At 38.3% G+C, this 144,179-nt stretch overlaps 2 protein-coding genes across 2 annotated transcripts; one reads left to right on the top strand and one right to left on the bottom strand.

Annotated features, from left to right (window-relative positions):
• Positions 1 to 30,475: 30,475 nt before the first annotated feature.
• LOC149209134 (protein DEHYDRATION-INDUCED 19-like) lies at positions 30,476 to 92,191 on the top strand. Its single transcript, XM_089396296.1, has 5 exons — positions 30,476 to 31,069; positions 32,578 to 32,717; positions 62,496 to 62,575; positions 62,692 to 62,970; positions 91,570 to 92,191. Exons 1-5 carry the CDS (start codon positions 30,991 to 30,993, stop codon positions 91,679 to 91,681), a joined length of 690 nt encoding a protein of 229 aa, XP_089252422.1. The 5' UTR covers positions 30,476 to 30,990; the 3' UTR covers positions 91,682 to 92,191.
• Positions 33,451 to 37,565, bottom strand: LOC149209135 (uncharacterized). Its single transcript, XM_089396734.1, has 3 exons — positions 35,343 to 37,565; positions 34,807 to 35,225; positions 33,451 to 33,498 (listed from the first exon to the last, which is right to left on the bottom strand). Exons 1-3 carry the CDS (start codon positions 37,141 to 37,143, stop codon positions 33,451 to 33,453), a joined length of 2,268 nt encoding a protein of 755 aa, XP_089252860.1. The 5' UTR covers positions 37,144 to 37,565.
• Positions 92,192 to 144,179: the final 51,988 nt, after the last annotated feature.

The raw sequence follows: 144,179 nt of genomic DNA, 5'->3' as shown, positions 1-144,179 counted from the left end.
ATAGGCTACATATTACGGTCTTCCGTAAAGAAGCCTTGTAACCTACATCATAATCACTTGGCCAGAGATTCTTTATGTCTATATATTTTAGACCACGCCTCTAAGCTTACGCACCTCGGTCGATATTAAATATAGAGTCTAGTCTAGTACCCTAGCTGGAACCACTACATTTTGGCGCCATTGCTGGGGAGGCGTACGTAAAGCATTCAAACAAAAAGAAAAAAATTTCAATACACAAAAACAAACAAAAACACAGTTAGAAATCATGTTCATTTATGCCTAGACTTAGGGACAATCAAGGGAGATTTGTAAGAACCCCCCACCATCTAAACACTAACCCATCATCATCAGGAGCAGACTCTCTAGGGAATACAACACCAGCTGAGGAGGATATCCGAACATTGGCAAAAAGATTTTATTCAGGACAGCACATTACTCTTGCTGAGAGGGAAACTCTATTTGCACATAAATCACAGCAGCACCCCTTTCCTAAATCTTCTACACAAGGGAAAAGTAGTACCATTACCAAGCAATCTTCCTTTCTCTCTTTTCCACCAAGAGACACCAAGAGACCAATTAGAATGGCTGAGGAGGGATCTGGATCAGTTCCCCATCAAGAGGAGGAGGAATCAACTTTTAAATTCCCTATACAAGAACCATAGGAGGATGAGGAGATCAAAATGAAAAATATACCCCCATCCGTGCTACCCAATTTCTATGGTATGGCTTCAGAGGATCCGGACTCATTCTTATTCGAGTTTGACATTGTATGTCGAACTTATGGCTATACGGATGATGCTCATAGACTCAGATTGTTTCCAGCCACATTAAAGGCAGCAGCCTTGAAATGGTTTATGGGGCTAGGTGAGCATGCCATAATAGATTGGGATGGCATGAGGAGAATATTTCTGAGGAAATATCAGCCTTATTGCAGATCCAAAGACTCTAAAGATGACATCTTTAGAATGAGTCAGCAGGAGGATGAAACCTTAGAAGAATATCTAGAACGGTTTGTCTATAACTTGCAAAAATCTAAACACCGAACAATGCCTTCCGATCTAGTCCGCACAATATTCTTGAAAGGTATCCGGGAAGAATACATGGATGATCTCAACTTAATGGGCAAAGGTGACATCTCTGCCTTACCCTTTGAAGAAATAGCTGAACTGTGTGAAAAATATTCAAGAAGTAAAGCCAAAATGGGAAAGAGAACCTTGTCATCTAGGGTCACAAAAACTGCCTCTGCTAGTGTCACCCGGGCTGAAATTGGTAATCTTTTAGAAGAGTTCAAAACAGATTTGTTGAGCACTCTAGGAAACCAAATTGATACCTTAAAAGCCAAAAAGAAACAGGAGGAAGAAGACAATATCATGGCTATTTTCTGCCCCAAGTGTCGCAAGAAACATGCATTAAAAGACTGCCCTCTAGAGAATATCCAAGTATGTGCTTTCTGTACTGAGCATCATGATATGTTTAACTGTCCTAAAGTTAAAATTTTGCAGAACTGTAACATGGCAGCCAGCACAGAGATGGAGAACGTGTACTACATGGGTGCAAAGCGACCATGGCAGCCAAGGCAAGCACCCCAAGGTATGTTTCCTAATCAAAATATGCAATTTCCTATGAATGATCAGATGTATGCACAAAACTCATGGAATATACCTATGCCATGGCAGCATGGAAACCAACAACAAAATCAATGGAGACCGTCTAAACAGTATTCCCAATCCTACCATCCATATCCTCAATCATACCCACCTTACTCACAGTCATATCAACAGTACCAACAGCCATATCCATCACATTCACAGCCATATCAGCAGCACCCTCAGCAAGTTGTTTATTAGCCCCAACCTGCTCAACAAACACTGCCTACTCCTCCACAAATAAATGTACCACAACTTCAATTTCCAACTAACCCACAACCTCCCAGACCCACACAAATACCTGCTCAAACTGTCCCAAATCCGAACAATAGAGCAGAGAGGCCAGCCTATAATGTAGAGGAAGGAGCCTCCTACTCCACACTGCCTTTGCAAAACATTAATCTGAGGTCTGGTAGGGTGCTTCAAAAGGATTCTCCAATAACAGATCAGCAAGAAGAAAACTTAGAAAAAGAAAATGAAATGACAACTCAAACAAAACCAAGCAGTGAAACCAAGGACAAACAGATGCAATCACTGCACCCACCTTTTCCAGACCGTTTGGTCCAAGTAAAACCACCACTGCCTCCACCACAATTTGATGTCTTGGATGAACTTAAAAATGTCTACATAAAAATCCCTTTGCTGCAAGCTATAAAGGACATTCCTATCTACACCAAAGCCATCAAAGACATGTGTCTCAAGAAACCTGCTAGAAAGAGGATTGATCCTCAGACCATTCATGTTTTAGGAAATTTAGCAGGCCTTATGACCAATACCATCTCCATGGAGAAGTATGTTGATCCGGGCATTCCAAAAGTGACCACCATCATTAACAACATACGGATTCCAAACACCTTGATAGATCTAGGAGCCGCAATCAATGTCATGACCCTTGAAACCATGAGAACACTCCAGCTTATGAATTTGCAACATACCACGATTGTTCTTGAACTAGTTGATAGGTCCAAAGTCATTCCTGAGGGGATTTTGGAAGATATCATTGTCTCACTGGACTCTTGGGAGTATCCAGTGGATTTCCTAGTCCTTCAACCCAAATCCAATCTAGGAGGACATCCTATTATTCTAGGTAGACCATGGTTAGCGACTGTTGATGCATTTATTGGATGCCGATCAGGTAACATGATTATCTCTAGAGGGACTGAAAGGAAACAACTCACCCTCTATCCATCGGCACAATCACCTGCAGTAACACATAACTTGTGGCTTGATGATAAATTTAATGACAAAGAGGAAGTACAATCTGTTTTTAGCATTGACTAGATCTATGATTTCCACGAAGACAATAATGATTTGGTAGAACTATTTCTTTCTCAACCTGATGTATCTGAAAATTTGAGAAATGAACAATATAATGCTGCAGATGTACTTCTGGCTCAAAACTTTCAAGAAACATGCACTATCCACTCCTTGCAATCTACATTTCATGACATCTTTCCAGTTCAATCCATCACCAATACACAGAGTCAAGTCATAGAGATCAGTCCAGGGAAAACTTTGAACATAGGCAACCACCTAGACTCATCTCAACAAGAGAAATTGATTAGACTCTTGATGAAGTACCAAAAAGCCTTCGCTTGGGATTACACTGACATGCATGGGATTCACCCCGACACATGCACTCACCACATCTACACAGATAGCACCATTAAACCGGTGAGGCAACCACAAAGAAGAATGAACCCCATGCTCCAAGACATTGTCAGAGAGGAGTTGCAAAAACTTTTGAGAGTCAACTTTATATATCCTATTTCTGACAGTTAGTGGGTATCCCCATTGGTTATTGTGCCCAAGAAAAATGGCAAGTGGTGCATCTGTGTTGATTACAAACAGCTGAACAAAGCAACGCTCAAAGACTACTTCCCACTGTCATTCATTGATCAAGTGTTAGACACCCTAGCCGGCAAATCATCATTTTCCTTTCTTGACGGTTTCAGTGGCTACAACCAGATCCGGATTGCCTCTGAAGACCAGGACAAAACCACCTTCACCTGTCCTTGGGGCACCTATGCCTACAATGTTTTGCCATTTGGATTTTGTAACGCTCCAGCTACATTTCAGCGAGCTGTGTTAGCTATTTTTGCTGATTTGATTCATGATTGTGTTGAAGTGTATATGGATGATTTTTCAGTATATGGCAATTCTTTTGAACATGCATTAGAAAATCTAGAGAGAGTTTTGAAAAGGTGTATTGAAGCTAACCTGTCCCTCAGCAACGAAAAGTGCTTCATGATGTTAAATGAAGGGATAGTGTTGGGCCATTATATCTCTTTTCAAGGCATCCAGGTTGACCCAGCCAAGATCCAGATTATTGCCGATTTGCCTATTCCACAGAATCAGAGAGAGGTAAGAAGTTTTCTTGGGTATGCTAGTTATTACCGCAGATTCATTGAACATTTTAGCAAGATAGCCTTACCTTTGTTTAAACTTCTAGCCAAAGATGTACTTTTCAATTGGACTGAGAACTGCCAACATGCATTTGAACAACTCAAAAAGAAACTATCTACCGCACCAGTCCTGAGAGGGCCTAATTGGAGTTTACCATTTCATATTTTTACCGATGCATCTGACACTGCAATAGGTGCATCCTTAGGCCAAAAAGAAGAATCTTGTACATATGCAATTTATTTCATTAGTAAAAATCTCACACCTGTCGAGCTAAACTATACAGTTACAGAAAAGGAAACACTTGCCATCATTTATGCTGTGAATAAATTCCGCCATTACATAACTGGTTATGAAGTCTTTGTACATACTGATCATTCTGCCATTCGACATCTCATGAATAAACCAATAACTAGTGGCAGAGTTACCAGATGGTTACTATTGTTACAGGAATTTAACATCACAGTGTTAGATAGACCAGGCAAAGAAAACCAGGTGGCAGATTTTCTATCTAGACTGCAAAATCCAGGTGAGATTGTTCCTGTTGAGGATTCTTTTCCGGATGAGCACTTATTTGCAATTTCCATAGTAACTCCTTGGTTTGCTGATTTAGCTAATTACTTGTCTACAGGTAGAACACCTCCACATTTCACTGCAAAGGAAAGGAAAAGACTGATCAAACAAAGTGCTAGATATTCATGGCTTAATGGCGATCTCTTTTACACTGGTTTTGATATGATCATTAGGAGATGTGTACGAAATGATGAGGTAATTGACATTTTAAAATCTTGCCATGATGAACCATGTGGTGGGCATTTTGCAGCGAAGTGGACAACCTTCAAAGTTCTTACTCTTGGATACTACTGGCCATCCATTTTCAAGGATGCCAAGAAGTATGTAAAGAGTTGTGACAGCTGCCAAAGAATGGGCAGACCAACAGCTACCGATCAGATGCCCCTTCAGCCCCAAGTTCACTTAGAACCATTTGATAAGTGGGCTCTGGACTTCATAGGACCTATCAACCCAGCCTCTAATGGTAAGAAGTACATCCTAGTATGTACTGATTACGTCACAAAGTGGGCAGAAGCAAAAGCACTGGTAAGAGCAACCGAACACACAATAGTCAATTTCCTTTTTGAGGAGATCTTTGTGAGGTATGGAGTGCCAAGAGAAATTGTCACTGATCAAGGTACTCAATTCACCTCAAAGCTCATGAAGGACATCACAGACAAGTACCAAATAAAGCATAGGAAAAGTACCCCCTACCATCCACAGGCCAATGGGCAGGTGGAATCAACCAACAAGACTTTGGAGGGGATCATTACCAAAACTGTTGCAATGAACCGAAAAAACTGGGAAGAAAAGCTCAAAGAGGCACTCTGGGCTTACCGGATTACTTGGAAAGATACCACCGGATTTACACCATACCAATTGGTGTACGGTAAGGATGTCATGCTTCCTATTGAATTCCAAATTCACACTTTTAAATTAGCTGCAGATTTACTAATTGATTTGGATCAAGCACAAAAAGAGAGAATCCAGCAGTTGAACCAGCTGGATGAGATGAGGCAGCAAGCAGAACAAACCACCATCCTCATGCAAAAGCACAGGAAGCAATGGCATGATTCACACATTAAGAAGAAGCACTTCAAGGAAGGTGACTGGGCTCTGCTTTTTGATTCAAAATTCAAGGATCATAAAGCTAAGTTCACCACCCATTGGATGGGCCCCTATGAAATTGTTCAGGCTTATGACAATGGTTCAGTAAACCTCCAAACTATTGATGGCGAAGGTCATTCCTTCACAGTCAACGGTCATCGCCTGAAGCTGTACAACAAGCCCATCAGCAAGCAAGATTTTCTCCATACACTATCTCAACAAGAAGAGGTTGAGATACTGCAGCCCTCAGCTGCAGTATCACTGCCTTAGTTTCATTTCCTTTCAATTTCAAAATCAAAAAGAAAAATAAAAAGAAAAAAAATAAAAAAAAATAAAAAAAAAATAAAACAAAAACTAAAAAAAATAATAATGGGTTAGATGTGAAAACCAGTATCTGGCACAATCTAACCCCGAATTCCTACCTGAAAACCAATTTATTGGCGGGTATGAATTCTCTTTCTTTTGTTCATTGTTTCATTTCTCAGTTGAATCATGACTTGAGGACAAGTCAAACTTTAAGTCGGGGAGAGAGGCATCTGTTCTGTTACTTTTATCTCTCCCTTGTAAATTCTTCAGATTTCTTATTCTATATTTCACTGCAAATTTCCAACAGCAGCTTGTTACCAGCAGTAATTCCAGACTTTAACAAATAAGTTGTTCTGTCATGATTTTATTTCAGAGGGACCTGGTTATAAATATTTTGCAGGGGGACCTGTTCTGTTGAGACATCTATGCTACCAACACCAGTAGTCCAACACCAGCAGTCATGGGACCTGTTTAAGATTTTCAGTTGGGACCTGTTAAAGCAATTGACACCTGTTAAGACATTCCAACCAGCAGTAATGGGACCTGTTTAAAACATTCAGTTGGGACCTGTTAAAAAAAAAAAGTTTTTGACACCAAAGGCTACTTCAACAGACTTCCACCAAGCTTTTACAAGGATTTGGGCACCAACACTTCAGCAAATGGCAAGCTCAGTGAACCTGTAACAATACAAAGAGCTGCATGAACATCTTCAGTTTTCTCAAAGGACCTGTTACATTCAGTTTTCTCAAGGGACCTGTACATTCAAATTTTTCAAAGGGACCTGTTACATCTTCAAAAAAATTTCTCAAAAGACCTGTGCATTCAATCTCCCTCAGAGGACCTGTCAAAAAGAACAGTCAAAAAGGATTAGCAACTCAGCATGTCAAATGATCAACAAAGGAGTAATGTATTTCTGTTCTTAAACATTTAATTTCCTAGATTGGTTTTTAATGTAACTTTGGTGACTATAAGCTGTTGTAATTGATTTCAAGGACACCTATATACATCAATCTATCACCCTTATCCCACCAATTCTCATCATTCCCCTACATTAACCTATTCATATCCCTAAAACCCATTACCAACACATCCACCTTGTCATATACCCTACAGGCATACCAACATTCTCTATACGACCGAATACTAATTGAAAAGGGCACGTGGTGAGCTGTGTATTTTTAAATACAAAGGATGAGATAGATGTGGAAGCGGCCTATATATATATTTCACTCCATACAGTCAAATCATAATAAGCGGCCTATATATATTTTACTCCACACACAGCCGAATCATAACTTCGCCACCCAGCATTATAGCCCAGCACTATGGGTACGCTCTCAGCGTTCTTGTGGTAACATGCATGCAAGCGTACAGCACTCTGTTTTTTTAAATGAATGATTACATTGTGAAGTGAGTACAGGGTTATTTCACCATCCTTTCCACCCTCGATTCCCATAACTTCCAAGGTGAGAATCAGAAGCAAGGAGCGCGAGGAGATTATTATCATTTGGGTGGAGTTACAAAGTGAAAATCTGAAGCAAGGAGCGTCGAGGAGAGTATCACCGTTTGGGATCGGTTTACATAGTGAAACCAGTGAACGCCGAAAAGGGAAAGCATCACCATTCTATTTCTAACTCCCATCACATTCATATCGACCGGCCAAGCACCATATTGAAGACTGAAGGAAGCGATATATACCAGGTAACCAACTCGACATTTCTGTGTTTAAATTTTAAAGAGTATAGACAGAGAAGGGTTAGAGGCACAACCCTCTGCCATCACCATGACTAATAGGGTCGAACCCAGTATATTCGACAGCTCACAATACCATGAGGATTGCATTGAGATTCTTAGAGAAACACAGTGGTTACCTTTTCTGGAAAAATTCCATGGGAGTAATGAGGAAATCACCAAGCAATTTGCCTTCACCTTTAATGGAGAAAAGGCCCTAATAGGCAACTTCTCCTTCAGAATCTCAGAGGATACTATAGCTCAGGCAATTAGAATTAGTCCTGAAGGAGAGAAGTACTTTAAAACCAAACAATTTAAGGAGAAATCATGGACACAGTTCATGTCCAGATCTAGAGTTTCCTCAGTAAACTGGAAGAAGGGTGTTCCAAGAAGCTGGTTAGTTCATCCTTGGGATGAAATGGTTTACATTCTTCAAAAGTTCATAACCTGTGAAGGTAGGTATAGTATTGTTTATCTATACCACATCAAGCTACTCCTCCATTTAAAGAAACAATGTGTAATCAGTGTGCCATATTTTCTGCTGCAAAGTTTAACAAAGATGGCCAAAACTATCCAGAAGCAAAAGGGGAATGAAGACAAAAGCCTGTACCATTTTGGCCTAATTAAAATCCTCATTGAACATGAGTTGCAGAAGCGAGGGAATCCATGGAAAGAATTCTTAGCTGTCAATCAAATCAGAGATGAGGAGGAAAAAGAGGAAGTGCAAGACGATTCAGGGTTTATGAAGGACATTGATGAGGAAATTCCAGTGTCCAAAGCCAGCAGAGCACCTCTACCTGTGGGCAGCATAAGGACCAGGAACATGCAAAAAGAGGATGCCAAGAGGGCTGAGAAAGACAAAATTTTTACCACCTACTCACGAAGAACAATGAGGACACCAAAAACTCAGTTGCAAGAAGACCAGTTTGAATCTCATGCACCTGCACAAATGGATGTTGAGAGTGGTGACCATTCACTACCAGCACCAGAAGTTGACATGGAGGTAGAGAGCCGTAACAAACAGGAAAAATGTTCACCACCTCCCACCAAAAGACAGAAGAAATTAGAAAAACAAATTGAAGAATTGAAGGAAGAGCTCATGGAATCTAACATGTTGGAAAAAGTTATTAAAAGGGAAAATGAAATGCTCAGGGTGCAAAGCAAAGAAACACAGAAAACAAATGAAAAGCTAAAGGAAAGAATCAGTGAGTTGGAGACTGAGCAAACTGAGATTTCCAACTGGGCCACTAAGTGGTACAATCAGAAGAAGGCTCTTAAAGAAAAATATAAAAAGTTAAAGCAGGAGCTCAAGGGACAGAAAGATCACCAGGTGAAGAAGAATGTAGATACCTTGCTCAAGGCAGCAGAGATCCATGCAGGGACAGAGTTCAAGGGGAGTACTTCTGGGGTAGCATGAGGACATGCTAAGTCCTTAAGTCGGGGAGAGATGTTGGTATCATCCCAAGACCCTTTTTCCTTCCCAGAAACATATCATTTATCCATACATTTTCATCATATATCCCTCAAAATCCTTGAATATTGATTATTAATCGTTTTATAGTTATTAAATTGCATAGAAATTAACTTAGGGGTTTTATGTTCAAGAATTGGAAGTTTTTGATGACATGGTTACAGGAAGTACCCACATCCTGTAATGAGCTTATCGTTTGACATGTGGCGCAGCAGATGAGCTAGAACGAAAGGCATGGGCGAAAAGCAGAATGTCCAAGCATGGACAAACACCTATCTCTCAGCCAAATCGAACCTCCTATGTATGCGGTCAACTCAAGTCAAAGCAGGGCACTCTGGCAGATAAAAACAGCAACAACATCGTTCCATTTTCATTTTAGTTTTTTTGTTCTTTTTGAAACACTTAGCATGGAAACATTTTGAAAAGGCTTATGTAATAAAAGCGGCAACAGCCGAATGTACATTCATTGTATCGATGACATGGTTGTGCGTACGCATATGTAAATACAGTTAGGTTAATGTTTGAAGGGTTAATCGTTGAATCGTTTTCTCAGAACAGAATTTTAAGTTAATACAAAGACCTATTCACAGTCACGACGTGTGTATACCTCTTGCATTGATTTGATAGCTGATCAGTTATAGCCAGTGTACCCTTAGGACGCGGACGGGCCCTGCGTTCTTCGATTGGTATACTGTTCATTTGTTTTGTTACATTTCGGTTATCACATGTTCGCACAGTATTTATATTGGATTCGATTTATATAGCATATGGTTTGCATCACAGTTACGATTACATAGCTTTTGATTTACACAACCTATGGTTTGCATAGCAGTTACATAGCTTTCGATTTCCATAGCCTTTGATTTTCATTGCATGTATATGGTGTGCGCTTATGAATGGTTTATGGTTATGTTGAATGGTCAGCACTAGGATCTGGAAGGGAGTCTTGTAAGGGATTCGATCCCTGTGTGACTTATAGAGACATTATCATAAACTCTGTTTTGTTTCACAGTTCATTTATGTTCTCTTTATATAGTTTGATAGTGTAAATATCTTTGCATGCTATGTGTGTTTACCAAACAAGGGTTTTCTGGGTGATATCTCTGTAAGGAGGTTAAAATCATTGTTACAGTCATACACAGTACTTAGGTTCATGGTTTGATTTGATAGATGCATCTCATAACAAGCACTGTAATCAAGCATATTAGTAGGGTAATCTAGGTGTGTGAATGATAGGCTACATATTCCAGTCTTCCGTAAAGAAGCCTTGTAACCTACATCATAATCACTTGGCCAGAGATTCTTTATGTCTATATATTTTAGACCACGCCTCTAAGCTTACGCACCTCGGTCGATATTAAATATAGAGTCTAGTGTACCCTAGCTGGAACCACTACAAGGAAACAGGGTAAAACAACAATCTTTTTTTATGGTGCCTCCAAAGGCAATCCAGGGACAGTAGGAGAAGGCGAAGTGATCTACTCCCCGGAGGGTATTCATGAAGATAGCTTCAGCTGGGGACTTGGATAGAGAACCAACAACCAAGCAGAAATCCTTGGGTTGCTAAAAGCCTGTCAGATAGCACTTGAAAAAGGCATTAAGGAAATACAAGTCTTCGGGGACTCAGAAATCTTGATAAAGATATTAAATTCGGAGGACCACTTCAGCAATTCGGTGCTCAACAAGACACTTCAAAGGCTGAGATACGTGCTCCAAGACTTCTCTTCCTATCTCCTTTTCCATATTCTACGTGGTTCAAATAAGGAAGTAGACGCAAAAGCAAACCTGACATGCCTCCTGCCACAAGGAGTCTTAAGCAAGAATGGTGAAGAACCCACATGTAACCCGATCCCGTAATCTAGAGTAAATCTACACCTATGCAAGGAAAAGGAGAGCTGCAACTAAAAGGAATATTGAATATTGTAATGATGGTTGTTTTGGTTTCGGCCCAACCAAAAAAAAAACAAAAACTATATGTAAAGACTATATATATATATTATTTTATTTGAGTGGAAAGGGGTTGATTTGTGGACAAAAAGCTTAGAGATTTTTGTTGTAATACTTGAATATTTCGAAGTTAGTCAAGGAGTTCTATTTTCAGCTTATGGCAACATTGTTTAACATGTGAGTGGTTCCAATATTTCATCATCTTGTTCTTCAATACATATTTGATTGTGTGGATAATTGGGAAAGGTTGGGTTGAGAATTAGCCTCCTTGACATCCCCTGGCAAAGTTATGTTCAATAGTGGGTTAATTAAGAAAAATGTTTGTTTGTTCTAAATTACTTTGCAATTATTAGATTGTTGCCTTCTGTGCAATTCTTGTATGTATTAATGTTAGTTGTGGGATATTTTTCCATATGCTTTCTATTCACATTTGATCATTAAGTGTTCAAACTAAATGCATATAAATAAAATGTTTCCTTTATTCTTCTATCATCACCTTTAAGAGATTGTATGTTGTTACTATTGGAAACCAACTCTTTGATTAACCTTTAAAAGACTAAGGATTATTACTTAAACAAGAGTTTTATCCTCGAACCAACCATTATTAAAGCACATCAACTTCATAGATTCTTGGACACAATTTTTCAGCAAGGATTTGTCAACAAAGGACAACAGGGGACATTACAAAAGCTACCATGTTTACCAAAAAGGTGAGCTCGTTGGTTCTATAACTGGAGATTCCTATTCTTCTTTTAACTTAGAAAACTCCAAAATGGCAACCTTCATAGCAAGCTAAGTGATTTTGTGATCCATATTTTGCCCCTAGAGTTAAAGGACATCAATGCATTGTAGGATTTCATGTTGGGCTTCACTCCATTCAATTAGTGCTTGTCCCATTATTGTGTTGATTTTCCAATATATATCTATAGCTTGGAGGTACCTGTTATGTTGTCCCTTGTCAGTTCTTATGGGAAGAACCCACTCGCCTACACTCTCTATTATTTTCTCATCCTGCAAGAATCTTCTTTCAATCCAATCTTCCTTTTATGTGGCATTAATATCGTCCCTTATTGTCGGGGTTGTCTATTCCCAATAAGTGGTCATAAATTTTTCAACAAGGGTCTAGGAATAAGTGCGAGGGTGGAATTGCTACCATACTTCAATCTGCCATTGCGTTCTACTCCAAATCTAGGCATACTTGAAGAAACTATGGCTTCATGGTTCTTGGAAGAGGGAGTTTGGGAGTCAAGCTACCAAACTCGGAAGGGGATGAATTTGGGAGTCAAGTGATTTAGGTAGACAACTCTAAAAATGAGATGGAAATGACTCAAAATCAATAGAATATCAAGGATAATGAGCTAGACAAAAAAACTACTTAACCAAATTTTATGAAGAGAGTGGGGATCAAACAAGGCCCAACCTTGAGAGATTGGGATATTAATCGAGCCTTGACACTTATAGGTCCAAACTATTGGGAAACTAGACACTTAGATATCAAAGAAGAAAAAAACTAGGAGCTAGTGTTGAACTTCGTTTGACATATATGTCCCAAAACTGCCATTAAAAGTAAGTAGATAACATAAATCAAAATTAACTAAAAGCCTGACCTTACAAAGCACTGTGACAACCTATAGTTCACTACCTTGGTTGCTAAAGGTTCCTTGAAGTCAAAATAATTCATAGAGTGTTTATTCATAATGGGTAAATGAGGTTGGAGAGGTCTCGTCAAAGCTATCATATGAGTGAAAAAGAGGTGGTATGCACTCCAAAGCGGGAGATGGTAAAAGTTGCCATAAACAATCTTTGTGCTTTATTGCGCCGAGAGGTGCTCTCCAACCCAGTATGGTAGAGATGTTGTAACGTAATGTTTAACTTTTTGACCAAGTCAAATTACATAAAATTTGAAATAAAATAAAATTTAAAAGTAAAAATAAATAAAAAAGATTAATGTAATGTAATGTAAGCATTTAATTATAACAAACCTGATTAAAAATCCATGTAAAATATAAGACCACTATCATGGGACACATATTCCAAGCTGAATAGTGGGCAAAACATCCTAGTGGGTGTTCATTTCGGTTATTGTGGCTAAGGAATTTGGCAAAGGCTTTGGATAGGCAAGAGGCATTAATTGGCATTTTATTTATGGAAATAATGGAAATTAGGAGAAAAGGAAGGCGAAAGGTCACATGTTGCATGTGAGGAGGAAATGAAGGAAAATAATGGAAAATGAAGAAAATACAGGCCTCATTGATAAGAGGGCTTTTGAGGATCAGTTGGCAAGCTTTTGCTCAGACTTTTGTCATTTCAGTTTTTGAGCCGTCTCATTATTCACTCTCTCTCTCTCTCTCATACACACACACACACTCCTAGACACTTAGAGTTTTCTTGGAGCACTTTGGTATTTGATCAAGAAAGGCAAAGAAGGAAAGAGGAAGGAAGGAGCAAGCAAGGAAGAGCAGGATCAAGTAGCTACAATAGGATTCTTTGCAGGTATCGATTTGCATGTGTGTTTTCCTTTCTAGATTTGACATGCACGGCGTTACATGTGGTTCTTTGTTGTTATGACATGGGTTTTGCCAGGTGTGACAGTTTTTTTAGCCAAGCCTTGTCAATTATGGATAACCATGGTGTGATGGGGTTCTCATGTTTTGGTTGAGCTGGATTGTTGGATGAATTCGAAGCTGAGTGAGGTGGATCTTCGAATGATAGAACACATGGCCTAGTGACCCCTAAACTAGACTGTGGGTTGTCGTAAAGTCAGATTTTGTGTTGCCTCGGTGGGCCTAGGAATCCTCGACCGGTGAATGGCGAGATATATGGTAAAGCCTATAGGTGGTTGCCCTTGATTAGGCCTAGCAATACTTGCCGGTTAATGGCGGGATATACGGTAAAGCCTAGAGGGTGGTGTCTCGATTTAGGGCCTATTGATCCCTAGATTAGACTGTGGATTGCGGTAAAGCCTGAGAGACTAGGAGACAGGAAAATTCCTCACGGTGTATGTGGAGAAATCTAGTGGAATCCATGCTTGTTTTGGCCCAGTGATCTGATGGAGATCATTGTAAAGCATGTTATTACATGTTTATTATGTTGACCTAGTGATCCGGTGTGGATTACGGTAAAGCCTGGTTTCTATTGATGAGGGTGAGTTGGTTTAGCCTAGGTAAAGCCTGGTTTCTATTGATGAGGGTGAGTTGGTTTAGCCTAGTGATGCCTTGGTTGGTTATTTTGGTTTGAGTCCCACATTCATGCTTGCAATATGGCACGGAGTTGAATGGTTGAAGAGAGAATTGGCTCAACCATTCTATGGTCAGGTGGAACATGGTAGTCCCATACCGGGTTAGTTTTTTCATTCATTAATAAGAGGTTTTTTTCCTTAGTTTATTATGTGTAAATATACTGGTTTATATGTCGATTCTATGGTTGATGTATCCTTGATATTTTCGTTGTTATTATGCTAACTATAAGTATGTATTATGATAGTGATGATGTATGCCTCTCATCATGTTTTGATTTGTAAATGAATGAATAATGTATCTATGACCTAATAGATGATAATGCATCTAATGATATAAGGGAACAATGCTTCTTATCGATTCTCAGATAAGTATGAGACCCCTATGCTTAGACTTGTTGTTTACACTTGTAGATTACATATTTGTGACATGTTTGACGAAATGTCTGTTATAGCTAATAGGGGTCCAGTCAAGGGGTTGTTCAAGTAATTGCATTTGTATCAATATTCCTTTGTTATATTTATGTTTGGAAGGTGTCATTGAGTTCTGGGCAGTGACCTAGGTTCATGGCCTAAAAAAAGTGGCTCAAATCCCGAGACGCAGGTACAACACTGAGTAGAAAAGTCCCTGGATGCTAGCATACCATGCTGTGGGAGCATCCAGATCCTTCTGGATGCATGCATACCCATATCATGGGAGTGTCTAGGGGTTAATTGGTCTAAAAAGTCAGTGGGATCAGGGGTTGGTTACCTGAGAGGTTGGGATGGTTCCTGAGAGTCTTGTTACTAATGTGGAAGGTTTGTATGGTGTGTTTTTGTTGATTCCACTTCCTTAAGGTGACTTAGGTGGTCGAATCATATGATAGTAACTTCTCGTCACATGTTTACCGCGGTTAGCCGGTTACTTGGGTAGATGTGGGAGGAGTGTGTTAAATAGTGGTATCAGAGCATGGTTCACCCCTCACACTGGATGGGCGGTGTGTTGGTCATACATTAATGTCAGTTACATTTGTATCCCTTATGCTCACAGTCCATGTGCTTGTTGCATTTGCATGGTGTGGATCATGGTTGTAGTGATGTCGCCAAGTGAAGGTTGATGGTGTTGTTGTGGGATGTGTCATCATGAGTGTATGGTTGTATATGCATTTGTTATGCATCTCAATGTATATATGTTGTTATGCACACATTGCCATGGTTATAAATATGCATGTATAGTAGGTCAAACATGCATTGTGAGGTCATTGCATGCAATTAGGTCATCATGATGCTATGGGTATGTTATGAGGCTAATATTTTAGTTGAGATAGGGCACAAGATGCAGATCATTAGAATGAGGTTGCGACATTAGACCTTGGGGTAAGAGAAGATCGTCATACAGGTATTGTATGTTTGGCATGAAGGTATGTTAGTTAATGGATTGTTATCTACATGTTTGTCATTCATTGTTATTATGGTTACATGTATGATAAATGCTAGTTGATTAGTGTAGTCATATGCATGTGTTGGATAGTCGTGAATGATACTAACTTGTTGTTATATGCATTGTTGTTGTTGTTTTATGTTAGTTAACTTGATGATTATGTTATATGTCATTAATGAATATGTTAACTTTAAGTTAGCTCGATGATTATGATATATGTTGTTGATGAGCATGTTATATGTTAGTTAACTTGGTGATTTGCATTAAGATCATGACGTTATGTGTATCATGCCAATTTGGATTGGTCTATGTAAATGGTTAGTGTTATGACATTCATGTATGAGTTAATATGTTGTGATATTATGTCATACTGATGTGATTATTATGTATGAATGATAATTGTTTATGAGTTTATGATGTGAACATGTTAGCTAGTGACTATTATGGATATCATGACCTTATTTATGTTCGAGTTGATATGTTATGAAGTTATATCATGTTAATCTAGATTGATTGTGCAAATAAGATAGCTTCCCCTGAGATACATCAAGGTATGAGTTTGATTATGTTGTCTATTTGGTGTTTGAAGTTTCTAACATGGTACATTTACAGTCTATTTGAATGTTTGATTAATTACATGATATGAGTATGCATCTGTAAGATTGCATGAAGAAATGATCTTGTTTTAAGATGGTTGTACTAATACATATGTGTTGAGACACCTGATATGTACTTGAGTGTAAGTAGGTGATAGTTGTAGCATTATGTATTATGACTGATGAATGTGAGTGGATTGTTGAGTATGACATGGTTGTTAGATTTGGTAAAGGTTGATTTCAAATTAATACACATGATGTCTTGATCTTTGGAATGCGAGACTGGCATGTGTGAGCAGTTGTAGGGCAAGGTGCTTGGTATTAGCTTGACAAGGTAATAGCTGATGTGTTTATATAACTAACAATTGGGCGATGTGACAATGCATAGTAAGACTCAATTGCAGCAAGGAAAAGGTAAAAGAAAGGAATTGGGTGAAAATTCCTTTGGCTATGTCTGGAAATTGGAATTCCAAACAAATGAGTGCTTTGCATACCTGAAGTCTTATTAACCTAGATTTTGTCTAATATTGTGTGGATATATGGTATATTCCTAAACATGTATTTGACAGATATATTAGCTAGTTTATAGCTATAGCTAGATCTGTTAAGGGAATTGGAGTCCCTTGAGACATGACACAGGTGTGTGCCGCTACAAGGCAACATTCTTGGCATAACAAGGTAAGCTAACTCATATATTGTTATATTTATTTATACATTGACAATTACGTGTTTATGGTAGTGTGACACAGGGAATTGCATGGCAAGAGAGGTTGCCATGAAATCTTGAAGAAGGCTCGGGTTGAGCTTTCCTTGGGAACCATGGGATTGAGTCATGGTGTCTATTGTTAGTCTTGTGCTTTTGGTCTTTTTTGATTTGTTGAGCTTGATTTGCGGTTTTGTTTATGTCTGGTGCAAGGCCTTGCCACTTTGTTTGTGATGTCGTGTCGTTATTGGTTTTCATGGTTTTCACTTGTTTGCTTCTTGGTCTTGCCTTTTATGTTCTGAGAGTCTTTGGAATTGGTTGGGACAGAGGAAAGTTAATCAAGCTCGAGAAGAGCTTAATGAAACCCAACATGTGATGTAAGGCCTAGATGAAGCTTAGTGCATGTATAAGGGAAGCTGAAGGTAAGAATATGACAATTGGTTGGATTGGTTCGGTCCATTGGTGTAAATGGACAGTGGTAGTACAATCATGAGCAAGGTAATTAGGAAAGGTAAGGTAAATAGTTTTGAGTCGTCATATGCCTTGGATATGTTGGGAACTGTTGTTCTCAATGTTGTGCATGTTGTGCATGGATAAAGGGCGTTCTCTTAACCTTGACCTTATGTTATCTGGTAATTATGTTATGATCATGATTATGTTGATGTTGATATATGTATACATGTATGTATGTATGTGTGTCATGTCTAACAGGATCATCATGGATCATGGTTGTTAATGCTAATGTTTATATATGTATACATGTATGTATGTATGTGTGTCATGTCTGATAGGGTCATCATGGATCATGGTTCTTAATGCTAATGTTTATATGTATATATATATGTATGTATGTCATCTGACAAGATCATGATTGTTTTATGTGTATATATATGTATGTATGTATGTTGTTGTCTAACATGGTCATTAGGAATCATTCTTGTGAAGGAATGATTTCTTATGCAGGTGAATGACATGAAGAGATTCCTGGTTCATGGGGAATCAAGTGGGGAGAGTATTCATGACAAATATACGAGGTCAATATCATGTGGATTGATATTGTATGCTTGTATTATGCCTATGTTTATGTTATGACAGGTAATGCCAAGGGATATATCAACGAAATGAGAGCAGTGTGGTCTGCAACATGCTGGGACAAGCATGGATAAGACACTGGAAGCAAGGTTGCTTGGTATAGGCAGTGTGGTTTTTAATGTGTGGTACTATTGTTATGAATATGTTGTATATATGTATGTATGTATGTGTGTCATGTCTGATAGGGTCATCATGGATCATGGTTGTTAATGCTAATGTTTATATGTATATATGTATGTATTTCTGTCATCTGACAAGATCATGATTGTTTTATGTTGATGTTTATGTGTATATATATGTATGTATGTATGTTGTTGTCTAACATGGTCATTAGGAATCATTCTTGTGAAGGAATGATTTCTTATGCAGGTAAATGACATGAAGAGATTCCTGGTTCATGGGAAATCAAGTGGGGAGAGTATTCATGACAAATATACGAGGTCAATATCATGTGGATTGATATTGTATGCTTGTATTATGCCTATGTTTATGTTATGAGAGGTAATGCCAAGGGATATATCAACAAAATGAGAGCAGTGTGGTCTACAACACGCTGGGACAAGCATGGATAAGACACTAGAAGCAAGGTTGCTTGGTATAGGCAATGTGGTTTTGAATGTGTGGTACTATTGTTATGAATATGTTGTATATGTTATACATGTTGGATATGCATTGTTGTGTACATATTGTATTGCGTGCATGATGGATATGCGATATTGTGTGCATATGGTGTTGTGCGCATGTTGGATATGCGGTGCTATGTACATGTTGCATATGCAGTGCTATGTACATGTTGCATATGCAGTGCTATGTACATATGGTGTTGCATGCATGTGGTGCTATGTACATATGGTGTTGTGTGTGTGATTGTACATATGGTGATGTGTGTATGTGGTGTTGTGTACACGTTGTACATGTGGTGTTGTCTGCAAGTGGTGCTGTGTACATGTTGTGCATGTGGCGACATGTACATGTGGTGTTGTGTACATGTTGTGCATGTGGTGTTGTGTACATGTGGTATTGTGTACACATTGTACATGTGGCATTGTGTATACGTTGTGCAAGTGGTGTCGTCTACATGTGATGTTGTGCACACGTTGTGCAGGTGGCGCTTTGTACATGTGATACTGTGTACGTTGTACATATGGTACTAGTATACATGTGGTATTGTGCGGGTGTCGTACATGTTGTGTTGCGGACATGTGGTACTCTGTATTGTTGAAATTTCTAAGTATTACCTGTTAGAAATTTTATTTGTATCCTCTGGTTTATTTCTCCTACTTGATAATTACGAACAAGTTATTTAAACACATAAATATCGAAATAAACACAATACAGTCTCAACCATCTACAGATCAACAACTGAAAGAAATAGCAAACACACAAGTGACATCGTTATTTTTGGACAACTCGTCCCTGGAAAAACCAAACCTGGGAAAACCCGTACAACAACTATGAGGGTTATTTTATTATGCAGTCTATCTGAGTACAACTGGGTGCCAAACCGACTCACCCCATAGAGAAAATAATCTTACAGTAATACCTCTCTATTTAGAAGCAGATATTCAGAAAATCTGCTCCATGAAACCCTCTCCAACAACTTCTAAAGCTTAGCGTCAGCCTGGAACCCTCTGCGTCAGTCCTCTGAGGCATTGCGCAGCCTCTACAGCCCTCTGCGTCAGTCCTGCTGCTCTCTACGTGGATGACGCAGGCCCTTCTAGCCTCTGCGCAGTCCCTTCTGCCTCTGCATGGCTCCCTCTGGCTCATTGTCTAAATCTCTATGCTTCTGCATTGGTCTCTCGATACTATCTCTGCCTTTTTGTCCCATACTCACTGCCTCTCGCTGCAAACTGGTCACTGATTTGACTTTTCTTAGCAAACCCCACTCTAGAAAATATAATGACTGATCACTCTAGTGTGTTCTCCAACTGACCCTCAAGCCTCTTCTTATACTTTTCCTGTTGGTCCTTCAACAACTGAGATTACATCTATAATCAACGACTAAGATTAGATTTGGCTTGATCCATGTCTTTTGGAACCTTCTAACCCAGTTTTATATTAATACCCATTAATATTTTATTTTTCCTAAGTTTAGACTTAGGAACTCCATTAAAAATATTAATTATTTAAATATCTCCTAAACCAGGTAGAATATGCCCAAACCATTTATGGGTCTTGGAGATCTCATGTGCTTTAGCCTCTCCACCAATTTCCATGCCTAAATCACATCTGATGCTACCCCAAATCAACATGTATGTGCATTATGTAGTCGTGGTATTGTGACATATGTATTCATTGTGTTATACATCACATGTAGGTGTATGTATTGTGTAGTGATGTGCACCGGGTGTAGGTGTATGTATTGCGTTGTGTTGTACATTGGGTGTAGGTGATCTGAAAATCACTCGTGAATGATCTCAATTAATTAATGAAGGTATTATAGACACATGTGCTGGGGTGTGCCTACGTTATTTTAAGCAACGGATCGATAAGATTGCGAAATGCACAGTCACTTGAAATAGTAAGAGAAACACAGTAAGCAAATACAAAAACACAACAAATTTAATAAGGAGTTCACCCAATCCTCCTGGGCTACATCTCCTCGTCCATCCTTCAGTGGTGGCCTTTTCTATTGTGTCTTAAAGCAAATTTTTTACAATAAGGAGCTCAATTTGAGTCTCACTTAACAGATGATGATCAATAGGGTGGTACTTGGATTCCCCAAGCCTCTAAAGTACACAGACTCCCCCTTATTGAGTCTTGACCTCAACTGGTCTCAGTGGTATGAGTCCAATTTGGTACTCAATACTTGACAGGTATACACAGAGGAGTTGCTTGAACCTCTCAAGCCTTCTCTGGAGTTCATAGACTCTCGGACTCTCTCTATTCTATTTGCTCGATGCTGCCTTTGCTCTGCAGGTCAGCTCGGCTTCTCTGTTCTCTGTAATTCACTTCTTTCTCTACTTCTGTCCTCTTTGCTCTTTGTCTGTTCGTGGCTTAAAGCCAATCTGCTCCCTGACTGTTTGTTTCCACTTCCCAGCTCTCTGGATCGCCTGCCTCTGTCCGCTAAAATTCCCCTGCTCTGCGTCATCATCATTGTGTAACACTTCACAGAGAGGTGGCCACCTATTTCCTCACGAATTGAGTGTCAGTTCTCTTTGAACGGTCGTTATTTCCGTTGATCCAAGATCGCCCGCGAAACTGATTCCTCTGCCAACTCATCAGTCATGTCGGACCTCAAATATCATGTACCTCAGTCTATTTCCCCATCAAATCCGGTCTTCCATCAGGTTGATTCTTTGCTATTGATTTGGAGCCTTCAGATCCTACGGTCTCCATCTATATCGCACAGGTAAGTTGCTCGACCGTTACTCATGTGATGTAAGCGGTTTTCTCTCTCATCCGCTGGACGCGTGTCACCCAGTGTGTGGCATCGCGCTGAACTCAACCAAACCCGCTTACCGCTCGAAGTGCACGCGATATCCTGCTGGTTTTGGGCGCGGGACCCGCCTTCTAACGGTTTTCACACGGTTTCCCGTTTTACTCGTGACCAAGCGCTTGGGCCTTTCCTTCACTGAGAGTTTTGCCCTGCGATATGCGATAATCGTGTATTAGAAACTGCATTTGTTTTTGGATCTGGGCTTCCGATTGCCAATTTGCATCTATGCGTGGTCTCCATGGGCCAACGGTCAGCGTGCTTTGACTGAGGGTCCTCGTTGTTCTGTGCTGGCCACAAATTGCCATTGTCCAAAGGTCATTTCTAATAAGCTCGTTATTCATAAGATTTTGAAGCTTGACATAATTTGAAACAGTGATGGAAATGTTTAAGGATCCAATTCGGATCAATAGGTGTATGTGTTGTATGTCAGGTGTAGGTGCATGTATTGCATAATGTTGTATGTGTGTGATGCACACTGTGTGTATGTGCACATGGTTGAGGAGAAAGAATTGGGTGTTTGTTAGGTTTGGCAACCGATCTAGAGTGCGTATAGAATAAGGACAAAGGTAGAAGCTAAGGATTGATTAAAGGATAAGTATCAATATTTTATTTCAATTTTATTATGCATGTGATTTATATTTATGGTCTATGATGATTACGTGTAATCTATGATTATGGTTTATGATGGTTACATGTGATTTATGATTTTGATCTATGATGGTTGTGCTTTGAGCTAACCTAATGTGATATGTTTATACATGATGATTTGGTCAAGATGATAGTTTGACTTGTTGTGACAGGAAGTAAACAAGATTGCAAGTGTACCTTATTGACAAGCTACTAATGAGGTATGGGACACTGGTACTTAATAGTGTCCATTGATTTCCATGAGCATGCTATGATCGATATGATGGTTTTGAGAAAAGTATATGCCTTGGTTGTTTGACCTTCCGATGCGAGGAAGCCTTGCCAAGGGATGGATCCTCCCAGATAAGGGATGTCAGGGAACTTGGAATGTGAGTGACTACACGGAGGGGGTGATCAGATTGCCCGAGGGATTGTGAAGCAAAGAAAGGAAGTCTAGGGATATATTTGTTTTGGTCATTAACATTGCCAGACGGAATCAAATGCACATTGGGAGTGTGCCCTGGAACAATGAGCCAATAAATGTTCACTGAGAGGACAAGCGGCGTTGGATTGTAGCGTTGGACATTGGATGCAAATTTTACCTTGTATTGGATTATGGACTTCCTGGGAAGGAGGTGAATCCTGGGATTACTTTGAGGGTGGAAGTGTGAGCCTCTAGATTCCCTTGTTGTAGATGCAAATATCTTATCCTTTTATTTGTTGGTTGAGCAAATGTACATATGTGTATATGTGTGTATCACTGTAAATATCGTATCGAGATGGATTTATAAAGCTCCATAGTCAATATGATTATTTGCTGGGTGGAGCAAATGTGTATGTGTGTATATGTGGTTATTATTGTAAATACTGTAATGAGTCATGTTATAAAGTTCCAGTAAATGATATGCTTGTCATGTTTTAGCAGATGGTCATTGTAAATACTGCAATGAGCTATGTTATAAAGCTTCATGGGAAGTATGTTTTGTTTTCAGCAGTCTTGTTGGTTATACGTGACATTGAACATCGAGGATGGTGTTCCCCAAGGGGGAGGGTTTTGTAATAACCTTGGTTAAAAATCCATGTAAAATATATAAGACCACGGTCATGGGACACGTATTCCAAATTGAATGGTGGGCAAAACATCTTAGTGAGTGTTCATTTCGCTTATTATGGCTAAGGAAATTGACAAAAGTAATGACAAAGGTTTTGGAAAGGCAAGAGGCATTAATTGAAATTTTATTTATGAAAATAATGGAAATTAGGAGAAAAGGAAGGTGAAAGGTCACATGTTGCATGTGAGGAGGAAATGGAGGAAAATAATGGAAAATGAAGAAAATATGAGCCTCACTGATAAAAAGGCTTCTGAGGAATAGTTGGCAAGATTTTGCTCAGACTTTTGCCAGTTCAATTTTGGAGCTCTCTCATTATTCTCTCTCTCTCTCTCAATCTTGGACACTTAGAGTTTTCTTGGAGCACTTTGGTATTGGATCAAGAAAGGCAGAGAAGGCAAGAGGAAGGAAGGAGCAAGCAAGGAAGAGTAAGATCAAGCAGCTACAACAAGGTTCTTTGCAAATATCGATTTGCATGTGTGTTTTCCTTGCTAGATTTGGCATGCATGGTGTTGCATGTGGTTCTTTGTTGTTATGGCGTGGGTTTTTCCAGTTGTGAAAATGTTTTCAACATAGTCTTTCCATTTCTGGATAGCCATGGTGTGATGGGTTTCTCATGTTTTGGTTGAGCTGGATTGCCGGATGGATTCGAAGCTGAGTGAGGTGGATCTGCGAATGATAGAACACAAGGCCTAGCGACCCCTAAACTGGATTGTGGTTTGTGGTAAAGCCAAATTTTGAGTTGCCTCGGTGGGCCTAGGAATCCTCGACTGGTGAATGGTGGGATATACGGTAAAGCCTAGAGGTGGTTGCCTTTGATTAGGCCTAGGAATCCTTGCCGGTGAATGACGGGATATACGGTAAAGCCTAGAGGGCAATGTCTTGGTTTAAGGCCTAGTGATCCTTGGATCAGAGTGTGGATTGCCTAAGAGACTGGGAGACATGAAAATTCCTCACGGTGTAGGTGGAGAAATCTGGTGGCATCCATGCTTGTTTTGGCCTAATGATCTGGTGGAGATAATGGGAAAGCCTGTTATTACATGTTTATTGTGTTGGCCTAGTGATCCAGTGTGGATTACAGTAAAGCCTGGTTTCTATTGATGAGGGTGAGGTGGTTTAGCCTTGGGATGCCCTGGTTGGTTCTTTTGGTTTGAGTCCCACATTCATGCTTGGAATATGGCACGGGGGTTAATGGCTGAAGAGAGAATTGGCTTATCCTTTCTACGGTTTGGTGGAACGTGGTAGTCCCATACCGGGTTGGCTTTTGAATTCATTAATAAGAGGTTCTTCCCTTGGTATCTTATGTGTAAATGTACTGGTTTATATGTGGATTTTATGGTTGATGTATCCTTGATATTTCTATTGTTATTATGATGGTTATAAGCTTGTATTATGTCAATGATGATGTATGACTCTCGTCATGTTTTAATTTGTAAATGAATGAACAATGTATCTATGACCTAATAGATGATAATGCAACTAATGATATAAGGGAACAATGTTTCTTAGCGATTCTCAAATAAGTATGAGACCCCTATGGTCAAATCTATTGTTTAAACCCGTAGATTACATATTTGTGACATGTTTGATGAAATGACTATCATGGCTAGTAGGGGTATAGTCAAGGGCTTGTTTAAGTAATTGCATTTGTATCAACATTCCACTGTTATCTTTCTGTTTTGAAGTTGTCATTGAGTTTTGGGCAGTGACCTAGGCTTTGGGCCTGAAAAAGTGGCTCAAATTTGTAGAATTTTCCCTACAAATAAGCTAGCTTTGATACCATGTAGAACTTTTTCTACAAATTAGCTAGCTTTGATACCATGTAGAAATTTCCCATATGTAGATCACCTGGTAATGCAATGTACTAAAGCAAAACACTTGATCTACTTCTACAAACAATTTAGTGGAAGCTTAATCAACCATGAGCATCATCAATAAGAACACATATAACTAATAAGAAGGAATCAATCACACATAACACAGAAGAATTTACTCGGGGAAAGCACCTGCCTAAAACCCCATCTCTGTATTATCATACAAGTGGAAATATAACCGAATTACACAAAGCCTTAGCACGGAAGCTATCCAGCTCTCAGTACAATCCCTTTGCTGCTCATAGACAGTGAAAGGCTTCTCACAAACCTTCTACTATGCCCTCCAAGCCTCCTATTTCTATGCACAATTTTTCCTGGGTCCTCCAGCTGCAACCTGTGTGATTCTCACCTCACACACAACACTGATTTCTGAAATAACTACACAAACCTGAAGGAGATAAATTCTCATCATGGATGAGCTTCCTTTATAGGGAAAATATTCATCCAACTAATAGTACACTGTCCCTTCTCTGATCTCAACTGGGTCTCCGACAGAACTGACATGCAACAGTTATCTATGAGTGAATGCTCAGTTATCTGAAATAAGAGTTGTCACATGCATGCAAGCATTAACAAACTATATCTCATTATTTTAACTACTTGTTAAAATAATCTAAGTGGACTTGACTAGTAAGAACTAAGTCAACTGATTCTCGCATTATAGAACTCATACTTATTCCCTCAATCAGTGGAGGAAATTAAGGATAAATTCCTCAAACAGTGGGGCAACTCATGTGCATGCTCACAAAGACTTCAAATTTGAATTTCCTTAACTAATTAAGTCAACTGAATTAGTTAATTAATATTTCCAACTGCTGTTAAGACTAAGATTAATTTTACTTCCTATAGATAGACTAGGGGCTGCTATAAATAGGAAGGGACCCAGAAATGTTATTTTTAGAACTTTCTATTTTTAGCAGTTTCACCTCTCACCCAATGTGGCCAATGACCTCACTGGCCAAACTGCTATTTTTAGACATGCTATTTTTAGCAGGTCTATTTTTAGCACATTCTAAATTTAACATTTCTTGTTGCACATTTTTCAACACTCCCTCTCAACAAGAAAGGCTTTCTCTCGAACCCGATCCTGTAACTCTGGAATGTTCTGCATGCAACACATCTACCCGGTCCACTTGCTCCAACAACACTTGGAACAAAAACACTCCCAACTGACCACTCTGTTGGGCTAGGAACATACTCTGATGCTGAAGCTCTACCTGCTGCTGACAAGTGCTCCCTCTCTGACATCTGTGCTACTACAACATCTCCATGCATATCGCACCATTGCACACCTCTCTGTGCCACCTAGCACTGCGCAAAACACTTGTGCCTCTCGCATTGCTGCAATTTGCTAGCTATGCGTTGTCCTGGGATTCCCTACACTATAGCTCTCTCTGTCGCTCCATCTGCATCTGCCTCTACCCAATCAGTCAGTTCCTGCTACTCCACATTAGGGCTCCCGTAGCAAGGTGTCATCCAAGAGGTTGGGTACCTCAAGGATCCTGCCCCTCCTCCTTGGGACAATCACTCTTTATCGCCCTACCTCCTACCTGGAGGTATGGCTGCATGTGATCCCTCTGCCCACCTGGCTTGAAGTTCCCCCCTACTGGAGGTCTTTGCATGAGTGGATGCCTCCACTCTGTCTCCTCTCAGCTTCCCCAGTTGTGGTTGCTCTACAACGTCCTGAAGCTGCTGCACCAATCGTGGCTCCTCCACAATTGTCTAAGACTTCTTCTGGCTCTGCATGTTGAGAGGTAATTTACTCTCCCTCTCAACCACCAAGTATCTAACCTTTGCCTTGCTCCTCAAGGCTTTGCATGCATCTTGTACCTCAAGTGCATATAGGTTCTTGGCTAGCACACCAGTTTATTTCCACTTTCCTATCGTCACGGAAATTTCTAGAAAAAAGAGCTGATTTTAAATCAGTAATATCTCCCTCATCCGAACTCCGATTCAATCGTTTTTTTTTTTTTTGATTTTGGGTATTTTTCCGCAAGGAATCCAAATCTACTATTTACCTATGAAAATTTTGTATAGAAATTTTCAGATATGCTCTGCAAACTCTCGGCCCAAAGCTCAAAACTTTGAAATCTCCTCTCAGTATACTATTCTCTCCTTGATCACCTGTGCTTTGATACCATGTAGAATTTTGTAGATTTTTTCCTACAAATCAGCTAGCTTTGATACCATGTAGAACTTTTTCTACAAATCAACTAGCTCTGGTACCATGTAGAAATTTCCCACCTGTAGATCACCTGGTAATGCAATGTACTAAAGCAAAACACTTGATCTACTTCTACAAACAATTTAGTGGAAGCTTAATCAACCATGAGCATCATCAATAAGAACACATATAACTGATAAGAAGGAATCAATCACACATAACACAGAAGAATTTACCCGGGGAAAGCACTTGCCTAAAACCCCATCTCTGTATTATCATACAAGTGGAAATATAACCGAATTACACAAAACCTTAGCTTGGAAGCTATCCAGCTCTCAGTACAATCCTTCTGCTACTCATAGACAGTCAAAGGCTTCTCACAAACCTTCTCCTCTACCCTCGAAGCCTCCTATTTCTATGCACAATTTTTCCTGGGTCCTCCAGCTGCAACCTGTGTGATTCTCACCTCACACACAACACTGACCTCTGAAATAACAACACAAACCCGAAGGAGATAAATTCTCATCATGGATGAGCTTCCTTTATAGGGAAAATATTCATCCAACTGATAGTACACTATCCCTTCTCTGATCCCAACTGGGTCTTTGACAGAACTGACATGCAACAGTTATCCATGAGTGAATGCTCAGTTATCTGAAATAATAGTTGTCACATGCATGCAAGCATTAACAAACTATATCTCATTATTTAACCACTTGTTAAAATAATCTATCTGGACTTGACTAGTAAGAACAAAGTCAACTGATTCTCTCATTATAGAACTCATACTTATTCCCTCAATCAGTGGAGGAAATTAAGGATAAATTCCTCAATCAGTGGGACAACTCATGTGCATGCTCACAAAGACTTCAAATTTGAATTTCCTTAACTAATTAACTCAACTGAATTAATTAATTAATATTTCCAACTGCTGTTAAGACCAAGATTAATTTTACTTCCTATAGATAGACTAGGGACTGCTATAAATAGGAAGGGACCCAAAAATGCTATTTTTAGAACTTTCTATTTTTAGCAGTTTCACCTCTCACCCAATGTGGCCAATGACCTCATTGGCCAAACTGCTATTTTTAGACATGCTATTTTTAGCAGGTCTATTTTTAGCACATTCTAAATTTAACATTTCTTATTGCACATTTTTCAACAAAATCCCAGGGATGCGGGCATAACATTAAGCAAAAAAGTCCATAGACGCTGAGACACCATGCTGTGGGAGCATCCAGAGCCTTTTGGATGCATGCATGTCCATATTATGGGAGCATTTAGGGGTTAATTGGTCTAAAAACTCAATGGGGCTCAGGGGCTGGTTACCTGAGAGGTTGGGATGGTTCATGAAAGTCTTGTTGTTGATGTGGAGGGTTTGTATGGTGTGTTTCTGTCGGTTCCACTTCCTTAAGGTGACTTAGGAGGTCGAATCATATCATAGTAACTTCTCGTCACATGTTTATCGTGGTTGGCCGGTTACTTGGGTAGATATGGAGGGTGTTACATTAATTCAATTAAAATACAATAAAAATAAAAATAACTCTATATAAATAAAATAATAATAAAAATAAAAATGGCCCATGGTATTGAGAACCTGTGGTATTGACCCATGGCATTCATGTGGAATGTAACCTATTTAAAGGGGGAAATTAAACCAACCTAGATCCCTCTTAACTCCAAATCTACCAAGCACTAAGATGGATCAAGTCTCTTGATATGCAAACCTCTTTTACAATGAAAAGGGATTTGATCCCTCTTGACGCTTAGTAGAACGAGAGTTAAGAGGGATCTTTGCTAGTGTCATAACCCAATTCTACTATTGACAACTCTCCGTTACATGCACAACGAATTAAGGATGGGTGGTCATGGCTCTTCATACTTACAAGTGGTGACATGATGACACCCTATTCAAGAGAGAATACCAATAATATTAAAAAATTATTACATTTAAATTTAAGGGCAATATATGAAGCAATAAATAGTTAGAAGATAAAATAAAATTGAGATACTATTAGGAGGTAGTCATCCCTAATTTAGAAGATGAAAAGTGTATATGTGTTTTGACTAGCATAAATAAGAAAATCGATATTGCTAAATAAAAACATAGTGAAACTAGGCATTCGACAATTTCAAAAGTGCTTTGTGATAATGAATTTGTCATCTCTATAACACTAGAGAGTTCAAAATAAAAAACACCTTTTCTTAAAATACCACACATACCCATATTAAATTATAAATTCAAAATATTTTTCACAATACTAATTTTCTCAACCTTCTACGTCATGAAAATTATGGTGATATTGAAATGTACCCCTTAATGCTTATCATGAAAATTATAGTGATATTGAAATGTGACCCTTAATGATTATGGAGAATTAAAAAAATACAAATAATGTCTTACTTTTTAAAATAAACTAATTTCCAATAAACATTAATCATACCACCTACAAAATTTATCATAAAAATATCACATTATTATTAATTAAAAGTAAATAAAATATTAGTATATTAATTTAAAAATTATTTTATTTAAAAATTAAAATTTAAAATAAATTTAATTTAATTTTAAAATTAAAAGTTAAATATTAACCATTTTATTAGATATAAAAAATAACAACCAAATTATAATATCATACGATACTATTATCAACATAATATAGTTAAACCGTTATATATATTTTTAGTATAGCATCATAAGTTTTATAAAAATAAAAAATAAGTTTAATAACATAACCAATCAATTTGAGATATTAATATAAGTCTTTAATTTGAAAATGTTGTTAAATAAACTCTTAATAATAAAATTATTATTATTGTTAAACTCTTAATAATATGATAATTATTAATTTTATTAATTCATTGCCGGAAAAATTATAATCTAATTTTATATTATGATAATACAAACTCATTCATTAATAAAAAAAATAAATTAAACTCTACAACCGTCCGAAACAAAAATGATACTCGTCACCGGGCTCCATAATAATCCCTTGCCAAACCATTTCAAACAATGGGGCAATCCATTTTAACCTTTTTTCTAGCTACGTATCACCAGCTATAGAACGTGTCACAGGTGCCTCGGTCCCTGACCTCAGGTCTCGAGATCGAACCTTCTCAACGGCCCCCATCATAAAATCACAAAACCAAGTCGGCCGCCGCCCCGGAGGTTTGGGCCTCCAGCTTGGGTACCAAATCTCCAGGTTCTGAGCCGAGCCCCGCTCTGACCCACCGCCCTTTGGACTATTCTCAGCATCTTTGGTCCTCCTCTCTCACTCCGCGTTTTGGTGAACTTCACAGCATTTATCGATCAAGAAGTTGCGGGGAAACAATTCTTCCACTGAATTCTGCAGAGCCTCACGATTCCAAATCCGTAATTTTCCTTCCATTTGGTGGCGAATCGCCCTCTTTTTGGACAAAATACGCAGAAGCTCATTTTTTATTTTCTTCTCACTTACCGATTTTCATTTTGAGGGTTTGCGAAAGTGAAAACGAACGAATTTGGGCTCGGATTTTGGGTGCTGTTGCTGCAAATCGTGGGATCGTTGAGGAGCGAGGGTTAAGAAGGATGGATGCCGAGCTCTGGGCCGCCCGATTGGCTGCTGCAAAGAGGCAGCATTCCTTGCACCATTCTCAGCCCCAATTTGGTGTGTTTCGCACCCTCACATTTTTTTATAAAACGTCTATTTTGTATACGTTAATTACCTTAGCTTACATTTTTGTCAAAAATGAAGGGTTGGATTTTCATGCCATTGAATTCAATGAAAGAAGTAACCCTTTTTATGCCAGGTTTTCTTTGATGATCGGAATACAAATTGTGAACTTTATTAAACGTCTGAAAGCTAGCAGCTTCATCTTGGGTGGGTTTCATTTGTTTGGTTTTTTGGCTTAAAAGACAAACTGCAAAAGAAAATACCCTTTTCTCTGATGAAGAGAAATATAAGCTCTGAATTTAAAAAAATTGAAGAAATAGCAAATTTTCTGGTTTGTTTTCGTTCTACAATTTAGAAAATAGATTTAATAGAGGAAGCGACATTTTTAGTGTGGTTTTCTTTGGTGATAGGAGTCGAAGATTTGAATTTGTTTAAATTCTAAAAGTAAGCAACTTCATTGTGGGGGTGGTTTTCTTTCTCATTTTGTTGGTTTTTCGCTTTAAAGACGAATTGAAAAAGAAAAAAATTCCTTTTCTTTTATGATATCAGATTGCAAGCTTCGAAATTTCTAGAAATCTGTAAATAGCAACATTTTCTGGCTGTATCATTCTAAAATTTAGAAATTAAATTTGATGAAGTAACCCTTTTTGTGTCAGATTTTCTTCAATGATATGAATGCAAGTTTTTGAATTTATTTAAACATCTGAACGATAGCATCTTCATGGTGGGATGGTCTCTCATTTGCCTGGGTTTTTGCTTAGACGATGGAAAAAAAAGAAAAGAAAGGTATCCTTTATTTGATTATAGGAATGCTAGTCCCGATTTGACTCAAAAGTCTGAAAATTAGCAAATGCCTGTGTGGTGTGTTTACGATGTAAAATTAAGTAATTAATTCTAATAATGGAAGTATCCTTTCCTATGTCAGTTTGATGTTCCCCTTTTCTCGTTATGTTGGGTGCTCACATAAATGATATAAACTGTAAAAAATAAAAAATCCTTTCCTTCATTATAGAAATGCAGGATTTCATTTATATATATATATTTTAATTTTCCAAATTTTTATCTGTGTATTTTTAGAGTGAAATTTAGAAATCAATTTTACTAATGGAAGCAAGCCTTTTTATGTTGGGTTTATGTCGGCCCTTTCTCCGTTGTTTGGGTCTCCTCTTAAATGACTGAAAAAAAATCCCTTTTTTTAATTCTGGGAATGCAAGTTCTGCAATCTTCAAAAATCTGGAAATCAGCAATTGTTTTTGTTTTGGGTGCAAAATTAAATAAGCAAAGTAACCCTATTTGTGTCAGATTTCTTTGATGCTACATGCAAGTTCTGATTATTTTTGAACTTCTGAAAGTTATCAACTTCACAGTGGGTGCGTTGTTCCTGGAATGCCCCGAACTAGTGTAGATTTTTGAATATTTTGTATGGTATCATTTGTTGGGAAACAATGAAGACATATTATGATGATTGTCCCTGAATTGGGTCGTATATGGTTTGAGTGTAGACCGATTGAGTATTGATGATTTCGAGGTTGATGAGGATGTTCGTCCGGATTTCTCATGCCCATACTGCTTTGATGACTATGACATTGCTTCCCTCTGTTCCCACTTGGAGGATGAGCACCCTTTTGAATCTAAAGCTGCTGTAAGTGTTTTCTCATAAGTCTATTTTGTTTACTTCAAACCAGAGATTTATTTTTCAGGAATGTTGCAAACGTTTGGAGAATACTTGTGGTTTAGATCAGTGTCTATAGAACATATCTGAAATAATGAGCACTTTTAGTATTGGTAAAAGCTCATCATGTATATATAATAGTTTTCTAGGTATAAAATTTATCTTAAAAATATTAGATACGCTCGTAGGAACAGTATAATTTTTTCTTGGTCCAACAGAAAAGACGTAATTTCTATTCAAAGAAAGAACTAAAATTACTTTTTTCAGGTGCCTAAGCACTGCTAGCACCCAAAAAGAGATCCAGAACTCTAGATATAAAATCAGTGAGACTGTTCTTCCTCTAGGAAAGATATTTGGATTTTATGCATCTCAAACTATTGGAGATTGAAAACTATTCCTTAATGAGTCACCACAGGGTCCATGAAGATCCATGAAATGTTACATTATAGTGGAAAACACAACTTGTAAGCTGCTCCACAATATGCACCACCCTAGTGAAAAACTAGACAAAAAAACTATGTATGACTGGACATAAAGAAGAAGAACAATAGTGAACAAACTTCTCTAGTTGGCTTCTAACAGAATCTCTACCCAGATAAGAGGAGATTATTTTATTGATGTCCAATAAATGACAACTAAAGTAGGTCAATGGGACTGCCAAGTACAGTGGTGTCAATCTGAAGTGGGAGCATAAAGATGGTTCCTAAAAGAAACAAGATGCAGAAACTAATGTGCTGAACCAAGCCAATTCCTGAACCAAATTCAAAAACGGAAAGCAGATATGGGAGAAAGATGCACTATGGGAATGGATCTAGATTCAGAGTACAAATAATTCAAGTGTATTAGGGTCCCATTAGAGAAAACCTCGGATAAAGGATTGTCTTGAGGAGGACCTAGAGGAAGATTTCAATTGTGCACCGTGTTTGCTTCCTGAAGAGGTTGTCCATTGTTGGGGCTTGGGTGATATCATTTGAATATTGATGGAATTTGGATTGGCAATGTTGCTGAGGTCTTCGAGGAGATAGTCGCTTGGCCTTACAATTAGAGTTAGAATTAAGGATTTTATCAATTTGTCTCTTGGTGCTCGTAGCAGATGAGGGCACTGTAAAAAAGGAAGTGATAATCGAGGTGGACACTGGTAGCGAAGGTAGCCAGAGAGTAGTGGAATTGAATTTGAAGGCCTTTTGCATGTATAAGGCTAGTCATCTTTGGTTGGCTACCCAAAGGAATGGGAGAGGTTTTGTGGCAGCCTAAAGAGACAATGGAAGGACTGTTGGATCTTCTAGTAGATGGGGTAGTGGAAGATGGCGTGCTTATTTGTGTTAACCTTTTGAAGATCATACAATTGGTAGATCTGGTTTGATAGATCGGGTTGGTGCTCCGCCTCTACCTAAAGTTCTATGTGATGTTGCTCCAACTTGTCCCAAGCAATGTTTTACAAAACGGACTCGGATTCGGACTCGGCCGAGGATCGACTCGGAAACGGAAACGGAAACGGCAATGACTCGGCCGGCTCGATTTCAATGACTCGGTCGTTGTAAAAAATACATTAAATATTTATTTTTTTTATAAAAAAACATAATTTTAAATATTTTAAACATAATTTTAAAGATTTTCATTCAAGTTTCCAAACACACAACATTATAATATACATGGAAGACAACATATGATCAAAGTAGGCTCATGAACCAATCCATTATATCAAAATGGTACGGTGTACCCAATGGCAATAGTAAATACATAGTCAACTGTAGTCTGTCTGTGTCATACATGATCAAAGACTCAAGAGTCAAAACAAAATACAAATAACCAAGGAGGCTAGTAGCTACTGGCTACTGCCAGAGGAGCCAAGATCATCTCGACCAATCTCTGGATCATCATCATCAGAGCCAGACAAGGAGCCCCATGGCTCCTCCTCATCATCATCGTCTCCAACTGCAACTGTAGAAGTGGTGCCAGTACCAGTACCACTAGGCTGTGAAGCAGATGCAAGCTGAGATAGAGTACAAATGCGGCTGCGCTTCTGTCGTGGCTGAGCAGAGGAAGGCGAAGCACCTACAACTGGAGTCCTACTAGCTGGCTGTGACACTGAGGCTGGTGGATTGGGATCTGCATTCAACTGAACACGCTGCAGTGGATCTCCAACATCAATTTCATCAAGATCCTCATCAGGATCAAACTCTGGTAGACGACTCTCCACTACCCAATCTGATGTTGGATCAATGTCTTCCAACACAATGGGATCTGAATCAGGTCTTTTGTTCAGCAATTGGTTCCGTCTGAGCCGAAGGTTGTATTGGACAAAAACTAGATCATTCAACTGTTTTTGCTCCAAACGGTTTCTCTTCTTTGTGTGAATCCTCTCAAAGACAGACCAATTGCGCTCACACCCAGATGCACTGCAAGTTTGACTCAAAATACGAATTGCAAACCTTTGCAATTCAGGGCACTGGCCACCAAAGGCCTCCCACCATTGTGCTGCAAAAAACATAGGAGTGTAATGAATTATGAGTTAGATGAAGGCTGAAGCTCAACAAAATTACAAATTATATCTAACTTGAAATTGAGAAATTGAAAATTGAAATTTTTGTTTACCTGGCTCATCTGCTTCTCTTGCAATCTTTGCTAGGTTCTTCCCAAAGGTACCTGTTGCATTGCTGAAGGATGTGACCTGCTGATGTATCAGTAGCTGATCAGACTCCGATGGGACCATGCGCTCAATGCAATCAACCAGTCCATCTCTGACCTCCCCCCTCAAAGCTCCTGACTCCTTAGCTTTATAATGATACCGTGGGTTCAAAAAATACCCAGCTGCATGTATAGGGCGATGGAGTTGATTGTTCCATCTTTCATCAATGATTGCCCAAATGGGCCCATACTTTGCCACTCTATCCTTGTATGCTGCCTTTATTTGCTCCTTTGCTTGATCCATAGCCTCATAAATGAAGCCCATAGCCAACCTTTCCCCATCCACCAACCGCAACACCTTAACTAGTGGCTCAACAACCTTCACAATCTCTGTTGCCTTTCTCCAAAAAGTTTCATCATGGACTTTCCTTCTCAATTCTCTGCCTTCTGGTTTGTTAGACCAACTGCTATTATTCCAATCATCACTGGAAAACATCTTTTGCAAGTTTCTATGTTGGGAAAGCATAGATTGCAATGTCAAAAAATGTGTAGCAAATCTAGTGATGGCAGGCCTAATAATATCCTTGCCTCCAGTGTGTTTCCTCATGATACTCAAAACCAGTGTATGATTGTAGATAAATTTTGTTATGCTTTTGGCATTATCTACAGTGTTTCTGACCCAATCTAATTTCCCAATATCCTCAAGCATGAGGTCTATGCAATGTGCAGCGCATGGGGTCCAAAAGATGGTCTTGTGTTTTTCCTCTAACAGTCTACCAGCAAGAACATAGTTAGAGGCATTGTCTGTGATGATTTGAACAACATTAGCCACCCCCACACCCTGAATAACCTCATCCAATAGCTGAAACAACAAGTGGCCATCTTTTACCTTATCAGATGCATCAACTGATTTTAAAAACATGGTTCCCTGTGGGCAGAAGACAAGAAAGTTTATGATGGTACGGTTTCTTTGATCAGTCCATCCATCTGACATGATGGTACACCCTGTTCTTGCCCATGATTCCTTGAAATCTTGCAAATACTCATTAATTGATGTAATTTCTTTCTGCAAACGAAACCCCCTTAGCTCTTGCATAGTAGGGCCTTTGAAGCCTTTTCCAGCAGCATGTATGGCCTCAAACATAGGCTCATAATATGGTGAACGAGCAGCATTAAAGGGGATATCAGCATCATACCACCATCTAGCTATGTAGTCACAAGCAGTCTCCCTCAATTCTTTCTTCCAATGGTCATCTAAAGTGGGCTGAGAAAGACCTTTACTAACTTCAGGACCATGTGCATCTGATGGAGAGGAGCCTGAGTGAGTGAAAAAACTTTTGATAGTCCCATCACCCTTCATTCTACCCTTTCCCTTATCTTGAACAGAAGCAAAAGAGGGAGGAACATAACGGAAAGGGTTTGATGCATCAGTGTGAGGGATAGAGGAAGAACCCTCAAACTCATAGTGGGGGTTGGCAGCCATCATTTTTTGTATCTCCCTCTTCCTCCCAATTTCAGCCTGTATCTCTTTTTGCCTAGTCTTTTCTTCTTGAAATTTTTCAAAGCTTTCCAACAAAGTCTTTCTAATCTCCCCAATTTCGGGGGATTTACATGCAGTAATATTGCCTTTAATCCCTGCCAAGTGTTGTTTCAGCCTATGAATCCCCCCAGGACCTGACTTAATTTTCCTATGGCAAAACTTGCAACACATCTCATCATCAACCATTTCAACATATGCCCAAGCAGCATCTTTTGCTCTAGGTGCCATTTTTTGACTAGGAAAACAATCTGAAAATGAAAAATAAAAATAAAAATTGATTCAATGTTCATTTATTTGACTAAAAACACTCTCTAAGCTATCTTTATATGCACCTAAAATTTAATAAGTAAAAACAGATTTATAGAGGTGGAAAAAAATACCTCCAGGCACAAACTGCCTCCTCAAACTTGCTCCAAAAATCAGCTCCTCAATGCTGCTCCAAATGGCTGCCCAAGAAGCTCCTCACTCCAGCTACAATGCTCCTCCAAGACTCCTCACTGCTGCTCCAAAACAAGCTCAAGAACTGCTCACTAACTCTCAAAGAAGACTCTCACTCAAATGCATAAGACTGCTGTGAGTGAAATGAGAACATTTGGCTGTCTTAAATAGAGTTTGGGAGGGGGAAATGGACCCCAAATGCATTTAACTAATCACATAAACCTTTTCATGTCCACAAACCCTAACTAAATCAGCTCCAAATCAGCAAAAAAGTAATTTTTTTTAAGTGAAATCGCTGCCCAGCCGGTTCCAATCGGTACGGCCGTTTTTTGACGTGACCCGGCCGGGTTGACCGGGTCAGCTATGACCCGGCCGAGTCATTGGCTGACTCGGCCGGGTCATAGCTGACCCGGTCACCGAGCCGGGTCAATGGGCTGTTTTGAAATTTTTTTGTTCAACCCGGATCGAAACGGCCGTTTCGGAGTCAACCCGGCCGTTTCGTAAAACACTGGTCCCAAGTAATACAAAGAGCATGCATCCTACGATGACATGTGAATGGAGGTTGGACAATGAGTCCGCCCCTCACCTCCATGAAGTGTTCAACATAAGAAGCCATTTTTGAAAGTAACTTGCATGGTGGGTTTGTTCAAGTGACATATATAAACTTCATGTAAATGTTGTCTTGGGTGATGTTGATCAATTCTTGCCTGGTAGGTAGGAGGTGTTTAGTTACGTCAAGGGAGTAGTTGAATGGAGGAGACCATTCCATCGAAATAACCACATACTCCAAAAGGTCTGAGACTGTTAAATTTTGGAGTTAACATGTTCTTGCTTAGGTCAGATACTTCATTATATCATTAGCAATTCTTATTTCATTAGAAATCACAGAAACTGAAGAGAGAACATTGAACATAAGAGCAGATGACAAGCCAAGACAAGAGAATACAGGAATTGGCTCAAGCCAAGGAAAAACCCTTGGTCAAATCTTCTTATTATTAATATCAAATGTTCAACAGAGAGAGAGTACAATAACTTAAAGTCAACATGACTTGCCAATTTTGTAGATCCAATATCGTTGCCTTAAACAAGTAGATGGCCCAATGTTTTAGAGATCAGATGGCACCTTCCTGAAGTGAGGTCTGGTTAGGTCCTACATTTCTGTCCTAGGGTTCTGTGCAACTTGAGCTCTGGTTAGGGCACACCAGCAGCCCTAAATACTTCTCCAATAACTATGGTTCCCTTCCAAACTAGCTGCCCCTTTTAACTGTCCCTTCTAGGCCTTCTCCACACAGTGTTTAACCTTGGGATCCTCTTCAAGGCTTCCTACAGCCTGCGGTCATGCTACAACAAGAGGTCCGAGCTTGTTTTCAAAGGGAAATCACCCTCCATTCACCTGTGCTGATCTCTGTGTGGCTGCAGCTAGGATAGTAGGCCTTCATTAGGCCTCTTGGCCCTCCAAACAAGGTCTCACTCACTTCTGCAATACACAGAATCCCTGCAGCCCAGAACAGAAGACAAATACACTACTAACTGTCCACAGAACCAGCCTTACTTACCTCTGAAATGTGCGGCCTCCTCAACAAAATAACCTGCAACAGAAACCATCTCAAGAGATGCCAAAAGACCCTTCTTCCTGCCTTCATCTAGCTGCCTCAGTCCTGCGCATATTTCAGAGGGATATATCTTGATGTGATAGCCCATTGGATGTGTCTCATGAGTTTGGAGGATGCCCATATATATATACAATTAGACATGACGTTTTGTCCTTATGGAGGTGAAGCCGACCTTGACACATGGAGGCAAATTCAAATTTCAAATTTTAAATTTTTCCCGCCTTGATAAGGTCATGCCTTATAGAATTCCTTTTGAATAAATAAATATTTTTTCTCATCCAAATTTGGTGATCTTTAGGTTGATTTTGGTCCTCTTGAAAAGAGGAATTCAATGCAATAATCATTTCCAACAGATGAGCTGTCCAATAGTGGAATTTGGCCCTAGTTGCCAATTTTAACAGAGACCGTTGCAAATCAACAACCGACACAACCATGTGGCTAGCCAAAGTAATGGACTTTGATGAATAGGAGGCATTGTATGAGTATTGTCCCTAGCCCTCTACTGAGTCAGCTAAAATTTGAACACGATGTAGAAATGATACTAGGTTAAACATAGTCTCAAGTTGGAGGGGCTGAGCACCATATGTTGGGTTGAGGGATTGTCTTTTTGCATTTAATAATGCATTGAAGGAGGAGGGATGACACTATCTCGACTAGAGCTCAATCAGACCCTATAAGGTCCTAAACTTCTAAACCATAGAGAATTGTGGGTCAAATAAGGTTCTCCATGAGAGACACCTTGGATGAAATGTCTTGAAGATGGTGATTGCATGCCCTCATTGTATTCTTCTATCATCTAGGAACCAACCTCCATTTACAACCGGTCCTTTGAAAGTGTGTCAACATCTTCATTTATTTCTCTATATCTATAGGAAAGATTATTAAGCTGATTGGTGGCAATCACTGTCAACTACTTTCCCAAGGGAATTAAATAGTACGTTGATAATTGAATTTTCTCATTCATCCACTTGACTACCAAAGAGGAGTCATCAATAATTGGATTTTAGAACATTGCTTGTATTTGGCTAAAGACAACAAAAGGTTCAAGGCCATGAACTCCACTAATGTTTGACCTCGAGCCAAGACCAACTCTGAATTGGAAATACCAAGAATACAAAAAATATCATAAACCCCTAGCATTGCTCAGAATGGCAGATTCTTGCCTTGCTCCATCAATAGAGCCTCTTGGTTTTGACTTGTCTATCAATAAATCCCCAACACTCGAGGGATCCTTTACTTAGGCAATACACTTATCCTAGTAATCATAGACTGAAGTTGAGCTATAATTTGAAAATTAGGCACATACATGTCCTCAAAGATTCCATCATTTCTCGCTAACCAAATCCCCCACAAGATGAGACATGTCAACCTTTGCAATTCTTTTTATTCTTTCATTGGAAACCATTGTGTTAGGCATGTCTCCATTAAGGTCTCTTTCCAAATGTTTTGAAAACTTACCAGGGCTTCCATTTTCGTAGGAGCAATGAATAAGCAAATGAGATACAATTTCTTTACCACTTAGGCCTTACAAATATCCGCTTAGGGCTTGGCCCAGTGTGTTAGCTGTGAAATATGTTCTTGATGGATATCTACAGAAAGACATATGACTTCTTTGGGATGTTATGCTTCTAGATTTTATTCCACCAGAGAGAAGGTTCTTGAATCTCTCCCTCCACCAGTACCTTATAACCTAGCTTTGGTGTATATTTCCCTGTAGTTTTGTTTTTTGCTCAAGCAAGAGAATCCATCTCTTCTTTTAGCCTAATATGACTCTTTTCTAAAAATGCCAATAAAAGTTGACCATCTCATTGCACTTGCACTAACTAGTCTTATCTCCTTGGCAAATTCACTCACTTGATGCCAAATGCTTGATGATATAAGATCTCCCTCTTGTTGTCAAGTAAAAATATTCCCCTCCTGAAGCTCCATGGTCAAGAAAACTAACAAATGAAACTCCTTTCCACATCCCAATATAGAATCGACACAAAATCTTATCTGTTCATTTGAACCTACCCTCAAAGACAAACTGGAAACAATGATTAGAAAGGACCACATCTTCCATTAGATAGATAATTTTTTAATACGATTCCTCAGGTTCCTCACTAAATCTATAAAGTACTGAGGATTAACGTATTTTTGATAATTCTTTTTCTTCTGAAAGCCCCTCGAAAGGCATAGTTTTCCATATTCTTTTTATTGACAAAGCATAACCAAACTGATGGATGGTTTTCATGCCTTAACGAACCCAACTTCTTTGGATGAACAGTGCTTCTCCATTTAACCAAAGGAACTTTTTCTGTATCTTTCTTTTGAGACCATGGAAATTTAAAACAAGTTTCTCTAATCTTCTTGAGAACCCTTTTAAGAAATGTGCTAATGTGTGCCAAAAACAAGGATAACCTCCAATACTAACTTAACCATTGTCAATATCACTCCTACTTGAAGCCATTTGTTACAAGAGATTTGTGAGCTTCCACCTTTCTCAAAAGCCATTCCCTGTCCCTTTTACTAAATCCACTCAACTCAAAAATTAAACCCGTCTTGGAAATTTAATTTTTAAAATGGAAATATCATTGTAAAATTATACTCACGTTCAACCTCTGTTAAGTTTAGGTATGTTCTATGCTTAGAGCAATTTATTTCAATTTTCACAGTTAGCTCAATATCTTTAGCAATCACATCAGCATTAAAGTAAACTGCAGATAGAACATAAACATAAATTGCAGAAGACAAGCCAAGACAAGAGGACACAAGATGTGGCGCTAGCCAGGGACAAACCCCAATGTGGGGAAACCCTTGATCAATTCTTCTTATATGTTCTTCAATAGTTCAGCAGAGAGAGAGAGAGAGAGATAGTACATTTACAACAGAAGTCAATACTTCGACTAATATATTATCTCTACATGAGATCAGTTGAAGACATGCTGCTTCAACTAATATATTATCTCTACATGAGATCAGTTGAAGACATGCTGCTTCAACTGATTTTCCAAGGTGACTCATTCACCTATCATGTGCTGCATCTCGTCCATATGCTGCACCTCACCGTGCTGCACCATGCTGCACCCATCATCACAATACTGGACCTCATGCTGCTGCTGTCCCAGTGTTTACCTAGTGCCACGGCTGCACCATGCTATGCCCATGTGCTTGCTGCACCATTGCTGCTTTGTGTCCTAGCTGCATCAAGTACTATACTGCTGTCCCATACAGCACTCTACTTGCAGCTGTCCATGCTTTACCATGCTGTTGCTGTCCATGATTCTTCATGCTTGCAGCTGTCCCATGTTGCATCATGTTTTACCATGCATGCTATAATACCTCATCATTGCCATGCTGTCCCATTGCAGCACCTATGTCTAGCAATACTGATCATATGTATTGCTGCCCATTGCTGTTATGACTGTGTTCAGGTTAGGGCTACCACACAGTCAGGAGATAAGTCGTTTTAGGACTGCAGTTTATCTTGAAAACCTTTCTCTCATGCCAGACTGCCCTTTGAAGGTGCTGTCCACCCTTGAAAGTCCTTGACACAACCTCAGTTGTGTGCTCTCGCTTGCAGCCTAGCACAACAGCTAGCTGTGGCACTCTGCCTTCCGAAATGATACCCAAACAGCAGCGTTTCTTTCCTCATGAACTCGGGCAAGCTGACAACACTTACCTGCACTCAAATGCATACATATACAGCCCTGAATCTCTCCTCCTTGTGACTGCGGTTTCCCTGTGTTGCTGCTGTCCATGCCCACATTGCGTCATGCTATGATAAGGTCCCTTCTGCTGCGGATGAAGTCCTTCTAATGCTGCGGCTAAGGCCTTGACTCAGGGCTCTTCTTGACAACAGTTTAGGGCTTCCTCTTGACAGTGGTTTAGGGCTCCCATTAGCTACGTATAAGGGCCTTCCCTTTGCTGCGATTAGAGCTCCCTTTGCTGCGGATTAGAGCCTTCCCTTTGCTGCGGATTAGGGCTCCCTTTGCTGTTGGATTAGAGCCTTCCCTTTGCTGTGGATTAGGGCTCCCTTTTCTGTGCATTAGAACTCCAATTTACTGCAGCTAGGGCTTCTTAGATCTGCAGCCAGATCTCCTCCAAGACTGCGGCTAGGGCTCTCCTAGATGACTGCATCTACAGCTCTTTTAGATGACCCTCTCCATCGCGTCTTCCTTGAGAGAAGACAAACCAAAACAAGTGGAGAGAGGGAGATCATGAGAGTTGTGTTCTCAAATGATTCAAGGCACCTTTATTTATACAAAAACGTGGAGCACATGAGGGGTTTATTTGGTTGCTGGCTGACCTTGACGAATTGTCCCATAACACAAATAAATTCATATCTTCATGAATACTTATCCGAATCGGATGATCTTTAGATCAATCCTACACCTCTCAATGACATCCATGTAGTTATTCCATAAATATTTAAGGTTTGCATCAATCTTTCTACTTCTATATCATAACTATTAGAAAGAATAACACATCAGCAACGAATAGTGAGTGCATTAACTAAATCCAACCCCCTAATACTAATACCTGAACTAATACCATGCCTCTGTATCATGACTACTAGAAAACAATAACACATCATCAACAAATAGTAGGTGTGCTACCTGAATCCAACACCCAATACTGATACCTGAAATAATACCATGCTTCTTGGCATAAACCCTTTACTAGAAACAGGAAGAGCAAAGGGGACTAGGACATATTTGTTGGAATCCTTGCAAAGGTTTAAAGAAAGCAGCCATTGAGCCATTAGTAGGAACAACAATTGAAATTGATGAAATACACCCTATAATCCATGAAACTGTTAATTTTTCGTCACTCGTTCTATGCTGCAACTATTACTTCAGCAATATTTAATAGCATTCAATTTCTCAATTTCACTTCTTCAATTTTCCAATGACAGTAGAGCAATAGTAGATAGAACAAATAAACAAATGCACATAGAAAGACAGCCAAGAGACAAGAAACACAAATTTGGTCAAAGACCAGGGAAAAATACGCTGTGGGGAAACCCCTTGCAAACCTCCTTATTAGATTGTTTTCAAATGTTGAGCAGAAAGAGTACATCATCCAACATCCAATGTCAATATTCAATATCAAACTATTATCCAAAGCAGAGACAAAGTAAAGAGATGTAGCCAACAATGGTCAAATCTGAACCTTCTGTAATCTGATTCGGTCAACAGCAGTCAACAACATTAGAGTCAACCCTAACCAGTCAATGGTCAAGGGTCAAAACTGTCCTCCAGCAGCTTGGTCAAAGGGCTTTCAATTTGGCCTCCTTAGCAGGTCAAAAATCTGTCAAAACAGTGCCAATCTGAACAGTCAAACTTGGTCAACGCATAGGTGAAGTCTGCGTCAAATGTCTGAGATAAGTCTGCAGTCAAAGTGCCCAGATTTCCTCGGATTCTGTGCCCTCCAATGCAGCCTCTTGAAACAGAAACAGTCCCAAAGAAAACGCAGTCAAAGCATGTCAAATGTGCCCAAGTCAACGCAGGTCAACGCCCTGAAACAACCCTGCAATTCGGCCCAGTCAAAGGTGTCTTCTGTCCTTCGCACGTGTGAGAGGAGTCCTTCCAAGTCTGAGCTGTACAAACCAATAATAAGAGGAGAGAGAGAAGATATGTTGTGTTGCTTGATGCTCCAAATGAGGTGTGATGTCTCTTGTATTTATACCAATCCGAGTGGGTGAAAAGACATGTTGAATGGGCATCATGAGCCTACATAAATGTGTGGCCGACCTTAACAATTGTACATGAGTGAGAATAAATTAAAATTCCAACTTCTGCTTGTCCAAAATGGGTGATCTTTAGGTTGATTTTGGTCCTCTTGAAGAGAGGAATTTAATGCAACAATTATCTCCATCAAATGAGCTGTCCAAAGTGGAATTTAACCCTAGTTGCATAATTTAACAAAAACAACCATCAAATTGAAACCCACATGCATGAGCATCACCTGCAAATATAGCCAACTCATCCTATCATATGATTTGGAATGGTCCAAGTTCAACAACATACAAGGGAGTTGTTTTTGCTTTGATGGAGTGAAATCCCTCCTAGGTTTCCCACATAGCCTTAAAAATTTGCTTTCATGCTAAGAAATTGAATTCTCTTGCAATATAACATTAGAAAATATCTTTATAAGTCCAACAAGGAGGATTTTAGCTATGATTTTTTTACACACAATTACATAACGAGATAGGCTTATTCATTAAGTGAAGATGGCTTGTCTTTTTTAGGGATCAAATAAAGAAAAGTCGAATTGATTTCTCCTAGAACCTTTCTAGAGATTTTTTTCCAATAAATCATAAAAGCCAAATAGAGAACTCCACATCTCTCTTGCACTGGCCCAAATTTATATCTCTTTTAAATGAAGCCAAGACAACTTTAAACTCGTCCTTAGATATCTTTACAATCATCTAATTATTGTCTTCTTATATAATGAAACTAGGGAAATAGGATGTAAGCTTCAATATCCAATATTAATTTGTGTTAGCTCCTTGTAGAGAGTTTGGCAGTGATACACTCCCAAAACAAATAAGCCTAGAAAATTATTAATTAGTTGCGCTTTTTGATTATGACGTGCTCCCAAAGTGAATTTATCCTTTTCCTATGGTTTTCAAAGTTATGGAAAAAAATTCTTGAGCCACATAGCTCCACTCTTCATCTACTGCTTAGTCTCCCTCCACTCTAGAAGCTTTTTGCTCCTTCGTTCCAAATCCTTGAATCTAGCCATCTTTTCCTCTTTGATGCAATTGTTTACATTGTAGATAAACAATTCATAGATTACACCTTCACTAACTTTAGATCTTGATCCTTCTCCTTATTTTTACAAACAACCCATTCACTAGTTGTTTTTTTTGACCTTCTTCAAAGGACTTGACAAATTTATAGCTTGCAGTCTTCCCCGTATTAACGTCAGAGGGCACCCATTCCATTTTAATTAATCTCTAGAAATAATCTTCTTTGAGCCATTGTCAGTTAAACTTAAAGTCTAATAGGCTTGCGGTTTTATCTTTCCATTTGAATGAGAATAAGGCAATCTAAACTACCTTTAGGTTCAACCCAAGTTCGGACTTTGTCCAATCATTATGCAAATTCTTTGAGATAAAAACTTGTCCAACCTCTCTAAGATTCTTGCCTTTCCAACCTTCTTATTCCTCCAAGTGGCCAAGAGCTTCAGAGGTTCCAAATCAAGCAATCCTACTATTAGAATAATGCTATTTTAGTGTTTACTGCTCATCTATGATTGTAATTAGCAGTGTCTTGTTAGAAACTTGCTGTTTCTATATTCTTAGTAGAAACTTGCTGTTTCTACTTTCTTAGTAGAAACTTGCTGTTTCTGTAAATACAGTTGTATTATTTATTGAGCTTTACTACTCATTGTAAATCAATTCAATTCTTCCATTGATTATGGTATCAGAGCTTGGGTATTTTTTTTGAAATAAGTTTTCATTGTTTGAGAAATTTTGCTTCATTTTGAAATAGCTCTCTAGGAGTTTGAATTTTTTTTTTATTGGGCGTCAAAATTTCTGAGCCGCAGTAATCAAAGGATTTTTTTCCCGCTCTTGTTTTGAGATCTCCAGTGCCTCAGTACGACCGTCGATGAACTTGGGAAAGGATCAGATAGTGCACATTCTGTAAGTTATTGCTCGCCCTCGAACCCTAGAGAGTTTCTTGCCGCATAGAGGCAGTTTGCTAGAGGGCTCATTGCTCTGGTGATTCACTGGCTCCATCCACACAGGTTATAAGGGCCGAATCCATCATTTTGATGGCTGGATAGAGTGGTCGAGGAAGCAAAAATATATCAAGACAATTTTTGTTGGCACTGAGTTTCATCATTTACGAGGGAAGAAATAATTAGAGAACGAATTTGCTCAGTGCGAGGATCACCGTGTTCTATCCAACATTGCAGGCACGTCTGACGCTTCACACAGGCTCCATAGCGGGCTCCACGTGAATTTTTTTCCTCGCACATCAATTCCGGTGGCTGGTGTTGAGATTCGAACGCACCCCCATCGTCTCAGACACAACAATCTCCACGCTTATCCATTCGACGCACCTTCCATATTTCTAGATGGGACATATAGCCGAGTCTAAGCGAAACTCTTGGAATTAAATCTGAAGCCATGTACTGTGCAATATATTTATCAGTTTGGTGATCTATCTCTGCAGCCAAGTTCAGTGTCTTCTTTACAAGATTTGGCGTTGAGTTCTGCCTGTCGAAAGGTTATCTTTAGGAGAAGATCGTGTTCATTTGCAGAGGATAGTTCCAGTTTATTGTCAGAACTCAGAAGTGTGATCCCAGGTTCTTGCATTGTAATACCCCCAGGAGTTGTTTCGTTGATTCTCGAGGAATTGAAATAATAATAAAGAAACGGTCTCACCAAGAATTACTGTATCGTTAGAGGCTGTTCGTTGTGCTGCAACAACATCATCAGTAAATGCCTCCGCAACATTAACCACGACCATCCTTCGTGGCTCAATTTTTATCGACCAAGGTATTTTAAATTTCTTCTGATTACAGAGTTGATGTGGGTTTTGTGATATTTCAACTGGGTAGTCGTCAGAATTTTCCAGGTGCATCGTTTTTCGTGCCTCAATTTTCGAGTCGGCGGATTTGAATTTTGTTTCGAGCACCTGTCAGATTTTGTTCGGATCAATTGACATCTGCATTGAAATTTGTGCCAGACTTCTTTGTCATATTTCGTGTCTTGGGAAACGTGCAGATGGCCTCATTAACTAATTTGATGTTGGAAGGCAATCAACGCTTTAATGGCACCAATTATAACATCTAAAAACAGAGAATGTTGACTATTTTTGAATATAGGCGTCTTGATCGGCTTGTTTTGGGCAAAGAGCTTAGTCCTGGTACAACTAGTGCTGATCAAGATAAATTTGATGATCGAAATCGAGAGGCTGTTATGCTTCTCAAACTCTCTGTGACTGATGATCAGTTATCACAGATTCCTTCCGACAAGACAACTGTTGAAATCTGGCAACATTTGAAGGAACGGCATGAGACATCTGACAAGAGCAGATCTTTCTTTCTAAAGAATCAATTGTTATCCATCATGATGGAAGAACATATTTCTTTACAGGAACATCTTAACAAGATTAAAGACATTCGAGATTAGCTCGAAGCCATTGGTCGGACCATGGAGGAAGAAGATATGGTAGTCATCACTCTGAAAAGTCCACCAAAACCTTATGAGCACTTCATAGAAACGCATTACCTCCACTAATGTTGATTTGAAGTTTCCAGAGTTATGCACCAAACTCATGTAGCAAGATTTTTGGAAACAACAGTTTGGTAGTAGTGCTTCATCAGCCTCCTCAGAAAATGCTTTTGCTACCAAATATCAGTCCTCTCAGTGCTTTCAGCAGAAAGGTTCTTCTCAGCCTTATGATCCTGCTAAGAAGAAAAATGTGCAGTGTAATTACTGTCACAAGTTCGGCCACATGAAGAAAGATTGCTGACAGAGGATTGCTTCTGAACAGAAGAAGCAGGGAGGGTCTTATCAGCAAGCGAATGTTGCAGAACATTTTGAGCAGAAGGAATCTGTTTTTTACGCCTTTATGGCTAAGAGGTCCTCAGATCATGCCCCGTCTTCTGCTTGGTACATTGACTCTGGTGCATCATGTCATTTTTCTCACAGGCGTGACTGGTTCATTGACTTCTCACCTTTTAGTGATTCTGTGGTATTCGGTGGAGGTGAAGAGTACACAGTGGTTGGTAGAGGTACAGTTCAGATCTAGTTTGGTGGGCGCACACTCATCTTCTTGAATGTGTACTATGTTCCTGGTATGGAATCAATTTGCTATCTGTTAGCTAGATTTTGAGGAACTCTCCTCAGCTTGATGTAGTGTTCAATGTGCACAAGTGTTCCATTATTGACAGGGAGACTCGTCTTACGGTCGCTGTTGGCCTAGAGGATCATGGTCTATATAGGGTTCTTGACACTGGTGATTCTCCAAAAGTGGCTCTAGCAGCTCATGTTTCTCCCATCAGCACTCTGTGGCATCAGCGATATGGGCATCTAAACATTCAGTATCTCTCTCAGCTCTCTCGGGAGGGACTTGTCAGGATTACTTGATATTTAGACTCAGCAGTTGGGAGTGTGCGACGCTTGTCAAGCTGGCAAGCAACATTGGTCTTCATTCAAGGATGGAGAATCTTGGCGAGCATCTAAGGTACTCCAGTTAATTCATGCTGATATTTGTGGTCCTATGAATACATCTTCAGTTACTGGTTGCAAATATTTTTTGCTTATTGTAGATGATTTTGGTAGAAAGATGTGGGTGTACTTTCTAAAACATAAATCTGATGTATTTAGTATCTTTCAGAAGTTTAAGTCCTTAGTAGAAAAAGAGTCTGGCTGTAATATCATAACTCTTAGGACAAATAACGGGGGGGGGGGGGGGGGGGGGATTTGTTCTTCTGCTTTCTCCAACTTCTGTGATACCCATGGCATCAAACGCCAGTTAACTACACCCTACACTCCTCCGCGGAACAATGTTGTCGAACGTCGCAACCGTACAGTTGTTGAAATGGATCGTTCCATGTTACAACACAGGAGTGTTCCGAACAAATTTTGGGCTGAAGCAGTGTTTACTGCTGTCTATCTTCTTAACGATCACCTACTCATGTTGTTAAGGGGAAGACTCTAGAGGAGGTTTGGTCTGGCCGTAAGCCTCAGATCAGTCACCTCAAAGTGTTTGGCTTGGTTGCATATGTTTGGATTCCATTTGCTAGGCGCTCTAAGTTGGATTCCAAAAGCCAGAAACTCATGATGATAGGGTACAATGACCACCACAAGACCTATAGGCTAATAGATATAAACACTGGTCGTCTTAGCTTCAGTCAGGACGTAGTGTTTGATGAAGACAGAGGATTCTTTCAGTCTCCTACTTTTGAGCAGTTTTTTGAAGATCAGCCTCACAGTGTTCTTCTTCCGTTAGGTCCACCTAATGGGAGGGATGATGCAACATCAATATTTAATGATGCACTACCTGAGCTTCCTTCGGAAAATAATCCTCCTCTTGCTACTCTTGTTGTTCCAGAACCTCCTCCACCCACTCTTGATATTGGTTCTTCTACTCTTTGGCCTAAATGGTGGGCTAAAACTATTGGTGATCTCTGGGATAATGAGCTCCTTGAAGGTAGAACTTCCTGAAATAAGAGCAAACACCAGCCTACAGTAAATTTTGCTCTTATGGCTAACTTACACAGTGTTTTTGAGCCTCAAACCTATTCAGAGGCTAAGGGTATACTTGAGTGGGAGCAGGCTATGGAAGCAGAATTCCAGAGTCTTCAGAAGAATCACACTTGGACCCTTTCTAATCTTCCTACAGGGAAGAAGCCCATTAGCTGCAAATGGGTGTATAAAGTAAAATACAAAACTGACGGTACCCTCGACAAGTATAAGGCTCGCCTTGTTGCTCGAGGATTCTCACAGAAGGAAGACATAGACTATGAGGAGACCTTTGCTCCTACAACCAAGATGAGTACCATACAGATTGTCCTTGCCTTAACAGCTCAGTTCAGTTGGAAAGTCCATCAGATGGATGTAAAGAGTGCTTTTCTCAATGGTGACTTACAGGAAGAAGTCTACATGACGCAGCCTCCAGGATTCAAGGTTGCCGGTCAAGAACAGAAAGTTTGTAGATTAGTCAAAGCACTCTATGGTCTGAAACAAGCCCCTCGGGCTTGGTACATGAAAATTGATAAGTACCTAACAGATCATGGTTTTCAGCGGAGTCCATCTGATGCAAACCTGTATATCAAACATACTGGTGATGATATTCTGTTTGTGGTTGTCTATGTGGATGATCTTATCATTACTGGCAGTTCAGCACATTTGATCCATGAGATCAAACAGGATTTGTGCAACACTTTTGATATGACAGATTTGGGACTTCTTCATTACTGTTTAGGGGTGGAAGTCTGGCAGACTGAGAACAACATATTTCTCTTTCAGTCCAAGTATGCCAGAAATCTTGTGGATAGGTTCAGAATGCAGGATTGCAAACCTACCACGACTCCTATGGAACCAGGGCTCAAACTTTCAGCTCAGTCATCCTCACCACTTATGGATGAAACTTTATTCAGGCAGTTAGTGGGCAACCTCATCTACCTTACTGCCACTTGACCTGATATTAGTTTTGCAGTGAGCTACATTTCACGCTTCATGTTAGCTCCTAAGGCTGATCATTGGATAGCAGCAAAGCGTGTGCTACGTTATGTCAGAGGCACTCCTGATTATGGACTTCTGTACACTTGGAGTTTAGATCCTACACTAAGTGGTTATACAGATTCAGACGGGGCTGGTTTGGTTGATGACCGTAAATCTACAGCTGGGTATGTGTTTAGTCTAAGATCCAGCGCTGTCACATGGGCTAGTAAGAAGCAGCAGGCAGTGTCTCTCTCCTCAACAGAAGCAGAATATTGGGGAGCAGTTAAGGCATCGTGCGAGGCAGTTTGGCTTCGACATATGCTTGTGGATATGCATGTTTCCCAGGCAGGTCCTACTCCCTTGTTCTGTGATAATCAGGGAGTGCTCAAACTCGCCAAGAATCCAGTCTTCCATGAACAGACAAAGCATGTGGAAACTCATTGCCACTACATTCGACAACTTGTTGAAGACGGATCCATTCAGTTGCTATATGTTCCCACAACGGAGCAGCCAAGCCTCTTGGTCCTGATAAGTTTGTAAAATTCAGAGGGTCTATAGGTGTTGTAAATAGATTGAGCATTAAGGGAGGGTATTAGAATAATGCTATATTAGTGTTTATTACTCATCTATGATTTTAATTAGCAGTTTCTTGTTAGAAACTTGCTGTTTCTATATTCTTAGTAGAAACTTGCTGTTTCTACTTTCTTAGTAGAAACTTGTTGTTTTTGTAAATACAATTGTATTATTTATTGAGCTTTACTGCTCATTTTTAATCAATTCATTTCATTCATTGATTACCTACCCCTTCGCTTTCATACTCGAACTAATTTGCCAAAGAGGCAACTCTTATAGAACCCCTCCCTGCGACAACTTAGCGTTGCTCAAAGTAAAATTGAGATCTCCTCCGATTGTGACCTTGTTCTCTTAAGTAGTCCAACTCAAAAAAATTCTTGCCCTCCTTAGGGCCATAATAGTTTAAAACTCAAATCTTGTGACTAATATCATTAAAGAAGAACTTGTTCCAAATACTTGTAGGAAAAATAACAGATTGACATCGAGGATAAATATTTCTTCCACCTTGTAAGCATTCCACTAGATTATTCAAATCATCTAAAGCAATGAAGTTTGTGTCCCTAGATAATTTACTTAACCCATTTACATGCTTGTTATTTTGCCCCATTATTTCTTGAATGAAGAATATACATCTATTATGAACTTCCACTCACTTAGATAAAGCCAATGGTTAACCCTCTTGAGTTGTAGGACAAAGCAACCAATTTGAAATCCTTGAGAGGATTTGCCCAGTCTAAGGGCTCCCTTAATGGACTTTTGCTTTCCCCATCAAATCTCAAGTAGTGCTTCTTTCTGTGTATGATGCCATAGGGATTTCCTTATAGTAAAGGATGGACCAATATCCTTAATAGGGTCTATATCAATACCCTATGGCTTCCTTCACCCTTCTCTCTCTATTTACTTTCTATGGTCTTGGAGAATACCTATTGGATTCTTTGGAGCCAATGCCTATCCCCTACTCAGACTTAGCATGATGTAAATCCTCTTCAGTAGGAGTTGCCAATGAACCATTTGTAGACATTACAATGTTAATTTCTTTTCTTGTTTTTGGGCGAAGGGATTCCTTCCTTTGACTAGGCTCAATATCATTGGTCTTTATCCCCTTTCAAGACTTTATAGGGATTGTTACCTCTTGGGTAGGTACCCTAGTACTTTCACCATTATAAGACCAAAGAGATTCAAGTTAAAAGGCTTGTAGGCCATGCGATGATTATGTATATGGTATCTCAGACCTGTGATGGTTGGCCAAGCTCGGTCCCTTTAGTCCCTATTCTCAAGTTCTTTCATCTTGGATAGGATTAGAGGCCTTGACTTGGATCTATTGGGACACATGCTTTAGGGGAGCCATTGGTTTTGTAGGGGTCAGTACTATGTAGGGCTTGTGTAGCCCATGTCAGAAGTGCACCTGTGTTTTCCACATTGTCATTTGTCATAGAGTCTATATGCATCTCATTTGGCTATGGTACAATGTAATTTAGTTTTTCCACATGGTAGTCTCATAGTTTATGACATTCCATGCTTTATGGGGCACTACTTCGATCCCAATGCATAGGGCTCTAGGGACCAAAATTTAACAGTGGCCGAAAATGTTCATCAAGAGGCATACCTCACATGCCATGTTGAAATTTTGGTGAAAAGAGGTTATTTCAAGCAAAATCGCTCCTTTAACGTGGCTGTATTCTCTCTCTTAGCCACATGGAGAGTTAAAATGGCCAAAAGAAGGTGATTCCTTGACATGCATGGACAAACCAAAGTTGAAGTGAATCACACTTCGGACAAAACTCAGTTGCTAGAATCCATCAATCAAGTAGGGCGGTACACACGCAAGCGAAATCAACCTCCTTTCTATCTCACATGTGGCAAGATTCAAGTGGGTCTAGAGGTAATTTTAGGTCCATATGGGGCAATGGTACAATGTAATTTAGTTTTTCCACATGGTAGGCTCATAGTTTATGACATTCCATGCTTTATGGGGCACTACTTTGATCCCAATGCATAGGGCTCTGGGGACCAAAATTTAACAGTGGCTGAAAATGTTCATCAAGAGACATACTTCACATGCCATGTTGAAATTTTGGTGAAAAGAGGTTATTTCAAGCAAAATCGCTCCTTTAATGTGGCTGTACTCTCTCTCTTAGCCACATGAAGAGTTAAAATGGCCAAAAGAAGGTGATTCCTTGACATGCATGGACAAACTTTATGTCAAAGTTGAAGTGAATCACACTTTGGACAAAACTCAGTTGCTAGAATCCATCAATCAAGTAGGGTGGACTGTGGTACACATGCAAGCGAAAATCAACTTCATTTCTATCTCACATGTGGCAAGATTCAAGAGGGTCTAGAGGTAATTTTAGGTCCATATGGGGCAATGGTACAATGTAATTTAGTTTTTCCACATGGTAGGCTCATAGTTTATGACATTCCATGCTTTATGGGGCACTACTTTGATCCCAATGCATAGGGCTCTGGGGACCAGAATTTAACAGTGGCTGAAAATGTTCATCAAGAGGCATGTTTCACATGCCATGTTGAAATTTTGGTGAAAAGAGGTTATTTCAAGCAAAATCGCTCCTTTAATGTGGCTGTATTCTCTCTCTTAGCCACATGGAGAGTTAAAATGGCCAAAAGAAGGTGATTCCTTGACATGCATGGACAAACTTTATGTCAAAGTTGAAGTGAATCACACTTTGGACAAAACTCAGTTGCTAGAATCCATCAATCAAGTAGGGCGGTACACATGCAAGCGAAAATCAACTTCATTTCTATCTCACATGTGGCAAGATTCAAGTGGGTCTAGAGGTAATTTTAGGTCCATATGGGGCAAGTGATTGGTTGTTGCAATGCTCGTGATGAAAACATTGGACAAATTTGGTATGGCGTTTCCTCCACAATGCTGTTTTTGTAACTGGTCAAAATTGCATGCAAACTTACATGTGGGAGTCAAAAAAGGGTCAAACTAGTTGTTGGAGCCACCTAAGCTACTATTCCTTTGATTTAGCTCGCTCAAGGTCAAAATCAATCTCACGTGTGGGAGTCCAAGGTCCCAATGTTGCCTCTTCAAGCCAAGTTGAGACTCTTGTGGGTTAACTACTTTCTTTTAAAGCAGAAAATTATTTTTATGAAATGTCTTAGTCTCCAACATGTGCATGACAAGTCAAATAATATTATTTTGGTAGGGTCAAACTAATTGTTATTTAGTGATCATCTAGCTGTTACAATAAATATTATAAAAGGCTAGATCGTTCTCCCATTTATTATTGTTGAACTGTGAGATCAGATGCCATTCAATAAAATTATTTTTCAAGTGCAAACAATTTTTGTGGGTTGATTCTTCTATTCCTCTTCCTCTAGACAAACGTCCTTTTTTCATATTATCTTCCTGTAGACAAACATCCTTTTTTCATATTATCTTCCTGTAGACAAACATCCTTTTTCATATTTTCTTTGAAAAAGATTGACTATAATCTGTAACATTGTGGCTGTAAAATGACAATTGGTACATCTAAGGGGGATTTGATTGTAATACAAAATCTGCATCTGCCAATAACTCACATTACCCACAATGATATCCATGTAAGTTTTTCATAGGTTTCAGATCTGGTTGATGTTCCAATAAAATTTATGCCCAAATTTGAATATTTTCAGCCAATAAATATTTTCATAAACGTGTTTTTTATGAACAAGAACACACAAAAAATATATGCAGAGGAAAATATAAAACCACACGCAATAAATGATACAGCTTTTACCCTAGAAAATCTCAATGGGGAAAAACCAACAAAAAAAGGTTTATTAGTTTCATCTCTTTTAGAGAAATCAAGAAATTAATGAGAGCAATAAATGAAGCTAGCACAGCTCATAAATTTTTGAGAAAACTGCCTAGGTTCAGCCCAGCAATCTTCCCACTCTGTCCAACCTCATATCTGAGATTAACGCTGCCCTAGTGCGTACTATGGTTGCCTGGGATGCGTGCACTGCTGGAAAATTCAACTTCAATCTGATCTGCAATTTCTCAGTTCCGTTTGCTTTTCCTTCTCTAGTTCTTCTCAACCTCAAAACTCATCTGTTATGTTGTGTGTTCAATGTGGCTCACTTTTCCCCCAACTTGCTGTTATCTCTTTGTGACCAAAGGCCTAACCTTAGATTTCCAAAGAGACGGATGGTCAAGATTAAAGCTTGTCCTCTTGAGATCAATGATTGTGACTTAAACTTCCGTTAAGGCAACTTAAGTCACTTTTAGTCATAAATTAAAAGTGACTTTATAAATATAAAGTCATATTGGTAAAAGGCGTATGTTGGGCTACTTCCACATGCGGAGACACCAAGTCTATGTGGAAGCACCTGTCCGAGCTAACTTTAACAATCCATGCTATCCAAGAAACCCATCGCTAAGACCCATTTCCACCAAAATCCTAGCAATTGTCACAAAGGGAGTTTGCATGAAACCAGAAATCAACATCTAGAGTTTTCCCAAATGTTTCCTGAATTCCCTCATTGCATACTTCAACTAGAATATCAATTGGAGTACAGGGAGCTTTAACCAAATTGGGATATCTTTAGAAGCCTCCGAACATGGGTTGAAGCTTACGGACCAGGCCTTCAAGGCTTAAAAGGTCAAGTGAGGCCCGGGGCCATCTGTCCTCCACGATCTTGTGAGCATCCTCTTTAGTTCAGATCAAGAACCCCAACCATTCACTTGTGAGAACACGAAGAACAATCATCTTGAAGGACCAAATTCTTTGGATGCACTCCTTCGGAGTTTGCTTTACAATATATTGATTGAAAAACCTTTGTATAAGTGCCTTTGTGGAGTAGTCCATCATTTACTGCAACTTCAAGTCCTCCCCCAAAACCATTCGCACTTTAGATTTCCTCAAACATACTTCCTTCCTATTGTTCTTAGACTTGTGAGAATCACACAAGCCAGAGAATTGGCAACCTTGTCACAAAACTGCACAATACTTCAAAATCAAGCCCTGGGCCAATAAACCCTGTATCAAGACATCACAGTTCACAAAACTACAATCACAGTTCTGCAAATCACATTTATTTTGGTTCGTTCATCACCGCAATTTTGCTCCATGGGGGCCTGATATTATTGCATTTTGTTTTGTTTGTTCATCACTTGTTTTTCCTTCTATTGCGGAAACAAAATTTTGTACCTGGTTTCACCTTATTGCAAATTTGAATTTTTGCTGTGCCAAGCTGGAATGACCAATTGCAACCTAGAGATCTATTTTGTCATTGTTTTGGCAAGGGCCCAAGCACAATGTGAGTACTGAAAAATTTCATTAGTCAGATTCGACTTTCAAAAAAAATTACCAAAAAAATTTTGTGATCAAAATTCTCATACAGTTTTCAATTTTTAAAATGTTACATGTGACTTTGTTCTGGAAAAACCAGGGGCAGCTGGACATTTTAGCCAATAACAACAATCTTGGGTTTCATACATTTGCAGGCTTGCCATGACATAAATACATTGTGTTGCTGCCATTCCTATATATGTATATATATTCTGATACCTCAGTTTCTTAAATTTTCAATGAAAATAAATATTACTTCTGGATGCCAAATATGTGTTTATGGCTGCCGCTGCATTTACAATTTTGCTGTCATTTAATTCTGGTATGAGGCAATTTGCTCTGATTGGATTATTTGTTTGTGGTGATTTCCTAGTCTGGGATTTGTTTTCATCACACATGTATCTTTTTCTGATATTTAGTTTTTACAAGTCTAAACTTTGTGCAATATACCTCAAATTAAATCTTCAATTTGTTTTACATAACTCTATTTTTGTGGACCATTTTTGGATCAACTGGAGGCACTGTTTTGCATGTCTGATTTCTGGACAGAATTTTGTCACGTTTATGCTGGCTGTGGACTCATCTCTTCTCGGACCTTCATGCTAGCTGTTACTGAACTGAACCGTGTGTAATTTTTTTAAATGCTGGGTGTGTACTATTTGTGCTATACATTCTGAGTATTTTGCTTGTGTTTATGCCCTACTTGTTGCTCAGATGAAACAGATTTCTTCCTTTTTCAAACACAGAATATGTTATGTTCTTCTTTCCCTAGTCACCATTCTGAACTCCAACAGTGTGTGTAACTCATTTTCGCCTCACGGCTTTAGGAATAGGCATATGTCTGTCCGAAGCAATTGATGTTGGTGCTTTCCATGGTATCTCCCTTACTCTTGGCCACTGTTACCTTTTCTCTTGGAAATCATGAGCTACCCCACATGTTTTTAACAACATGCCATGTTTATTGAAATAAATGAGCATTATGAGTCTTATCTCTCATCTGCAACAAAAACCCCTGCTGGCATTTGTTTCACACTTTGTTCTGCAAAACCCTTGTTTGTCTTCTTCTGCTGCATTTGTCTTTGCCTTTGATGTATTTGTCTTCAGGCAATGTTTCTACACCTCCATTCTATTCATGGTCTGTTATATATCTATTGTGCAAAAATTCAATGTTAGCTCATGGATGATGATTTTTTACCATAAACATGGATATCTTCAATCGTGGTCTTGTTTTCAATGTTTTCGACTTCAAAGGCACAGACATGAGAGTTTTGAAACACTTAATCTGAAATTACTTATCAGCAATCAATTTATTCCCTAATAGACTTTTCAAAAATTTTCAGAATAAATTTAAACATGCCTTTCTATGTGCATTCTTCTACTTTGAGTACATTTTCTCTCCCCCATTCAGTGAAGCTTTTTTAAATTTTGGGTAACTCGGAAGGTATTTTTGAGAAGGATACGGATACCTACCAAAAGTTGTTGGTTGGGCAGTTTACCCAAAAGTGGGGTTTTGGACCCAAAGCAGTGGGTTTAGGACCTAAAGAACTAAATATTTATTCTAAATGGTTTAGAGGCTAAAACCCTAAGTTCTAGTGGTTTCCTAAATGACCCAAGAGCATAGAAGAGACCTAAGGTGAGGTCTCACACAATTATAATCTCATCCTTGTGGAAGATGTAGCCAAAGTGGAGAGCCGAGATCCTCAAGGAGAACCCGCAGCTAGGAGAATATGTTTGAATGGTCTGATTTCTGATTTTGGGAGAAGGATTCAAACCTAGAAGAAGAGGCCAAGTTACCTACTGCTGTACTTGGAGGATATGGTTCACTCTGGACAAGAGTTCGTGCTCTAGGAGAAGGCTGAAAGGCCTGAGATCTGCTTTGACCAATGTTCTGCTTTAGGAAATGGGAGGCCGAAGCCCTAGATGGAGGCAGGAGGCCACCGATCTGTCTTAGGCAGAGTAATAGGTCTGTTAGCTTTCTGCGCTATGAACAGAAAGAAGGGCCGCAGGCAGATATGGAGGCCGTGAGGCCTCTGGCTGATGAAGGGCAGAACCAAGAGGCATAGGAGGTCAACCATGCCCTTAAGATCACCTAAACAAGAAAATGAGGCTGCAGGCAGTGAGGGTTTCTGAGGTAAGGCGCAGGCCTAAAATAAAGAGGGCTGAGTGGTTCAGAGCCCTAGGGGCAGAGGCTGAGAAGCTTAGGATGGTGGCCAAGCGTGTAAATGTGTCTAAGGTCTATGTAGAGGCCAGCAAGACACAAGAAGATGGTTGCTGTTCAAGGAAGAAGGTGGATTGCAGAGGTATATTAATCATTAATGAAGTCTGTTCACAAATGAAATTGTGAACGTGTATTGAAGGCTGGTTATGCAGTCTTATTGAAGGACTAACAGACTGTGAGTAGCTGATGTATTTGAAGGCTGATATGCAGTGCATTTGATAGGTCCAACACATTGTGAGCAGCTGGGTTTGACAGAGACCTGAAAAGAGTCAGATCACTGTGTAAAGGAGGCAAAGGACAGCCAGGTGTCAAGGGCAAATATGGACTGAAAGGGCTGGTGGTGATAGGACATCTTCAACAAGTAAGTTGTTTGTTTTGTTCTTGTCCTCTTTGGGCAGATTGAAGATTTGAAGAAACGGATATCAAGCCCTGATTGTATACTATGTATACTAGCTGTACTAGTGATCTGGAGGGCCATGATCCTTGGTACGGGAGCCCCATGATTTTTTTATTGATGGACTAATAAAATAATCGAGCTTTGGGCTCAAACTCTGTGTACTTTATTGATTTTGCTGCTGTAGATGTCTGCTGTGCAAAGTGCTTGTAAGTTGAGGGTTCCTAGTGTGTTTGAGTGCGTGATTAACCTTAGACCAGATCTATGTGTCTTTCTCTTGATGTTAGGAGAACTGAGCTTCTTCATCGTTTTGAAATATCCACGCACCCCAAGTCTGATCTATGACTTAGCTAAGCACATAAATGCACTGAAGATGCTCAACCGAAAAACAACTTTGCACAGTATAATATAACAGCAGTGAAATCAACAATAGTACACAAGAATTATTGCCCCAAACATGTTCGTATGAGTCCATCAATCAGAAAATTACAAGGCTCCCTTACCAGGGATCATGGCCCTTTACAATCCCTGTACAGATGCTAATATACAATAAAATACAAGTGTGTCCTTTGACTGATACAATTAGGGCTGAGGCCTTATCCTTTTGGTTCTCATCTGCCCATAAATACAAAGAATAAACAACTTAACTTAGCTGTTGCTGTCCTTGGCAATCGGCCCTTTCAGTCCTCTTCTGTCCACAAGATCTGGTCCTTTAGACCTTGTCCACTTGCTGTAGCTTTCAGCAGACTGCTTCTTTAGCCCACTGATCTATACAGTCACTGTTCAACCCATGGTACACAACACGGCCAGCCTCCTGACAGACCATGGGCTGCTTCAAGATCTCTGTCCAGCCATTCTAGGCCGTGGCTGTCCTCCTGTAGGCCTTGGCCAACCCTCAACAACCTTCGTCACCCTCTGTTCAGCCACTGTCCAACCTGCTGCTACCTTCTTGGGGCTGAGGCAGCCTGCAGCCAGCCTCCTTGTCTTCGCTGTCGAATGTTAGTCCTCAAACTTCTTGAACAGACCCTACAGCAGCTCTCAGATGCCCTTCTTTAGCTCTTTCCAGCCTTGGGTGCCCTACTTCAGGACTCTGGCTGGTCTCTCTCTTCCTGCGGCATAGACGAGACACAGTCCAGTCCTCTTCAAGGGTTCAGACCTCTTCTAGGCTTCTAGCAATTGCCTTAAACACAGAGCAGCCCTTGCCTTGATCACAAAATCCTCTGCCTCCTCTAGGACAGTCTATTCGGCCTTCAAACAGACTTCTTGACCACAAACTCCTAACATGGCCTCCTTGGACAGCTGCAGTTCCTTTAGGTTTGCTTCCTTGCACAAGTGAAGTTACATAAGACTTATATGTAGCCTCTCCTTTGGCCCTGTATTTATCTCTCTCTAATAGGTGACTCAGGAGCTGGCTTCATCTTTCAAGAGACCCCTCAACAACAAATTAGAATATAAAAATAGTTTCCTTGGGTTCCAAGCCTACACCTTTGGGTTCAAAACCCCAAACTTGGGTACTTGCTCATTCTTTTGTTGATTTTATCCTCACAAGTCTAGCACCCAGGACTTGTGGGAGTACCTCCTAAAGCTACCCAATTTCAACACATCGTGTGCTTCCCACAGAATCTACGGCCACGCCCTCTCAGTCGTAGTCACTCCCTAGAGGTTTCATTTGTGTGCTCTGCCCAGGGGTCAGGATCCTAGTCATACTGCAAGGGTGTGTTAGTCCTGGTCATTCACCAGAGGATATCATCTGCCACTGCATTAGCCTTTTCATAGTGATTGGAAATTCCTGTGGTGAGCCTGCATCTCAGTCCAGTCAGTGGTCCTCAGCTACCAGTTCTAGTGGGTCTTGACATCCCCTCTCTCTCTCTTGCTTAATATCAGATTTTCAGTTTCTAGCTTTTTTACTGTATCAGCGCATAATACTTTTTTTGGGTTTATCGAAATATCTATTATTTAGCCTCAAGTTCCAATCTTGTTCTTAGATCTTAATTTTGTTTGGCTTTTAGCATTGTTTAAGAGATGCTTTGACATTCCCTCTTTGTACTGGCACTGCATGTGCTATCTTAGGCTGATTAACCTAATTTTGTGGTGATTTATTGGACATTAATAAATTATATGATCTTGTCTAGGCGTTTGAAGGCGTCTCTGGCCAAGCAAAGAATTGAGAGCAGGATTGATAGACTTAGTCAAAGTTAGAGAATCTATTACTCCTCACAAATCTGAGTTATAGGGCCACATCAATTTAGGTCATACTTGTAAGTTAATTCCTGAGATTCTTCTAGTAAAGTCAATAATATTTGTATTAACTAAGGTTTAGAGAGGGAATTCCTTCTTGATGCAAAACTTGTTTGCTAGTTAGTGTTTGAAGAGTTTTGTTGCGGGATTATCACCAATCTTCGATGCATGGTTTGCTCTTCATGAAGAGATTATAATTATAGTGGTATTGCTTTTTATATGGAAGTAAGTTCAGACCATTACTCTGAAGCAAATTGCTACAAAAACAAACAAAAACTAGGTTTGTGTCATGTTAGATTTGGGAAGTGAATGGTTTGTTGATTATTTTTGGGATTCCAGAATATTCATTATTCTGTGTAGTTGTTGAAGAGAACATCTCAGACAGGACTAAGTTACTTTGAACGTACAAATTTTGCGAGGAACTTGTTCATTTACAAAGTTACAAATGAGAAATATACATTACTTCGATGTTTGATTTAGCAGGAAGCTGCTTTGAATAATTTATGCAAATAATATAGGCATTATGCCAGTTATATTTCAAATGAATGGCATAGTTGTCAACTTGTCATGAATAAAACTATGCTGGTTGGAAAACATATTCTCTGCTGATTTCTCCCCTGTTTTTCATCTTCAGGTGTGTCCTGTTTGCACTCTGAAGGTTGGGAGGGATATGCTGAATCATATCACTACACAGCATGGGCATCTATTTAAAATATCCTTATTGTTGGTATTTCTGTCTGTAATAAATGATAGTTTGCTTGGTTTTGTTCTAATCTTGAAGTTATCTGACAGAAGAGCAGTCTGAGTTTATCTTTAACTAAAGATTACATCCAGCGGCGTAGGAGGTTACGAAGAGTGACTGTTCCTCATAGTTCTACCCTGTCTTTATTAAGCCGGGAACTTCGAGAGGCTCATTTACAAGTGCTTCTGGGAGGGGGTGCACTGAGGTCAGGCATTAACTCTTCAAGTACAATTGCAGATTCATTGCTTTCATCTCTTGTATTAAATTTTCCAGGGACTGAAGCAGAAGAAATTTCCAAGTCTGCTGCTTCGATTATTGATGCTAAATCTGCAAAGAGTACAACTATATCTCAGCAATGGAAGGCATGGTGAGTACTTTGTCATGTGTTCTGCACCGTCATCAAAGCCAACAAACTTAGAAAAAAGATACACTGTTTAATTATGTAATTAAAATTTTCCAATTTTTTTTTTGGCTATTTTTAGAAAGGTAAGTGTTGAGGTAGATTCCTCAGCTTTTATATGTAACATATTTCTGATATAGTTGTTGAAGTTGCTGTAAAATAAAATTGATAAAGGTAAAAGAGTTAGTTGTTTGGATAGGCACTCAATGCACGTTGGTCATGTGGTTGATTTATTTCCATGACAAATTTGTAGCAATATATGATTTCTGTAAGACCCTGTCAGAAACATTCATTCTTGAGAGATTTGTCATCTGCTTCTCAGTTGCCCAAGAAACTCTTATGACTTTGCTCCATCCATGAGCACCAAATTATATTATCCATATATTATAATAGGATTTAGTGCAAATGGTCTATTTTTATATGCATAGCTAATCCTATCACATATTGTTTCAATGAATCAACTACTAATCTAGTACCAGTTATTTGGGGACAATAGCCCCGTAACGACTTGGGACACTGTTGTAATATGGGATGTACCCTATGCACAGAGCACCCATTGAGAGGTTGTGGTGTGTCATACTTCACCCAACATGCACATGGTGTGGGTTGTTTGCACCTTTGGAGAGTGTGTGTACACCTTTGTTACTTAGGTTATACTGTATGAGAGCTATTATGACAATGACATCTGAAGATATAAATCTAAGTAACATGACATGTCCAGACTCCAAACAGGGCCTGTGTCTCATTTACTGTGTATTGGACTCGGATATGTGAGGGCCCATGTCCAACATGCCAAACACGTGTCGGACACTGCCCTTGCCATGTTTCAAAAATTGGGTATGTGCACTCCTCAAAAGAAGCCTGTGGCCCATAAAAACGCAATATCGTTTTCACCAAGTATATCTGTGACATGATCAGCCATGTGCTCTTCTTCATCACAATCCCCATCATAGTAACGACTAACGAGTGTCTTTATAACACACAACATAAGATCGAGAATTGCTCTGTTCAGGTTGCATGCAAATGGTAAGGACATGACAACATGTTTCCTCAACCTCGTGAGGCTGTTTGATTTCAACCTCAGAAAACTCAGAAATGGCATTCCCACTTGTATCAAGGGTTTCATCATTCTTGACATGTAACTATTCTTCTAATGCAATTGAATGAGCAATGTGTTCCACATTTTTGTCATTGTTTTGTAGGTCTGCTGTATCATTCATGGAGAGCTGATGATCATCATATGGACTGAGGTTTGATCTACATTCATGTAACACAAGAGGGCTTATAGATTGACAGAATATTAAGACAGTATCATACTCTTCATGCCACTTCCCATCATCAAACAGATACGTCGAATCGGAAACACTTTCACCATTACACATCTTTTTCTTCACAGCAGAAGGATCAGATGTGGGCTAGGGGTGACGCTAGCTTGTTCTCTGTTAGCATGATCAGAAAATGTTGTGTCGACATTAGAAAACTGTTTAAGCTCCATGATCTGAGCCACATTGGTTATGTTATTCTGTATTCACTAATTTGTTACACACACGTCCTCCATGTTGTGTTTCCGAGGTTGCTGTGTCTTGTGTTGGACACTTGTATTTCCATGTCTAATTTGTCCACAATCCAGCAGGGATTTGTTGGAATCATATGTTTAATTTGTGAACACTCCACAATCTGAGTGCCCCAGGGGTTTTTAAGGGTGCTGAATCAATATATGCAGTCAAAAACCGATTTTAAACAACAAAGATCAAGATATGACCTTTTTTTTTTGTTATTTGTTTCTTTGGTTTTTATTCTCCGTATTCCAGCCAAAAACTCCAAAACATATAATGGTTAGACAACACCTTTTTCTTGCTGACAGGAAAGAAATGATTCACAAAATTTATTTGAAAAGATCTAAATAAAAATATAAAATTTTTACAGATCTTTATTGTAATATAATATAATTAAAATAAATATGCATAAAGGATATGGTTACATGATCATTAATAGTCAATTGGGTGTAGCTTGAGTGGCTGCCAGGAAAGTTGTTGTCCTCTGCTGGGGTTCAAATCCCACTTTTGTGACCTGCTTGTTCTCTTTGTGAGCCAATTTGACTGTTGACATGGCCGTGAGCTGTGAAGAATCTGGTTTATCATGGGTTTCATCCTCAGAATGAGGGGAAGTGCCCTGTGGATTTACCTGGGAAATGCATGACGAGGAACAAATATATGACTCACTAATAGCAGACTCCCTGTGGATTAATGGAGGTTTGATTTATCATCTATAATAGCTACCATGCATTTACAATTAGCTACCCTGCATTTCTGTGAGGTGTGACATAGCATTAGCTTTGGCCCTTAGACTGGTGTCAAGATATAGAAAATTCAGAAATTCCTAGCAGCACCATAAGAGCAATTGACATGATATAGTCCTTATGAGTTGATAATATTAATCGTACTATATGAGTTGGTAATATGCGTGCTGCTGCATGAGTGCCAGTTTGTAAAGCATTGAATGAGTTGCAAAATTTGTTTCACTATAAGTTTGGAATCTGGATGATGATGGACGTGCCAAGTTGGTAGAGCCATAGATTAGTCCATAAGGACCATGTGATTTCTCAGTCAATGAGAAATGGTGTTGACCATGTGAGTTTCAAGTTTCAACTGCATGCAAAGTTGTTTCAGCATGCGTTATCCCCTCACTTAAGCCATCCATATGTGAAGGTTGCATCATTGATGAATCTACTAGGCTGCATTACATGCTTGAATCTGACTTGTTGCATAACTTCATAAATACATTTGTAGCTACTGTATGGGTTGCTATTATGAAAATCATTGCACAAGCTGTTAAATTTCTTTTCACTTTAAGTATGAGTGGTGATGAACGTGGCAAGTTGGTGGAGCCACAAATTACTATGTCAGGACACACTACCATGGGAATTTTAGCTGCATGAGAAATAGTGCTGGTCATAGTTTGAACTGACTGGAAGGTTTGTTGTTGGTCATGCTTTAACCCTTCACTCAAGTTGACACTATGTAAAAGGATGCAAATTTTAGTGGAATGTATTACAAGCATGAATCTGACTAGGTTGCAGTACATTATAACAATGCTTGACTTTTTTTTAAGTCAATATTTTTGTAGTTGTAGCTACTAGTGATGGGGAGACTAGAAGCTTAACATTATTTCAATAGCAACATTTTGAATATTTGAGGAAATGAAGTGCACCTTACATATAATCTTCAACACTATGAATATTAGTAATAAGAGAACTCAAAGCTAATAACATGATTCACAATTAGACAGTTTGACACACCACCATTATTATCTTTAAATATTAGATAACCTTATAGCTAAATTTGATTACTCAAAGTAGGTTATTACTTTGGCCATACATGAATGACGATAGAATGAATTGAGATACAAAATCTAGACCATCAAGCTCTGTTGTTGCCCAAATTGTACAGGCAAGATGCGACAATGCTTAGGACAGGGGTTGTCACTCTGATCCCCGCCCTCTCCGTTTTAGCTATCTCCCTACAACAAACTATGGGAGTGCTGGTCATAGTTTGAACTGAATGGAAGGTTTGTTGTTGGTCATGCTTTAACCCTTCACTCAAGTTGACACTATGTAAAAGGATGCAAATTTTAGTGGAATGTATTACAAGCTTGAATTTGACTAGGTTGCGGTACATTCTAACAATGCTTGACTTTTTTGTAAGTCAATATCTTTGTAGTTGTAGCTACTAGTGATGGGGAGACTAGAAGCTTAACCTTATTTCAATAGCAACATTTTGAATATTTGAGGAAATGAAGTGCACCTTACATATAATCTTCAACACTATAAATATTAGTAATAAGAAAATTCAAGGCTAATAACATGATTCACAATTAGACAGTATGACACACCACCATTATTATCTTTAAATATTAGATAACCTTATAGCAAAATTTGATTACTCAAATTAGGTTATTCCTTTGGCCATACATGAATGACAATAGAATGAATTGAGATACAAAATCTAGACCATCAAGCTCTTTTGCTGCCCAAATTGTACAGGCAAGATGTGACAATGCTTAGGATGGGGGCTGTCACTTTGAGCCCTGCCCTTTCCGTTCTAGCTATCTCCCTACAACAAGCTATGGGAGGCAGGCCCTATGAAATGCGAAGATGTAAGATTTGTTGGCAACCGACAAATCTGGAAGACACAACTGAATTGCCAAGCAACTTGGTTGAAATAGCAAGTTAAATGATTCGATTAGATTTATTATGAAGGCAAATGCCGTAAATGGAGTCAACTACTTGCTTAAAACAAATTATTACCAAGTTACCAGATGAACAATTGTTCTTTTCACTGTTTTGAAGCTAGTCTCTAGAGTAGTTTGTGAGAGAGAAGCCAAGGGGAAGCAGGCTAGGGCCTGGTTAATGATACCTCCCCTTAGGTTCTAACCACCTGATGCCTCCGACGATATAGAGACTGTGGCTCTGACGATTGCAAGGTCACTGTGTTAACCACTAAATAGGTTCCAAACTCCTCAAGCTAGATGAGAAAGGTGGGCCTATGTCTCTATCGACCAAGCTTATGCTTGGAAGTAAATTAGTTAATGCAAGATACTGATCCTAGTCAATGTTATTGGAATCGACAGGTTTGGGGGCAAAACCCGTCCGAACTGGAAAAGACCTGTTCGGTACTGAATTGGTCTGGACTGGTTCAGAGATCGGTTTCGCCGGTCTGCAAGGCCTGCGGTCGCACGACCAAGGCATAAATAAAAAAACATTTTTTATTTTTACTAGTTTCTAACGCTACTCTAGCCCCCCACGAAAGTTATTTAAACACCCACACCCCCTCTATTTCAATCACACTATTCATACGAGTCTCTTGCAATTTTTGAGTTGAGTTTGGTGAGGAGAATTTGAGCGTATACAAACTAAGAAGATGAACCGTTTGGAGCAAAAGCTGTTGAATGACATGGTTTTTGTTTAGTACAACCTTAGGTTGATGCGCAACCAATTGCTGAATAAAACACCCCTGAATCAAGCAACATTGTCTTGGGTGACTTTGATCCAACATTAGAATGGGTCGTGGAGAGTCAAGCACCAACATTTGACAATGAAGACCTTTCTTGGTTGGACTTGGACCCACCTCCACAAGATGCGGAGGTAGATAAATCAGAAGCACCAGTAGCAACTTTAGGGCCAGGGGAATCAAGCCATGATCCCATTGCAGACTTGTATGCTACTCATTCTTCAAATGAGGATGATTAGGAATCGAATGATGATTGATGATTTGATCATTGATTTGCTGTAGTTGTAGCTTGAAGCATTGTAGGCTGTAGTATAATACTATGATCTATCATGTTATTTTGGACTATAAAGGCCTTTTAGAGCCTGCTTCTTGATGCTTGTAACATTTTTGGTTCAATCTATTACTTGCTATATAAATGAGAACTTTTGCATATTTGTGTATAAATGGTTTGGATTCATATGGATGCACATAAATATATTTGTTTTTACTTTAAAATATGAATATTTTATATGTTTTTGGTAAAATTGTTTTTTTTTTTGGTTCTCTCTCTTCGGTTTCCACTGGTTCCTGGTCCACAAGGTTTTCTGGTTCGATGACCGGTTCAGTTCTGATAACATTGATCCTAGTATGCAAGTGCAAGAGATGGATGAGTGCTATTAGGGTGAGATTACTCAATTGATTAAATATTCAATTACAATGATCTTCAATGATGAACAATGAAGTACTTGAACAATATCCAATCTCAATCACAAGAGAAAATGCTTAAGCTTAATGGTGCTAGAAAATGATGCCGATAAGACAATAACTCAAGAGATAAACAATACAAGATCAATGCTTCTTAATCTTTAACCAATCACCAATATGCCAATTAGATCTATGAGAGAGACAACCTAGATGACTTTTCGCAATGATGATTCAAGATAACATCCACAAGAGATATCCAATTCAACAATGAGCAATGAATCTACTTATTAATGGCAATGAGAAATTTAGAGCATTAATCCACAATGTTACTTAGAGCAAATTGCCAATAACATTTAACACTTATCAACTTGATTAGAGCACTTGTGTGTGTAATTGCAAGAGTGAAACTAGATGCTAATGACCAAATTTAAGCCCAAATCACTTCAACCATGAACGATTATAAATTATGAGAGTTTGTTAGCCAATTTTAGCGACTGAAGAGTGATTTATTGTTGCTGCAACCTTGTTTTCACTGTTCAGAGGTCTGCAATTTTATATCAGCAGTCAAGAATGAATGCAAAATGTCATATATGAGCTAGAAAATCAACACATTCACTTTCCACTGATATCCATTTGATTATAAGATTGCCTAGAAGCTATAGGTCAGACTTTTAATGTTCAGATCAGACCTCAAAAAAGCTTATATCAGACTTGAAATAATTCAGAAAATTAGTGATTCAGTCCAGCAAGGTGCCAAATTATCAATGCCAAAAATGTTCCAATGATTAGCCAATCAAGTTGATTGATTAGTAGTTAATCTTTAATCAATTTTAATGATTTTTATTCAATTTATATGACTGTATAAATGGCTGTAACAAAACAAAGAAAATGAGGAGAAGTGGGGCAAACCAAGAAGCCTAGAGGCCTAGTTGATGGCTAGTTTGAACTCCAATGGACTTGGGTACCTGCAACCAGCAAATTAGCTCTAATATTGCTGCAAAACCAATTGTTAGCCCACTAAAATCATACAAAAATCTGAGATGACTGAATACAAGGCTAGGGCTAGAAGGCTAGAAAGCCCCAAGACTAGGGCTAGAAAAGACAAATGAGGTGCTAGAAAGGCAAAACAAGGGCAAAGACCAAGGGAAAAGGGCAAGATGAGGCACGACAAGGGCAAGTAAGCCCTCTAGGGCTGACATAGGGCAAGGGAAGCCCCTTTAGGGGCTGCGACTAAGGTTTCAAGGGGGTCGAGGGCTCCTAAGGGCAGCCCAAGGCTGCGGCCAAGCTGGAAGGGGGGGGGCTGAGGCCCTTGGAGGCTTGCAGCTAGGCCAAGGAAGAGGGCCGAAGGCCCTTGAGGGTGACGTCAATCCCAAAATGGGTTGTGACTAGGGTAGAGAGGGGGGCCGAGGGCCCTAGGAAACTCTTAGGCCTCACGGGTAGGCCAAAAAGGATGGACGGCTACGCCAAGGGCCTCAAAAAAAATCCAAAAACTTTCAAACAAAATTTAATCTACGAATTTGCTGCCAAAATGTTGGATGCCAGGCTTGGAGGATGAATGGTGGCTAGATCTTGCCTTTCCTAGGCCTAGATATGCCTCAAAACCCCAACAAAATCTCTTGATCAACTTGAAATTCACTTGCAAAAATAATTCAAAGAATGCCCTAAACTCCAAATGTATATACAAAATATCAAACCCAAAAAATATTAATACCCCAATTGCTGCAAAACAAATGAGTTAGAAATAATTTATCAATTATCTACAAATAATTCACAAATATACAATATCTACAAGATTTTTTTTTTGGAGAAAAATAATTTTGGAGCAATAACAATCGATGAATATATTTTTGAAAAATAAATATTGTTTGAAACCCTCCTGCAAAATCAAATACGATAAAGAAATCTCAAAGCCCAAACATAGTCAGCTTTTCCCCACAGTCTGTGAACTTGGAGCCCAAGGGCTAGCGTACTTGTAAATCTCTATTATATTCTCAAGAAAATTGTTAGAACATATAGTGAATCATATCACCTCAGATATAATATATCAATATAATGTTCTTGTGATCGACAAATGAAATAACAATAATTCTATCAATATCCAGCTCAAAATAGGATCACACATTGCTAACACATACCACAGATTAGCGGAAGAAAAACACCATGAATTGAACCCCATAGTCTTTATATTACAATACAAATTGTTCCCAGCAGAGCAGCAACTCAATACTAGCTTTTCAGAATTTACGTCATCCAGAGATATCTCAATAGAAGCAAAATGACTTATATTTATAGAGAAATTCCTCCAAGTGAAAAATAACGGCTAGTTGGCTTGATCCTTGTCAAAATAATCTCGACTGTCCAAAATAACTTGATCTTCTTTTAATCTCCCCCATTAGATTTTTAATTTTGAGGAAAAAATTCTAATTTTTCTTAAAACCCACTTTTAATTAATCCAAAAATTAATATTTTGGATTAATTTCTTAAAAAAATCGACTTTGACTTAACCACCAAGGTCCAAGGGCCCAAATTTCTCTGAAAATATCCATTACCTATAAATCTCTATTATATTCTCAAGAAAATTGTTAGATCATATAGTGAATCATATCACCTTAGATATAATATATCAATAGAATGTTCTTGTCACCGACGAATGAAATAACAATAATTTTATCAATATGCAGCTCAAAATAGGATCACACATTGCTAAGACATGCCACAGATTAGCAGAAGAAAAATACCATGCACTGAACCCCATAGTTTTTATATTACAATACAAATTGTTCCCAGCGGAGCAACAACTCAATACTAGCTTTTCTGAATTTACGTCCTCCAGAGATATCTCTATAGAAGCAAAATGACTTCTATTTATAGAGAAATTCTTCCAAATGGAAAATAACGGCTAGTTAGCTTGATCCTTGTCAAAATAATCTCGACTGTCCAAAATAACTTTGATCTTCTTTTAATCTCCAGCGTCGGATTTTTAATTTTGAGGAAAACTTCTGATTTTTTCTTAAAACCCACTTTTAATTAATCCAAAAATTAATATTTTGGATTAATTTCTTCAAAAAATTGACTCTGACTTAACCACCAAGGTCCAAGGGCTCAAATTTTTATGAAAATATCCATTTGTCCTGTGGTGGAGGACCTCCAAAAATTGACTTTCCTTTGATTCACGAATTTTTAATTATTTTCCACTTGGACAGAAATTAATTTCTTTATAATTATTAATTTTCTGGCTTTGGACTTTTACTTATTTTATCCAGAAAAATTAGTTAATTGACACTAGAGGAGGGGATTAATATTTTTTCCACTCTCAAATATTTTAGCCATGGTGTTTAAGTTTGAGGGACCATGCACCAAAATATCTTTTACATTAGATGTTACAATTAGTTCAACCCTCAAAGGGGGAATACACCTTTACATATAGACCCTCATGACATTACCCAACTTTGCGACACAATATGATCTAGCGTAGACCAAGTGGTTTGTAATAAATGATTTATCCAAATGTGCTAAAATTATTTCCAAACCACTTTTACAAAGACTCGATATAACTCTAGGACTCACCTAAGACCTTGTCAATGAATTCCACACTAGCTTTGGGGTTTAAGCTAGAAAAAAAACTTTGCCGATTCTCTGTGTTTAGAAACACATAATTCAGAGAGGTTAAAAAACTTCTTAGGATGAAATTCGTTGCCAAAATCAGAGCCTTACCTAGGTATTGTGACATAAATAGATGGTCATGCTAGCATCTTTTACAATATAATTTTGCAGAAATTGGGTTTACAATGATAAATCGATGCTGGTTGATGGTTGAATTTCGAAAAAAATTTCTTCATGTCTTCGCATCCTTCTTCCTAGGATTGTTGACAAAATGTGTCAACAAGATCAACATTATCATACATTTGATAGTTTGAGAGCTGGTGGCAACACTCCAGAAATTGATGATCCTTCGATAGGGACAAGTGAGGATCCTTCCATCAAGGAACATCATTAAAATGTGCCCACAATTCTCTAATCTGTAAAACACGTTCCTGACATGTAAAATACTCGGAAAATACAGAAATAATGATAACAAAGATTTGAAGTCAAAACAATTTTTTTTGAAGGTAAAGATTTTGGAGTTCAAGTCGATGATGTTTTTTTTCTTCCATTTCTTCATTTTGTTATTGAATAGCTTTTTAAAAAATTTCGAAGTCGCGGAGCCCACCCAAACCTCATTTAAAAACCATGGTGATTTGTTTTTATGATATGTAAATGACATTTTCATACTGGAATCTGCTGGAAAACATTTCTAGATTTTTGGAACACAAGAATGCTGGGACACAAATCTGGAATGGTTAGAAGCTTTTCTCAAATATGAAGAAAATGGCATAATTTGGAGTGACAACAACAACTACGATAATAATAATGTAATTTTAATGTCACGACCAAGCTAGACACCAAATGGGTGTATGAGATCCCCTTGTTTGTGGGACAAGGAACCTTGCCTCTGTGAAATGATTTGACTGCTGAAATCTACAAAGGTGTAAATATAAGTTATAACAATGTTGCATCAAATTTTGGTATGCAAGAGCATTATGTACACGTATCTAGAACAGTTAGAAGATTTCCCCAAATGTGAGGGAAACGAGGTTGGGAATGACAGTAATATATATTAATAAATATAAAAAATAATTTAAAAAGTACAAATTTAAACTCATCACTACAAGAGAAACTAAAACTGCATTGGATCCACTATACAGAAAGGAAATGCGGGTGGTACAATATTTCCATGTGTCATTGTAATTTGGAAGTACCATTGCAATTTCAGCAAACATAACATGTCATTAAATCATTAAAACTATATATATATATATATATATATATATATATATATATATAACCCAAGAGTTGATTATCTAGACCAAAGTGCTAGAATTACCAAAATACACCACTATAGTATGGGTTCCATGTGTCTAAACCCACTTTTATACCCTCATTTTATTAATATGACTTAGGGAACCACTTTGTCTAAGTAATTATCAGTGTATTGTCATAAATCCATTTTATGACTTTTTCCTGTTGAAATTATCCAAAAAAGCCAAATAGATAAAAATAAAACAAAAAATAATAATGTAACGGTTAAACTTGATTTAGTAAAATAGTCATATGTTATTATCTTGACCCTATCAAAGATAACCATAATCTAACACATATTAAGTCCTCTTGGGCAGAAAAAAGTATTGTAGTTAGGTTAGGACCTTGGGGACAAGCATCCAAATAATTTCCCTTTATCATTTCACACTGAAAAATAGAGGTTGACTGTTAGGGAGCATGTAAAAATCCTTTCTAATGGACATTGTTCCATCCTGTTTAGCAACAAGTGCTCCCTTTTAGGACCTTGGGGACAAGCATCCAAATAATTTCCCTTTATCATTTCACACTGAAAAATAGAGGTTGACTGTTAGGGAGCATGTAAAAATCCTTTCTAATGGACATTGTTCCATCCTGTTTAGCAACAAGTGCTCCCTTTTAGGGATGGTAATGCCAAGGTTTGGATTTGATGTGTAATTTGGACCCTTAGGCCTTAGCCCTTTCACTATTGAAGATTCCTAGATCATTCAATTCCAGCTTGAAGGCAATGAAATCTGTTGCACATGTTTGTGAAGTTAGGCATCGTTTCCTACGTGGCCAGGAGGGAAGGCATTTGAGGCAGATTCCTTTGGGTCATTTGGATTTCATCACCTTTTGGCTCCTAGTGGAAGACATGTGAGATCCCAAGTTTGATTTTCAAACTCTCATGTTCAAAGGGCCTTTGCCGATTTAGGTCTTCCTTTTTCCTCCCCATAGTACTGTGGCTCATACACTTTCTATATATTAGCCATCAATGCAAAGTTAACTATGTTAGGTTTCTTTTGCATTTTCCTCTTGATGATTGTCCCTCCATCATTTCTCCTATTTAGACATCTTCAATGGTGTTGTTCCATCACTTGGGTCTCTTCTTGGGATCTTTCTCATCCAAGTCAGTATTGCCACCATGACTCGGGCCCCTTGTATATGGATCAGAAATTACAGGTCTAGAAGATGCTTCATGCTAGGAATCTTTGTGCCCCCCCGTTCCCCCCTCGTCAGGTGGAGCTACCTGAAGCTTGACACCTGAATGATTCACCACTTTTGGCAACTCGGTAATTTTTAACTTGGAAGAAGTTTGGAAATGTCCAACCTCCCCATCAACAACATCTCGACTACATTTCACCTTATCAATGTCAATGTCAACCAACTTGTAAGCCTTATGAGTGTCACCATACCTTGTAAGCATCAACTTCTTCCTGTTTGGATCTAACTTGGTTATCTTCTCAGCTGGAATTCAAGTGTGGGCAATAGAACCAAAGACTTAAAGATGACTTACTTTGGGCTTTCTTCTAGAACATGCTTCCTTTGGGGTTTTTTGCTTCACTACCATTGGGAGATCTATTTAGTAGGTATATTGCTGTGAACACTACATCAGTCTAAAACATGTTTGGAACAAACCTGCTCAACAACATACAATGGGCCATCTATGTGATAGAATGGTGTGGCCTCTCAACCACCCTATTTTGATGTGGAGTGTAGGGTGTAGTATATTGTCTTTCGATCCCATATTTAATACAAAAGTTATTGAATTCTTTGGAACATAATTCTCTACCATTATCAGACCTAAGAGACGTAATTTGGCAACTTGACTCTTTTTCTACCGAGGCTTTGAACTTCTAAAATTCATTAAATACCTCAGATTTTACTCAGAAGTACCCTCAATTTTTTTAGTTGTAATCATCATCAAACAGAAGGAAATACTTGCATCAATGATTGACGCGTTGTTCATTTGTCCACAAATGTCTACACAAACTAGTTGAAGGACTCTCACTCTCTGCACTGTCCAAGCTCATCCTTCATTAAATGGTGCGTGATGTTGCTTCCCTATCTGGCAAGTCCATCTTCCAATTTCTCTTGCATCAACCAAGAGAGGTTGCACTGAATTTCCGGAAGTCCATCTACCAATTTCTCTCGTGTCAATTGAGAGAGGTAGGTCAAGTTGTGGTGCACATATGTCTGATGCCATAGGGTATTGACATTATATGCACTCTTAGTGGCTAGTACCAGTCTGAACAAACTTCTTGTCCTTCACACCAAAAGCAATCGTCTTCTTGGTCTTGCTCAACTATGTATAATTTGTGATTAATAAAGTTGACATCTATATGGGGAAATACCTCGTAATCTGACTAACTAGAAGCAGATTAAGTTCCATACGTAGCACATAGTAGTCATTGAGGAACATCAATATAGTCTCTAGAAAGGAAATGTGGACATTTCCTCTACTGGCTACTGTATACTCTTCCCCACCACTGAAGATCACTGAATCCTTGGATGAACAAGGCTTATATTCTGTGAATTAGTCCTGCATGTTGGTGAAATGGTGTGATGCACCGAAATTGATGAACTGAGCAGAGGGGCTGGGCTGATCTACTTGTGTTGTGACCATGAATGCATAGAAGGTTGATTCCTTCTCTGTATACTTTGCAACATTAACCTGTGACTGAGGCCCTCCCTGATTGGTCTTCTGGTTAGCCAACTTGTTCTGCAGTGCTTCTTTGTGTGGCTTGCCTCGCCACAATAATGACAAGTAATGGTCTTTGGACCCTTGGTGTCATCTTCACTGCTACTCTGGCCTTTCTTCTTTGGTCCCTTTGCCTTTCAAATTGGCAGCAAAGGCTTGCTTGAAATCCTCTGTCTCACTGTTGCTACTGAATTGTTCCTTCTATTTATCCTTTTGTAAGAGCTTATTGGAAAGCTCTCCAAAGATCAAGTCAACATCTGTAACGGTGATGCTCAGGGTCTCATTGAAGTGATCATAAGCACATGGTAAGCTTTTCAGTGTGATTACTACCATGTCCTCTTCTTCCATCATTCGACCAATCGCTTCCAACCTATATTACCCGATCTGTTGACTTGTTGATCTTGGGGGAAGGATCCCCAGATCGGATCCAGAACCGGATTCAGATTCGACTGAATCCACCCAAAATCTGTTTGATAAATGTTTCAAGTGCTGATGGAAAGAAAATTGTCCACTATAAAATGAATCCCGAGATTCATATGTGCATCTTGTCCTTTTTGGTTTTTTAAATACAAAAATTACAAGTTTTCCCTGCAGTTTCGTGTTAGCCGAATTTCAATGCCTGCGCTCATTAACAGCTGGACTGTGAACCATGGATGGTTTAATTCGAAATTCAAATTCAATAGTTCTTATTGTAAGTGTCGTCATATGGTGAACAGTGTAGCAGTGGGTATAGGAGCGCCGAATTTCACCACCCCACGCTTTCTTTTCCGTCTGGTTCACTAAAGACCCGAATGTCACCACCAAACGGTGTAATTGTTGATACGTTGGCTTTCTGTCGGGTTTACTAAATTTTTTCTTTTTTATTTTTATAATTTAAACGGTTATGTATATAGTTGTTAAAGTGTGTCTATATAGTATATATTAATTAGATTATATAATCGTATGCCTTACTTTTATATCTATATTATTTATATTATATAATTATACTATATAATTTTTGTATTCAATTAAAATAAAAATTTATATACATTTAAATATTTAAAATATTAATTTACTCTATCCTTGATTTTCTGTCGGGTTCACTGATATAGTTATTAAAAATGTGTGAAATATAAATATATTAATTTATAGATTCAAATATAAATAAAAATTTATATACATTTAACATTTAAATATTTAAAATATTAATTTACTTTATCCCTGATTTTCTCTGTCGGGTTCACTAAATAAATTTTTAATTTAAAAGGTTATGTTTATAGTTATTAGAAGTGTATAAATATAAATATGTTAATTTTTATTTTTATAATTTAGAAGGTTATGTATATAGTTATTAAAAAGTGTATAAATATAAATATGATACTTTATTTTATGCTTTATTTTCTGTCGGGTTTACTAAAGAAATTATTAAATTAAATAATTTAAAAGGTTATATATATTATTATATATATGTTTTATATCCCTATTATATATATATATTTACATAAATATCATATATTTTATTAAAATGTTTAGATAAATATAACATAAATTATATATATTTAATTTTTTATTATTTAAGTCGTATTTTTATACTTAAAAATGTTGATTGGCTAAAATCTTTCCTTCCTCAAAACATAAGGAATCAAGCTAACAACCAAAGACTTGAAGCATTTGATAAGAGTAGAACTTTGCCCCTTATGTAACTCCAATGGATTAGTTTATGTAGTTAGGTTTTGTCTACACATAAAGCTGTAGTTGCATGTCAAGGTCATTAAATTGTATCAAGAGAGATTAGGTTAGTAGCCATAAGTATTGTAACTATATATATATATATATAGCACTTGTCATTTCCTTGCCGTATTTAGATCCCGGATTTTCAAAAATATGACGGATCCGGATCCTGGTAACTTAGCTTCCAACTCTTCTTGGATGTCCTCGAACTTGAGCAAGTGCTCCTATAATGATGCTACCTTACTAGTTGTGATCGAAAATATGTTCTTCGAAAAAAAGGCTCTACTTTTGTTTGAAGTCTCATGTAGATCTTTCAAGTGCGCTTCCAAATTGATGCTGAGGTCTTCCCTGCATGAGCTTTAGGAAGACTTTCATCTGTTGCATACAATTTGATAAACATTACAACTTCTTTGTCTTGGCCATCAAACTTGCCTTGGTGTTTACCTGCAATACTGTGTCGTGTGTCCTTGCCGAGAATGATGTCTGACAAACACATATACTAAAAAATGCCCAACATATGTTGCTTCCAGGTATTGTAGTTCTTCCCAGAGTATTTCTGGTTGCCTTCTACCAAGATGTTGGACAATGAAGCCATAGATACAATTCAAGAGTGTAGCAAAATAGATGGCTCTAAACAGCTGTAGCAGCCATTTAAGACTGAGAATCACCCAAATTTGTGAGAAATATGTCCAAATCAGCCCAAAAATACTAAGATCTGCGTACCAATAGCTGAAACTTCACAGATCTAGATAGATCTACCCTCCAACAGCTAAAAATTTGTTGGATCTGCTAATAACCGTCATCAAAACAGCCAGTTTCTCATTGGATCTGTTGAAAAATAATAATTTTGCAGTAAAAACTTTCAGATCTGCAAATCTGGGCAACAATATACTAAAAAATGACATCAGTCTGCTTCCAATTTGTCCATATTGCCAAGGAAACTGAGAAATAAGATATTTTGAGCTGTGAAGCAACATTTTCTGCACTTTCTTGAGTAATTCCATGCAATTCTGTACGACCACGCTATTGTACGACTGTTTTGTATGACCTTTGGAAATGATGGCAAAGAATGGTGGTTTCAATGAAAACCTTTTGGCTCTTTATTATGCTATGCAAATGATCCCATGATCCATCTCTCTGCTGGTATCAGTGCCTTGTTTTTCATGGTTTTATGCACTCATCAATCTAATCACGCTTTTCTGTTTCTCCAGATCATCATACGACGCAAGAGAAGAGCATACTTAGTGAATTAAATTGGCTCTGTTACCATATTATGGAAACTGTGCACATAAAGAAACCAAGAAAACTCTAAAGATTTTTTTGTATCGAGTGAATAATGAGAAATCAAAAACTTTCTTATATAGGTTTTAATGCAGTCGAGTCAGTCGACTTGATGAATGTGGGATAGACCGAAGTACACACTAAAGTGAAATGTGACAAAAAACATAAAATAAACTAAAGTCCAATTGACTTTTGTAATGCCCAAGTCTAGTACCTAATTGGCCATTATTAAACTAATAAGTAATATATACTTTAATAACCACTCACTGTGCGTAGGTGGTGCAAGAAGTGGGTACACAAGTGTTTGAAACAAAGATAATATAGATTAATCGAAGCAAGTTTCGTCCTATCAAAAGAAAATGACTCTAGCATAAAATTGAAATATAGATTAATCGAAGCAAGTTTTCGTCCTATCAAAAGAAAATGATCTTTAGATCAATCCTACAAATATCAACTGTCTTAATTAAGATGACCCATGTAGAGTTTGGCCCTAGTTGCCAATTTTAACATATCAGAACTGGATTATTTTTGGTGAAACCAACCTGAACCAATCGATTAAGGGTACGTACTGTTTCTGTTGAATGTTCCATACTGGAAAAGGCTGGTTCCATACTGGAATTGGTGATAATGTCAAAACTGACCGGTTCTGTATGGAACCATCCAGCTCCATTCTGTACGAAACCATATAGCTCGTGATGGGGACAACTTGAATATTTAAAAAAAATTGATAAAGCATAAAAAGTTAAACATGGAAACCCTAACGCTATTTAAAGAGCTTCCCACCCTGCATTTGATTCACACAAGTCATTGGAGCAATTTGGATTTTTTGAGCTGAGTATCTTGGGTTGATTTGGAGAGCTGATTTGAAGAATTTGTTGGGCTGATTTGGAGAGTTTTAGAGCATCTTTGTTGATGTATTTTGGTTCAGATATGGATCGCACTTTGCGTTATTTTGGTTATATGCACCCTTGCTTGCTACATACATGAGAAACTCCTCATATTTTTGTATGATGGTTTGGATTCATATGGATGCACATGAATTTGTAATTTTTCCAAAATTTGAATATTTTATTTATTTTTTGGTTTACTGGTTTGGTGGTTTAGTTCTGTTTTCGGTTTTTGTTTAGTTTTGATTTCTGTTGTCGGGCAGTTCAATGATTGGTTTGGTTTTGATATCATTGAGAGGAATTAATTGGATATTTTAGAACTGTTTGAAATGGATGAAGAAAGTCTCCAAAATTTTGAAATAAACTAGAAATGAAAAAATACACCTCATGTTGGGTGAAGTAAATTCCATCAAGGATAAGAAGATGATATTATAATGTTTACCAGCAAGGATGGGAAGTTGATATCATCATATTTACCGGGATGAGAAGATGTTGTGGTAACGCTAGTAAATGATCAATATGGTATGAAACTTTCTTGTTATCTTTCTAGCCCACGTAGCCTTACAAGTAGAGCATGGCTTACATAAGAATAAATACTTATCATCTAAAGAGTGGTACCCAATGCTCCATGGAAGCGTACATCTCAATTTGGTGAATCAGGTGAGAAGGAATATTGAAAAACATCAGCTTATGACTGGATTTTTGAAAATAATACCAATCATTGTGCCCTAGTCAACCAATAAACTATCACTACTGCATTAAATTGAACCAATGTAGTGTTAGGAATATTATCACAAAGATTCCCAAATACTAAGTGTCTCAATCAATAATTGTGGGGGACAAGAAGTAATTCAATTGAATTAGTTAATTAGTAAAATATAAAATATATACTTTTTTTTGTCCCCTATATTCTCTATGTAATTAGTAGTTGTGATTTTGCTTTTCCACATATATTTGTTTATATTCAATCTAACATATATTCGTTTATGTTCAATCTAAAGTCACATATCATTGTGGAGGACAAGAAGTAATTCAATTGAATTAGTTAAGTAAAATATAAAATATATACTTTTTTTTGTCCCCTATATTCTCTATGTAATTAGGAGTTATGCTTTTGCTTTCCCACATATATTTGTTTATGTTCAATCTAACATATATTCGTTTATGTTCAATCTAAGTCACAAATGACACTTACACTGGGACAGATAGACATGAGTTTTGGGCGTGTAGACCATTGAAATGGGATGTGTGTATATTTTCTTTTTGTTGGTTAACCTTGGAGGTTGTTTTTGTCTTTTGTTTTGTTTATTATTTATTCTTATTTTTTTTATTTTTTATTGGTATTCTTCTATGTGGTCCATAGACCCTGGAGATCAGTGGCCGCTACATCCACAAACTATTTGTACTAGTTAGATCCACTGAAGGGATCACTTCTTGCTAGCTCCGCCACAGACCCTGAACTCGCGGGTGTCGAAAGAATTGAACCCGTGACCTCTCAATTGTTGAGATTTTTTTTTTAACAAAGTTAGTTATGGTATGTTCATTCGAAGAAAAGGAGGCTAGAGCCTTGGTACAACTCTTTTGAACAAATCTAGATGAAAACAAAAGCAAAAGTCCAAGATCTGTGATGCTCTACTTTAACATGAAACTGAAAGATACCTATTTTACCTACCACATATAGCTTGTAGATTCTTACAAATTGTTGCAACAACAAACTACATTTACAATTCATTAGCCACTATGATCGGATTCAAAGCACTATGATTTTGTTGAGGGTGTTGAAAGAATTGAACCCGTGACCTCTCAATTGTTGAGATTTTATTTAACAAAGTTAGTTATGGTATATTCATTCGAAAAAAAGGAGGCTAGAGCTTTGGTACAATTTGTTTGAATAGATCTAGATGAAAACAAAAGCAAAAGTCCAAGATTTGTGATGCTCTACTTTACCTATTTTACCTACTACGTATAGCTTGTAGATTCTTACAAATTGTTGCAATAACAAAATACATTTACAATTCATTAGCCACTATGATTGGATTCAGAGCACTATGGTTTTGTTGAAATTTGCGGTGAAGCTGACTTTGTCTCCTCCTTTACTCTTTGTTGATTGATTTCTCCTCCGTCTAAGGATGAGCGCTGCTTTGATCAATGAAGCTAGAGCTCTCAACAAATTTCTTTTCAACCTTATTTGGAGAGAATGTAGGGCTTGTTCAGTATGTGAGCAACGTTGATTGATCTTGTCTAGGGAGTTCCTGAGGTTGGTGCATTGGTGGAATAAAAACTCCATCTTTGAGGAGCAACGCTCCTTCCACTGGTTATGCAAGACTTTGATCTGTTCCAATTCTTTTTTAAGAGAGTTACAGTGGGGACAACCTTGATTTAGATCCATTGGATTAGGAAGGGCGGAGGATAAGAATGTGAAGTCTAGAAATGAAGATGGTGCTGACAACAAAGAGGGGAGGAAGGTTACGCTATAGAAGAGAGGAGGATCATAGCAGGTACTGAGGACACCATAGGGTAAAGGGATCAACGTAGAAGATAGAGTCTCAAAAAGAAGTTGCGTGCTGGGGCAAGAGGGGGACGTTGGGGTAGATTTATGGATGAAGGGGAGCAGAGCTACTTCATATGAACCCTGTGAAGGATCGAGTGGAGATATGCGATCATGGATAAATCCAAAGAAAGCGACTTCAAGTATGAGCTCCTATCTGCTTGGGAATTTGAGCTTTGACAAAAGGAGATATGCTTCAGATTTCTGAGGAGTCTGTTAGCCTTGAGGATGGGACATATTTTGGAGTTACCATGATTCCTTTTGTACATGTGAACAAGTAGATGATTAGGGAATAAACTTAATAGAAATCTCCCCATTGATCCTGGCCTCTCTTTGGGGTCTGAAGCATGCTTTGTTTGCTAGTTCGTCTGCCCTACTATTGTTTTCTCTAACGACATGATAACAAGCAATATCTCCTAGATTCCTCAATTGATGTTGAATTCGAGAGACTATTTGCCGAAGGTTTGCGTTTTTGGTGGTCAAACTTTTGACCATCTGATTGATGAGGATGGTCAAATTGCCAATTACAATCAGATTCTTGAGATTTCGCTCACAGAGCATCTGTGCACCCATAATAAAGCTGTAAGCCTCAATCTTGTTGTTAGGTTTAGAACCTAGCCCCTACTCAGAAGACACTGTTTCTCTTCCCAAATGATCCAAAATGATGCCACAAGTGCCAACTTGGTTGAGATTTGATTTAGAAGCGCTCTCAAAGAAGAGACACGACCTCCTAAGAGTTTTTAGCCAGTCTTTGAATTCCTGAGCTTTAATACACACCTTCCAGTTAACTAAACTGAGGGGATTTCTCTTGGGTAGATAGTCAATGTTGGAGGATCTGTCCAGGGCTAAGTTGAACCAATGTCTCTCTTCATCTTGGTAGAATTTTAATATATATTTTATTGTTCCCTTTTGAGAGAATGGTTTCCATGGAAAGGCTCCAAGTTTTGGCCAAGACTTTTCTGATTTTAGGTTTTTTATTTTGAAAGATATACTTGTTCCTTGCTAACCATAGTTGCCAACATAAGAAGGCTAGGAGGCAGGTCCAGAAACGTTTGATCATGACTTTGCTTTTGAAGGAGTAAGGATAGTTTAGTTGACAAAGAATTAAAAATGCTAAGAGTGGGATATACATGGACTTGGAGGGGACTTACCAAGGCTTGCCAATTTTTGTTTGAGAAATCACAGGAAATGAAAAGGTGATGAATGGTTTCCTCGGCTTTGAAACAGAGTGGGCAGATTGAGGGACCATGAATGCCTTGTTTTCTTAGGTTTTCAGTTATGAGAATCTTCCCCTTGAGCATAGTCCATATGAATACTTTGATTTTGGGAAGGCTTTTGGATTTCCAGACAATTTTACAAAGAGGCCAGTTAGGCTGCTGTTCGAGGCTCTCTTAGAGTTTACCATATCCAAATTTTATTGAGTAGTCTCTTCTAGTTGGTTTTTATTTGAAACTGTCTTGCTGCTTGAAACGAATAGGGGCCATTCCTTTGAGATGATGAAGAAGGAGGTTCCTTTGTTGGAGGAGCTCAGGAGGGACTGTAGGAAGATTCCATCCATCCCAAGTATTGTCATGTTGATTCCAAGAAGATATTTGATCTAGATTTGAGATGCATTTATTTTGAAGCCAGAGCATGAGATGTTGAATGTCTTGGTGAGAAGATAGAGAGGGCTTACCCATAATGCTATCCGTCTAGATGTTTATTTCTTGTCCCCCTCCAGGGATTCTAGAGGTATTGGCTTGAATTAGGGGCAGAGCTTTTTTGCATAGCTTCCAAATTTGCGAGCTTGGTCTATTAGGAATCTGAGAGGTGAGAAGCTAGTGTTGAGAGACAGAGGTATTTATGCTCTAAAACTTGCTTCCACCATGAAGTTTCTCCAGTTATTAGCCTCCATATGAGTTTAGCTCCCAGAGTTGTGTTCATCAAGCCTGGATGCTGAATGGAAACTCCTCCTTTGTCATAAGGTGCGGTTACTTGTTTCCAGCTTACCAAACTATTTTTTTTGTCTTTGTTTTACCTCTCTGCCAGAGGAACCTTCTGATGTTCAGCTCGATTTGTTTTTGAATCCCAGCCAGAGCTTGTATGATTGTGAACTGATATAAGGGAAGGGCGAAGAGGACAAACTTTGATCAAAGTGATCCTCGTAGCCAAATTAAGCCATTGCATTCCCTAGTTCAACATTTTCTTCTTCATTTTATCTAAAGCTTTTGTCCATACCTCAATCTTCATGAGACGATTTGAGATAGGCATTCCTAAATGCTTGAAGTAAGACCAATTTAATTTGAAGGGAATTCCAAGTATTTGAGAGATGCGCTGAAGAGTTCGATTAGGGGTATTCCATCCAAATACGCTGCTCGTTGAATGATTGAGAAGTCCTCTCGAGGCCTTCAAAAATTGATCCAGGGCGGATTTAGATCTTTTGGCAACAATATAAGAAGCATCACCAATGAATAAAGTGTCATCGGCAAATTGGGAGTGGTTCATACTTTTTGTTGCTCTGTTGTAATGAATTATAGTGATGAGCCCTCTTTTCCTGCTGTATTCTTGATTTCTACCGAGGGATTCAACCATTATTATGTAGAGGAAGGGAGAGATAGGGGAGCCTTGCCTAATTCCCCTAGAGATTTGAATTTTTTTTCCAGGTATTCCATTCATTAAGGGGGCGATCCATGTCCCTTGAATACAAGCCTTTATGATGTCAATGAAATATTTTGCAAATCCTAATTTGTCCAGAACAATGAGAAGGAAAGAATGTTTGACTCTATCAAAGGCATTAGCCATGTCTAACTTCAAGATGAAACCTTGCTCATTCTTGGAAAGGCTAGAATGGATAGTTTCTTGGACTAAGAGAATGTTGTCACTATTTGCCAGTTGGGGACAAAGCCACTTTAATTGTTAGAGATTAGATGTGGGAGGAGAGCTTTGAGATGATTAGCAAAAATCTTTGTTGTGATTTTGTAGGAAGAATTGCACAAGGATAGGGGTCTGAAGCATTTAAAGGAGGTTGGCCTAGATTCTTTCGGGATTAGAGCCAAGAAGGTTGAATTTGTATTTCCTCCAATTTTATGCTTGCGGTGAACCCAAAGAATCATTTTAAGGAGATCTTTTTTGATGAGTTCCCAAAATGAATGATAGAAAGCAATGGTGAAACCATCCGACCTTGGTGCTTTGTCGAGATGAAGGTTCCAAATGCTGTTTTGAGTTCCTCTTCCTCTACTGGATTGGTTAGAGCAACATTTTCCTTGTTGGAAACTATATTTGGAATATGTCTTATGAACTCTTCATAGCTATTTGGCTCTTCCTCAGCTGTTAATAACCTTTTGAAATGTTGATATGCCTCATCTTTGATTTCTTCCTGCCCCTTGATTTCTACATTCCCTTCTCTCCTTATCTCCTCAATTCGATTCTTGATTCTTCGCATTTTAGTGAGATTTTGGAAGAAGGCTGTATTCTTATCACTTGCCTAAATCCATAAGCTCTTGGATTTGATTCTCCAACTTTCCTCCTCTTTCCTGTTGATTTGGTAAATCTCCCAAGAGAGTTCCTTTTCTTTGGTTTGCAACTCTATAGTGTCCTCTTTGGTTTCCATCTTTGCCTGGACTTGGTCCAACTCCTTTTGGAGTTCTATTTTCTTTTGCTTTGATTCTTTGTAGTGAGTTCTAGCCCATTATTTGAGAGTGATCCTGGTCATCTTTAGCTTTGTTTCCCATATATATCCTGGTGATCCACTAATACTAGATTTCCATGTAGAATGCACTAGCTGCTGGACCTCATCAATGGTGGACCACAGAGGGTTGTATCGGAAAGGAAGAGGGCCCAGGTTTATGGATTCACCAAAGTTTTAGAGAAATAGGCTTGTGGTCAAAAACTATAGATGCAAGGATTTTTGTTGACACTGGATCTGATCTGGAGACAAGGCTGACGTGAATCAGAAAACGATCTAGTCTTTCCTTTATATTGCCTGGGCCTATTCTTCTGTTGCTCCAGGTGAATTTGCTATTCTTTGGGATAACATCCATTAGGTTTTGATCTGCTATAGTGCTTTCAAGCTTATCTATGTTTGGATCAGGCAAAAAAACACCTCCTCTTTTATCCCTCGCCTTCATGGCCAAGTTGAAATCTCCTCCAACTATTATGCTTATATTTTCTTTTGATTCTAACTAGTCTGCTACAGATTGCCAACAAAGTTCCTTATCTCTGAAGTGAATTGGGGCATAGAGATTGAAAATAATGATTCGCTTTCCTGAGATTTTGTTTTGATCCAATTTTGGTTCCACATTGTACAAATTCCTCCCGAAGCTCCTCTTGCACTTATTGCTACACCTTCAAAGTTCTTTTGTTTTTGGATTATTGAGACCATTTCTTCCTCAGTTAATTTGGTCTCTTGAAGTAGAAGGAAATCAGGGCTTAGATTTAATAAGGTCTTTTGTTGCATTTACTTTGGAAAAGTGCCCGAGATCTATACAATTCCAGAAGACAAGATTCATTATTTACTATGTGATGGATCGAAAGATCCCTTGCCTCTTGCTGTCTGATTTCGCATGTTCCTGACCCCTACTCCTTTGTCTATGTAGGTGTCCATTGGTTGTTGGGTGCCCATTGCCATGTCTTTTTGTGTTGGTCCATCACGTATTTCTTTATTTGGTTTTCTTCTTGATTTTTTATGATTCTCTAGAGGGGCTAGTGTTTCTTTGGATTTGTTTCTAGTAAGAATCCTATCGAAAGAGGGGACAAGAGGGCTTGAAGGGGGGCAAGGAGAGGTTAGGAGAGGGAGAGGCGAGGGATAGGGTAGAGATGGATTGCTCTAGCTCGCCCTCTTCGCAAGTGAGAGGAAGGTCAGAGGCAAGGGGGGCTAAGGAAGCAAAAGGATTAGAATCCAAAGGATGAGATAAATATGAGGAGGGAGGAGCATCCGAAGAAGATGGACTAGAATGAGGAGGGTCTACTGATTTTGATGATTTGTTTCCTGATTTTTTTTACGTTTCACTGTTTCCCATTGGGTTTCTTGTGTTTTAGCTGGTTCCTCTACTGCTTGTTTTGAACATCTATTTGCAAAATGACCATATTCATGACATACCTTGCATTTAAATGGGAGTTGTTCGTAGTCCAACTATTGGATGTGAGCCCAGTTGTCGACCTTGATCTCCACAGCGTCTGGAAGGTCCTTACCCAGATCGACTTCCATGTATATTCGTGCACAAACATGAAGATTTTCTTTAGGCTCGCTCCCGTTTATCTATTTTCCGATTGCATTGCCTGTTGCTCTTACCGAGTCGTCTCCTCAGCAGTGAAGAGGAAGATGAGGGAGGCAAACCCAAACTGGGACTGCATTGGGAACATCAAGCTTTGGATCGAAGTCAGGAGTCCATCTATTCAAGTATAGGCCTTTTGTATCCATGAAGTAAGGTCCATTTCTGAAGATTAAGTCACGATCTTCCTTGGATTCAAAGTAGAAGGTGAAATATCCCCTACCACAGAAGCAGATCGAGATTTGACCTTGGGTTTTTGCAGCCCAGTTTCTTTCCACCCATTTTTGGACTATTTCTGGAGAGGGCCAAAGTCCAGTAAATTGACCAACCAAGCCACGCTCAGGCAGAGAGAGGGTAGCTCTGCGAGGCATAGCAGGAGGAAGATCAATTTCAGGAATTTCTTCAGTCTGCTTGACAACTTGGAGACAGATAGACGGTTGCGAATCTCCAAGCGAAGCGATGAGGATGGAAAAGGCGATGGAAACCACATCAGGAGGGGCCGCATGAGCAGAGGGAGCACCCTCCGGATCAGACTTTGGAGGGACCCTCAGGGGAGAAAACATGGGGGAATGCTTTGTTGCAGCAAGCTCAGAGGAGGGCGTGAAACAGTAGGTTATCTCCTCAATTGTTGAGAAATCTTAATGGCTATAACTAAGATGATTTCTCTTTAACTCGATATATTTTTAATTTTCTTGATTATTATCCTCTTCTCTTATTATTATGTTGTTCTTATTATCAAACAACTATCAAAACAAGAAGATCAACAATGCACAAGAACACAAGATATAGGCTGCAAGCTAGGGCCAAAACCTCTCCACTTGAGAGGAATACCCCTTTTTCTTCTCTTATAAATTCTTCAAATGACGAATTCCAAGGCCTCTAGACCAAGACCAATGATTGACCAAGTCTGACCTTTTTGATGATGTGCTTCCTCTGTCCCAATCAAACCTAGTCAAATCTCTTCCGGCTGCACAACTTCGACCCCCAGTGATTTAATTGTGGCCTCTACCGCAGGTCTGAAATTTTCAGCTCTTAGTAACAGTTGTCGCTTCCACATGTGTGAGCAGATTTAGGGCTTCCAAGGCTTCTCTTGACCTTTGCTTGAGTTTCTCCTCCTTCTAGGGCTTGTAGATGATCCATTTGACCTTCCTTTGACCTTCTTCCTAGAATATCCTCAACCTCGATCTTGCAACAACAAAACCCTAGCTTTCCTTCTTCGCACGAGAGAGAGAGATAACCCAAACAATTGTCCTTCGCCCTTCTTCACAGGAGGTCTAGTTCCCTCCAATATATAGGCTTCCAAGGAGGACAAATGCCCTAATTGAGGCTGACTTCTTAGCGGGCAAGCTGATTTGGTCTTGGAGGGTATTTTGACACTTCTATATACAAAAATAATTCTTTTTACAAGTTACAATGTGCCCGATGGGGTCATCTTCATATGACAATAACTCTTTTGACTTCTTGACCTTAGGACAAACCCTAGAAGCACTCAGTGGGTGCTTGACCTCTAAATATTAAACCTTGAGCATGAAACCCATGCTACAAAAATAACAATAATAATTTTTCTTTCATTTTATAACATACAATAATCAAATTACAATTCATATTTATGAAGACCGAACCTAGTTACACATTTCAACATCAATAGCTAAGGTGATTTAACATCGGGAAGTCGACCAATTGAGCTAACCCTTAGGGCTAGACCCACAAAGTTTTGAATCAATGACCTTTAACATTACGCTCCATCATCGACTACTCTACATCCTGTGGGCATGTGTATTTATATATTACAATTACAAAATAAAATATAGGTGTGAAGAAGCACATTTTTAAAACATTTAGAAAACACTGGTACCACTAGTGAGTACATTGAAATGCAAGAAATTATAATTCATATAAAATTGTTGTTTAGAACCATAAACTGCAAGGGTCTTTCAACCAATGACCTATACATAAGGAGTGCTTTAGCAGTACACTCCATCACTGATTCCAATTACAAAAATAAAGTATAGATGTAAAGAGGCAAATTTTAAAGCATTTAGAAAAGATTGATACCACTAGCTACTGCATCAAATGCAAGAAATTAGAATAGACTTAAAATCAAAGTTTAGAACCGTAACGGAAATTTTCTGAGTTATTTGATGTCATAAAAAATCAAAATATATTATATAGATGATAGATAAGATCATAGATGGTTATGATACCAAGGCTATAGATGGGGATGTTAATGGAAAATGCAAAATAGGATATAACCGCATGGGAATTAGTGAAAATTGTATTCCCAAGTGATTCAAAAACAGATCGGGGGACTTTGTAGTAACTTAATTACGAGGAGGAAGCTTTAAAAGCTCAGCTTGATTTTGAGTGAGTAAGTTTAGCTTGAATTTAATAAGTTGATGCTCGACTGATCACTTGGCTAAGGTTGCGGTGTAAGTTTAGCTTGAACTTAATAAGTTGATGCTCGACTAATCACTTGGCTAAGGTTGCGGCTGATCAGGACTGTCTATTATATATTCGTAAGTTTTTGTGCAGATATCTCTTTTCCCACAGTTTGAATATTTGATAAACAACTAAATTTGCCATATTGAAGAATCTCATACCTTGTCATTCGACGATAACTAAAATTATCAAAAGTGACATGATCTAGTATTGGTTCAACTAGATTCAAGTTAGTTAGTGCCAACTCAATGTTTTTGTCCAAATCTATATTATTAGGAAATACATCTCATATCTTAGTCCTTAAATCCCTCTTCCCTCATACAGTATATAAGATATAACTTCGAGTGCACATACGCCATTGTAACTGCTATGCATTGCTCAAACATGTGTCATTAAAGAGCATGCATATTCTATGATGTTCTCTGATTCCTCTCGCAACAAGAGGATGATTTAACTTGATATAGGAGTTGCATGAAGCACTCGTAGAATAGTGCATGCTATGCCATGTGTTGCCCACCAAGCACAAGGCATCTTCAGCCCCATATCTTTAGACATAAATAGCCTTTGAATCTGTTAATGCAAGTGGAAAACACTAGGAATCCCAGCTCAACATTGTTAGGGGTGGTTATGTCTTGATATGTCTTGCTAGTTCCCAGATTTTTGTGATTTTGTGTTTATTAGACTTGAGCGAATAGACGGGATTTTGTATTGACTTTGATATATCATTTATGTCTTGACATCCACTACATATATATTGGTGTTTTTTCTTTTCTCCATATTTGTGTACCAATGTGCTTATTTGATTTTGCTATTTGCTTATATTTAAAAAATTAAAAGAATGAATTTATTTTGTAATTTTAATGCTTGCTGTGGTTTACTGTTTTTTCCACCTATTGTCCTGTTCTCTGTAGCATCGGTGATATTTTTGCCACATTTTCTGATGTCCCATTGTACATAGGATATGTGTCTTTTCTTGTCATGCTTAGTAACTATCGTGGCATGCATTTTAGTTTGCTTGTTGCATGAGTTAATGGTTTTCTCTATGCTCTTTTGCCCACTATCAATATCCACGAATATCTGCATCTGCATTAACTCACATGCCATGCCTCTTAATGATTTCTGCTGCTTTAAAAATATTTATATCTTGGTTATTCTGATTGTTTTTTCTTTCATTCTTTTGCAGTAATGAGCCATCATTGAGTTCAGAAGAGAGGGCGCAGAAGATAAAGCAAGCAACTTTAAGAGCAAACTTTGTTCAGCAGTTGGTTATGTCCACACTGCTTGCTGACGAGTAAGTACCAGGAATTTTCATAAAACAAGGTTAAACCAATAAGTATATATTCTTGTCCAAGTTTCAGGTTCAGGGCGTGCTGAGAAACACTCATGCATTTCAGGAAGATTAGAAAACAAGGGCAAGAGTAGCATCATTGACATTGTGCTATTTCCTTTGCACCTGACTTTGGATCACTGGCTTAAAATATGGCTGATTTAGCCTTGGAAATAGTAAATACTTGCAAGGAAGTCACAAGGGGCGCTGTTATGCTATGCCCTTATAGTTCCACAATATTTGGTGGTTAGCCTCTTGCATTGCATGTTCAAAGGTTAATAGTCGCATTTGGTAGCCAGTATGTAAGTAGTGATGATCCTTTTCTAATCAATCTTTGGCCATGTTTGGGTGGGTTACCCAAGAACATGGTATGCAACGTTGTATGTTTTTTTCCTTTCTAAGTTGGATTGAAACATACAGTGGTGTCTTTTGCATTTGTGGGTATGGGAATATGAGCTGAAAGGGATTTTGCGTGTCATCTTTCAATTGCATTACAATTTCACATTTGAAGAAAAAAGCGGGATGACTAGAGATGATACAGAGATCTGTTTTAGGCAGAGTTGAATGAAATAAAATATATTGGATAAACAAATTGCCAGATTATGAAATCTATCTGAATGTGCGTTGAACATGAAAATACTATTCAGTTGAAGTAAGACATTTAATTGACCAAGTTTTGATGCTTTTGCATGTAGGAAATTGAATTTTTTTACACTGAAAATATATTTTGCATGGTTATGTCTCTAATCCCGTTTTCTTGTGATCCACCATATTTTGTTTCTGGCAAGGCAGATTTCATGTTCTGAAGAATTTGACCTTGATTGATTATCACATGACTGTTTGAATGATGGACTTATTTTAACCGAAATCCTGTTACTGTTAGTGTCAAGAAGTAACTTCTACCAGACAAGGAATGTTTCTGTTTAAAGTTTGGTGCTTGAGGATGTCATTTCTGGTTAAACTTTTGGCATAAGTGCGAGAATGAATATTTCTATTCAATAGGCACCCAGTTATTGAGTATTGTTTCGCTCGAGCACATTAAACTTAGTCTTTGGGTCAATGATGTGGTATTACTAGTTGGAATTTGAGACGTAGACAACTGGATTGTCTAGATCTCTCCAAGACTTTGGGGTTGTGCATACCAAAGAGTATACTGTCTTGGTGATAACCCAGCTAGTACAAAAATCAGCTGAGCAGAAATAATGAAAAATGGTTGTAAATGAGCCAACAAGGACTTTCTGGGTTATATATATATATAAGTGGGGGCCAAGTTTTTCACATGGTCCATGTCCACGAGTCGAATTTGTTGACCCGACAATGACCTGTTGAGTACTGGCAGGTCAAACTCGTTCCTGATGTGTCAAACTCGCTGGTGGACGGGTTCAATATTCTTGTTCTGGCAGGCCATAGGGCATGACCTGCCAATCCAGGTCAAAACCGGTAGTTCTGGTAATACCGGTGTACAGAAATTACATTGAGTGATCATATCGCCGAAACTTGTGATTACTAGTGAGTTGGTCACTTGGAAGAAATGATTCAGTGATTTAGCCGGGAATGAGCAATGTATTAAGTTCTTCGATTCAAGTTCCCTAGACAGATTAAGAGGCTTTTTGATCTCGAAAAAGGGCTAAGGAGGGTATTTATGTGAAAATGAAACCACATCACAGGGATTTGATCCATATAAGTTTATAACTGACCAGCGTACTACTTTTATGAATAAGTTCCTTAGCTTGATTACTGAAAATCAATAAATTAGGGTTGATTTACACTCTTAGATTCAATAGGCTAGAGTATATTAGCTACACAGGATTCGAATCTTCACATTGCAATGGGATTTTGATAAAGACCAACCCAAAATGTTTAGCAGAAATGATATGAAGATTTTTAAGAATATCGATTAGTGATAAATCGTGCTACAGGCATTAACTTAGCATCAGCCCTAGATTTGACGTTCACCTCTGCCTGCCAGATCTTTTGTGTCTTGCGTTTTACATCTCACGCAAATTTGCAAGGCATTTTTTTCACACCTCACCTCCAAAATCCAACCTACATATCTTTTAGATCCTTAGGTTCGTGTGATTTACTGCATGCGAGTTCGTAAATAGCCACACTAAGTACTGAGTGGAGGGTGGCCTTTTTAATCGCTATTACCAAAATGTTCCTTGAAAGGACAGCCTCAAATTTAAAATAACAGCGTTTGGACTCTGCAGGGATCATTTAGCATGGCTCATTTAATCTACAAACTTCTAAAATATTAAAATGGATAAGAAGAAAGAAGAAATAAATTATTTTAACCTCCATGAGGCTAAAGATAGCTTATGAGACAGATTGCTTCTTCATCTGCTTGATGCATTCGGTCTTTTTTCTGTGAAGCTTAAAAATAAATGCTCCGAGCTTCTCGACAAACCCAAGAGCTAGCTAGCTACCAGCGTATCTGCATAACTTTCCCTGTTGTCTTTGAAGGCCTCACATTCTAAAATGAGATGTTTTACTGTTTACACTTTTTCAGAGGAACAAGAAAATGCATATTCTTTCCTCCCACACTTCCTTTGGCCTTTTCCAGCGCCCTGTTATTATCTGCCAATTTAAAATAACAAAAACTCCAACAGAAGTAGAGTCAGCACAATAAAACCAAAACACTGAAACTGAGCTTATGATCATGTCAATCGTTTCTGGTGACCCATGAAACAGAGAATTCTTGGCTAAAGGAAAGGTCGATCATTACGAGGCACCGTGACAAAAAACGGAGCACGTGGAACGGAATCGTGATAATATGCAGAGGACAACATATTCATTTGATTAAATTTTCTATATTCTGTTTAACATACCATTGTGTCTCTGGGAGAAGAAGAATGCTTCAGGTTGGAGAACAAAAGCTGACAAGTCTCATCATACGATGTAGTGCCTCGAAATAAAATTTTAACAGTAGAACATACACCAGAGATTTGAGGTTGATGGTTCAAGCGACAAAGATGCATGCATGGTATGTACATTTCGCGTCAACATCATTCGTGTGAAATTCAAAATTTTATTGTATTGCACAGGAAACATATGTAGCTTTTAGTACAACTAATGCTTTTCAAGGCCACGCTGGGGTAATTTGCACAGGGAACATAGATAGCTTATGATTCTCAAATAAATTGCAGAAATAAATATAAAGATGCAAACTATATTGACCATACACATTTGCATAGGAATTAACTAGATGCGGCAGGATTGAAAGACTGCGAATTGCGGTGAATAATAATAGTAAGAGAAAATAAAAGAAACATAATAGTTGGGAGTTAACCATTCTTTATAAAAATGACCGTAATAACTGGGTGAGATAACTTGGAAATGAAGAAAAATGGACTTAAAAGTCTGCCTTGTTCATCCTTTTTGTGAGGGGAGAAACTGGCAGGTTGAATCTCAACATTGCCGTAACTTTTTCACAGTTGGTGTTGCTCAATAAGATGAGATTGTGAGAATGAATGAATCGATGCCCGAGGAAAATTAAAATGTGGCATAGCGGGGAGAGTAACAACTATAAAAAATTAGAGTATTAATAAGGGTATCTAGATGGTTGAGAAAGGTGTCGGAGCTAGGCTGTAATTGTTAGTTCGGCAAGGTTCATGTGTTAAAGTACATCAACAAGAGGCCCTTCCATCGTATGGCATTACTTTAGCGAGAAAAGAATAATTATTAAGTTGAAGATATGCTGAAACTAAGCTTGCATTCAAGGTAAGACAATCTTTTAAAATCTTACAAATCCTCCAAGACAATCTTTTAAAATCTTACAAATCCTCCAAGACAATCTTTTAAAATCTTACAAATCCAACCTTGGCTTTTTGGGAAACACTACCATGTCATGAGGTGGGTGTCACACTTTAGTTGTGGAAATTTGGATCACTACATTGCACCCTCATCTTATCCTATAGTGCATCTTCATTTTACCCTATGTACATATTGGGTTTTCCCTAACGTACATATTGGGTTATCCCTAACAAAATGGTAGGCAAACAATCCTTCAAAAAAGGAGACCGAATGTATTTTTATGGTAGAAAAACAATGCTTCAAAGAAGGTGACCCAATTTATTTCCATGGGTGGGTAAGCATGTTACGACAATAAAACAAGTACATAGATCTATTTTCATGGGTGGGTAAGCATGTCCCGACAATAAAACAAGTACGTAGATCTAGGACATTGAAATATTCAATTACATGGAATATCCAATGTGGGCTAGAGCGGAGTAACCAAGTAATCTTACGGGCATTGGACATTGAAATATTCAATTACATGGAATATCCAATGTGGGCTAGAGCGGAGTAACCAAGTAATCTTACGGGCATTGGAAACCTTGTTTGGATCATGATGGAGGTGGCATCAAGAACATGACAGTGTACCAAAGATTATGATGTGGGTAAAATCCTTTAGCTTAGTTGCCCTCATCTTATCCTATAGTGCATCTTCATTTTACCCTATGTACATATTGTGTTTTCCCTAACAAAATGGTAGGCAAACAATGCTTCAAAAAAGGAGACCGAATGTGTTTTTATGGTAGACAAACAATGCTTCAAAGAAGGTGACCCAATTTATTTTACCCTATGTACATATTGAGTTTTCCCTAACAATTTTCCCTAACAAAATGGTAGGCAAACAATGCTTCAAAAAAGGAGACCGAATGTATTCTTATGGTAGAAAAACAATGCTTCAAAGAAGGTGACCCAATTTATTTCGATGGGTGGGTAAGCATGTTATGACAATAAAACAAGTACATAGATTTCATGGGTGGGTAAGCATGTTCCGACAATAAAACAAGTACGTAGATGTAGGACATTGAAATATTCAATTACATGGAATATTCAATGTGAGCTAGAGCGGAGTAACCCAGTAATCTTACGGGCATTGGAAACCTTGTTTGGACCATGATGGAGGTGGATGACAGTGTACCAAAAATTATGATGTGGGTAAAATCCTTTAGCTTAGTTGGGGCCTGGAAATATTGAACTTGTGTTCTTTACGATGATTAGAAACAAGCTTACGATGATTAGAAACAACCAAAGGTACATAATTGAACTTTGCTATTCCACTACCAGAGGCTCAACCACCAAAAAGGTCTTCAAATAGATTGAGCTTACACTATAAAGGTACTCTTTTTTGCCCACTAAAGACCCCCGTCTTCAAGCACTGACATACTATACCTCCACCCCCATCCTCAAGCAATGACATACGACACCACATGTGAATTTTTACAATGCAAGGATGATGGTCTCTGTCTATGTGGATACCTCCATCCCCATCCTCAAGCAATGGCATGCTACACTAATTGTGAAATGTCACAATGCAAGGGATGATGGTCTTCGTCTTTGTGGATTGTTGAAACTCAGGGAAGCAGTCTTCGTTATAACATATATACATTTTGCAACATAATTTGACCCATCGTTTATATAAGGTATGCAAGGGATGATGGTCTTCGTCTTTGGGGATCCCTGAAACTCAGGGAAGCAGTCTTCGTTATAACATATATACATTTTGCAACATAATTTGACCCATCGTTTATATAAGGTTGTGAAATTTATGTAAATTATATGTTCATTATCAATTTGATTTTCCAAATACATCCTAAAAGTCAAATGGTGTCCTATAAGACATTAAATTTTAGGATTGCTTATCATTGGTTTCTTGCAACAATAGTGGTGGTGTTTTCAATGTATTTTTAAGGATTCAAATATATTATATCCATGTAAAGAATTCTAGTTGTCTATTTTAGTTTGACAAATTTATTGATATAGAGATGAATGTTCATTAAAAACCATTGATTAAAATATATATTTTTTTCAATAGTCATTTTGTGTGAAATTTTACTTCTAAGAAATACTTGATTTTTTTAATGACAATTTTTGTGAAATAGCTTGTAATGAAAATTTGAATTTGATCTCTAGCTAAATGGTATAGAATAAAAAATTAAACTTGATCTTAATCCCTTTGAAAACTAAAGATTGTTTTATGATGTTGCAATTTTTTACCCTTTTTTTCTCATATTTTGCAATCTAATGTATATATTAATGAAAACATTATTATTGTAGTTTATATTTTGCAATCTAATGTATATATTAATGAAAACATTATTATTGTAGTTTTTTTCACTATAAAATTAATGATAATGGCAAGGAAAATATATTTTTAAGTAATTACCAATTTTATTTTTTAAAATGATAATGGCCAGGAAAATATATTTTTTCAGGTAATTACCAATTTTATTTTTTTAAAGAAAAAGTACAGTCAAGATCACATAAGGAGGAAACATTTAACATGGTAGGAAACATTTAACATGGTCCATCCATTAAAGAGTAAATATGACAAGTAAAAATATATCATTTGCTCTTTATTATTGCAATAATAAAATATCTAACAAAACTAGAGCCATCTCCATAAATGGATGAATTGAATTTAGGCATACATTCACGTCAATTGAATTTGTAACTTATGATAAAGGTGTTTCGGACCATTCCGTAAAGAGTGAAAACATATCACATGCTCTTTATTAACACAATAAAAAAGAACCTGGAAAAAGTACACAATGATTTCCATGTTACATTTGTTATAAAGGAAAAGAGGAAAAATGGATGTGTGCAATAGTGGCAGAGTCAAGGAGGAGGTAGAGGGGAAAAACCATTTTTAGATTAGTAACAACGAAGTGATGCTAACGATTTCATCGAAATGATTGAGAAGGGCGTGGGAATGACCATGCGATTGTTTTTATTTATTTATAAGATTATATGGTTAGCTCTATCATCAAAGTCCTTTCACATTTTCATTACATACACTTGCTTATGAACCAATCAATAATTAAATAAAATGATGGGATGGTGATTAGTGAAATTTGTTTCTATTAATTCTGAATATCATTTTCTAATTTATTTTTCTAATTTATTTGGTTTTAATGTTAATAATATTAATTCAAATTAAATATTTGATTAATAATTATAATAATTTCAATTTTAATTAAGTTTTTGAATTAAAATTTATATTTTTTAATAATTTTCGCGCTTATATATATGTTTGTGATTAAGTTGAATATCTATATGTTAAGTCTCTATAATACTTGTGATTCCTCCATTACTATTGCTATTGTAGTTCTAATTGTTATTATTGTACCCCTATTGTCCCCATAGTGTTATTATTGTGCCCCATAGAAACTCACTATTGTTATTGTTGTGTCCTAATATTATTATTGTTATGTCGGCTTTGATTATATTGTGACCCCTTAGACTCCTATATGTAGAGATGAGGTTTTGTCATTTGTATCATTCAGGAATGGTTCATTTGTGTAATGTAAAAGAGGTTGCCCCTTCGAAAACGCTGATTTTGAAGTTGTTGATCTATCTTTTCTATCTTTTTGTGCGCTGATTTAATAACATTTGGTATCAAAGCTTTGGATTCTAGGGTTTCGCTTCTCCAAAACAGGTCATCGTGACATTTTCAATATTTTTTGTTTGTTTGTTTGTTATGCTGCGACGTTTTAGAAGCTAAAAAAAACCCATTTGATTTGAAATCTCAATGATCCTCTGTTTTGAATTTCAGATCCTGTCTCGCTATATTTTCGGAGATATGATCCAAGGAAGCTAGGGTTTTTGTAAGCTCCCGAATTACATCCCAAACATGTGACATTGGGAAAATCGTCATAACTTTCTATTTGAGTATCAGATTGAAATTTCGTAAGAAGTTATAGAAAGATGACAGACTTTAGTTTTCTGTGCATCGTTTTCAGCTCTGAAGGTTGAAACAATGGCGCGTGGCACTTCATATAAGTTCGTTCTACTGAAAAAATGTATAATGAGGTCATCTTGGGAGATTGGGCATAACACTTTCTTGGAGAATTTAATTTCGATCTGACTGGTGGCATTGGAAAGATGATTCATAGGACTACCACATTTCACAATTTTAGACCTTGGAGATCCAAAATTTTAGAGATACATCAGATTCAAAATTGAGCTCTTACAAAGTGAAAAAATGTGTAGTTTTTTTAGAATTTTGTATAAATTTGGTTTGAAAAATTAGTTTGAAGAAATTCAAAGGGCATAATGAAGAATAATGATCATTAATTGATGCCCCGAAGAAAGAAAATGGAAACACTTAGTAAGCAACCTGAAAGCTCTAACATGACTCATGAAGCAGAAGAAATGCAACATGATATATCAAAATTACGAGACCAAGTGCAACAAATTTCACTCACAAAAAGTAACAAAAGCTAACATGGATGGTTTAAAAAAAGGCGTGGAAGATAAGATGAATGGTTTAAAGAAAGACGTGGAAGCTAAGATGGATGGTAAGAAAGACAACTTTGAAGATTGGAAGAAGAACATGGAAGGTTGGAAGGAAAGTTTGACAAAGTTGCTAAAAGAAAGGGTTCCTAATGGCGAAAAGGTCGTAGAGAAAACTCATAATGAGAACAAAATAAATGTTAATCACAATTCAAAAAATGACAACATTTAAAATTTAAAGAAAGACGTGGAAGGTTTGAAGGAAGGTTTGGCAAAGTTGCTACAAGAAAGACATGGAAGGTTTGAAGGAAGGTTTGGCAAAGTTGCTACAAGAAAAACTTCTTAATGGCGAAAAGGTAGTAGAGAAAACTTATGATGAGAACAAAATAAATGTTAATAATGATTTCACAGACTCTAACGGTGGATTGAAGACCCACCATGTTTGAAAGATCGATATGAGGAAAATTGATGGCAAAGATTCCGCAACATGGATACTACAGATGGAGCAATATTTCTATCTCCATAATGTGCAAAACACACAAGAGGTACGCATTGCAACTTTATATTTGGAACCAAATCAGTTTGTATGGTATCTGATCTGAAATGCATAAAATTTTAGATCGTTCTCTCAATGTGTATGATGCTGAAATGGAACTTTGCTAATTATTTGTTCAATATGAATGACTTCATCACATTTGAAATTAACCGTAAATAACTTTAAACAAAGATACACAATTGACAAAATAGAAGCACCAATGTTTGGTGACGGAGTTCATCCCTCCTGGGCTACATCTCCGGGCCATGCACAAAAAGGCTAGGCCGCTCTTATTTCAATGAATAAGAGATAGGTTACATTTGCTTCCATAGTTATGGCTATTTCCCTAGAATGGAAATGCTCTTGGACAGAGAGTTTTCACAACTTCACATGGACATTCTACTAGTGAACTTTTAGCGTAATAGCAAAACAAAAGAGTCTTAAACCGCTGACTCAAACCTTGACCGAAAATGAGAATATCTCAACAACAATGCGAAAACAAATCAAACCTCCTTTACTTGATTTAGTAGTCAGATTGTCTCAGTTTCGAAATCTGGACTTTCGGTTGCTTCATTTATTGAACAGACCTCGCCAATGTCTCCGAAGCGCCTTAAACTCTTGTCTAGGCTTTTGAATCACTCCAATTGGTTTCCGTATAACTTTGGAAAGCTCAAACCTCACTGGCTCATGAATCCATGCTTCTCAATGCTCTGCTCTGGCGCAACAGTTCTCTATCTGCTGCATCTTCGGCTGCCTTCGGAAAAGCTTCAAGAAGCACCTTCACACTGAATATATGTTCTCACAAGTGTGCCCGTCCTATGCTTAAAACATTCGAACCATTTATAAGATGGTGAATGCTACATTTAGCATTATTTGTTTTAACAATTTTGAAGTTGGCCAATGAAATGGCTCGGCCCTTTATGACAAACCATACGATGATAAAACCACTAATCTAAACTTATCCTAAGTTCTGATTACATGGGCGCATAAACACAACTCTTATCCCAAGTTCTGTTACATTGCATATCGTATTTTAATGTCGTTTGATTATTGGACTATGCTAGAACCAGAACATAGTTTGTTAATTGTTGTTCTAACTTGGGCGAATAGAAAACCAAAGTTTGATTTGTCATGTATCGTGGCACATTTCCCATGGCCCGATAGTTGAATTGTTACTCCTCATCGCAGTATTGATAGCTTCCATTCTGTGTTGCAGAGAGTCCATTGGACCGAAAACTTGATGGCGTTGACACACCATTGCTCCGGTATTGTGAATTTGTTGCAGGCCCGGGTAGTGCTTTGTCGTGCTGCCTCATCTACAATTCCGATGGTGCCAACCTGCGCTAGTGAAGGAGCATTGTTGAATGCACACAACCACGTTGCATTGAATCTATAATGTTTTAACCGTTGTAGCGATCCCTCACAACATCGTATTGCATTGTCCTCTCTGTGTTGGCTTGGTGCCATAACCATGCTGCATTCCCGCGTTCATGGTGATGACTAACCTTCTGATGCCTTTGTGGCATTGCTGACACTGTCCAATCTCTAACGGTGATGGCCAAAACCTTGCCATATTTGGACTGATCCCTACTGACTGGGCCACCACCTCTACGTAGACCTGTTTGTTACAACAATATTGACTTTGCCCTTACACTGCCGTGACTTTGGCATATTCATCCCGCCATATATTTTCCATTTAAATGACATAACCATACGACATTTGAATGTTGCACATGATTTGAAAACTAACATATATTTTAACAAAATGCACCATATAAAAAATAATACATATATTTTAACAAAATGCACCATATAAAAAATAATACAACGTTATGCCAAGGTTTTGCATATGTGCTCATAACCGTTTGTTTTGAAATGCCATACATCGTATAAATGCATTAAAACTTAGTTTCATGGTTTTTGTAATGCGACATAAATAATGAATTTAAAAACCCACCATTGGTTTTACTTTGCGCTCATGCCTAATGTCACTTTTTCCATAGGGTTTTAAACCATAGTCACATGTGCTCATAACAGTATTAAATACATGGTAATGTTTTGACATTAGGAATATATTACCATTGTTTTTTTCGCAGGTACCCGAGAATGGACTTTTTCCTTTGAACACAATCAAGTCACGTTGTTGAGGAGGTCTTCCTTGACACTTTAATTTTGCCTTTGCCGGATGATTTCTTCATCACTGGGAGTCCAAATGAAAAATCGCAAGAAGCGTCGGATTCAGAACGACAGACACTTCAACTTGATGTGGCTTTTGGGATGATCTATGATGACTCATTTTCTGCACAAGTCGATAACCAATTGCTACAAGGGACCATCTTGGTCATTTGAGTAAAATATCACTTAACTAAAATATCCAGTTTGGATCAATATCGACGACTTTTCTCTCGTAAATAAATTGTCACTTGGCAATTTTTACGGAAGAAATGATAACACATTATGAGGATACAAAAAGCAACTAGCCAATTGATAAATCTCAAACAAAAAGGTTCAATGATGGAGCACATTGAGGTCTTCCAAAAATTGAATATAAGGGTAAAAGGTATTCTAGAGGAACATAGGATTGATGTGTTCATAGGGACTTTAAATGATAACATCCAACATGAGGTTCGCCTTTGGGACCCTGATTCATTGGAGAAGGCTTTCACGTTGGCAAGAAGCCCAACACTCACAACTATAAATATGGAAGTGTTGTTTCCTCTAGCCTTCCACAACCTACAAGGTTGAAACCACAACAATTAGAAGAAAAAAGAGCAAAGGGGCTTTGTTACAGTTGTGATAGCAAATACACTAAAGGTCATAAGTGTGCTGAGAAGAAATTATTTTACATAGATTGTAAAGTGGAGGAAGAAAATGAACAAGAAACATCAAACGAAGAGGATATACACCAAGAACAAACCCTAGAGAAAAGAAGAAATGAATCCGACCATATCTTGTAATGCATTGGCCAGAAATAACACTCCTCAAACTATCAAGATAGAAGGACATATCAAGAATAAAAGGGTAATAATGTTGATTGATTAAGGAAGTACCCATAATTTTATTCATTGTAAGATAGCCAAGGAATTGAATTGCTTCCTATATCCAACACCAGAGTGTCAAGTGATGGTTACAAGTGGAGAAACCATACATTTCTCTGGAAAGTGCCATAATATCAAGCTATCCATGGGAGAATATGTATTGAATATCCCAATGCTTTCCATTCCAATGGGTGGTGCTGATGTTGTACTAGGGTTCCAATGGCTACAATCCTTGGGTACAATAGCTTTTAATTTTCAAGAACTTTTCATGAAATTTTCTTCGGAAGGAAAGGAAGTTGAATTAAGGTGTATCACAGAGAAACTGGGAAATATAATCAACTTTAACGGAATGAAAAAGCTTCTAAAGAAAGAACAACGAGGCATAATTGCACAATTATGTTCGCTAGAGGTTCCCACATCGAAATCATCTATTTCTCAAGATCTCCAAAAAGTCTTGGACAATCATTCCAAAGTATTTGAGACTCCCAAAGGCCTCCCACCTATTGGTGATCATGATCATGCTATTCATGATTCTAGGAAGTGTTCCTCCAAACATCAGGCCTTACAGATATCCCTATGCCCCAAAGAGTGAAATTGAACGTGTGGTTGTAGAAATGCTAGAGGCTGGTATAATTTAACCTAGTCAAAGTTCTTTCTCTGATCTAGTAGTGTTGGTGCACAAGAAGGATGGGTCATGGTGCATGTGTCCGGATTATAGGGAGCTCAATGAGCTCACTATTAAAGATAAATTTCCTATTCATGTCATTGATGAATTGCATGGATCAATTACTTCACCAAGTTGGATCTTCGTTCACGATATCATCAAATCGTAATGAAGTCTGAAGACATTCCAAAAAAAACATTTAGAACTCATGAGGGTCATTATGAATTTTTGGTCATGCCTTTTGGCCTTACCAATGCACCTTCTACATTTCAAGGTTTGATGAATTCGATTTTCAAACCCTTCCTTAGAAAATTTGTGTTAGTATATACTAATCTACAAGAAGTTTTGGAAGGATCATGTTCAACATGTTGATAGGGTGCACAAACTATTGGAGGAGAAACAATTATATGTAGAAAGCTCAAAATATTTCTTTGGAGTACAAGAGGTGGAATATTCGGGTCATATTGTATCTCATGAAGGTGTTAAGGTAGACCCTAGCAAAATTAAATCCATTAAGGAATGAAAAATCCCCACATCCATAAAGCATATGCAAGGATTTCTTGGGTTGATAGGGTATTATCTCAAGTTTTCTAAGAATTATGGGAGAATAGCAGCACCTCTAACAACATTATTGAAGAAAGATGCTTTTTCGTGGGCTTTAGAAGCAACGAAGGCCTTTGAATATCTTAAAGAGGCAATGTGCCAAGCATCGTCTTTGCTATCGGACTTCACAAAAACCTTTATTGTGGAATGTGATGCCTCAGGAAATGGAATTGGTGTTGTTTTAATGCAGAAGAAAGACCCATTACTTTCGAAAGTCATCCAATCAAAGGAAAATATTTACATAAAGCTATTTATGAGAAGAAAATGTTGGCAATACTACATGCACCTAATAAATGGCGACCCTACCTAATGGGAAGACACTTTAAGGTAAAAACGGATCATGATAGTCTTAAATACTTTTTAGACCAAAGATTATCTTCAAAAGAGTAGCAAAAATGGGTGACAAAGATGTTGGGTTATGAAGTTGAAATCATCTACAAAAAATGGAAGCAAAATGTTGTGGCAGAATCACTCTCAAGAAAGGATGAGCCGATGTGGAAGCATTGCTTTGCGCACTCATTCAAAAGGTACAACAAGATCCCAGTACATCTGTTACATTTAGTTGAAAAACTAATTCGTTATGGTACAAAGATCACTTATACCTAGGTAAGAATTCCCAACCCAAACAAAAGATTCTTATGGAATTGCACACTTCTCCCTTAGGAGGGCACTCGGGATTTTAAAAACTTACCATAGGGTTAAGAAGAATTTTTTTTGGGATGGCCTTAAATCAAACATCCAAAATTTTGCGGTGGAATGTTTGGTTTGCCAACAAAATAAAGTCGAAACAATTAAGACTGCGGGTCTATTACAACCTTTATCCGTTCTAAGCCATTGAGAGGAGGTTTCAATCGATTTTATCACAGGTTTACCCAAGTCCGAAGGAAAGAGTGTCATCATGGTGATAGTTGACAGACTTGCAAAGTATGCACACTTTTGTGCATTATCTCATCCATTTAAAGCCAATACAATTTCCACTGCATTTATGGAAACATTTCAAAAGCTACATGGAAACCCAAAGATTATTATAAGCGACATAGATCCCATTTTCACTGGAAATGTTTGGACATAATTATTTTCTTGTCTTGGTACTTAGTTATATCATAGCTCATCTTATCATCCTCAACCTGATGGGAAAACTGAGATAGTAAACAAATGTTTGGAAGGATATCTTCGTTGCTTTGTCTCTGATAAACAAACACAATGGGTGAAATGGTTTCCTCTGGCTGAACGGTGGTATAACACTTCCTTCCATACTTGAGAAAAAATGACCCCATTTATGGAACTTTATGGATATCATCCACCATCCATCACATCATATTTAAGAGAAAATTCTAAGGTTCAAGCAATGGAACATCACATCGAGCATCAACAACAAGTTCTCTAGCTCTTAAAGGATAACTTCATTTTGGCGCATAATAGAATGAAATAATAGGCAGATCAACATCGCAACGAAATAAGTTTTGATGTAGGTGACTGGTATTCCTACAGCTACAACCATATAAACAACTGTCCCTCAAGAAAGCTAAGAAGGATAATAAATTATCACCAAAGTATTATGGTCCATACAAGGTGTTGCAAAAGATTAGTACTATGGCATACAAATTGGAGCTTCTTGCAGCTTCCCGAGTGCACCCAATTTTCCATGCTTCATGCTTAGAGACGATTATAAGTGACAAGCTCCCAGTTCAAAGAATATTGCTAGAACTTGACAAGGAAGGAAAAATCATATTGGAACGTGAAGTAGTCACAGAAACAAGAACTTGATAGCTACGCAATCGATCAATTTCAGAGTATCTCATCAAGTGGAAGAACTTACCCAGTGAATATTCCACATGGGATGACGATAATTTTATACAGAAACATCCAGAACTACTCAAGTGTTGAGGACAACACTTTTGTGAAGGAGAGGGGCATGTTAGGTCCCTATAATACTAGTGATTCCCCCATTACTATTATCACTGTAGCTCTTATTGTTATTATTGTGCCCCTATTGTCCTGATATTGTTATTATTATGCCCCATAGAAGCCCACTATTGTTATTGTCGTGCCCTTATATTATTATTGTTATGTCGGCTTTGATTATATTGTGACTCCTTAGACTCTTATATATAAAAAGAAGGTTTTGTCATTTGTCTCATCCAAGAATTGTTCATTTGTGTAATATAAAGGAGGTTTCCCCCTCGAAGAGGCTACTTTTGAAGTCGTTGATATATCTTTTCTATCTTTTTGTGAGCTGGTTTCATAACATTATATTTAAATTAATTATTTTAACAATGAACACATATACTATTGCTTAGTTTGAGGGGTTATTTCATTCAATTTTGGTTTATAAATTGTCGTAAATATTTTATTGGAACAGTTTGTCGCAATACAACTACCAATACTTTGAATTTTTTTATTATTCAATTTATTTCTTAAATTCCATATTTGTTATTACTAGCTTAATGCTCAAATTTATGAAAATAACTAAAATACAAAAATGAAAGAATAAGCAGATGAACACACTATCCATACCAATGAACACAATATGCATCCTATGAAGCTTGATATTAGATACAACCTAGCTAGAAGGTGAGGCCTATACTCCACTCTCTTTTCTTTTGTGATAAAAATGTAAATGAAAAAAAGGGGCACCCGCTATGGCGTTTCCTATGCTATTGTGACCTCCCTTGTTATAATATCAAATCCTTCTCCTAGATGCTTTGCTTAATTAAGGAAAAATATAATACTAAAAGAATGGAACCCCCTCTCTTCTTGATGGTTTAGTATTTGACATATTTTGATAGTTTCATAGGGTTAAGGTTTTTGCATGCCTAAATTTTCAAGTATTGTTAAGGTTTTGGACCTTCTAAAATCTTCTTGAAAGTCAACACGTGACTAGCCTCACATGTGAATAATGGGGGCTAATTTGGAACCTACTTGGTACCATGGTGATCAATAAGGTAGGTCAGCTTGTGTGAGAAATAACTTCCACATATAAACTCCAATTGAGGTGATTTTTGCATTCTATGTAATCACTTAGGGTTTTCAAGTTATGCTTGTAAAATTTTGATCCCAAAAAGTGGTATTTGATGCCTCAAAATGGGTTTGGAAGGTTTCAAACCCCAAATCTCCAAAATCAGACCTACCACTGTAATTGGAACTACAAGACAATTCCTAAGATAGACAAAAAGTTATATAATGATCCATTCTATATCATATCTTCCCATTTATGAAGGATTTTGGTCCCTTAGAGCTATTATGGAATAAGGTGAGAAAATACTTCCTATACCTCCTCCCTTGAGCACCATTTTTCCTTGATTGAAATTTGTCCCTTCAACTCGATTTACCAAAGATCATGCTGCCCCTATCTAGTAGTTTCATACTTATTTCTCAAAACCATACCCTTTGTCAACTCTACCTAATATTTTGGTGCTAATTTCTCTATAGTAGGGTGGGCCTACTCCTTAGTGTCCTCAAAAGGGAGATACAATAAATCGCTAATTATTTCTCACCTTCTCGAATACCTCAAAATGGCCATATGACCAAGCCACAATCTTGTTACTAGGATATCATAACCTTTCTATGTTCAAAGAACATGTTTGTTTCCCAAAATGCACCCAAACCCATTTAAGGAACATGTTTGTTGTTTCTTGTCCTTTGATAATTGTTGGCGAGGTAAATCCCCTCTGCAGACAGAGGCGATCCCCACTAGCCCAAAATGGGTCTAGCAACAATCAAACAATGCTAACATGCAGGTATAAATTAAAGGTAGATGATGAGAGTCTACTTGGATTCCAACGCTAGTGTTGTAGAAGAGTCGACACTCCCGTTCCTTTGCTCCGGCCGATCACGATCCTCACGATCTTCGTGAATGGACACCTGCACATGCAAAGAACGACACAAATACAAGCATAAAATCCAATAGATGCAATTATATATCGGTCAGAAAAGATATAACTCAAACATCATTACAATGAACAAGAAGAGTGGAACCATAATGATAGTCATCTATTATTGATAAACAACAAAGGAGAATACAACCATAGTTCTGACGTCAAATCCTCATTTGGCTGGGTGATCAGCTACGTATGCCTTGCAAAGCTTGTTGGGATTGGGAACAAGCCTCTCTCTCTTTGATTATGAATGCAAAGAAGACTCTTACAACAATCTCTTAGACTTCTGAAAATATAATTCTCCCTATGCTCGAACTAGCTTGTCAAAGGCAACAAAACAAGCTTTTATAGATGGAGGAGAAGGAGATAAGATCAATCACACCATCTATGGGATTGGGTTTATCCTCAAAAAGCTATTATGGATAGAGGAAAGGGAGATAAGATTAATCACGACATCCATGGGATTGGCATTATCCTTAAAAAGCTTCATGAGTCGAAAGGAAAGAACCTTTGCGCGTGCGTTTGTTAAAAAGCTTTCCCAAACTCAGTTGGCGCGAGTATATCTGAGACAGAGCGCCAACTGGCGCGTCCTCTTTGGAGGATTTCCCCTATTGGCGTGAGTAGTATACTGTGGATCCGCGCTAATGGAAAAACGGAAATTTTTAAGGATATTCTACAGGAGATGTCTTCAGAGGGGATTTACCTCGCCAACAATGATATTTTTAGAAGGCATTTGTTGGCACTCCACATTTGTGTAATGCTATGTAACAACATCCAACATTTACATATGTCCATTTTCTACAACATTGGTATTAATTGTTTATTGGATCATTGGTCTTGTACTGTACAATGTATTACCTTTAACTAATTTTCTATGGAATCGTTGTTGGGGAAACCATTAACCATCAACAACAATGGTTGATAAAAGTGGAAAATCTTGATAGATAAGTTATCATCTAATTAATGTCGAAATTCACTCCAAAAATAGAAAATTTACTTAGGTAAGTTAAGGAATTCCATCTATCTACAAAATGTTCTCAATATTGGGGGAAAGGACCACCTAAGTATTGTTTATAACAATAAAAATTCAAGGGTTGTGAGACATAATGATGATACAATGTGACACTTTTAAAAATGAAAACAACAAAAAAGCTCTGTTGGGCTTCTAGTGGATGTCATTAATAAACAACTAAAAGCCTAAGGCCAAATCAAAAGAGGCCACTCAAGGCCAATGTGTTGGCTAATATAATAGGATAATTGTAATTGGTTTAATGGTGAGTAAAAGGATGGGAAAGGGAAACATACATGCCAAGCATCCTCCTCCCACACATTGAAGAAGTATATAAAAATAATAATTAGATGTTATATTCTAAAGGTAATACAATAAGAATAATTATATTAAGAAGCATATTAAAATAATGATTAGATATGATATTTGAAAAGTAATATAATAGACGTAATTATATTTTGGATAACATAATATAAGTTGATAAGGTCTTCACTATAAAGAATAAGTCTTTGTTGTGAAATAAAAAAATTCTAAATATTTAGTGGAGCGAAAACTAATGAAATAAAGATATGCTTAACCAATGAGTATGAAATTAATAGTCATGTACTCCATTACATCAATAACAATGTAAATGTGGGAGGAAATTAAATGGAAAATAATTAAAAATCTAGTTTACCACTTTTATCGAGAAGGTGGAAAACAAGTTTGAATGTCACATTAAGTAAGTATTCTTCTCCACTTTTCCCAACTTTCACGACTGCTAAATAGTTAGTTATATGATGTTTTATTTACTGCTTTTCCTAAATTTATTGGACAACAAGCATTTGAATGCTAGGTAGTCGATGAAATGAAAAATTGTTGCACTCCACTTTTTAGCAATCTCACGAGGAAAGCACCTTCTCCCACAATGTTCGATAAATAATTAAAAGCATGGAAAGGCCACTAGGCCTCCATACTCTGCATTATACAAGGATATTTTTTTTTTCTCTGTTCTTTCTTCTTACATATGTAAGTTCTTTGTTTTCATTGTATCCTAAATGCAATAACTGCCTAGCAATGAAAATATCAATATGGTCAATAAATAATAAGGCTCAACAAATACTATGAATCTATGTTCTTAGTGTAGCCTGCACATGATAGTTAGTTGGAAATGCAACAATAAAATGAACCTTCACTGACAAAGATAACTAAACTTAGGATTGGTCTACAAATACTTTATATTGGGTGACTAGATACCAATGGCATGTAATTTCTTTATTATCACTATAGCATGCATATAATACTAGTTGAAATATGGGTTTCAAGGGAATAAAGGCATTGTAGGTACTACAAGATTCATTTGGGCATTGTCATGCTCAACTTTCAATTATGAAATTTATCTTTTAAATATGAATACATAATTTTAGATGAGGACAACAAACACCAAATCATTATATCAGTTGTTAACTACAAACCATGTTCATATATCTTGAAGGTTTAATCCAACACTGAAATTTTATTGTCTAGAAATGGTTGTAGTGTGAGGAATGAAACAATGGCTATGATTAATCAATACTTACCACACTTTGAATTGGAAACGTGAAGAAATGTTGAACTAACAACAAGCTCTATCTAACACCCAATTTTATCTGAAAATGGGAGAACAACTCGCTACAAAAATTTGTTCGTCCTGTGACACTTTGCAAGTTAAAACAAAATGGGTCTTTAAAGTTAAAATGAGTTTCAAAACCTATTCAAATATGGTGAGTTAAGTCTTCACATGAAATTAAAAGAGAAACAAATACATATGCAACTTAAGATGATAAACATGAAGAGAAGAAACCAACATTTGATAACAGAGTTCACCCCTCCTGGGCTATGTCTCCTGGCCCTGCTCCAAAGGCTAGGTCTACTATATTGATTTCAATAGTAAATGAGTACATCACAAATTGTTGACACAAGAGTGGCTTGTTTCTCCTACCAAGAAACATTCTCTTACAAAGAATTATCACTCAAAAATATGACTCCCTACAACAAGTCATGATGGCCAATATAAAAAGGACACTCCCAACAAAGGTCCTTGTACTCCACTTGAAATCCAAGCTTATAAACATACAACAACTCCACAATGAAGTGTTGAAAAGAACTTCTCTCATGAGCACATTGAGAAAAGAATGAAAATAGTTGCTTTGCTGAAGTAACAACTACTGCAGATGAAACTAGAAGGCTAGAAAACCTCTGACTAGGCTCTCTCCTTGCTAAAAAATGCCTTCAAATTGCTACAAAATTATGACTGTCTCTGGCACTAAAGGAATTGACTCTATAAAATTCCATGATACAGTGTTGAAATTAAAAAACTGAGGATGCCATTGAGTCCAAGACACTAAAAAACCCCTATCTAGGCTCTTCTTGAGCTCAAAAAGTTTAAAAAATGAGAAATATATGCTTCTCCAAGCCAAGCTCTGCTATCTATCTTGCAAATTGGAAAAACCTGTTAACTGCACAATGATTTCCCCTTTACACAACCCATCGAGCAACAATTTTGCCTGGCGCCGACAAGATTCCTGTCGCAAAAGGTGCATTTTGACACCTTCTTAAATTCATAGATAACCCTTAAGCACCAAATTAGGGTCGTTTTATGCTATGTGGCTAGGGGCCGAGGTTAAATGCCTGCTCCCATCGGCCAAGCTCCTTCTCCTTCAGGATAAGGTCACATGTAGTGTGATATGATCGGGGGTCGGGGCCAATTTTCCACCCTTGCCAGATTTGGCTCCACTGTCTTGTGGTCGCGGTCACATCAGTTGCTAAGAATTGGGGGCTAGGGATTATCTACTCGACACCTCTGCATAATCCCCTGCGCGGTCCTATGGGTGCCTGTTGGCTTAAGGGGGGTCTGGACCCAAGTTCAGAGTTAGTTGCACCAACGAACAAAACCCTTCACTATTGGCCCTTTCGGAAATAAACTGCGTAACGCAGGCTGCAGTCTCACCCAAAGAAGTATTGGGGGATAACCTAACCAGGTTTCTACATCCAGAGGTCTATGTGATGGGTTTCTGTTACTTCTAGGGCTTTATCCCGACCTTCGCGAACCCTAACCATTGAAATGTGGAAATTAAGATAACTTACATATAATAGGTTTGAACTTTGTGCTGATTTCTTTAAACATTCATAACATCAAGTAATCTTACATATATACTACTTTTGTGCATCAATTAAGGGTTTCTTAAGATAAATACAGAAATGTAGAAGTAAACATAAAGTCATAGATACACAAATATTGCTCCAAAATAGTCTTTATTATGATCAATCCTTTTGTTACAGGCTCTTTCTTCCCTTCGCACACAGTTGTAGGGGCCTGTGCACTCAGCTGCAAAATTACCAAGGTCTCTACGCACATAGCTACAAGAGCCTTCCCCTTCGCCTAAGTACAGAAAACAAACTCTTCTGCCTTAGATCACTTGCCCATACATAGATCTTCAATTATTAGTTACCTCTTATGACTCACTATGACTCCTTTTTATAGCATCTTTATTTACAATACCATGGTTCGTGAACCATGGGCGGGTCACAAAACATCCTAAATTCTAACAAAATAAGGGGCTTTGACCTTCCTAAATCCCCTTTGACTCCTACGACCTTCGCGCTCTGCTTCCTCAAAATGCAGAGACTTTACATAGATAACAAAATTTATTACAAAATTGACCCTAGGGGACCCTATCCCAACAGGCCTCCAACACAAAGTCGTGACTCGTCCTCGAGTTACTCTGCTGGTGGTGCCTTGATCTTCGCCTGAAGCTCAGTGAATTCAATCTTCAAGACTTGCGGGTCTGTTGTTCCATACGCAACAACTTGACGCACTTCTTCAACCAAATTTTTAGTGGTTGGGCCTTCAACTGCAAGGCCCATGGTCCTTTAGGTCTGGTGCATCCCCTTTAGTTTGCTCTGCATTGACAGGGTCAACTAACTAGCCTCATCCACCCAAGGATGCACCCTTGAAGAGATGATCGCTTCCTTGCGATGCAGCTCATCAATTTCACTCTGGATGATCTTTCCTTCCTGTAATCTAGCGAACCTTTGCACTAGTGCTAAGTTTCACACCGTCGACATGATTTCATCAAGCTGTCCCGACTTCTCTCTCATGTCCGCTTCAATCTTCTGCAGAGTTGGATCCTCTTGTAGCGGGGTCCATAATTCCATGGCCTCTTCAAACAACTGAGTGCAACCCTTGACTACAGCTTCCAAGATGGCCATTTTCTGCTTTGATAGCAACTTCACACCACTCTGAGACTTCTGGGGGAGTAGTGGGCTCCAACTTTAATTGAAGCTCTGAGATTTGTAGCTCCAGCTCAAACCTCACTTTGCCGATTTCTTCCTTAGACTCTTTGACTGCAAAAACCAGATTTTGAATTTTATTTTGCAGAGGCTGCTTCGGTCGAATCTGAAGCTCTGGAAGGTCACTGCAAGCTTGTGCAATCACTACTTCCAGCTACTGGCTTCGCGTTGTTACCTCCTCCTTTTCCTTGAGGGTCTGTGCCTTTTAATCGAATATCTATTGGTTATTGGTTTTTACCTCATTGATGACCAACAACGCGTTGCTCCCGAATCCTGAGTTCATCTGACACCCCTTGGTGCATCTCGTGTAGAGTTTGAATGGGAAGCACGACTAGATTCAAACTCAGATTCTTCATATGTAGTAGGCAAACCCTCTCTTCGGCTGAGCCAATGCACATGGATCCCTTTGGAAACTGCATTGTGTGGAGATCCAATGTGAGTTTTTCTTCCAGGGCTGACCTGCTCACTTGTTTCAAGCTTGCTTGCTTCTGGTTTGCCTGTCCCATGCTCACTTGAATAAGACAGGTTTGGGCTTGCAATTCCCGCAGGCCCTGTTGTACCTTACCTAGTGTTTGTTGGTACTGTTCTTCAAACTGGCCCCAAATATCTGTCATTGCAATGCGGACCACATCCCTAATTTCATCTAGGTCCCCCTCCGTGAGGACCAAATGCGTTGTGCTTGCTGATTTGACTGATTTTTGCTTCTTGCGCGGCTTGTCGAATTCCTTTTCTGCCTCTTCTTGATGAATACAGGGGAATCCAAGCTTGCGCTCCCTTCCTCTTCTTCCTCTATCTCTTTCTCCACGTCTGTGTGCTCGGTGTTTGACTCACCGAGGATAATGGTTGCGTGTGACGTAGTCTTTTCTGTCGCTGCTTCTTTTTCCTTGGCAACACTTCTTTCTCCTTTGCAGAGGATTCTTTCTGTTGCGCGACCTTTTCTCTTGCCACAACCTTCTCTCGAGTGGAAGCCTTCTGTGCTTCCTTCTTCTTTTCTGTTGATGTTGTTGTTGTTGTCTGCGCTGCTTCACCTTCAACAACTTTACTTGTACCTGCACTGGCATCCGAGAGGGTCAGCTAGTCACTGGGCCACTTGCTAACAACCCCTATAATATCATCTGTTGGAAATAATACTGAGAGGGGGGGTGAATCAATATTATCAGATCAATAAAACTTTTTCCATACTCAGAAACATATACGCTACTTCAGTTAAGTGAACCAACGTGTACACGCTACTGTGTCTAAAGCAACCAGCGTATAACCAGAAATCTTATGATTCAGTTAGTTTATCTTCAACAAATGCATCAGGACATTATTAACCATATTAACAGTAAACAGGTGCAGTATAACAGAACAGATCATCACACAAAAGCCACACACATGAACACCATGATATAAGGTGGAAACCCAATGTGGGTGAAAACCACCTGCTGCAAGTCGTCTCTATCTTTCTTTAATAAGAAACTTCAGTTTACAATCGTTTGTACTGGTGCAGCCTTATACCAGTACGCAGGCTACAACCTGTAGAAGGTTACAACCTTCTCTCGTTTTCCAGACTCTCTTGGAAGGGAGCTCCAACCCCCTTTGCTCTTGTACTAGCTAAGATACTAGTACGTAGGTGCTGGCCTACAATCTTCTTTCCTTTAGGTACCACTTTTCATACATTTTCAGACTGGATATTCCTGAAGTACAACATGACAATCTGAAGACCACAATCCATCAATTTTCATAACAGATCATTGAAGCACAAAACCAAATCAATCTTTGAATCATTGAACCACTGAAACCCTGTCAACACCCAGTCACCAGAACACAGAGCAGACTACAGAACTCTGCAATAGCAGTCAGACCCAGCTGCAACCCCAAAAATTAAGCTTCAAAAGATATACGCTACTACAATGAGACCAACCCGCGTATACACACGCTTTTACCAAAGACAACCTGCGTACAGATCTAAAAATAATTTTTCATAACTTGCAGCTGTACCAGACATCAGTCATACTCAGAACATAACATTGCGTCAGTATGCAGATCTAAAAATACGCATAATCAACCATATAACGATAGTTCATTTCAAACCATTTGATCCCGATCTATCCTTAGATCTAGTCTTCCATCAACCGGTGTGATCTCTCCTTAGCTTAGATCAAGCAACCCAGAACCTGCATACTAGATCTCTTTCTTTATTAGATATTCAAGACTTTTTCGATACCCTTGCCTAATGATCTTCTTCTCCTTTTATAGTCTTAGGCCTTGCTCAATACCATGGGCCAAAACCATAGTAATCCAATACCATCAACTTCAAAACTAGGGATCAACGCGTCTGTCGAGATACCTTGGTCAAAAACATAGGCTCAAGTACCAAGGACTAACTACCACGGACCAAAGGGAAGCTTCTCGACATGTACGCTCTTTTCTGTTCATGAAACTGCGTGTATACGCGACTTCGTATGTAGCGAGCCTGCGTATCCGCGACTTAGTATATAGCGTACCGGCATGTATATGCAACTTGGGCTTAATGAACCTGCGTATATGAAATTTCTCTTCAATCTTGTAGTCTGGACTGAGATCTGTCATCAAAGAGAGTTGCCATCAAGGACAACACCTGTACCGTAGTGCCACACCTGTGCGAAAATGCCAACAATCTCCCCCTTTGGACTTGATGGCAACCCCAAGATCCTTAGAATCATTGTCCCCCTTTGTCATCAAGGGCAAAGGGCTGTGCTCCCCCTGAGTACATGCTGATATCTCTGCTCTGCTGTGCTGAACATGCTCCCCCTGACTGTAGGCAGGATCTGAAAAAGATGTTCTTCAAAAAGAACCAAGACTTATACATCATAAAGGACCTTCCTATCACCAAAAGACTCAATACATACATCCATACTCCCAACCAAGAGGGGATACATCAGAAATTTACATATAACAACCAATTACATTACATCATTCATCCCAGGCATAGTGGGGAAACCAACATAGGCCGTTACATGACCTTGACACCATAAAAGAGATATCACAAAAGAGATACATGACATAGAGATGAAAAATCTAGACCAAGACTTATGAAAGTCACCAGCATCATCTGATAATCATCTTTTTAGATCAGCAACCAAGATTTCCTTCTGTGCTCCTCCAACACAATTGTGAACTAGAACCAAAAGCATCTAAATGCCAACAATGCTTTATTAGACTTTAAGCTGCTCCCCCTGAAACTGTACCTGCTACATCCCCTGAAACAGTGCCTGAAGGACTCTGGCATACCCATCTCAGACCTTCTCCAACCAGAGTCTGCCCTTGCTGTTCAGAACTCCATATATGCGACTTCACCTGCATAAATCAATGTATGTACGCGGATATCCCTTATACAACACGCGTACACCAACTTTTCTTTAGAACAGACAAGCTTCAACAGCAGGATGAAACATCAACTACTCCCAGCTTTTGTCTGAGATGTTCAAAAGTCTCCCTGGGCAGTGGTTTTGTGAGAATATCAGCAACTTGTTCTTTAGAAGAAACATACTCCAACTTGACTTTTTGTTCAAGCACTTGTTCCCGTAGGAAGTGATACTTGAATGGTATGTGCTTGGTTTTTGAATGCATGACTGGATTCTTTGAAATGCTGATTGCACTTGTATTATCACATAAGATAGAGACAGGTGGAGTGCAAGTGATTTGAAAATCCTGCAAGGTCTGCATCATCCAAAGAAGTTGTGTGCAACAAGATGCCGCAGCCACATATTCTGCTTCAGCTGTAGATAAAGAAATCGAACTCTGTTTCTTGCTGAACCAAGCTACTAATCTGGAACCCATGAAGAATGCACCACCACTTGTGCTTTTCCTGTCATCCACACTTCCGGCCCAATCTGCATCTGTGTAAGCATGAAGAGTGAGATCTGTATCTCTAGGATACCATAAGCCATAGTTTTGAGTCCCTTGAAGATACTTGAAGATTCTTTTGACTGCCTGAAGATGAGTTTCCTTTGGGTTGGCTTGAAATCTTCCAACAATTCCTACTGCATGCATAATATCTGGTCGGGTACCTGTCAAATAAAGCAAACTCCCAATCATGGATCTATAAGTTGGTTGATGAACTGCTGCTGATTCATCATTTGTACTGAGGCTGCATCCTGTAACCATGGGGGTACATACTGGCTTTGAATCTTCCATGCCATACTTCTTCAAGATCTGCTTGAGGTACTTGGTTTGAGACAAGAAAATACCTCCTTCATTTTGTTGGATTTGCAATCCAAGAAAGTATGTCAATTCTCCAAGTAATGACATTTCGAATTCTTTCTGCATAACCAAAGCAAAGTTTTGACTCATAGCCTCTTCATTGCTGCCAAAGATAATATCATCTACATACACAACAAGTATTAACAATTTGTTATTTTCAACTTTTATATAGAGATTGCTATCTGCTGATCCTTTTGAAAAACCTTGTTGGTGAAGATATTTGTCCAAACGATAGTACCAAGCCCTTGGAGCTTGTTTGAGACCATAGAGAGCTTTTTTCAATCTGCATACAAGGTTTGGATCATTCCCAAGAATGAAACCATCTGGTTGCTCAATATATACTTCTTCTTCTAAGTCTCCATTCAGAAAGGCTGATTTCACGTCCATTTGAAATACCTTGAAGTTTTGAAAGCTTGAGAGAGCAAGGAACATTCGGATGGCCTCAAGTCTTGCAATAGGAGCAAAGGTCTCTTCAAAATCTATTCCTTCTTGCTGCGCATACCCTTTACAAACAAGTCTGGCCTTGTTTCTAATTACTTCTCCATTTTCATTCAATTTATTTTTGAAGACCCATTTTGTCCCTATGACATTCTTATCTTTTGGTCTAGGAACCAATTCCCAAGTGTTGTTCTTTTCGATCTGCTCAAGTTCTTCATCCATTGCTTTGACCCAACATTCATCTTTGCATGCCTCTTTCACATTTTGTGGTTCAGTGGAATAGAGTAATGCCAAATAGCTTGAAGCTTCGGCAATTGTTCTTCTTGTTTGCACTCCTGCTTCTTTCTACCCCACAATCTGAGATTCTGGATGATTCTTCTGAACATATCTGGATGGAGTCTTCTCTTCTATTCTTGTTTGCTCCTCTGGTTCTTCTTGAGGTTCTTCTTCTTCTTCTTGAGGTTCTTCTTCATCATTCTGTCTTTGAGGGTAGCCTTCATCTTCTTCGATGTATTCATGATGAACTTGCCTAGGAATGTATCCCTTCTCATCAACCACAACATCAATGCTGTCAACAATTCTGCCAAGTCTTTTATTGTTGCACTTGTATGCTTTGCTATGTGGAGAATAACCAAGAAGAATGCCTTCATCTGCTCTTGGTTCAAGTTTTCCAAGTTGCTCATCAGTATTCTTAATATAACATTTGCTCCCAAAGATTTTGAAGTGCTTCACCGAAGGAGTCTTACCACACCAGAGCTCATGAGGAGTTTGAGTGCTGTTTACTCGGACATTTGTTTTGTTGAGAATAATAACCGCAGCATGTGCAGCTTCACCCCAGAAAGTTGCAGGAGTACCTGATTCATCAAGCATAGCACGAGCCATTTGTTGGACTGTTCTGTTCATTCTTTCCACAACTCCATTTTGCTGAGGAGTTCTAGCTGTAGAGAATTCTCTTCTTATCCCATGTTCTTCACAGAAATCGAAAAATTCATTCGAGGTAAACTCCCCACCTCTGTCAGATCTGAGGCACTTAATTTTGTGTCCTGATTCATTTTCAGCCAAGGCTTTGAAGGATTTGAATTTTTCGAATGCTTCATCTTTGTGCTTCATAAGTCCTAACCAGACAAACCTGGAGAAATCGTCAATGAATAATATCAAATATTCTTCTCCTCGAGGTGTTATTTTTCTAAATGGACCACATGTATATGTATGTACTAGCTCAAGAGGCATGCTAGCTGATCCTTCCTTCTCAGGAAAATTAGTTCTGGTTTGCTTTCCAAACTGACATGATTTGCATATGGTGTTGTCTGGAATTTTGATATCTGGAAGATCACGAACTGCCTGATATTTGCATGCTTTCCTTATTTGTGGAAAGCTTAGATGCCCCAACCTCCGATGCCATAGCCAGTGTTCATCATCCTTGCTCAAATAGCATTGTTGTTGTCTTTCTTCAAATATGTATAGATTATTTGGAGTCCTTCTTCCTTTGATCACTGTTTCACCTGTATCAAGATCACGAACACAACATCCATTTGATCTAAATATTACCTCTGTTCCTTGATCGCACATATGACTGACACTCAGAAGATTATGCTTCAATCCATCAACATACAAAACATTTCCAGCTTTGACCTTCTCTTTCAACGGAGCAACGCCTTTTCCTTTTATGGCTGCAGAGATATCGTTTCCAAAAGAAACTTTCTTTCCCTTTTCTAATGCGGTATATGATTCAAGTTTTTCTTTGTCCCCTGTCATATGCTTCGAACATCCGCTGTCAATGTACCATAGATTTTCTTGACCTTCTGCATAAAAGGCTATCCCACATCTTTCTGGTTGCGGTTCCTTTATTCTCCATGTTCTGACATTTGAGGTTTGTTCCTTCTGAGTTGTCTTCCAGAACCTGCTCCTGCATTCAGAGTCTTCATGACCAAATTCATTACAAATAGAGCATTCAACTTCATTTTCAAGAACCGAAAAGTTGTTATAAGTCCTTTTCATGGTTCCAGTCATACTTCTTTGCTTTTGAGCTTCTCTAGTCATGATTGTCTTGTAGGCAACACATTGAGCTGCTTTGTGACCGAAGTTATGGCAAGAAAAACGTTGGCCATTAAAGAAATTTCTGCGATAATCAGATCTATCATCCAACCGATTGTAGCTTCTATTGACATCCATTCTTGGGGCAAATTGGGAAGATTTTACCTGTGGCTGATTATAGCTTCTGTTTGTCCTTAAGGCAGCTTGTCCCCGAATTTCTTGATAGTCTTTATTTGTTCTTGAGGTAAACTGTCCCTGATTCACCTGATGACTTTTATTTGGTCTTTTCTCGCTCCTCCTTGCTGCATCAAGATAACTTTTAGAGGTAGAAGCTTGAGATGTTTCTCCATTATATCCCAGACCTGTCTTGATCAGAGGAGAACGGTGCACATTGATAATCTCATCCAGGGTTTCAGATCCTTTAACAAATTTAAGATTAATCGCTTTTGTTTTCTCAATCTCCTTTCTAAGACAAACAATCTCACATTCCAATTTTTCAAGACGTTTTTCCTTTTCAGCCAGTTGACATTATAGAGAATCAATAATAGCACTTTTCTCTTCTAAGCAAACTTTGAGATTATTCATTTCTTCACAAAATCCTTCTACATCTATAGCATCCATGTAGTCATCATCTTCAAAAGCCATTAAAAGTTTATATCTATTACCCTGTTCATCTTCGTCACTATTTGAAAGACCATCACTATCTTCATGAGTGTAATAGCTTTTCTTTTTTTCATTCTGTTTCTTGTTCCATTTAACAGGTTCCTTTCCCTTGTCATTCTTATCTTTGTGAGGACATTTGGCAGCATAATGACCTACTCTTCCACAAGCAAAGCATTTAAAAGGTAACTTACCTCTGAACCTTCCAGAACCCCTTTGAAGATTTCTGAAAAAATTTGATTCTTCTTCTTCATCTTCTGGCACGTGACCTTCTTCATAATAATCTTCTTTGCCTGAAGCCTTGAAAGTAGCTTCTCTTCTGTCTGAAGGACCTCCCTTTCTTATTTCATAAGCAGTTAGAATTCCGTGAAGCTGAGACATAGTAAGAGTTCGTAGATTTTCCTTTTCTTCTATTGCAGACACTTTAGATTCAAATTTGGGGGACAATGATCTTAGAACCTTTTCAACCACAATAGCCTCTTTTATTTCTTCAACCAAGTTTTTCATGCAGTTAACAATCTCATCTACCCTAAGGAAATAGTTAGCCACACTTTCATCATTATACATTCTGAGAGTCTCATACTTAATCCTGAGAGTTTGAAGTTTAGCACGCTTTACCTATTCGTCTCCTTCATAGCTCGTGACAATTTTGTCCCATATTTCTTTTGCAGATTTATAGTGCATTACCTTCATGAATTCCGATTGGGATATACATCCCAATAGAGTACTGACTGCTTTCGCATTTGTTTCATATTTATTTTTCTCGGCTGAATCTGTAGGAGTAGCTGAAGGAAAAGTGTAGCCTGTCTCTACGATGTCCCAAACTTCTGTACCAAGAGATTGAAGATAGGCAGTAACTCTTACTTTCCAATAATTGAAGTTTGTCCCATCAAAAACCGGTGGCCTGATTGATGCTTCTCTCTCGTAGTTGCTCATGATGAACGATCTACCTTCAAGCGATCAAGCTTTTCTGAAGGACCTGCTCTGATACCAATTGTTGGAAATAATACTGAGAGGGGGGGGTGAATCAGTATTATCAGATCAATAAAACTTTTTCCATACTCAGAAACATATACGCTACTTCAGTTAAGTGAACCAACGTGTACACGCTACTGTGTCTAAAGCAACCAGCGTATAACCAGAAATCTTATGATTCAGTTAGTTTATCTTCAGTAAATGCATCAGGACATTATTAACTATATTAACAGTAAACAGGTGCAGTATAACAGAACAGATCATCACACAAAAGCCACACACATGAACACCATGATATAAGGTGGAAACCCAATGTGGGTGAAAACCACCTGCTGCAAGTCGTCTCTATCTTTCTTTAATAAGAAACTTCAGTTTACAATCGTTTGTACTGGTGCAGCCTTATACTAGTACGCAGGCTACAACCTGCAGAAGGTTACAACCTTCTCTCGTTTTCCAGACTCTCCTGGAAGGGAGCTCCAACCCCCTTTTCTCTTGTACTAGCTAAGATACTAGTACATAGGTGCTGGCCTACAATCTTCTTTCCTTCAGGTACCACTTTTCATACATTTTCAGACTGGATATTCCTGAAGTACAACATTACAATATGAAGACCACAATCCATCAATTTTCATAACAGATCATTGAAGCACAAAACCAAATCAATCTTTGAATCACTGAACCACTGAAACCTTGTCAACACCAAGTCACCAGAACACAGAGCAGACTACAGAACTCTGCAATAGCAGTCAGACCCAACTGCAACCCCAAAAATTAAGCTTCAAAAGATATACGCTACTACAATGAGACCAACCCGTGTATACACGCGCTTTTACCAAAGACAACCTGTGTACAGATCTAAAAATAATTTTTCATAACTTGCAGCTGTACCAGACATCAGTCATACTCAGAACATAACATTGCGTCAGTATGCAGATCTAAAAATACGCATAATCAACCATATAACGATAGTTCATTTCAAACCATTTGATCCCGATCTATCCTTAGATCTAGTCTTCCATCAACCGGTATGATCTCTCCTTATCTTAGATCAAGCAACCCAGAACCTGCATACTAGATCTCTTTCTTTATCAGATATTCAAGACTTTTTCGATACCCTTGCCTAATGATCTTCTTCTCCTTTTATAGTCTTAGGCCTTGCTCAATACCACGGGCCAAAACCATAGTAATCCAATACCATCAACTTCAAAACTAGGGATCAACGCGTTTGTCGAGATACCTTGGTCAAAAACATAGGCTCAAGTACCGAGGACTAACTACCATGGACCAAAGGGAAGCTTCTCAACATGTACGCTCTTTTTTGTTCATGAAACTGCGTGTATACGCGACTTCGTATGTAGCGAGCCTGCGTATCCGCGACTTAGTATATAGCGTACCGGCGTGTATACGCAACTTAAGCTTAATGAACCTGCGTATATGAAATTTCTCTTCAATCTTGTAGTATGGACTGAGATCTATCATCAAAGAGAGTTGCCATCAAGGACAACACCTGTACCGTAGCACCACACCTGTGCCAAAATGCCAACATCATCTTCATTGACTAAATATGAAAACTTGTACCATATTCCTTGAGCATCCTTCTTCCCGTGAATGTGCAGATTATGGAAATCAAACAACTTTCTTGTTTAATATGCTTTTCTTGCTTTGCAGATGTCTGTGACTCCCCACATTGGTTTCACTGATGGTGCTTGCCGTAGTACCCGGAACCTATCATCCGCGATATGGGTTATTTATGACCCTAACAGTGAGTTGATTGACCTTCAAGGTATCTGTCTAGGTTGCACAACCAACAACATTGCTAAATATAGTGCAGTCATCGAACTGTTGTGAGAAGCCATCGCTATGGGAATTAGAGAACTGGTTATCAACCTGGATTCATAGCTTGTCGTCCTTCAACTCAACGGGCAATATTCCGTCAGAAACCCTCAAATATTGGAAATGTATCTCCATATTCGTCTATTGGAAATTCATTTTGATTACATTACATATCATCATATTCCTAGACGCATGAATACATTGACAAATGCATTAGCTAATCATGTGTTGGATAGACATTTACGAAACATGTAAAAGATAAAGCAAACCATTTGTACCGTAGTAGACAAGAAAAATACAACATATATATATATATATATATATATATCTATATATATATATATATATATATATAGATATCTATATCTATATCTATATATATATATATCTATCTATCTATCTATCTATATATATATATATATATATATATATCTATATATATATATATATATATATATATATATATATATGGTGATAATGTTTGATACATCAGAACCCCAAAAAATAATGTGTGTCTAAAATAACATTGGCAGCTCGCAGGCCTCATATATCCATGGTACACAAGCCTCAAAAAATATGTAAGTGCTAGACCTAGGAACTAATCAGCATGGTGATCGTGGTAGCACGATACAACTCATGCAAGACAAGTTAACAATTGGCGGATCTGGTCCGAGACTCCCACCGTGTGTCTCTGGTACTGACGAGGAATGTCTCCTACCCGAGCATACTCTAGGATACCACGAGTAAATCCCTCAAGGTTCCTCGCGATCTCCTCCTCATTGTCACTCCCCTCCTGATAAGGAGTGACAACATCAATAGGATGGGGGGCGCGCCTGGCTATTGGGGACATCCCAGCAGACCTCTCTCGTCCAACGTCTGCATTAACAAGAGAAATTTTATAAGCACATATATACCAAAAACAATTAAAAAATCTCAAAATTAAAAAAATGATTTTTTACCTTCATCATCGAAGTCCTCTCCATCTGGTAATGGAATATCTGTATCTCCACGGAAATCAATGCCATTGTATCTCTAGTCCTCTATGATGATCTTCTGTCATCGTAGCCATGAAAACAATGCAGGTTGGTATGACATGTGCTAACCCCCAGTGATCCTAGCCATCAAACGGCTCCAGTGGGCCATCCGCAGATCGCGTGGCATAGGAGGATCTACCTCAGTCAGCTGATACTGTAACAGTGGTACTCATTTTGGGAAGAAGGTCACAAGCATCGATCCAAAGCCAAATTGCTTCAGGTTCCCCGCCTTGGCTTTGGACAGTTGGAGTTTGATGTTCATTTTATGGCCTCTGCCCAGTTAAATATCGTAGGAGCTGTGCAGTCAATAACATAAAGGAACTTCAACTTGTTTGTCTCATGTTCCACCTGGGACCCTGTCACTTTGTTGATAGTCGATAGAAGCACCCTCAGTGTCAAATCCCGAACACTGGAAATCTCTATCTTCCCATTCTTGGATTTCAGGGCCTTAGGGAAGTGTTCAACAAGCAAGGAAGATATGCTTGCCCCAATCAGTCGTGACCCATACAAGTTCACTGGTTCCCCTCTATGGGACAATCCAATGATGAAGTATATGTTTGAAGTTTCCAACTACAACTCTTGGTTTCCAATGACAAAAATTTATTGATTAATGTCCTAAAGACTAATAAGGTACTAAAGCAACTTGGGTTGGGCCTGCATCCCTGGCGTGAGAAAGAATTTGAGGAGCCCACAAGCCCTCAAAGCTTCTAGGCAATTTGGGTCATTCATTGCCTGGGTGTCGACATCTTCATGTTCCCGTTCTTTCCAGTCCACCATTTTCAGTGATTCTTTCCTACAAAAGCCATTAATTTGAGTCAACAATCATCCTTGGCCCATAAAATTTAAGTTTAAACGGTCAATTTTTGAGAAAATAGGGTTTTTCCCTATTCACGGCGCCGATGCGCTTGTTTTAAAAACAGTTTCACCAATCGGTGCGGATGGCTTTGTTAATCACCCTTGGCCGGTGCGATTTCGTGCCTGGAAATCGTGCCGACCGAGGGCGAAAAAGTTTTTTCAAAAAACCCCTCAAAAAACTAAAAAAGTGGTTAAAAGCAGAAATAAAGGACATGAAAATGGAGCTCAGGGCTTTGGCTGTTACCTGGAACTGGTGGCTCGTCGATTGACCTCCCGGATCTCCCACAATCTTCTCCAGAACAATTAGGGAAAAAGTGAGTAAAAAGTCTTCACAGCAAAGGTAAAATGGTAAATGGTAAAAATATATTTACTTTTCCCCTTTTTATTCATTTTTCATGAAAATATTAGGTTTTTGTAAATATTTTGACCTATTTTGCCTCAAGAACTCGATAATACACTTTACCTTATTTGTGCAGCGACAGGTGATGGATGTTCGACAATGATAATGAGTCACGTTTCAGCTCTTTTCTCGACTCGTTAAACTCATATGAAAATATTGTCGAGTGTTTTTCCTTTTGACTTGTAAAAGAAAATAAAATGGGGGGTCCACTTTCAGCTCTTTTCTGACCCTTTAAAAACGAAAAGGTAGTCGAGCCCTTGTTGTTTCGAACTCGTTAAAAAATGCGAAACATCGTGTGCCCAGTATAACTTTACCCCTTTTTCGGGCTAGGAGGCACTATTTACGAAAAACGTACTCCTTGATTGAAATGGTTAAGCAGTTCTCTCAAGTATTGTTTTCTACCTTTTCGGGCTCCAGAGACACAAATTTACGAAAAGGGACCATGTGGAGTTTTCTTTTACGTGTCTTTTTCAAACTCTCTAAACATGAAAAAGATACTGAGTTACACCTTTGTTAGACTCGTTAAACTATTAAACGACATCGGATTTTTCACCATGACGAACATGAGCTTCTCCTTCCTAGGACTCATTAAACTTACTAGGTTGGATTCGTCCGAAAGATGAAATTACAGTGTAAGCATATGCTATCCCCTTCAAGCTTTTGATTAAAAAATAATTGGGGTACCTGCCAAAAATGGTGGGGGAAAATTTGGAAATCTATCAGTTGTGTCGGAAACTTACACTTAAACATGACACTCATTGATTTGTGTCGGGTTCGGATATCCTCCTTTATATCGTTGACCTTCCTGGGTTGGGCCATTCATTTTTGCTTTCCATTTGATCTCTGCCACGTCATCATGACCACCGATCCTATGGATCCAAAAGCTGCCAAACTTCTGGTTGTGTTGCTGATATGTTCAAGAGTTGTCCTTCTGCAATTACAATTACTACTGATTCTCTGTATCATCCAAAATCATTTTGCATCCTTTCGTCTCATGTCGATGATGTGGGATTCATTATGGCCCTCCTTCGACACGGTCACTTTCCATTGACTTCAACTCATTATTCAGGAAGTTGACCGAGAGACTCCTTTCTAGTACCTTAGAGCTTGCATGCCCTAATGGCAAGTTCTTCGCACTCGACGACAAGCTCACATCATTGGATTTCAATCGAGTGATTTCACGGGTGTTCGACCTCAGTTCCTCTATTCTGTGGATTGTGCTGATAGTACGTTGAGGACCATTGTCATTATTAGTGGTTTCTCTTGCGCTTGTTAATAGTTTACATTATCGACTGGTAATCAAGTGACTTTCTAGCATGTTCGACATCAACACATCTATTCACATGTTAGAATCTGCACTTTGATCGAGTCGTGTTTGAGTGCAAGACCCTGGACTCTGTTATGAAACCAGCTCACAAAAAGATAGAAAAGAGAGATCCACGCCTTAGAATTCAGCCTCTTCGAGGGGGCAACCTCCTTTACATTACATAAATGAACAATTCTTGGATGATACAAATGAAAATACCTCCTTTCTATATATAGGAGTCTAAGTGGTCCCAATACAATCAAAGCCTACATAACAATAATATTGTAGGGCACAACAGTAACAATGGTGGGCTTTTATGTGGCATAATAGTAACAATATGGGCACTACATGGGTACATCAATATAATAAGTGGGTTATACTAATAACAATAAGGGGTTACATTAGTAGTATAGGGGCCTAACATGCCCCTCTCCTTCAAAAAGCGTTGTCCTCAACGCTTGAGTAGTTCTTGATGCTTCTATATAAAATTCTTGTCCTCCCATGTGGAATATTCAGCGGGTAAGTTCTTCCACTTGATGAGATACTCTGAAATTGATCGATTTCGTTTCTGTCGGGTTCTTGTTTCTGTGACTGCTCCAGGTTCCAATATGATTTTTCCTTCCTCTTCAATTTCTGGCAATATTGCTTGAATTGGGATCTTTTGCAACTTTTGAATAAGTGGCCATACTTCTTCGTTCTTCTTCCATTCATCCGTGGCTTCGTTTATCCAATTTGGTTGGATAATATAAATAGCACAAAACAATGCTTCCACATCCTCATCCTTGAAGCATCTTCCCATTCGGTAAGGTCGCCATTTTTTAAGTGCATGTAGTATTGCCAACATTTCCTTCTCATAAATAGCTTGCTTGAGATGTAGCAGTAAACATACCCAATCACTCACATCAAAACATTTTTCACTATGATGTTGATCTACCTGTTGTTTCATTTGATTTTGCACCGAAGTGGCGTTATCCTTTAAAAGTTGGAGAACTTGTTGTTGATGCTCGATATGATCTTTCTCTACTTGAACCTTTTTCTTCTTGATATGTCCTTCTATCTTTTGAGGAGTGGTAATTTCTTCCAGTCCTTTACAAGATATGGTCGGATTCATTTCTTGATGCTCGATGTGATCTTTCACTTCTTGAACATTTTTCTTCTTGATGTGTCCTTCTATCTTGATAGTTTGAGGAGTGGTAATTTCATCCATTGAATTACAAGATATGGTTGGATTCATTTCTTCTTTCTCGATGTGATCTTTCACTTCTTGCACCTTTTTCTTCTTGATATGTCCTTCTATCTTGAGAGTTTGAGGAGTGGTAATTCTTGCCAATGCTTTACAAGATATGGTCTGATTCATTTCTTCTTTCTCTGGGGTGGTGTCCTGACGTATATCCTCTTCTTTTGATGTTTCTTGATCCTTTTCTTCCTCCTCTTCATATTCTATGTAAAATAATTTCTTCTCAGCACACCTATGACCTTTAGTGCATTTGCTATCACAATTGTAACAAAGCCCTTTTTCTCTTTTTTCTTCCAATTGTTGTGGTGTAACCCTTGTAGGTTGTGGAAGGCTGGGAGAAACAACACTTCCATCTTTATAGTTGTGAGGGGTATTCTTCCTGGTTTCCATAATTTTGCTTTCCATTATGTCACAAAGCCCTTTTACTCTTTCCAATTGTTGTGGTGTTGCTCTAAAGAAGGTGTTGCTCTTTATATCCTCATAATGTGCGATCATTTCCTCCGTGAAAATTGACCACGTAACAAGTTTTTTACGAGAACAAAGCCCTTTGTACCATAAAAATTGATCTGGTTCTAAATATGAAGATGCAATACATATCTTTTGTAACAATTGTACACCATGTATATCAAAATATTGCTCCATCTGAAGTATCCAATTTACCGGATCCTTGCCATCAAACTTCCTCATCTTGCTTTTTCTTGATTTTAGGAGCTCTACGTTGAAACGCCTGTAACTCTGTACTTTCAGATCTTTAAGTTTTGAACTTGTGACTTGTCGTAGCCCTCTGCGTCCTCTTTCCAATGCCACAAGTCTGATCCAAATTGGATTCTCCAAGAAAAAGTTATGCACAATCTCCCGCAGTAACCTGATTATAGACTAGTTCAGTAGAGCGAACTTGTATGAAGTGCCACGTGTCACGGTTTCAACCTTTGACTCCGAAAAATATATAAACAGAAACTACAGTCCGTCCTCTTTCTGTACCTTCTTACGAAATTTCAATCCAATGCTCAGAAAGAAAGTTATGACAATTTTCCCCAGGTCACCTGTTTTGAGTGTAATTCAGGAGTCTGCAAAAAGACCAACTTCCTCAGATCATATCTCCGAAAATATCACGCGAAAAACTCTGCAATTCGCACCCAAGGTTCAGCGCGATTTCTTCTCAAATGGGTTTTTTTTGTGACTTCTGAAACATCACAGAAAAAAAGTTATAGCGAAAATTCCACGATGACCTGTTTGGAGCAGCGAAACCCTAGAATCCAAAGCTCTGATACCAAATGTTATGAAACCAGCTCACAAAAAGATAGAAAAGAGAGATCCACGCCTTAGAATTCAGCCTCTTCGAGGGGGCAACCTCCTTTACATTACATAAATGAACAATTCTTGGATGATACAAATGAAAATACCTCCTTTCTATATATAGGAGTCTAAGTGGTCCCAATACAATCAAAGCCTACATAACAATAATATTGTAGGGCACAACAGTAACAATGGTGGGCTTTTATGTGGCATAATAGTAACAATATGGGCACTACATGGGTACATCAATATAATAAGTGGGTTATACTAATAACAATAAGGGGTTACATTAGTAGTATAGGGGCCTAACAGACTCAGATTACAAAAGTCTAGGTTGAAAAGTGGTGTGACATGGTTATAATGATATGCATGTCTCTTTTAGATGGCTGGTTGCGACTAGACCATGAGTTATCATATGTGATCCTTCTCATTATCGGATGGCTGTGACCATACCTTGGTTTCGTTATGATCCTCTTTGACGGATGGCTGCGCCCATAATTGGATCCATTTACATGATCATTCTTTGGATGGCTGCATCCATGCCATGATTCATGTATCATTTGAAAAAGATCTCAGTTTATGTATATGTATCTGTACTTGCTTGCAGGTTTTCCAACGGCAGGCTGGTTCCCCGCACTGATTCATAAAGCATTTCATCCCTCACTCTAACTCGACCTTCACACTTTAAGGGGCATCTGTTACACAACATTTTGTCACTGTCCCTGTACTCCCCATTCCTTGATCCTATAGGACTTCTATAGTGAACCCCACATGATTTTCCTTCATGAAGAAACTCCCATTGTGTCCCTCTTCATGAGCAGATGAATTTCCTTTTGCATCATTTCCCCTGAAACTTCTATTTTGCCCAGTTTACAAGATTGGCACTAATGAAATTTGTCTACCCCACGCCGATGTGCAGAGATTAGCACTATCCATTGCGCTGACCAAAGTGACTGAGCTGTGTTCAAGTCACGCCGGTCCTGTTATGAAAAGTTTTTTAAATTAGGAGGCAAAGCTTCCAGCTCTAGAAGCTTTGTAACAGAACTCTGTTAAATGGTTTGGCCGTATGGGGTTGAGGATGTCATTTTGGGCTCCTTTCCCCTATAATGATGGAACTCCCTCAAGGGATAAGCCCTTCTCCCATGAAAAGGGGATCCATCTCCCATCCATTCATCCTATATAAAACTCCCTTCTTCCCAAGCATAAGCTAGTGTTAGTGTTGAAGTGTTGATATTGGTGTGCTAATGCTATTTTGGTTTGGAGTAGAACGAAAGCTATTACTAGTTGTAGTTGTATAATTGTGTGAGGGAGAAGTGTGATTTGGTTTGGAGTAAAGCCTAAAGGGAAGAGCCTTAAAACTATTGTTGATTGAGGCCACCATGGAATGCTAGAGGAAGTGTGTGGGAACCTGGTCTTGTCAGAGGAGTACTGCAATGTCAAGACAAATGGTTGTAATCTCTCTTTGATATTAATATATGCAACTATCGATTGATTTCCTACATGATTTGTCATCTTACATATTCATGGCTTAATGTTTCTTGAATTGTTAAGTAGGTTGATTTATAATTTGTCTATTATCACAATTGTTGTTTGCTGTTGTTTACTTGTTTCAGGTGCTTAGAGAAAGAAGCGAGGGATATCTGGACCGAGCAAGCAAGGAAAACATCAAACAGGATAAGTGGACTAAGAGGTAGGCCCTCTTAATTGGTTTTAACCTATGGAAATATTCCATAGAATATATCTGTTGTGGCTAGACCCATTATCAGGCTAGAGGAATTTGTTTGTGTCTGCACTTATAATTTTACTTCACCACAGTATTCCATTGGCATTTGTCCAGTCAACTTCTTGCAGGTATTTTTATACGCCCATAGAACAGTGGGTATGCACACATCCCAGTAATTTCTCTTAGCATTGCAAATCTTTGTCAAAGCGCTTTCCAGAATTTTGTTGAAGGCTTCCACTATGCCATTCACTTGAGGGTGATAAGGTGTACTCTTCTGATGATATATCTGGAATTCCTCAAGTAATGCAACAATTGTTTCGTTCAAGAAGTGTGTGCCCCTATCACTCATCAAAATCTTAGGGCAACCGAACCGAGATAAGATATATTCAAAAATAAACTTCGTGGCTGTAGCTGCGTTACAATCTTTTACAGGTTGTGCCTCCACCCACCTGGTTATATATTTAGTTGTTGTAATGATATATCTGGCCCCTATATTTTTCCCAACTGGCTATATTGGTCCTACAAAGTCTATTGCCCACTTATCAAATATTTGCAATGTCACTTGAGGATTAAGAGGTAACTCATTTCTTCGCAACGGTCTCCCCATCCTTTGAAAAACATCACATGCCCTGCAATAAACCTTGGAATCCTTATGCATAGTCGACCACCATAGTCTTTCTCTTCAAATCTTCTGCGCAGTTGATCTTCCCACATAATGTTCCCTTGCAACTCCTCCATGTACTTCAGCGAGGATACTTTGTCATTCATACTCCGGGTCATGCCTCCGCAATATTTCATCAGATCCCATTTTAAATAGATGTCCCGCAATAATAGAGAAATTTGCAGCCCAAACCACCAACTATTTCTTCTGTTGTGTCGAATACCCCTCAGGAGCTGTATCGGTAGACAAGAATTGGATGATGTTTGTGAAATGGTCGTTAGCAACACACACATCAAAGAGTTGTGCATTAGGAAATCCCTCCTCTAGATTTGTAGGTTCGTCACCATTATCAATTTGCGAAAGGTGATCTGGTCTAGCATTCAGGCGCCCTAACTTCACAATTACCTCAAAGTCGTATTCTTGAAAGAGAAATGACCATTGATAGATTCCCTCCCCCCCCAACACAGGCTTGTTGATCAGTTACTTTAAAGTAGAATGGTCTTTGTACATCTTGAAGTGTGCACCCAACAAGTTGTGCTTGAATTTCTGCAGCGCATACAACATCACTAGTCCGTCATGTTCTATGGTAGAATAATTCTTTTTAGCCTTCGATAACTTTCTACTTGCAAATGCTATTGGAATATCGATATCACCTTCACCTGGTTGGGTTAGCACAACTCCTAGTGATATGCATGATGCATCTACATGTACATGGAACTCCTTCTTCCAATCAGGGAACACCAAAATGGGCGCGGTGACCATTTTCTCCTTCAAAACATCCAAACTCTTCTGCCAGTCATCATCCCAACAAGATGTTGCATCCTTTTTCAGCAATCTTTCCATGGGCGCAATGAGCTGCACATACGCCTTCATAAATTTCCTGTAGTACCCTACGTGGCCCAATGTCACATGCAGTTGTTTGACATTCTTCAGAGGCTCTAGATTAATAATCACTGTGATTTTGGTAGGGTCCACGATCAACCCCTTTACAAATTACATTGAAAACAATATCCCATATGGTACAAAAAATATACATTTCTTCAAATTAAGGGAAATATGATACGTTTGACACATGTCTCTTAACTAAGTCGAACACAATCCAGTCATCAAAGTAGACCTCCAAAAACTTGTGAAAGAACTCCTTAAAGGCTACGACTACCACCCTAGAAAAAATGGCAAGGGCGTTCTTAAGTCCAAAAGGCATAACTGTATACTGGAAACAACCCCATTCAGTAGCGAAGGTGGTCTTACTTCTATCCTTCGGCACAATCTTGATCTAATGGCACCCTCAGAACCCATTAGTAAACGAGTAAGCCTCATGACCTCCAACATTTTCCTGTACTTCGTCTTTGAATGGCGTAGGAAATGGATCGTGGACACAAGCATCATTCAAACTTCTCAAGTCTACGCATATCTAAATTTCACCCTGCGTTTTATTCTCTTGAACCAACATGGGGCTAACCCAGTCCGGTTCTTCGACATGTTCAAGAATCCCAGTTGGAAGCATCTTATCCAATTTAGCGCACATTTTTTCCTTGTACTTAGGATTCAATCGATAGGGGCACTACTTTACTAGCTTCACATCGAGCTTTAATGTGATCTTCATGATAGCCAGATCCCCTACTATCCCTTTTAAATCAAATAAATTGGTGGGAAACAAGTCCTGATACTCTCGTAGTAACTCCACGACTTTGTCCACTGTATCTTCATCTCAATAGTCGCATATGCTTGAAAACTTCGGCTGCGCTTCTGATCCAATGTTTACCTGCTTCATCTTCAAAGGTTGTGAGATATAAGGGACTTCTGCTTGAGGCCTGAAGATGTTGCGCTGTCCTTTCGACTCAGGAATATTGATGTTCCTAGGATCTTCTTCGCTTTCCTCAGTGGTCACATTATAACATTCGAGCGCATGGCACAACTATGTACTCCAATCTGATTGTACCTTTTACCTGCATTCTCAATATTGCAGCTTTTACCTCTTGTAATGCCTCATCAATGCATTAAAATCCATCTTCGAAGCTAAAAGTTAACAAAAAACATTCTTTCAGGACATCTCATTCGACAGTTCCATGTTGCAACTTCGTTTCCAGATACCAGTTCATCGGAATCATACCCATTATGGCTATGGTTCTTCTCCCCATGCCTTTGTCCATCGAGCCAGGTGCTCGCGCACATCGTCCTTCCCTGTGTATTTCTTCATGATGCGGGCATTGGCATACCCAAATCGTAGCTTTATCATCTGCTGGTATTCCTTTGAGTCTGCAAAGTTGTTCTTATGCATACCCCACCATCTGGCAGGTGTATCTCTCAGTGCGAGGTCTAACGCCTAGACCGATGTTCCTCCGGTACTTCTTTTCAAATTTATCTAGAAATAAATTGATGTCTTCTAAACCATCATAATGCTATAAATTGCATACCTCAGTGAATATACATCAGAGTGATTTTGTAAGCCTGTTGCAACACAACGACGATACCTCATGCAACCTATTTTGCCAGTGTTTGAGCTCCTCATCTGAATCTAAATTATATGAGTTCTCCTTCTCCCACATAATTTTCCCATCTGCTGTAGGGTTGATTGAATATTCATCTCGTGCAGTTAGCTTATAGATCTGCTCAATATCATCCTCCTCCTCATAATCGCAGACTGGTTCAGTATATTGTGCACCTTCGGCTGGGTCCAATGGCATAATCACCCTTAGTTATTTATTTTCAAATGTCATACTGCGCTTCTGCAGGTTGATGACCACGTTCATATCAAATTCCCAATCAATTCCAAGCAGTGCTAGATATGGGTTACTGTCATTTACTATTTCGATTACTTCAAAATCGGCTATGGCATACGCTAATTCAATATCCATAGTCACTCCATGTAGGTGACCCATAGGAATAATATTTTGTTGATTTTCCATTCTCAGCTAGATTAGAGACCACTATAGCGATGGTATTCCCATTCTTTCCCAAGTTTTCTTCGACAGAAAATTTTCATCAGACAATAAATCAGGAAATACTTAGTCCATTTCGTATTCTCTAATTTGGGTAGTCAATATCATTTTGCGACCAATCCTCTTCTTACTTTTGCCCACCTTATGTACTACGCACTATTTTGGTAGAGGCTTATTCTGGCCAGTGCAATTATCTATTAATTATTGTAGTCCTTCTACTGCCTTCTTATCCCTTAGGAGTTTCATGCATGTTTTTAAAAATGATGATAATAATGACAGGTCTGCCTCCGACGCAGTAGTGGTATCTTCAGGTTTTCCCGTATTTTGAGTCCTTGATGTAGAAGCTCCTTCCTCCACGAAGCTCCTTTTTTCTTCCATAAACATTTCCTTCACCTTATTTACATAAAATCCAGTTTCCTTATCAGCAACCTTGCGAACCCATACATTTTCCTCGGGTTGCTTCAATTTATCTTCCCCAGTAACTATGCCACTTCGCATGACAATATTAACACTAGAACCGTCTTCACGCGGTTTAGATCTTATCATCTGGATGTTCTGGGTAGGCTACTAAGTTTGATTCTTCTTTTCTTGCATCTTCGCGATGAGCATAGGGCAGTCTTATATGACATGATCAAACTGGCGGCAATATTGACATGAGGGGTGTGTTGGATTCTGAAAATCACACACAAAGTGACTTGGTTCTCCACAGTTGTAACATATGATATAGTCATGACCTCTTCAAGCCCCTTCTCCGCATCCTCTTCATCGTCCCAAAATCCTCCACGTGATACAGTTGCGCCTTGATGCTGAGGACGAGCCTCCATATGTACTCTATATGTTTGTGTTTTGTCCATCATTAGTTCGTAACTTTAGAAATTGCACTCGTAATGACCCACAAACTTACAGAAATTACAGAACAACTGCTATGGAGTTTGCACAAAATTTTGTAGAAGATGACAATTTTCCATCATATTCTTTCCCGTAATCTGACAAATAGTGCACCATGGTACCACTCCCGTCCTTGGTCTAGAGGTGTTCTCTGGTTCCAAGGGGATAGGAACCCATCCAACTAGATAATTCTAGTACACCGGGTAATGATCCTTATCATGTCCCTGTCCCTTACATTTCAAACACCATACTTCCGTGTGGACCTCATTTTGGACTTCCTTTCCCTTCTTGAGGCTCTGCAACTACATATGCAGGCTCACCAGCTGTGACTGAATCTGTTGTACTCCTAGATTCTTATCCTGAATGGGTGAGGCTTCTAGTTTCATAGCAACCTCTAATGCCTCTGCCTGCATGCCAATATTCTGTTGCGACAATGGCAATCTCAAATGGGGAAATAACGAAGAAATGTACTAGTCCTTGTGTTGATCATCTGTGATCTGCATAATACCCTGTTGTAGCAAACATTTCAACCTCTGATCAAAGTCCCATGCAAACTCATTCACCTTCTATTGGATCTCTTTGACCTTTGTCACTGACTGGGCTTGCGACTTAGGCTTCTTGAATTCATTATTGAGCACTTTCTTCGTTTCATCCAGTGTTGCATTTGGATGAGCCGAACAATACTTAATATACCAACTTAGTGCTCTATCTTGCAGTGTTGTAACTAGTTGCGCTTTCTTCAAATCATCATCTGTAATTTGCTGTGACTTCCACACAACATTTGATACAAACCAAAATTGTTTAGGGTCTTCTGTCTCCAGACCTCTGAATATGGGCATCTTCATAGCGTTGGCCATGTTGAATAGCGGAGGTGGAGGTGGAGGTGTAGGTGTAGGTGTAGGTGCGTGAGGTAGAGGTGATAATGGAGGCGGAGTGGATGGGTGTGGTATCCCCGCGATACCCTGCTTTACCATTTGTAGCGAACCTAGAGGTGTCCTCAAAACACTACTTTCTTCATCACTATCAGATGCTTCTAATAAAGGACTGTACTCAACACTTGAATCTAGATCTCTTCTGAATGTTTTTCCACTTCGTGTAGCTCCCGTCAAATATCTTCTAAACATTAATTCAATGGCATAACCCTTTTCTCGCACAATAACATTTTAATCCAAGTCTTCAGGGACTTCAAATACTTACCTTTTGGTCCTTTAAAGAATCATCGATCAGCTTTTCTATAACTGACAAATGTATCGATCATAAACTCAGTGATGAACCCACCCAAAATGTTATCGATCCAGTAACCGAAAGCCCTTGTGATCTTGTTTTCTGAAGCTTCCAAGTGCCTGACCAATTCTTGAGTCCACACAATAGGACTATCCAATTTCCACATACCCTGAATGTCCGCTAATTTAGATAACCACTGGTGTAATTCACACGGAAAAGAGTAGAAGAAAATTTTGTGCTTGTCTCTATACAAATATGTATTCAGCCACTCTTCCTTCGATAGGCGTGGATTCTTGTTTTCCTAAGTTGAAAATTCTTGCAACTTCCGATCTATCCACTTCTCGATTTCCTTCTTAGTTGGAAACCATTTATTCGACATCACACATTCCTCAGACAGATCCTGACCCCGACAACAGAACCATTTGTTGGCTTAAGGGGGGTCTAAACTAGGTTCAGAGTTAGCTGTGCCAACGAACAAAACCCTTCACTGCTAGCCCTTTCGGCAACAACCCGCATAGTGCAGTCTGTAGTCTCACCCGAAGCAGTATTGGGGGATGGAAAATCTAGGTTTCTGCATCCAGAGGTTTGTGTGATGGGTTTATGTTACTTCTAGGGCTTTATCCAAACCTTCATGAACCCTAACCCTTGAAATACAGAAATTAAGATAACTTACAGAGAATAGCTTCTAACTCTGTGCTGATTTCTTTAAACATTCATAACATCAAGTAATATAATATATCTACTAATTTCGCGCATTAATTAAGTGTTTCTTAAGATAAATGTATAAATCAAAGCGAATACACAAAAAATGAAAAAGTAAACATAAAGTCATAGGTACAAAAATATTGTTCCAAAATGGTCTTTATTATGATAAATCCTTCTGTTACAGACTCTTTCTTCCCTGCGCACACTGCTGCAGGGGCCCGTGCACTCAACTGCGGACTTACCAAGGTCTTCATGCACACAACTGCAAGAGCCTTCCCCTTCGCCTAAGTACAAAAAATAGACTCTTCTTCCTTAGATCACTTGCCCATACATATATCTTCAATTATTAGTTACCTATTATGACTTTCTATTACTCCTTACCATTGTTCGCGAACCATGGGAGGGTCACAAAATATCCTAACTCCTAACAAAATAAGGGGCTTTGACCTTCCTAAATCCCATTGGACTCCTATAACCATCACGCTCCGCTTCCTCAAAATGTGGAAACTTTACATAGATAACAAAATTTATTACAAAATTGACCCCAGGGGACCTTGTCCCAACAGTGCCAATGGAACTAGGGCCATGGCCAAGTGCCGCCCTCTCTACTCCACATGTGTTATGGACATATGAGCCGTAATATGACTAGGGCCTGGGGCTTAGTCCTCGCCCTATCCTCCAATGCATCTTCGCTTGGTCCTGTGGTGAGGAATGTGACTTGGGGCTAGGGCTAACCGCCTAGCCCCTCCTCCCAAATTGTCAAAACAATCAACTTTAAATATAACTGACTTTATATATGTGTTAAGAACTAACGCGGTGGTGTAATGGTTGTCCGTTAAGTTGTGCTATGGGAGCTCTAGGGGTTGAACCTCGTAGAGGCCTTTGGGCCCATTATATATTTTTTAACCAACCACAGAGGACCACGTGGCACCCTTTGATTGGGCCATGTCGTAGCCTCTTATTGGGCCACTTCAAACCAAAACAACTAATAAAAATGATCCACCTGCAACCTATATGAACCTGCCATGTGTTAATACCATATTGGTCCACCATTATCCGTACCCTGCATAATCAATTGTATGGACTACCCAGTGAACCATGCTATTGACTTTTTAGTTATTGGTCAAAAACTTCAAAACACCATAACTTATTCATATGACATCAAATTGAGGTGATTCAAGTGTCATTGGAATTAGGATGACAAACACTACGACTTTACGCTAGTTTCGGGAGATTTCGAGCACTTTAATTTTTGAGCCTATTTTTGATCTCTAGATCACAGTTAAAGGTTGATTTTATAAAACTTTTAGAAAAGAAACTTTCACACTCATTTCCATGTTAGGTGTAAGCTTATGAAAATAGGACAAACCAAGATTGTGATTGTAAATATGCCAGTTACTATGCCTTAATGATATCATTTCTCATCCTTATTACAATCACGGGGTTTGTTTTTACTCATTTTCTATTGTCTCTTCCTCGGTGTCTTAACTTTTAATATCCAACATTGCTTTTCTTGTTCATATCTTAACCTACATATAGATACCTCTCTCAACTACTTATTAGGTTCTCTTGTTTGTTGTTTTTTATCACGCATTCCACCATTTATAAAAACCCTCTAACAAAAAAAAATGCATCAAATACTTCATACACTTAGTGAAAAGATGGGTATTTCCTAGCACCCTCAATGGTTCCTAATTTATAGAACAATCAACCATTTGTATATGAGGGTTGTATAGTCAACATCTTTAATTATAGGACTTGGCTCGTCCAAGCTAAAGGGAAGTCAAATATGATGAGTGGAGGTAGACCAAATAGGTTATCTATAGTCTAGATAAGTGGAATCAACCCAATTATTAGACGAGTCATCCAAGCAAGAGGTAATTGGCCTATGGAGATGTAAATTCATACAAAAAATTTGTGTACATACATGTGGGAATGCTCAATAGTTCGGAAATATGTGGATTAATTGCTAAATGCTAGAAAACAAATTGAGAAAGTTAGTTAAGAAAGGAAATCATATCAATAGTCTTATGATCATAACTATATACCTTCAATTTCAAGTTGAACCCAATGGTGGACAATATAGATTTGTTGATATGTTTCACTTGTACACAACAAGTGAATTCCCACACTGTAAAATAACCAAGAAATTCAATCATATGCAATATTGAAAACACATAGGGAATCCATACATTATATTAGAAATGAAGCAAATAAGAAAACACAATGAATTCACTCACAAATTGTTTTTCACAAATACATAGAAATATTCAAACCATTCATGACACAATGGCCATGATGTTTACTCTAGAAACACAAATGGGAAAACTAGCATTTAGTGGTTGCTTGACGCTCATTTTGACAAATATTTGGTTACAATGTTGTTTCTCCTTTTAATGTTGACTCTCCTTTAGCTAAAATCCCCATTAATAATGAAGGTGAAGGAGGAAATAATTAGAGCTAGGGGGTAAGGGGAAGGCCAACAATCATGATGCTTCATTTCTCATTCCTCATCCTTCTCTCCTTTTTTAAAAATATTTTAATTATTCCAAATTTTCTTCTCTCTTTTCTTGTTTTGTTTTTTAATTCAAATTTTACATTTACATTGGTTTATAATGTTTGCTAACCTTCATAAACTTCCAAATAAATCTTGCAGGCACTGGGTCATAAATTTAATGGAATTGTTTGTTGTAGAGTTTAACTAATGAACAGACATGATGGAGATCCAAGATGAGAGTGTCATTATTAATGATAATATAGTAAAGTTGGTTCAAGAATTAAAGAGGTTTGATTCTCTTCTACCTTGCAATGATTTCCAATTAACATTAATTTGATTTGGAGTGAGTTCAAGAACTCAAAGGTGAAGTGAAAGGTGACCTAAGTATGTATAATCATTAACTCGTAATAACTTACACAAGAGGAGATCTTAATGGTACATTCAGTACTAGAGAATAGCTTTGATGATAAGTATGGTTCATTATCCTCACATAAATCAACCTAATTCATTATACACGGTGGGTCTATAAGCTTCGTGAATGGAAATCACAAGATCTACTATTCAAGATGATTTAGTGCAATTTTTCATGTCTAAGTCCCTTTCCCCTATTGTGGTTGAATTAATGGATTCACAACCAACAAAGTATCCATGGATAGTAACACATCAATTTCCAAGAAAACCAAAGGGTGAAGATACAACCAAAGGAATCAAATATTGGGTGTAGTTTTCCTTGTAAGAAATCAAACTTAGGCTCAATCTAGAAATAATTTCTATCATTTTCGATTGTGTTTCATCTTCTTAACAATCTAGTCTTCACATAAAGGATTGCTAGTAGCCAACGATTACAATAACTTTCTCTATACATAGAATTTTTGGGGACTATATCGTTCTTGAGGATAACCAATTTTCTTCTCTACGCACTTGAATTGGTTGGGAAATAAGTGACTATTCTACTTGAATTATCTAGGATACTTATCATTCAAATCCTTATTATAAATGAAGGTGCACACTTCTTAAAACTCATAAATCAATTCCTAGAGAATATGTTCGATGAGTATCAAATTCCTTGTATTCTCAAAACCTTTTAATTATACTTTTTGATGCACAACTAAGTTGTTCATATAGACAAAAAGAACATAATAGTTATGTGCTCAAGCATTAATTTATAGTTTACATGCTTTATTTCATTAAATTTTTAGATTTTCTTAAGTTGGTGGAGTAGCTTGAATTGCTCTAGGGTTCGTTAAGGTTGAGGTAAGGCTTTCTAGAAACCACCTATAAAGTTCATAAGTAGATTGATCTTCCCCCAAATGGCTTTAAATACTAATTTATAAAGAAAATATGGAAATAAGGAAAGAGTAAAGAGAGAGAGAGGAGTATGTAAGAGCTAAAAGCTAGTTTACCCCTGAGGGTTAGCTCAATTGGTTGAGTCATTGTCACTAAAGTATCTTTGCTATTGAGAGGTCACGAGTTCAATTCTCTCGACTCTCTAGGGTTCAAGCTTTGTGGTTGATAAGTGATCCGTTTGGTTGGAAGTAATGATCACTTATCTACTGGGTTCTTGAACCACACAAAAAAAGTGCTATAAACTAGTTTAATCAATAGGGTTCTTGAACCACACAAAAAAAGTGTTATAAACTAGTTTAATCACTATTTTCATTTTCATTTTAATAATTTTTATGTTCTGTATGAGAATTATGATGGTCACTTATCTATAGGGTTCTTGAACCACACAAAAAAAGTGCTATAAAAACTAGTTTAATCTACAGGGTTCTTGAACCACACAAAAAAGTGATATAAACTAGTTTAATCACTATTTTGATTTTGATTTTAATAATTTTTATGTTTTGTATGAGAAATATGATGGTCACAGGGTTCATGAACCACACCAAAAAAAGGTGTTATAAACTAGTTTAATCACTATTTTCATTTTCATTTTAATAATTTTTATGTTTTGTATGAGAATTTTGATGGTCAATTACCTACAAGGTTCTTGAACCAAACACAAAAAATGCTATAAAGGAGTTTAATCTACAAGGTTCTTAAACCATACAAAAAAATTGCTATAAACTAGTTTAAGAATTTAAGTATTGAGGGGTTTTCGCAGTGCATTATATTAGATATCATTTTTGGGATTCAACTGCTTTAAGTAAGTCATTCATCTATGACCATTTCTATGAGAGGTAGTCGTAACTTACTTATTTCTCATGATTTTTGAATAGTCCACGTAGCACTCATTGCATCGGGTAATACTCACAAGGGTGAAGAAGTGAAAAATAGTTATAGATAAATGATTTACTTAACACAATTGAATCCCAAAAATAATATCTAATTTAATCCCTATTTTCATTTTTATTTTAATAATTTTTATGTTTTGTATGAAAAATATGAATATTACTGTGTTATATGATTTAAATTCTTTAAATATAATTATATATATATATATGGCATAATAAAACTTTTAAGACAAAATTACTAAGAGTGTTATTAAGAGTGTTATTGTTGATTAACATAACTCCAATACGAAAAACAACCCATCTTTAGTTCTCAAAGGTGCCATTAATAAAGACCTAAAAATGAGATGAAAATAAGTGAACTCACTAATGGTGAATACGAACTAGATAATGGTAATCACTTTCATTGTAAGTTAAAATATGGGAGGTAAAGAATACATGCCCAAGCTTATAATAATTAGATCTTATACTTGGAAAAGTAATACATAATAACATGATTATATTTTGATTGAAATAACATAAATTTGTATGACGTTCACCATGTTGAATAAAAAATAAGTTCTTCGTTGTTAAATAAAGAATGCTAAATAATCGGTGAAGGCAAAAATAACGAAAGAAATGCCGACATTCTTAACGAAAACTTTGGGGCTTGGCGCTCAAACTCACCATACGCTCCGTCACATCAATATCAGCGAGAATGCCGGAGGAAATTAAATGGAACATTAATAAAATAATGAAATTTTAAAGTTTACTAGATTAGATATAGTTTATTGGATAGTTAGTTTTTTTGTTTTTTGGTCTTTTGTAATTTAATTTTTTTATTATTCAAATTAATGATGAGCTGAACCAATTTTTTAAGAGTCCTTTCATCGAAAAGACAATGTCAAAGAATTTATGTTAAAAAATTGTTGTCAATATCTCTGATGTCTTTGAAAGCATCAGATTCCAAAATGAAATGTTTTTCCGATTCCACTACCCCAGAAGTGCAAAAAGTAAACATCCGCTCCTCCCAAGC

This window comes from Pinus tabuliformis, chromosome 1_2 (genome assembly GCF_031772625.1).
Source record: "Pinus tabuliformis cultivar Carrire ecotype Pingquan chromosome 1_2, CPIR1, whole genome shotgun sequence".
Taxonomy (NCBI): Eukaryota; Viridiplantae; Streptophyta; class Pinopsida; order Pinales; family Pinaceae; genus Pinus; species Pinus tabuliformis.
The sequence above is the reverse complement of the archived record's forward strand: the minus strand, read 5'-3'. Positions and strand labels throughout refer to the sequence as shown.

Excerpts from the sequence above, each read along its gene's own strand:
- LOC149209134 (XM_089396296.1), top strand. The coding sequence starts at position 30,991 with ATGGATGCCGAGCTCTGGGCCGCCCGATTGGCTGCTGCAAAGAGGCAG. Across the intron at positions 32,718-62,495 it reads CTTTTGAATCTAAAGCTGCT|GTGTGTCCTGTTTGCACTCT; the intron begins GTAAGTGTTTTC and ends TTTCATCTTCAG. Across the intron at positions 62,971-91,569 it reads TCTCAGCAATGGAAGGCATG|TAATGAGCCATCATTGAGTT; the intron begins GTGAGTACTTTG and ends ATTCTTTTGCAG.
- LOC149209135 (XM_089396734.1), bottom strand. The coding sequence starts at position 37,143 with ATGGCACCTAGAGCAAAAGATGCTGCTTGGGCATATGTTGAAATGGTT. Across the intron at positions 35,226-35,342 it reads AAGAGAAGCAGATGAGCCAG|CACAATGGTGGGAGGCCTTT; the intron begins GTAAACAAAAAT and ends TGTTTTTTGCAG. Across the intron at positions 33,499-34,806 it reads CAGCTAGTAGGACTCCAGTT|GAATTGGCTTGGTTCAGCAC; the intron begins GTAGGTGCTTCG and ends AATTTGGTTCAG.